Source organism: Pinus tabuliformis, chromosome 1_1 (assembly GCF_031772625.1).
Source record: "Pinus tabuliformis cultivar Carrire ecotype Pingquan chromosome 1_1, CPIR1, whole genome shotgun sequence".
Lineage (NCBI taxonomy): Eukaryota > Viridiplantae > Streptophyta > Pinopsida > Pinales > Pinaceae > Pinus > Pinus tabuliformis.
Genome location: NC_142297.1, coordinates 135,077,558 through 135,221,736, shown reverse-complemented (window position 1 = coordinate 135,221,736; position 144,179 = coordinate 135,077,558).

Sequence of the window (144,179 nt, the reverse complement as noted above, 5' to 3'; positions counted from 1 at the left end):
TTTTTCTAATTATTAACTACTTCTTCTTCTATAGATCTTTCCACTTCAAGTGGTCCCAAACATTAATTTATTTGCATAACCTGCTTTTCACACAACAACATCTTAATCCAAGTGTTCAAAGATTTAATATACTTACCTCACGTCCCTTCAGAAAACATCGCTCTGCCTCGCTGTAGCTGATGGTCGTGTCTACCGCGAACTTAGTCATAAATCCACCTATTATTCGGTCGAGCCAGTGGTCCATAGCTCACGCTATCTTATCTTCTGAGGCTTCTAATCTGCGCATTAGTTCCAGAGTCCACATTATTGGTTTGTAGAGCCTACACCTTCCCTGGCTGTTTGCTAACTTTGTGATCCACTCATATAGCTTAGATGGAAAATATGCAAAGAAAATTTCATGGATTTCAGTGTATAAGTAGCGATCCAACCACTTCTCCTTAGATACTCATGGATTTCTATTTTCTTGCACTGTGAACTCGTGAATCTTGTTGTCTAACCACTCTTCAATTTCTTTCTTTGTAGGGTTTAAGTGGCATGACATCAAACATCCTTTATGCAGATCCTGGTCCCGGAAACAAAACCATTTGTTGGCTTAATGGGGCTTGACCCAGGTTCAGAGGTGATTTAGCCAAGAAAATCCCAGTATTATTGGCCCTTTCGACAACAATTCGTGGAGCGCGGACTGAGGTCTCACCTAAAGCAGTATGGCAGGGTGCTAGAGCTAGGTTTCCGCACCCTAGGGATGTCTGATGGGCTTCTGGAGGTCCTCGATCTGACCTATCACTACATGCACTTATGATCCCTTCAAAACCTACAGTGCGGCTTCCACGCAGTCCTACTCAGGGCGCGACCTGTATAATCACCATGATCCTTGCTAATTAACCGATTACTTAACTTGTGTGCATAAGATTTATGGTTATTATTTTTGGGTTGTGTTATATTCTTTCCACGTAGTTAATAGTTCGTTTGAGGGGCACCCGTAACCCCACTTTATGGGGTCCGGGGCAGCGCCCCAAATTTTTTGGTTTTGGACCCTATGTTAGGTTGGGCAGACCCACCTATGGTTTTGTGCATGATTTTTGCACATGTTTTTTGGACACGATGGTTTTCGGTCCATGGTATTGGATGTAATGGTTTTTGGTCCATGGTATTGGATGCTTTGGCATGTATAAATATGTATTATAACATTGAAAGGAACATAATGAAAAATCAAGTTGGTAGTCCTGATTTTGGGATCCAGTGGGAAAATCTCTGTGTATATGTGTTTTATGTGTTATGCTCTCCCATTGTTTACTTTTCAGTGTTTTAGAATTCGTATGTAGGTAATTTCTATACGGGGTTAAAACCTACATTTGGTATCAGAGTTGTTTTTGGTTTCAAGGGGATGCCTTTGTTGCTGAGGGGTTTCGCTCAGGCCTGTGGTAGACCATGTTCAGTGGGAGATCTGCAAGATCGATTCTGGTGGTGAAAGAAGATGGTGAGCAGTGGAAAGATAGAGATAGAGAAATTTAATGGTCAGAGTTTTGAGTTGTGGAAACTCAAAATGAGGGATCTATTGGTGGATAAAGATCAGTGGATCGAGGTAGATCTAAGTACTAAACCAACGGGAGTGTCCGATGAAGAATGGAAGAAGTTGGATCTAAAGGCAAAGAGCACAATACAATTGTATGTCTCAGATTCAGTATTGTTGAATGTATCAGGGGAAGCTAAAACAAAGGCTTTGTGGGACGAGTTAGGGACTTTGTACCAATCTAAGTCTCTGGTGAATAAACTGTTCCTGCAGAAAAAGCTGTATAACCTGAGGATGAAAGATGGAGACTCAGTGATAGAGCATCTGAACACATTTAATACTGTGGTAAGTTATTTAGAATTTGTTGATATTAAAATTTAATATGAAGATAAGTGCATCAGTTTGTTGTGTTCTCTATCAGATTCGTGGGATAGTCTAGTTATTGCAATAGGTAGCAATGCAACTGCCTTGCAGTTTGATGAAATAGTCTCAGCCTTGTTGACAAAGGAGATGAAATGGAAAAAAATGGAGAGCCAAAAAGGTGATGCCTTGTTTGTACGAGGGCAAACCCAGAACAAAAACAAAAATAAGTCATCAAGTGGGAGATCTAAATCTAGAGGGAGATCTAAATCTCTAGGAAAACCTGTAAAGGTGGTGTGCTGGAAATGTGGAAAGGAAGGCCACTTCAAACAGGACTATAAATCTAAAGCTCTTGACAATGGAAAGGGATCTGATGAGGCTCCTTCTGCAGAGGCAAAAACCACCTCAGATGAAGGTGGGGATGTGTACTTGGCTTCTTCAAGTACACATGTAGATCATGAGGCATGGTTGATTGACTTAGGTGCATCCTTTCACTTCACTCCCCATAGAGAGTGGTTCTGTGAGTATGAGAAATATGATGGTGGTGATGTCGTCTTGGGGGATGACAAAAACGCTAGAATCATTGGTCGTGAAAAAGTAAAGTTGAAGCTACAAGGTGGAAGGGTTAGAACACTTCTGGGTGTTCTGCATATTCCTACATTAGCTGGAAATCTAATTTCTATTAGCAAGCTGGATGATGCAGGTGTAAAAACAGTGTCCGAGAAGGATAGTTGCAAGATGGTTCGGGGAGCACTGGTATTGATGTGGGGAGTTTGGATTGGAAATATGTACAAGCTGCAATGTAGCACAATTGTTGATGGGTGCAACAGTTCTGTGGTTCCTGAAAGTGGAGCAGAAAATCTAGTGGTCTCTGGAGAAAAGAACATGTTGTGGCATCAAAGGCTTGGACATTTTGGAGAGAAGGGCCTTCGAATACTTCATGGTAAATGTATGGTAGAAGGTATGAGTAATAGCTCTCTAGATTTTGATTTCTATGAAAATTGTGTATATGGGATGCATAATCGGGTGAGTTTCCCCTCTGGTAGTAAGAGGGTGAAACAGATATTAGAACTTGTGCACAGTGATGTGTTTGGACCTGTGAAGGTTCCATCATTGGGTAAGTTTGTGTACTATGTATCGTTTATAGATGACTACTCAAGGAATACATGGATATATTTTCTTAAGAAGAAATCTGAAGCCTTTGATAGGTTTAAAGAATTTAAGGCTCTCATGGAAAATCAGACAGAGAAGAAGATAAAGGTGCTGAGGACAAATAATGGTGGAGAGTTTTGCAGCAAGGAATTTGAAGAATTCTGTAAGAAGTGTGGTATAGCATGATAGAAGACTACTCCATATACACCTCAGAAAAATGGAGTTGTAGAAAGAATGAATAAGACGTTGATGGAAAGGGCAAGAAGCATGCTCATTTGTGTTGGGTTAGGATAGGAATTCTAGGTAGAAGCAGTGGATATTGCATGTTACCTAGTCAATAGGTCACCTTCATCAGCATTGGAGGATAAGACTCCATAAGAGGTATGGACTAGTAAGAAACCTTCTCTTTCACATCTAAGGGTATTTGGATTTGATGCATATGTACATGTTCTAAAGGAGAAATGAACCAAGTTGGATAGTAAATCTGAAAAGTGCATCTTTATTGGGTATAAGGATGGTTTAAAGGGTTATAAGCTTTGGAACCCAGTAAAAATAAGGTTGTGTACAGCCGAGATTTGGTGTTCAGAGAGGTGAAAGATGTTTTTAAACATGAAGTCCAACCAAAGGAACCTAAGAAGATAGAGTTTGAGTTAAAGGAGGAAGAATTATACTCTACAGCAGAGGAGGAATTAGAAGATGAAGAGCCACAAACTTCTGCTGTCAGAAAGATCAGTTCAAGAAAGAAGGCAGCCAGAGAGGTATAGTCCATCTACTTTCTGTTCAAATTTTTCTTTGTCTATTACTGATGATGATCCCAGAACTATGAAGGAAGCAGTGGATTCAAAGGATGGAAGACTCTGGAAAGAGGCCATGGTTGATGAAATGGCATCTTTGCACAAAAATGAGGTTTGGGATCTGGTGGAGTTGCTGGCTGGAAGGAAACCCATTGGCAGCAAATGGGTTTTCAAAAAGAAGACAAATGTAGAAAGAAAAGTGGAGAAATACAAAGCTCGGTTGGTAGCAAAAGGTTATTCCCAGGTGCCGAGAATTGATTTTGGTGATATTTTTTCTCCTGTTGCCAAGCTAACTTCTATTAGATTACTTTTATCTATTGCCGCTAGTTTTGATTTTGAGGTAGAACAGATGGATGTGAAGACAACATTTCTTCATGGGGATCTAGAAGAGGATATCTACATGAAACAACCTGAAGGCTTTGCGGTGAATGGTAAGAACGAACTGGTATGCAAGTTAAAGAAGTCTCTATATGGGTTAAAGCAATCACCAAGGATGTGGTATCAGAAATTTGATACATTTATATGGGGACTTGGCTTCGCCAAAAGCAAAGCAGATCACTGTGTGTATTTTAAATTAATTGGTGACCGTGTTATTTATCTGGTCCTGTATGTGGATGATATGTTTCTGGTTGGAAATGAAAAAGAAGCTATCTAGGATTTGAAGACCAAATTGTCCTCCAAATTCAACATGAAAGATCTTGGTGCTGCAAACTATATTTTGGGCATGGAAATTAAAAGAGATCGGGCAAAGAGGAAGCTCTGGTTAAACTAGAGGAAGTATGTCGAGACAATATTGCAAAGGTTTAATATGCAGGATAGTAAACCAGTGAAGGTTCCTATTCCTATGGGTGTGAGGTTATCTGCTGAATAGTGTCCCAAGACACAAGAACAGGAAGAGGACATGTCCCGTGTTCCATATGCAAGTGCAGTCGGTAGCCTGATGTATGCAATGGTCTGTACTAGACCAGACATTGCACATGCAGTGGGAGTATTGAGTAGGTTTATGTCAAAACTAGGGAAGGAGCACTGGACAATAGTGAAGCAGGTTTTTAGGTATTTGCATGGCACTAGTGATTATGGTTTGTGCTACCAAGGAAGACTAGGATTGGATAGAGTGTTGGATATTCACAGCTTCGTTGATGCAGACTGGGCTGGAGATCTGGATCAGATAAGATCTACAAGTGGGTATGTGTTTAACCTATTTGGAGGTGCAGTTAGTTGGATGAGTAAGAAACAATTTGTAGTGGCACTGTCAACTACAAAGGCAGAATACATGGCAGCTACTCATGCAAGTAAGGAAGCAGTTTGGTTGCAGAGATTGTGTTCAAGTATGGGGTTAGTATAGGAAGCTATAAGGATAGATTGTGACAGCCAAAGTGCAATTTTCATGGCAAAGAACCCCGCATATCATTCAAAGACAAAGCACATTGATGTTCCGTATCACTTTGTGAAGGATATGATAGAAGACAAAATGGTGTTACTGGTAAAGGTGGACACTTTGAAGAATAATACAGATGCATTAACAAAATCTGTGAGCTCTGAGAAGTTCTCTTGGTGTAGAGAGACAATGGGCATTTCAGGGCTGGAAAAATGACTAAGCTCTCTTGTGGCCCCTTGTGGAAAGAAAGCAACAAGTGGGAGAATGTTGGGTTGTGTTATATTCTTTCCACATAGTTAACAAGGGGTTTGAGGGGCTCCCGTAACCCCACTTTATGGGGTCCAGGGCAGCGCCCAGGAAAATTTTGGTTGTGGACCCTATGTTAGGTTGGGCAGACCCACCTATGGTTTTGTGCATGATTTTTGCACATGTTCCTTGGAAGCGATGGTTTTCGATCCATGGTATTGGATTGTTCGGCATGTATAAATATGCATTATAACATTGAAAGCAAAATAATGAAAAATCAATCTAGTAGTCCTGGTTTTGGGATCCAGTGGGAAAATATCTATGTATATGTGTTTTATGTGTTATGCTCTCACATTGTTTATTTTTTAGTGTTTTAGAATTCGTATGCAGGTAATTTCTGTACGGGGTTAAAACCTATAATTATAACATATATATCAATTATATCAGTGCGTGCAATATATAACCGAATACAAACATAAAGAAGATAATGCACAACAAATACATAGGAATAGAAATCATCTTCTCTTTTATTAATCTTCAATCTTGCTTACAAGCCCAACACCGGCCTGCGCACTCAGCTGCAGGGGTCCACGCACTTAGCTGCGGACTCTGCTAGGCCTTGTCACACTCAGCTGCAGAGCCTCTTCCTACTACTACAGCCCAAGACACTTATAATTCTACCCTAAGCTCGAACCATTCCTTTTCTCTTTTTTCTTAATCGCTATCTTTACAACTTAGAGCCTCACTCTATTTATACAATCCCATGGTCCACGGACCATGGGTAGGCTGACTTTATACTAATTTACAATACAATGTTTAGGGTGGACAACCCTATGACTCAATTGTACATTTCGTGCTCTGTGCTTGTAATTCGCAAAGCTTTACAACATCTTTAACCAAAACTTGGGCTTTGAGCCCCAAAACCTACTGTGGGGGGATTCCATGCCCAACAGAGAGCCTATCAACATCAAGGATTGGTTGTATGTTTCCCATTATTTTCTATTAATATACAACTATTGGTTCATTTTCCATTGATGTGTATGCTCATGTATCATCTATTTTAACATTCCTTGACTAGTTAAGTAGGTTTCCTTTGAATATGATGTTTGTATTTTCATGCCTTGTTGTGTCTTGATCTCTTTTGTAGGTGCATAAATGCTGAGAACAGTAGGAACGAACCTGCGATGCAAGTGATTTGAGATCTTCAATAAAGGATGACTTGATAGCATCAAAATGAGGTAGGCCATATTCTTCGTCTCTCTTTTCAATTGCGACTTAGCAAAGTGTCTGGTAGATTGTCACTTAGGTTTCTAGACCCACTCATTGGGCTAGAGGCATCATCTCTATTTGCAGATAATACTTACCTAGACAACGGTGATGCAACTTGTAGATAGATCCACAGTGGCACTTAAGTGAGTTGTTGAGGATGTAATGGTCTCCATTGACTCTTGGGAGTATCCTACTAACTTCTTGGTTCTCCATCCCCAAACCAAATTCAATGCTTATCCTCTCATCTTTGGAAGGCACGATTAGCCACCATTGATGCTTACATTAGTTGTAGGGTTGGGAACATGACCATTAAGAATGGGCATTTGTCCAAACAATTTGCATTGTACCCTCCTGCTTAGCCATCCATTTCGCATGACTTACCCCTATGGTTAAAAGAGGAGGAGGAAGATGAAGTGTATCATACACCATCCCATCCAATCTATACACTAGATGGTGTTATAGGATGGGGGAAACCTGATGAAGATGACCTCATTGACCAGATCCTCCAGAACCAACCCCCCAATTCCATGCCTCTTGATGAGCTTGTGAAAGAGTATGAGAGTAGTCCTTAGACTAAATTATGCTTAGTTTACCTAAGTCCTGCCCATGTCAAGGTTGTAGAATTTGGTCCATATAGAACCTTAAATATTAACCCCCCTCTCTCAGCCAACAAAGAAGAGAAGTTGTCAAAGATGTTGAGAGAACACTTAGATGATTTTTCTTGGAACTATAAAGAAATGAATGGGATGCATCCCTTGGTTTTTATTGATCACATCTACATCAAGGAGGGATGCAAAACTGTGCACAAACATCAAAGGAGAATGAACCCAACCCTCGAGGACATAGTAAAGGGATAATTGCAAAAGTTGTTGGATGCAGGGTTCATATACCCCATCTAAGAATGTGAGTGGGTGTCCCCTCTAGTTTCTATCCCAAAGAAGAATGGGAAGAGGAGGATCTATGTGGATTATAGAGAACTGAACAAAGACACCAAGAAAGACCATTTCCATTTTCCTTTCATTGATCAAGTTTTAGATGGTCTTGCAGGGAAGAACTTCTTCTCTTTCCTACATGGATTCACTTGTTATAATCAGATCTAGATCAGCCCTAAGGATCAAGACAAAAATACATTCACATATCCTTGGGGTACCTTTCCCTATAGGTTCCTACCTTTTGTTGGGTTGTGTTATATTCTTTCCACGTAGTTAATAGGGGGTTTGAAGGGCACCCATAACCCCACTTTATGGGGTCCGAGGCAGCGCCCCGGAAAATTTTGGTTTTGGACCATATGTTAGGTTGGGTGGGACCCACCTATGGTTTTTGTGCATGATTTTCGCACATGTTTTTTGGACGCGATGGTTTTCGGTCCATGGTATTCGATGCGATGGTTTTTGGTCCATGGTATTGGATGCTTCGGCATGTATAAATATGTATTGTAACATTGAAAGGAACATAATGAAAAATCAAGCTGGTAGTCCCGGTTTTGGGATCCAGGGAAAAATCTTTGTGCATATGTGTTTTATGGGTTATGCTCTCGTATTGTGTATTTTCTTTGTTTAAGAATTCGTATGCAGGTAATTTCTGTACAGGGTTAAAACCAACATTTGGTATCGGAGCTGTTTTGGCTTCAAGGGTTCGCCTTTGTTGCTGAGGGGTTTCGCTCGGGCCTGTGGTAGACCCTGTTCAGTGGGAGATCTGCGAGATCGATTCTGGTGGTGAAAGAAGATGGCGAGCAGTGGAAAGATAGAGATTGAGAAGTTCAATGGTCAGAATTTTGAGTTGTGGAAACTCAAGATGGAGGATCTGTTGGTGGATAAAGATCAGTGGATCGCGGTAGATCCAGGTACTAAACCATCGGGAGTAACCGATGAAGAATGGAAGAAGTTGGATCGGAAGGCAAAGAGCACAATACGATTGTGTGTCTCGGATTCAGTATTGTTGAATGTATCAGGGGAAACTACGGCAAAGGCTTAGTGGGTCAAGTTAGGGACTTTGTACCAATCTAAGTCTCTGGTGAATAAACTGTTCCTGCGGAAAAAGCTGTATAACCTGAGGATGAAAGATGGAGACTCGGTGACAGAGCATCTGAATGCGTTTAATACTTTGGTAAGTCAGTTATTATCTGTTGATATTAAAATTTCAGATGAAGATAAGTGCATCAGTCTGTTGTGTTCTCTACCAGATTCGTGGGATAGTCTGGTTATTGCAATAGGTAGCAATGCAACTGCTTTGCAGTTTGATGAAATAGTCTCAGCCTTGCTGATGGAGGAGATGAGACGGAAAAATATGGACAACTAGAATGGTGATGCCTTGTCTGTACGAGGACAGTCCCAGAACAGAAACAAAAATAAGTCATCGAGTGGGAGATCTAAATCTAGAGGGAGATCTAAATCTCCAGGAAAACCTACAAAGGTGGTGTGCTGGAAATGCGGAAAGGAAGGGCACTTCAGAAGGGATTGTAAATCTAAAGCTCCTGATAAAGGAAAGGGATCTGATGATGCTCCTTCTGTAGAGGCGAAAACCACGTCAGATGAAGGTGGGGATGTGTACTTGGCTTCTTTAAGTACACATGTAGATCATGAGGCATGGTTGATTGACTCAGGTGCATCCTTTCACTTCACTCCCCATAGAGAGTGGTTCTGCGAGTATGAGAAATACGATGGTGGTGATGTCTTCTTAGGAGATGATAGGAAGGCTAGAATCATTGGTCGGGAAAAACTAAAGTTGAAGTTGCAAGGTGGAAGGGTTAGAACACTTTCGGGTGTTCTACATATTCCTGCATTGGCCAAAAATCTTATTTCTGTAAGCAAGTTGGATGATGCAGGTGTAAAGACGGTGTTCGAGAAAGATACCTACAATATGGTTCGAGGAGCACTGATATTAATGCGGGGAGTTTGGATTGGAACTCTATACAAGCTGCAAGGTAGCACTGTTGTTGATGGGTGCAATAGTTCTATGGTTCCTGAAAATGGAGTAGAGAATCTAGTGGTCTCTGGAGAGAAGACCATGTTGTGGCATCAAAGGCTTGGACATATTGGAGAGAAGGGCCTTCGAATACTTCTTGGTAAAGGTATGGTAGAAGGTATGAATAATAGCTCTCTGGATTTTGATTTCTGTGAAAATTGTGTATATGGGAAGCAGAATCGGGTGAGTTTCCCCTCTGGTGTTAAGAGGACGAAATAGATATTAGAGCTTGTGCACAGTGATGTGTTTGGACCTGTGAAGGTTCCATCACTGGGTAAGTTTGTGTACTATGTATCATTCATAGATGACTTCTCAAGGAATACATGGATATATTTTCTTAAGAAGAAATCTGAAGTCTTTGACAGGTTTAAAGAATTTAAGGCTCTGGTGGAAAATCAGACAGAGAAGAAGATAAAGGTGCTGAGGACAGATAATGGTGGAGAATTTTGCAGCAAGGAATTTGAAGAATTTTGTAAGAAGTGTGGTATAGCACGGCAGAAGACTACTCCATATACACCTCAGCAAAATGGAGTCGCAGAAAGAATGAACAAGACGTTGATGGAAAGGGAAAGAAGCATGCTTAGTGGTGCTGGGTTAGGACAGGAATTCTGGGCAGAGGCAGTCGATACTGCATGTTACCTGATCAACAGATCACCTTCATCAGCGTTGGAGGATAAGACTCCACAAGAAGTATGGACTGGTAAGAAACCATCTCTTTCACATCTAAGGGTATTTGGATGTGATGCATATGTACATGTTCCAAAGGAGAAACGAACCAAGTTGGATAGTAAATCTGAAAAGTGCATCTTTATTGGGTATAAGGATGGTTTAAAGGGTTATAAGCTTTGGAACCCAGTCACACGGAAGCTTGTGTACAGCCGAGATGTGTTGTTTAGAGAGGTAAAAGATGTTATTCAACATGAAGTCCAACCAAAGGAACCTGAGAAGATAGAGTTTGAGCCAAAGGAGGAAGAATCAGACTCTGCAGCAAAGGAGGAATCAGAAGATGAAGAGCCACAAACTCCGACTGTGAGAAGATCAGTTCGAGAAAGAAGGCAGCCAGAAAGGTATAGTCCATCTGCTTTCAGTTCAAATTTTTCTTTGTCTGTTACTGATAATGATGCCAGAACTGTGAAGGAAGCAGTGGATTCAGAGGATGGAAAACTCTAGAAAGAGGCCATGGTCGATGAAATGGCATCTTTGCACAAAAATGAGGCTTGGGATCTGGTGGAGTTGCTGGCTGGAAGGAAACCCATTGGCAGCAAATGGGTGTTCAAGAAGAAGACAAATGCAGAAGGAAAGGTGGAGAAATACAAAGCTCGGTTGATAGCAAAAGGTTATTCCCAGGTGCCGGGAATTGATTTTGGTGATATCTTTTCTCCTGTTGCCAAGGTAACTTCTATTAGATTACTTTTATCTGTTGCTGCTGCTTTTGATTTTCAGGTAGAACAGATGGATGTGAAGACAACATTTCTTCACGGGAATTTGGAAGAGGAAATCTACATGAAGCAACCTGAAGGCTTTGCGGTGAAGGGTAAGAAAGAACTGGTATGCAAGTTAAAGAAGTCTCTGTATGGGTTAAAATAGTCACCAAGGATGTGGTATCAGAAATTTGATACATTTATATGGGGACTTGGCTTCACGAGAAGCAAAGCAGATCATTGTGTGTATTTTAAATTAATTGGTGACCGTATTATTTATCTGGTCTTGTATGTGGATGATATGTTGCTGGTTGGAAATGACAAAGAAATTATCCAGGATTTGAAGACCCAATTGTCCTCCAAATTCGACATGAAAGATCTTGGTGCTGCAAACTATATTTTGGGCATGGAAATTAAAAGAGATCGGTCAAAGAGGAAGCTCTGGTTAAACCAGAGGAAGTATGTCGAGACAATACTCCAGAGGTTTAATATGCAGGATAGTAAACCGGTGAAGGTTCCTATTCCTGTAGGTGTGAGGTTATCTGCTGAACAGTGTCCCAAGACACAAGAAGTGGAAGAGGACATGTCCCGTGTTCCATATGCAAGTGCAGTGGGTAGCCTGATGTATGCAATGGTCTGTACTAGACCAGACATTACACATGCAGTGGGAGTATTGAGCAGGTTTATGTCAAAACCTGGGAAGGAGCACTCGACAACAGTGAAGTGGGTTTTCAGGTATTTGCATGGCACTAGTGATTATGGTTTGTGCTACCAAGGAAGACCAGGATTGGACAGAGTGTTGGATATTCATGGCTTTGTTGATGCAGACTGCGCTGGAGATCTGGATCAGAGAAGATCTACAAGTGGGTATGTGTTTAACCTATTTGGAGGTGCAGTCAGTTGGATGAGTAAGAAACAATCTGTAGTGGCACTATCAAGTACAGAGGCAGAATAAATGGCAGCCACTCATGCAAGCAAGGAAGCAGTTTGGTTGCAGAGATTGTGTTCAAGTATGGGGTTAGTACAGGGAGCTATAAGAATAGACTGTGACAACGAAAGTGCAATTTTCTTGGCAAAGAACCCTGCTTATCATTCAAAGACAAAGCACATTGATGTTCAGTATCACTTTGTGAGGGATATGATAGAAGACAGAAAGGTGTTGCTGGTAAAGGTGGACACTTTGAAGAATACTGCAGATGCATTGACAAAATCTGTGAGCTCTGAGAAGTTCTCTTGGTGTAGAGAAGCAATGGGAATCTCAGGGCTGAAAAAATGACTAAGCTCTCCTGTGGCCCCCTGTGGAAAGAAAGCAACAAGTGGGAGATTGTTGGGTTGTGTTTTATTCTTTCCACGTAGTTAATAGGGGGTTTGAAGGGCACCCGTAACCTCACTTTATGGGGTCCGGGGCAGCACCCCGAAAAATTTTGGTTTTGGACTATATGTTAGGTTGGGCGGGACCCACCTATGGTTTTTGTGCATGATTTTCGCACATGTTTTTTGGACGCGATGGTTTTCGGTCCATGGTATTGGACGCGATGGTTTTTGGTCCATGGTATTGGATGCTTTGGCATGTATAAATATGTATTGTAACATTGAAAGGAACATAATGAAAAATCAAGCTGGTAGTCCCGGTTTTGGGATCCAGGGAAAAATCTCTGTGCATATGTGTTTTATGGGTTATGCTCTCGCAATGTTTATTTTCTTTGTTTAAGAATTCGTATGCAGGTAATTTTTGTACAGGGTTAAAACCAACACCTTTCAGTCTATACAATTCCCCTCCCAATTTTCAAAGGGAATTTCTAAGCATATTTGTTGAGCTTGTCCATGACTCTATAGAGATCTACATGGATGATTTCAAACCCTATGGGTGTGACTTCTTGGATTCTCTATCTACCCTGGGAAAATTCCTGAGGAAATTCATTGAAATGAACCTCTCGCTTACTCCTAAGAAATGTGAATTCCTAATTAATGCAGGGACATTCCTTGGCCACTCAATATCCTGGGAGGGAATACAAGTGCACCAAAAAAAGATTTCCATCATCAAAAGGGTTCCTACTCCTCCAAAGCAGAGGGATGTTAGAAGTTTCTTGGGCTTAGATGGGTATTAAATGAGGTTTATCAAGGACTTTAGTAAAGTATCTTCACCATTGTTTGGATTGTTGGCCAAGGACTCAAAATTGTGTTAGAGTAATAACTTCCAAGAGGCCATTGAGATTTTGAAAGAGAAATTAACCAATGCACCCATACTTAGGGGCCCAAATTGGGCTTTGCCTTTCCATATCCATGTTGATGCATCAAACAAAGATGTGGGGCAAGCCTTGGGACAAATATATGGTAAGTCACCTTATACCATCTACTTCATTAGTAAAAAGTTCTCTAAGGCTGAACTGAACTACACTGTAACTGAGAAAGAACTCTTAGCTATTGTACACTTCCTAAAAACATTTAGGCACTACATCACTCTATACCAAATTTTTTTGCATGCTGACCATGCAACGATTAAATATTTGATGAATAAGCCTAGTGTGAATGCCAGAATCATTATATGGTTGCTATTGTTACAACAATTTGATTTAACTATTGTTGACAAACCAAGAAAATAAAATGTAGTTGCAGATTTTTGGTCTAGACTTGCTTTTCCTACAGGTGATGAAGAGATGATCAATGATCAGCTTCTAAATGAGTACATATTTGGTATCTCACTATTGTCTCCATGGTTTTCTGACATAACCAACTATCTAGTTGCTACAAAATTCCCCCAAATCTGTCATCTAGGGAGAAGAGAAGAATTGTAAGGAAAAGATCCCCTTTCACTTGGATTGGGGAAAATATCATCAATTTGGGACCAAATCAGAACTTAAGGAGATGTCTCAAAGAAGAGGAAGTATTTGATGTCGTCTAGGCCTGTAATGATGGTCCCTAAGAGAACAACTTTCAAAGCTCTACAAGATGGACATTATTAGCCCACTCTCCACCAAGATGAAAGAAAGTATAACAGAAGATGTGATTAGTGCCAGAGGATGGGAAAATCCACACGCAAGGATGAAATGCCTCTAAAAACTCAGGTGGCCTTGGAGCCATTTGACAAGTGGGGCATGGATTTCATTCGGCCAATTGATCCACCATTAGGGCAAAAAAAGTACATCATTGTGTGCACTGATTACTTAACAAAGTGGGTTGAGACAAAGGATATCAAGGCAGAAATAAAGGATAAAGCGGCTAAGTTCCTAAGGGAAAATATCTTCTAGAAATTTTGGTACCCTAGGGAGATAGTCACTGATTAGGGAGCTCAATTCAAATCAAATTTGATTGAGAATATTCTAAGACAACATCAAATCAAACATAGAACATCTACTTCTTATCACCCTCACAAAAATGGGCACGTAGAGGTTACAAATGGGGCACTGGAGAGAATCCCCACCAAGGTTGTAAGCAGAAACAAGAGATATTGGGCATATAGATTAGTTGAGGCCACTTGGGCCTATAACACCACTTAGAAGAAAACTATTGGGTTCGCTCTATATGATCTGGTTTATGGAAAGAAAGATTTACTTTCTATTGATTTTGAGTATAATACTTTGTGAATGGTAGCCTGTGTTAGAAAATTATATATTACAGAGCAATGGAAAACATAGAATATTACATAAACATAAACATAGAAAATGCATAAAACCATAGAGACATAGATATACATGGTTCACCCAGTTTGGGCTACGTCCACCCCGAACAGCCAGTTCTTCCTTTCTATTATTAGCAAAACGAAGAGACACAACCTATAGTAGATCCGCTATAATATCCTTTGTTTTCTCTCACAGTCTCACCTCTCTATTTCTCACTCGGAGAATACACATCTATATCACAGCCTCAATACAATGCCCTCATACAAAGAGATGGGTTTCCTTCTAGGGCAAAAAACCCTAAACTAAACACAAGTTCTACCGTCAGATCATCCACCTAATGAACGACCCAGATTGACTAGAAATTACTATACTTTTACAAGGCAATATTACATCTATTTTTAGCTTCGGTGGTGCTGCCCCCGAAACCCCCACCAGGGAACTACTGGCCCCCGGAACCCCCAGTCGTGGGGGGATGGGACCCCCCGAAACCCTGCAGGGGGGACAAGTCCCCCCCACATCCCCCTGCATGGAGGGGTGTAAAAACTTCTTGGGGTATACATCCAACTGAAACAAAGACCTCTAAATAATCATGCTCCACACCCAACAACTTGATTGGACTTAGGTGTCACCAAATAACAAAAAGAGAGGCTATTCTAATTGTGGCTTGGATGAGTTCAGAATGCAAGCCCTCCTACACACTAAAGTTATACAGTTGCAAAGGAATATCTCGCATGATAGGCATATCAAGGATAAGGTTTTTGAATAATGGAATTGGGAATTATTATATGATTCTAGGTTTAAGGATTTGAAAGGAAAACTAATGACAATATGGTTAGGCATTTACATGATAGAGAGATGTCATGACAATGGATCTTTTCAAATCAGGACCATTGATGAGGAATGGATTCCCTTGCTTGTCAATGTCTACAAGTTGAAGGTATACATAAAACTTATGTCTAAGGAAGAATTCATCAGTACAATTAGCAGAGAAGTCAATGTGATTGGAAGTGTCATAGCTTCCATTCCACAACATTTATAGAATTTTTTTTTTGAAAAAAGGAAAAAACAAAATAAAGGGCATGGATGAAGACATATATGAGGAATTTGAGGCCAACTCTTGGGTTGATAACCTCTCTGAGGCAGTCGATGAGCAAAAAAAAGAGAGAAGAAAAATAATAAGGATCCCTCGGTGAAAAACTCTCTCGAGGCACCTAGGAAAATCATATATTTTGAAAGCCTCCTTTGAGGCAGCCTGTGTGTCTACCAAAAAAAAATAAGAAAAGAAAAAAAACACAAGAAATGGATCTACACCATGTCTGCTAATTCTTTTGTCATTTTGTAGGATTAAAGATAGTGGCCGATTCCATAGTTATAGGACCAAAATTCTCAATATACCTTCGCTCATCCATCCATACACTTCATATCCATCATCCAATCTCATGCGATCACCCCTCTCCACCATCCCATTAGCCCAAAATTCATGTTTCACCCCCTCTCTAGATTGCTATAGGAAGGACCTGTAATTGCTACAGGAAGGTCCTATAGTGTTACAGGAGGGAGATTCGAAGGAAAGGAAAACCTAGCATGACCTTGAAAAGGATGAATAAAGTTCCCCCACTATATTCCACCATCCATCCATCACTCATCCATCCCATTTCATAAAAAAAAAAAATCACTAAAATCCCTCCACTCTATGTTACCCCCATTAATTGTTTTTAGAGAAATGCATGACACACATCATCTTGATTTATAAAAATCTACATCACTCCCTCAAAGGCCTAGAGTTTTTGTCAAGACCTGTTACATCCTCTGTCATCACCCCCATGCATCTTGAAGACCCCATAAGAAGAGGAGATGACTACTATAGGAAGAGAACCTCCTCCTATAGCAGCGTGTTCGTGCATCACAGAAATCAATAATCATGTTTTTGTCATCAGTAGGGGGTTGATGAAAAATTATGAGGCCAATTTGTAGTAGTCATATCAATCCTAGTAGGACTATCCACCATCAGTAGCATCTTTGACATCAAATAGGTACCTAGACGCACAACAACCACAACATTGAAATATCAAGAGGAGAAATGAATAAATACATAAGAAAGAAACACAACAAGTCAACTCCCTTGATGAAAACAATGAGGTCCAGATCCAACATGAAAATCCCTGCATCAATTCAATCATGAGTTAGGTAGAGGTATGTCAAGCTCTCACGTCCTCCATATGTGTAAGTAATGAAAATGTGTAAATGTCAAGACAATATTTTTTAATAATTTGTAGGTGGCCAGTTAACAAGGCCACCCTCGGCTACTAAACTAAAGTGATGGTAATGATCACAAACAGTGGGTGGTTATGAAAATGAATGAGAGAATGATTACTTTGAGTGGGGAAAATGATCAAAAAGAGGAAACATCGTGTGATTGGAAGGTCACCATAGCGCTCCAAGCATGAGCCAAAAATGGCATATTATATACTGGGGCTCAAATTATTTTGCAAAAATTCTCATTTCAAAAATTGTTAAGGAGAGTATGAGCTTGGGGTGCCATCGAGGAGTTTCAAACCTTGTTCTATCATTGCTAATGGATGGAGCTACAAGCAATCTTGCAACTACTATAGGAAGGCCAAGAGACTACTACAGGAAGACTGAAAGGGTGAAGGAATTCTACAGAGGGTCAAATTGGTCTCCAAATTACTACCTTCATCCTAGGCCACTAAATAAAAAGTAAGTGTTGCCATCCCCTTCATCCATCAATAAATTGTATGCAAGGTGCACTTCAAATTCTATAGGTAGTAGTAGTCAAATTGTGAAATTGAAATATCTTTTAGGCTATAGAGTAGAAGGAATGTAGGAAATTATCATAAACAAGGAATTTCAACTCACTACTGCCACTGAATTATACACCAAAGCTATTAAAATAATTATCTCTCCTTCACTTAGCTAAAAACATAGAGAAGAGATGGGGTGAGAATTTAATAGAAGGGAGCCCTCAAATACCAAAAGAACCCATCTACACCCTCCCATGGTAGACATTTTTAGAAGACACCAGTGGTTAGGATTCTTCGATTTGTTGAAAGGATATGATGATGACATTTCCTTTGAATTTTCCATGGCCTTGAACTCACAAAAAAAAGACAGTTCCACCACTGTGGTGAGGGGACTATCTATCTCACTCAACCCTAAACTAATTAGTAGAGTGACAACCCTACCTCTAGGGATTGAATGGGGCAAACAAGACAAAACAACCAGTGGCACTACTAAATATAACTTCTTCACTGCTAATTAAAATCCTGTCGAGGACAAGAGTTGTTGGGAGTGGGATCCCCCCAAGGAAAGTTTTCAGTATTAAAGCCCAAGTTTTTACTAAGTCCATTATAAAGACTCCACGATTTGTGGGCGTGAAGTTGTAATAGAGTCATAGGGTTGTCTGCCCTCATATTTGTATTGCTATGTCAGTTTGAGAGATCTACCCATGGTCCATGGACCATGGGATTGTACAAATAGAGCGAGGCTCTAAGTGTAAAGAAATGGATCTAAGGAAAGAAGGATCGAAAGGAAATCAATCCATGAAGCATTGAGTTGAAGTGTAGAGTCATGTCTTGGGTCGTAGAGTAGGAGAAGGCTCTGCAGTTGAGTGCGTCGAGGCCTAGTAGTCTGCAGCTGAGTGTGCGGACCCCTGCAGCATAGTGCGTAGGGCAGGTTGAGTCTGTAACCATTGGAAGCATTAATAAAGAGAAGTGTTACCATACTTCTGTGTATCTTTTCATGCTTTATGTGTTGAAGTATTTTGGGTATGAATTGCAAGTTTATTATTTATATACTGTGCAAACTTATATGAACGTGCTAGATAAGTAAATCTAATAGAAGGTATCTGTTTACGCGAAGATAACTAATTGTTATAAGAAGATAAGTAAGATCGACAGTGTGAATTGGGGAAATAGTGTAGATCATTGCTCCAGCAGCGCAAAAGCCCCACAACCCCTGGTTAGGGCTTCGTGAAGGCCTTGTAGGCCAGTGTAGGGTGCGAAGTAAACTATGTGAAAGTATTTACAATTGGACTAAATCAACCCCTCATACATATGAAGGGTGTAGTAACCTGGTTCTAACATCCCCCCATACTACTTCAGGTGAGACCTCAGTCCGCGCTCCACAGATTGTTTCCGAAAGGGCCAGTAGTACAAGGATTTGTTTGGCTAATTAACTCTGAACCTAGGTCAGGCCACAACAAGCCAATAGATGGTTTCGTTGCCAGGACAGGAATCTACATAGAGATGTATGATGTTGTATCATTGGAATCCAACTAAGAAAGAAATTGAAGGTTGGTTGGACAGGAGAATACAAGATTTTGTGGTGCAGGAGAACATGAATACACGACTATCAAAAGAAGAGTGGTTAGACTACTACCTGTACATAGAGATCCATTAAATTTTCTTCGCATCTTTCCTTACTGAGCTGTATGAGTGGATTGCGAAGTTAGCAGATAGCCAAGGAAGGTGCAAGCTCGATAGTCCTGTTGTGTGGACCCCAGAGTTTGTGCGCAGATTGGAAGCAACGAGGATAAGATCACACGTGTTGTTGATCACTGACTCAATCAAATTATTGGAGGGTTCATTATTGAGTTCACAATAGATACCTCAGTAAGCTATAGCGAGGTGGAGTGACGCTTCCTGAAATGGCAGCGAGGTAAGTACGTTAAATATTTGAACACTTGGATGAGAATTCTACTATGTGAAAAGTGGATTATGCAAATACATTGATGTTCAGGGCTACACGAAGTGGGAGAATTTATAGAAACGAAGGTAGTGGAAAACTAGAAACTAGCCCCTTGATTTCACCTCCATGAGGGGAAAAGGAAGAGCTCATGAAGGTCTCACCAAGAAGTGTGATCAATTTTATAAGGCAGAGGATTTTGTGCATGCCACCCCCACCCACACCACCACCATTTTCACTGCCTTCACCCCCATCTTCACTTGTACCACCGAAAGCAATATGGCAAGCGCGATAAAGTTTCCAGTGTTCAAGGGAGTAGGAAACGAAGATCCGAACTAGTTTTGGTTCATGATAAAAGTTGTATGGGAAGCGCAAGGAGTTACAGATGAGAATATAAATAAAGTGACGCTGGTTAGCGCTCTGCAGGTTCACGAGCTCACATGGGATATTAAGCATTCTAATGACAATCTGAATGTGGGGATTGTGGATATCCAAATTGTGTTGAACAAAGAATTTAGTAGGTTGAAGTCAGACGTGCAGTCAATCATTTGATTCAAGGAGATCACGATGCTACCATGCGAGACCCCCAAGAATTAGATCAGAGACTGAAGTGCACAATTCGCGAAGCTAATATGACTTTGATGGATGGACAATACTGTGAATGGTTTGTAGCATCGCTAACACCGCATTTAAGGAACACGCTGTCACAACAAAGGTTAATGACTTAGGGAGAGGACTTGGAGACCGCAATGGGGCTGCACGAGACCTTGATATAGGATCCTAACCTAGGAGTTCAGTAGGTCCATGTGCAGTTGAAAAGCTAATGCGTTGAGATGCAGAGTGTGAAACAGGACAGCATAGCTCGCTCAGAAGTGTCCGAAGAGGTATGGTGTGTTAAATGTAATGGCCAAGGTCATGACAAGGACCACTACCCATTGTTTGTAAATTACCTTGTGGGAGGAGGACCGATGCCATTAAGACCAAAGGCACAAGCAGGACCTAGTGTGATGCTTGCTTTGTGGTGCACGATTTGTTAAATAAGAGGAAAGCATGCTATGGATAACTGCGATTTGTTGCAAAGGTACACAAAGAATTCGCAACAGTTGTTCTGTAACTTCTGTAGATCGTTTGGACACGATGAGCGCACTTGTAGAAGCTATGAGATGATGATGGATAAGACTCCCACCTACATAGTTTAGGCCAAAACACAGCTCCTTGACCAAAATGCAGGAGCGGTGCGAACCAGATTTCAGGGGTGTGGATGAGGCCGAGGTAGGGGAGGACATGGAAGAGGTCGCAGACAGTTGATATGTTACAATTGCGGGGGGGGCAAACATTATGCGCATGATTGTATGAATCCTATGTGTCCATCACGTCTATATTGTACCTTGTTTGATCATGAAATGGAGGATTGTCCCACACTGATAGCAAGGCTGCACGTTAAGGGAGCGCTCCAACCTCCCCTGACTTAGAACCTGCAAATAATGAGGTCTGAGCCGCACGAGGAAGACCCTAACGTGAGCATTATGCTCCAAAGTGGAATTACAACAGGGGATGATAAAGGCAAGTAGCTGAAAGATAGTACTTGGGTTCGAAAGGCTCCGACAAAAGAACCAGAGTTTGATTTGGAGCACATTAAGGAAACCTTCATGGAAGCTAGGAAGAGCTTTGTTGATGCCTCCTCTTCAGGAAGCAAAGATAGACTGGAGCCTGAAATGGACCCATCAATGCTCACAACGTTTCTAGAAACATGCATGAAGCTACTACGCAATAGCAAGGCTGTAAAGGGATTGCAGGAACTCATACATAGATGTGTTGCGATCATGTCAGGAGAACTGCACGTAGTCTGGAAGATTGGAAAGCATGCAATGTTGAGAGGAAGAGAAATGAGATTGACCGCACAGATTGGAGAATATGAGATGGACCAAGTGATTCTGGATTTAGGATCGGATGTGAACGTTCTGTCGAAGCAGACATGGGAGTGCATGGGAAGGCCTACGCTACAATGGTCTCCTATCCAGCTGCGAATGGTGAACCAACAAAAGATCATACCTATGGGGAGATTGCAGCGAATCACCATGGTTATTGAAGGAGAAAGTGCAGTAGCAGATTTTGAAGTGATAGAGATTGTCGATGACAACAATCCCTACCCCACACTATTAGTAATAGATTGGGCCACTGACATGAATGGGGTGATAAATCTAAAGGAGCTAAAGATGATGTTTGAGAAAAATTCTTTGCGCATAATCGTACCTTTGGACCCTACAGAAGGATCATGCTACACGAAGCCAATGTGCGACTATGAAAGTGATGACGACGTAGATTGGATCTACAAGATAACTACACGAGAGCAAGACTGGGTAAATCCCACCACAGATGGACAAATCTCATGGGAGCATGAAAGCTCCTGTACATCAAATTCTAATGAGGAAATACAGCGATGGTAGAACCGGTTGCACGAGGTAACCATGTTGAATTGTAATATGATGACAAGATCATTGCACTGTGTATCAACAAAAGTGAGGGATCTACCTACATATGATGGGTTAAGTGAGGTAGATGCTTTCTTGAATAGATTTGAAGGAGAGGTGTTAGAACAACAATGTTTCGAGGCTTTGAAATGCGTACTACATGCTACGCCTGTGAGGTGGTGGGGTATGCACCAAGGAAGCTTTGAGGATTAGCGCAAATGTAGGCGAATGATGTGCATGCATTTTGGGAAACGTCAAATGTGACTAACATAAAAGAATGATGGATGGGATGATCCGCATACGCATCTATCCAGGTGGGTATAGACATATGGTAAACAACCTACACGAATGCACATTGACTTTACGTTCAGGAAAACAGTCAATAAGCAAGTGTTGGCAAGGAAATTGCACGAATGGTCCCTCCAGTTGGGATGATGAACTATGGAAAGAACAAGTGTGCAGAAGGTTACCCATGCAGAAGCCTTTAACGAAGTGTGTGAAGCACTAAACATGGTATATAATGTGCAACAGAGTGATTGGGACCTACGCGTACCAACAGATCTATGGGCCGATAGGACAATGTGCAAGAAACTAACGGGGCAGACACCTTCTAGGGTGGCCTATGGAGCAACCACTGTAGTCCCAATAGAGTATAGTATGAATAATCCATGCATAGTAGTGCCGGTAGATATGATGGTTCGGGGAGCCTTGGAAGAAGGAATAGCACAGATGAATGAAGAAGAACGCTTGGGACCTAAGGAAGAAATCCGACAGGGTGATCCTAGGCTCCAAGAACTCATGAAAGAAGGGGTGCGATTAAGGGAGAAAAGTGATCTGGTGGAAGCGGAAGTCAAGAAGCTTAAGGAAGAAATAAATAAGGATTTTCTCGATAAGAAAATCAAGGTGATAAAACAGGGTGCATACAACTACGGTGATGAATTTGGGGACTACCGCCAAGAGATGGTCAGCTTGATGCCTTGGATTGGACCATATATTACCAAAAGGATCACCCAGGGTGGCATGATGCAGATGGTAAAGGGCCTGACGTCGATACTAAAAATAAAAGGTAGATTTTTTCCAGGAAAAGTGATGGATGACCAATTGAAACCCTATACAGGTGGCGAGGTCACCTCACTAGCCATGGGAAGTATAGTCTTAGCACTCCAGGTAGTTGAAAGGAGGTGTGGGACTATAAACTACTCTCCCCGAGAGTTGCGCGATGTTAGGGTTGCACGTAAGAGCAAAGTGTTACAAGGTCCATGATCGTGCAAGGGGGTTGCGCTGCCATGTGGGCTAGTTGGAAAGTGACCATTGTTGTCACTATTCACGATGTGATGCTTGACTTGAGACCAAATGGAGCAGGCAACAGGCATTTAAGACAAGCTTTATGGGCAATATTTGGGAAAATATGCTGCCAAAGGAGCATTAATGGACCATATTTGGGGGGAACGGTCGAATTCAAATTCAAAAGGTGTTGTAAATTACAAAGGGTTTCCCAGTAAACAACACTTGGTCATTTTTTAATTGAGCTGTCATGGGCCCAAGTATTTCGAAACGAGACATGTTTGTCTTGTGGGGAGTGTTGGTTGAGACCCTAATTGAGCAGTTGAGAGATTTTTGGACGAACAAGATGGCAGTGTCTAAAGAAGCCAGAGAAATCGCAGAGATGACCACTGAAGAAGTCGTGCAGGCCATGACCATAGAAGATGCCCCTGAGAGCATCAAGATTGTTGCAGAAATCCCTAAATCACCATGCACATCAAGACTGAAGAAAGACAAACAACCAATGATTCTGGTGCGTGTGTCCCCTCGAAACCTGTTGCAAACTAGATTAACAATGGATGAAAAAGGGAAAGTAGTTAACGTGGAAACCGATGAGGAGGAAGAAGACTTGGAGGATATCATAATTGAAGAGCATGAGGACAAGGGCATGGAGGAAGAAACTGAGGGCGCGATCCCTCTAGCTAAGCTGCCTGAGTATGTCCCTCCATGGAAGGGGAAGGTGAAGGTGCCCAAGGACCTCATTGAGAGAAAGATCTCTTTGCAGACTTCTCTCCTCTCGGATGATATCATCTTTGAAGGAACTCACTTGGGAAGGTTGCTGAGCTTAAAATTCGAAGACTAGGATTTCACTGACCATGCATAATTCCCTCACTTAGAGACCATGCACCTCATGAAGCCAAAGAAACAAAACGCGACGGCTGTTATAGAATTGGAGCCATGCAAGTGGTTACACAGAGTCAAAAAGGTAGGGTTGTTGAACCTACTCTATGTGTCGCATTACCATTGCACCCCAATGACTATATTCGTCATCAGGTAGCTGATCTGCCTAGTGGATGGAGATTTCTTGTGGTTGGAGGAACCCATCCCCATCACAGACCACCTAATACATCGAATTATCTAACTCCTGTGTAAAGGAGAAGACCCAACAGACATTCCAGAGGGGAAGAGCAGTGATTTGGCCATCGCGGAGGCCATGAAAAGGAATTACAAGCTAGAGAAGAAAAAGAGGGGCTACATGATCTCTAGTATCAACAACAAATCCATCAGAGTGGTGACTTAGATACTGGCAGGTGAGGTCATGCGGAAGTGTCGTGTGGATGAGGTGCCCGTGCCAGTGATGGCACTTGCTGAATAGTGCACAAAGGGGGTCTACTTTAACTGGTCCAAATTCTTGTGCAAGGAGTTCCTAGAGAATTGCTGCGAGGCACAGGAACAAGGAAAAACTTTCCACTATGCATGGCTTCTACTGTTCATAGTGTTGGTGGCTGGGGAATTGCCTAAGAACAGCCAATTCATCATAATTGCAAGGGATCTCCTGGAGGCTGTTAATTATGCTTCGTTCTGGGCCACTAAAGACGTGAACCGGATCCATGACAGTAAAATATTCTAGGTGTTCATGGAGATGAACATTAGAATGGGGATAAACCACACGCTACGATTATCACCCACTCTCTACAACAACCTACACAATTTCACAGAGTTTAAAGAATACTTTCATCAAATCAAACTCAGGGTGTGCAAGGACCCTCCAAAGAAGTGGAATGAGCTACCATATATGGCCATGGATGATGTGATCTTTGACATACTGGAGACATGGTTGTCAAAATGGCGCACCCCAGACATCTCCGCACTAGAAAAATCTGTTGCGTAGAAAAAGAAAGAGGAGGCAAAACTGCACATGACGCAATTAGTGGAAAAGAGAAGGAAAAGAGCCACAATAGCAAAGGCACAGGAGGTGTGGGATGCTGCATAGACATCAGCAAAATAACAAAAAGTTGTAGCAACAACACAGAAGGCAACAGAGAAGGCACACGAGGGCCATAAGTTGCCTTCACCTGAGTAGGAGAAAGAGCTGGAAACAGAGGTAGAGGAGGGTGGCACAGACCCACAAACAACGTCAACACAATCAAAGTGCCAGTGCCCAAGCCAGCAAATGGAGTTGTGCAAGAAGGTAAAAGCGTTTAAGATATCTATCGACCTGATCACCCTTACTGAAGGGGATCTGCACGATATAGGAGAGACAGTGCGCGACGTCACCATAGAGGCCCTCCAAAAATTTGTGGAGGAGAATCAGATTGTGTTGGGGGCCCTTCGAGCACAGATTCAAGAGTTGTAGGTATGCACTCGTCACACTGGTACTCTCTCGACCAGCCTTGCTGTAGGAACAACACAGTCCAGGAAATGTTGGGTGCTCGTACAACTAACACAATAGTGCTACCAGAAGGGGCATTGGTTACAACAAATGAGGCCGACAAGCCTATGGTTAGTATAATGAAAGGCATAGGGATCAACATGTTTGCGCTCCCTTGGGAGGCACTCTATGTTTTGAAGGATGGGATTACTGCAAAACTACGGGCTAGGGAGAGACACGCTCTATAGGTATTAAGTGAACAGAGGATCAACATGGAGTAGTTGAGCTTGCAACGCAATGAGGTCATGCCTTAGAATAGGCAGATGGTGCAGGTAATTGAAGAAGCATGCCGGATGGTCCCTAAGCTAGCCATCTGAGCAGAAGTGCCAGTAGAGGCACACATCCAGAGATTAGCAGTGGGGGTGTGTGAGGCATGAGAAAAAATGGCCAAGGTTCAGCTAGAGTTGAACCTTCAAATATCAAAGCTGTGGTTGAAGGCGCAACCTTGAACTCCTCCAGAAGTAAGGGAACAGTGTGTCAACACCATTACTTCGGGGATCGAGGAGATCAACAGTGCATTAAGGGACTGCACCAGAATGTTAGAAGAATTGTTCAAGGTCCTCACCAATCTACAGGAGGACCTGAACATACATCGCTTAGAAACAGAGGCATGTTAGCTACAGCAATAGTATGACAATGTCAAAGGGACCGCATAGATGGTGGCCCTTACTCAGAGGCTTGCATGAATGAAAAAGGCCAAAGCGCTTAAAGAGAAAGTAGATGCAGTGTGACACAAAGAAGTAGTTTTAAAGGCACGTGTTCAGCCTTGGATCGATGAGGCCTTCGTAATCACAGCAACAATTGAAGGCAAGCTCGTACAACTACAGGAACAGATATAGGGGAGCAGTTCCAACACCGTGGTGTCGGAACAACACGTACAGGAGATACAGAAGGCAACCACTCAGTGCACTACTAACCTTCCAGTCGTCCAGGCAGAGTTGGTAGGTCTCCGCATGAAGATCTCTGCACCGATAGAGTGACTCAAGGGCGAGTCATGATGTTTGTGTTGGGGGCCTGTTGAGCATGGGATCCCCCCAAGGCAAGTTTTGGGGCTTAAAGCCCAAGTTTTGACTAAGTCCATTATAAAGACTCTGCGATTTGTGGACACGGAGCGCGAAGTTGTAATAGAGTCATACGGTTGTCTGCCCTCATATTTGTAATGTAATGTTGGTTTGAGAGATCTACCCATGGTTCGCAGACCATGGGATTGTATAAATAGAGCAACGATCTAAGTGTAAAGAAATGGATCTAAGGAAATAAGGATCAAAAGGAAATCAATCCATGAAGCATTGACTCGAAGTGTAGAGGCGTGTCTTGGGTCGTAGAGTAGGAGAAGGCTCTACGACTGAGTGCGCAGAGGCCTAGTAGTCCGCAGTTGAGTGCACAGACCCTTGCAGCTGAGTGCGCAAGGCAGGTTGAGTCTGTAACCATTGGAAGCATTAATAAAGAGAAGTGTTACCATATTTTTGTGTATCTTTTTTTATTTTATGCATTGAAGTATATTGGGTATGAGTTGCAAGTTTACTGTTTATTTACTACGCGAATTTATGTGAGTGTGCTAGATAAGTAAATCTAATAGAAGGTATATGTTTACACGAAGATAGCTAATTTTTATAAGAATATAAGTAAGATCCATGGTGTGACTTAGGGAAAGAGTGAAAATCGCTGCTCTAGTAGCGAAAGCCCCACAGCCCCTGTTTAGAGCTGCACGAAGGCCTCGAAGGCTAGCAAAGGACGCGAAGTAATTTGCATGAAAGTATTCACAGTTGGACTAAATCAACCCCTCAGACATCTCAAGGGTGCGAAAACCTGGTTCCATCATCGCCCCATACTACTTCGAGTGAGACCTCAGTCCATGCTCCGTAGACTGTTGTCGAAAGGGCCAGTAGTATAGGGATTTGTTTGTCTAATTAAATCCGAACTTGGTTCAAGCCCCAAAAAGCCAACAAGAGTAGATTTAGGAGGGAAATCATACCTTATCCTTGGGATGAGATGGCCTACCATATCTTGAAATACATCTCCTGTGAGGGAAGGCTGATTGTGTTTTATGTCTACCACTTCAGGTTACTTCATGAATTAATATTTCAAGAAGAATTCCCTCTGGCTGAAAGACATAGTGCGCCATACTTCCTCCTACATTCCATTAGGGATATGAGTCAAAAAGTGAGAGAGGGAAAACACCAACACCTAGGCCACCATGGCCTCATTAAATTGATAGTGGTTGATGCCTTGAATAAATTAAGAATCCTTGTCCTTTGGTCCAAATTTATAGAGATGGATAGAGAGGCCTTCATTGACAAACATACCCTCACACCAGGTGAGACCCTAGCCTCTAGTGTTGGAGGAAGAGAGGGGAAAGCATAGGAAGAAGAGGAAGGGGCAAAGACATGAGAGGAAGAAGTAATAGGATCAAAATAATAGGAAAGAGAAAACGATATAAAGAGGACAGAGGAAGAACTAGAGGCAGAGGTAGGAAAAGAAAAATATGGAGAGGAAGAGGGGGAGAAATGGGAAAAATAAAGTCCTGAGAAAACTACTAAGCCTAGAGAAACAAAGATATCCCCATAGCAAGAATTTTTTCTCTAAGACCCACTAAAAAAGGGGTAGATGCAACTTTAGCTACCTTGAGTACCCCACTCAAACCTAAAAAGAAGAGACAAAGGCAAGCCCCCTTGTACTTTAAGACCATGAAAAGCACCAAGATAAAGCAAGGGAGGCGAAAAACTTCCACAAATTCCCCTATCACAATTGAAGAGTCCCCAAGTAAGGAAGAGGATGTGGGGCCCACTGAAAGACAAATCAAAGAAGTCACCTCTCCAAAGTCCATAACAAAGACTCCTATAACATATGTAAGGAGGCCCACCACTAGATCAACCTCGTTCAAACAACCCAAGACACCTACCACCTTCCAACAAGAAGAAAAGGGGAAGCTACAGGAGGGGAAGAGTATGATACAAGAAAAACAAAGTGTGCTATAGGAGCAAAGGATGCTACAAGAGGGGAAAAATGAGCAACAGGAGGGAAAAATGTGAAACAAAAGCTACAGGAGGTATAAGATTCCCAAAAAAAAAATTGAGAGGGACTTCCCAGAGCTCCAAGAGCCTAGTCTACAACCTAGCCTAAGCTCCTATTATAAATTCACTAAAGGAGGGAGGATTATTCATCAAAAAATTTGCAATCCCACTTTTCTTTGAGCTAGAAGTAGAAAGAGGAAGAACCCACATATGGATGAAAATTTCTAAGTCTAAGAAAGTGGAATATGCATGCCTCATGGAAGAAAAGGTCCTTAGAATGGGAAAATAATTAAGTGAGCTAAGAGAGAGGGAGTCCACAATGAGGGAGAAACTAGAAGCAAAAAATAGGTGGTTGAGGGAGAGGCTGCAGGAGAAGGAGACCCTCTCCATGGATGCATTACAGTGAAGAAAACCATCCAAGTCTTATGCCCTCTTTCTCAAATAGCAGTGGCTGCAATTCCAAGTCAATACTTTAGCACAAAATGGGTCTATGCCATTTTAAGATTACAAACAATTCATTGAATTTTGCAACCATGCTAGCATAGAAGAAAGAGCGAAATTGGTTGAGTTCTACATTCATAACCTCAACTTGACTAATATGAATATTTGGGATCCTAATGCAAAATTGGGGGATACACGACTGATGGCCCTAACATCCTAGATGAACCATGAGGAGGAAAGATATGAGAAAGTAAGCAGAGTCATGGAAAAGCAAGAAACAGAACCACTATATATCAAGAAATAGATAATAAGACCAATGGTTGTCATTAGGAATCATAGCATCATCTCCAATGATGCTGACCTAACACCTAAATATCTTGCCACCCAAGAACAAGACATCTCACATTTTGAAGACACACTTAGGTTTTTAGGGAGAGAAAGCTAGCAAGCCTTCTAGAAGATATGGAATGCCTTACCCCACAGTCCCCAAATTAGGGAATATCACTCTACTTAAAAGCTGAGGAATGCATTAGAGAGGACACCCCTATACAAAAGAATCATGCAAAAGTTAAAAGTCAATTTGATTGGAATCAATCTCATTCCACCCTTGTTGCTAGGCCTATATGAAGGGAGAAATCAAGAAGGGGTGAAGAATGAGTGGAAAGAGATAGAAAATAATTCATGCTACTATCCCCAAGAAGGCTCACCATCTAAGGAGTGTTGGGATGTTAGGGAGGCCACCAGGCCCATGAAGGACATGGACATAGATGAATAAGTTGCTCAGAGGATGAGAAACAATTTCAGTAGGGGGGTCATGATGAGGCTCATCAATAGGTACATCATAAGGGACATAATTCCATCCTCCATCTTTATAACTATCTCTTTCTCACATTTATTTACAATTTTTGTTATATTGTGCTTAGTGAGAGGAGTCAAAGATGTTTTTCTATGTCATGTGGCCTAATATGGTTTAAATTTAGGAAATGGAGCATTTTTTAGATGATTTCAATGTAGGAGCTTGGAGTAGACAACAAGTGGAGATTCTAGGAGGTTGTCTTACTCCTTAACTCCCTCAATCAACAAAAATCACCACACACTCTCTCATTAGCTCGAGGTCATTGGTAGCCAAGCAAGACAAGGTCATTAGCAGCTATGAAAGTGCAGTTAAAGAAGATCAAGATCAACCGTTCTTGAGTTACCCTCTTGTATAAACAAACATGCCAAAGAGTTCATTAGGATTTGAACTTTGTTTTCAGATAGGAAGCTATAGATCTTAAGCACTTCATAATGTTATTTTTTATTTGTTATGTGATGTATTTGACATTGATGCAATGATAATGAGAAGTTTCTTATTGATGAATCACTGAGTTAATTCCAGAGGGTTGAGGCTCTTGGGTTTGGGCCCAACCCTAGTGGCTTAGGTCCCTCTTATGTATTGATATTTATTCTTACTGGAGAATTCTTACTAGTTTTTTGCATTTCATTAGAACATAACCCCTCAAAAATATTGTGATCTCAACCTCTATCTCATCTCTCTCATGGGAGCATGAATGGAAGAATCTACAATCACAACCCAAAAATGCTATCTTTATGATTTCTTGGAAGAAGGTATATATTAGTCATCTTGGTTTGCATGTGTTTACTCGAGCTTAGTAGTTGATTTATTGACTAGATTAGATTTTATAGCTTATATTAGATGGTATTTAAATTCAACTCATCTTTTCCACTATTAGTTATTTTACTTTGTCATTGATAAACAATTATGTGCATGTGATGTTGCAGGGTTTCCTGGATCTGCAATAAAGGGGCCTTTCACCATCTCCATCTTGGACTTCTTCACCCTCCTTGATGAATCCCAAAATTATGTTCTTGAACTCATTCACTTAGGTCACTGTGACCAACTCTCCTAGTTCAAAATAGGCCTTCCTGGGGTGTTGAGCTTGGATAGGGATGTTGGCCACCTTTCATCCATATGCCAAAACCTCCATCCACCTAACCATCCCTTGAACTCATAATTCCTACCTCCTAAACCCTCTTGGTAGCCTTCCTGTAGCAATACATGGCACATATAGCAGCCTCCTATAGCATGCCTATAGCAACTTGTTTCACCATTTGTTTTGACATGTGATGCAAGTTTGACTTAGTTTAGAAGGAGGTTCATCCCGATATATGACTCCATGATCAAGGGAAATACCTAGGCCATTCCAACCATCCTTTCACTTCACTGAAAAGTAGAATAGTATTAGTTTCTTTATCATAGATTTAGCACAAATATAATATTGATTTATATGCAAGTGTGAGCTGGATAAATGATGCATGAAATATGGAGTTATGATTTGGTAGGTTAGTTTCATGTTTGCAAGTTGATTTGGTAGCTACATGATTGATTTCAAGATAGTGTAGTTTCCTTTTTGCAAGTAGTGTAGCTCTTGTATTTTCATGAATTGATCCAATAGAATGTACAAGTTAATAGCATCTACAAGTTGAGGTTTAAAAATCATTTTTCTTTTTGTCATTAGAGCTAGCTTCTGAATTGCACCTTCATTAGTTAGTTTCCTTCTAATTCAGTATAAGTAATAGTCTTGGAGCACTATTGTTCAAATGTCCTAGTTGAGGGTGGCATTAGTAGAATCTTATCTACTGTGTATATAGCACTATCACCTCAAATCTTGTATGAAGCCCGGGTTGATAAATAGAGTTGAGGAGCCCTTAAGAGTTGCATCACTCTTGGTGCAATACTAGGGCCCAACACCCATATCATTGGAGGAAGCCATAAGGAAGCTAAAGCATTATTATGAACAATCAAAGTGCATATCTAAATATAAGGACGATTGGAAAGGTAATGAGAAGAACAAAGGAAAATGGGATAAGAAGAAAATAAGGCCTTAGGGCATAGGTAACAAAGAGAATGCATCACTACCTAAGAAGTTCAAAGAATTTGATAGAGGGTAGGGATTTCAGTTTGAGGAAAAGAACAAGGGTGATGGAGAGAAGCGTTTATAGTGTTGGACTTATGAAAAATATCATCACAAGATAGATTGTCCACAACATTAGAGTGGTAGGCTACATATTTGTAGTGCTCAGGAGGCACAAATAGTGGGAGATGCTGGACAGAGTATTCCACACATATATCTAGTATTAGATAATAGGCAGGAAGATCACTAGGAATCTGTTATTGAGATGGATGCTAAGTTTTGTGATTAAGTTGTTTGTATTTTTATTGACCTTGGATATAAAAATAGTTATGTTAATCCTAACCTGGTGGATAAGTGTGGTTTGAAGAAACAAGTGCATGAAGAGTCTTGGTTAGTGCAGTTGGCTACATTTACTAAAAAGAGAGTTCATCATTGGGTAAGAGCTTGTGCATTTGAGCTGAACGGTATGCCTACATCAGAGCACTTGAATGTGATTCCATTGGGATCATATAGTATGTTGTTGGGTATGGACTAGTTGTATCTTCATAGTACAACAAGACTATTGAGTTTTTGGATGACAATGGAAAACAAAGGATCTTGCATCACTCTTGGTGCAATACTAGGGCCCAACACCCATATCATTGGAGGAAGCCATAAGGAAGTTAAAGCATTATTATGAACAATCAAAGTGCATATCTAAATATAAGAACGATTGGAAAGTTAATGAGAAGAACAAAGGAAAATGGGATAAGAAGAAAATAAGGCCTTAGGGCATAGGTAACAAAGAGAATGCATCACTACCTAAGAAGTTCAAAGAATTTGATAGAGGGTAGGGATTTCAGTTTGAGGAAAAGAACAAGGGTGATGGAGAGAAGCGTTTATAGTGTTGGACTTATGAAAAATATCATCACAAGATAGATTGTCCACAACATTAGAGTGGTAGGCTACATATTTGTAGTGCTCAGGAGGCACAAATAGTGGGAGATGCTGGACAGAGTATTCCACACATATATCTAGTATTAGATAATAGGCAGGAAGATCACTAGGAATCTGTTATTGAGATGGATGCTAAGTTTTGTGATTAAGTTGTTTGTATTTTTATTGACCTTGGATATAAAAATAGTTATGTTAATCCTAACCTGGTGGATAAGTGTGGTTTGAAGAAACAAGTGCATGAAGAGTCTTGGTTAGTGCAGTTGGCTACATTTACTAAAAAGAGAGTTCATCATTGGGTAAGAGCTTGTGCATTTGAGCTGAACGGTATGCCTACATCAGAGCACTTGAATGTGATTCCATTGGGATCATATAGTATGTTGTTGGGTATGGACTAGTTGTATCTTCATAGTACAACAAGACTATTGAGTTTTTGGATGACAATGGAAAACAAAGGATCTTGCAAGGTAAGAAGAAGGTAACATCAGTTAGAATGGTGACAACTATGTGGGAAAAGCACCGATGCAGGAAAGGGTGTGTGTTATTTGTAGTACATATTTCCAGTGATAAAGGTAGGGATGTTGAGGATGTAGAAGTTTTGAAGAGGTATATAACCCTACAACAATTTCATGACGTATTTCCCAAAGATATCAGAATTGCTACATTACAGAGAAGTGGATGTTTCTATTGCATTTGTACCAAGGGAAACAATAGCATCAAAGGCACCTTATAGGATGAGCACACTAGAGTTAGTGGAATTGAAGTTGTAGTTGAAGGAAATGCTTGACAAGGGATACATCAGGCTAAGTGTATCACCTTGGGGTGCGCCAGTGTTGTATGTGAAGAAGAAGGATGGTACTCTCAGGTTATGCATTAATTACAGGTAGTTGAGCAAGGTGCTAATCAAGAACAAGTATACATTGTCGAGGATTAATGTTGTGGGGAAAAGTATCCGACTCGGAATGACCCTATCCCGACTCTAAGGGTGATAGTTCCTTAGCAACAACTGAAATTAAAGCTTTGATAGTTTTCCTTTATGAAAGTACAGAGAAGGAAGAAAAGAATGACCAACCGATGTCTTTCGCTTTTGTCGATCCTGTCTTCTCTCTTTGCCTCTTGTTCCCAGCTCTTTGCTCCCTTTGCCGGCCCAACTACACAAAGATCCTGCAAAAACAAGAGAGGGAAACTACAAGAGACATGTACTCATAACTGATGCATGGATTAGGATGAATCAAATATACAGATAAAAACAATACATCATTGCAATACAAGTATATAGGAGAACATCAAAAGCTTTATTGATAGAAGAAAAAGGTTCTGAGAAGGTTACAACCATAAATGGCTCCAATCCAGCAGCACCTCCCCAGCAGCAAGAAATCTCCTCTTCTCCTCTATAAAAGCAATCACCCAATAGCTCTAACTGTAAACCAACAGCACTTCCTTGCTTTGCACAAAATTCCAGCCTCCTTAGACCTCATAGAAGAGCTCTATATATAGGATAGAAGAAGAAAGGATGAGTCAGCTTGAGACTGACATAAAGCTGCCTTGTGTCCTTTCCCTCTTCAGTTAATCTTCAGTTCTTAAGTCCACTTGGATATCCTTGCTTACACATGGAGATCAAGTACCTCTTACTCATCACAGGGCGAATTCTTTGAACCAAGTGTCAGTTTGGAAGCTTCCTGGGCAGTTGACACCTTGCAGAATGACTGTGCCACTTGGCCAATCTCACCCAGCGCAGGTAGCCTTCATTGGTTTTGACTTTCAGCGCAGGTACAAGGAGGAGCAGTTGACATTCAGCGCAGTTGCTCAGTGGAGCAGCTGACATGATCCAAAAATAGCCTGTTTTGAGTGTTTTTTCAGGTGGAGAACTGATGGGAAGTGCTGTGGTTTGCTGACCTTGTTCTTCTAGGGGTAAGAACAACATGTTTAGGGACTGAGGATCCCTGTAATTATTGACATTTCATGCTCCATGCTGCGAGGCACAAAAATGTCTATAACAGTTTCCCCCTAAAGTATGAGGCCGTTTATCGGGTGAAATGCTTTATCTAGAGGGTCCGAAGTTCATTCCAGTGCTGAGGAGGCGCCCTGTAATACAATACAATACAATACATTATTTTTCATTTTGTTTTCATGATCTAGCTGAGGCGGGCATTCCCATGCTCAGCTTTATAAATACATTTTGGTACATAAAACAGACGATCGTCTGATGGTAGACTGATAATTCTCTGCTGAAATTATCATCCTTTGAGTAGGATGATCATCTGCTGCAATGATGTACATGACAAATGCTTTTATATTTCCTGAATATGTATCGCAGCCCGGATGGATGAAACTAGATCCGGGGTCTTCAAACTTGTTCGATCTTCACTCTAAGTACAAGTCGATCCATGTGAGAATTTCGCTGAAGTCGAACATGGAAAGACATCGCTTGATTACCGGTCAATGATGAAAACCGTTAACAAGCGCGAGAGGAATCACCGATAATGATAATGACCCTCAAGGTACTGCAGTACAATGCACGTGGCGTGAATAAAGGACTTGGCGTCGAACGCCACGCAAAATCTTCTGGTCGAAGGTCATTGATGTATACCTGTCGCCGGAAGTGAGAAACTTGCCATTGAGGCATGCAAGCTTCAAAGTACTGATGGGGTTGTTCCTAGATCAACTTCTTGGATAATGAGCTGAAGTCGACAAGAAGCGATCCGTCAAAGGAGGGCCTTAATGAATCCCACATCAATGACACGGAACGGAGCTAATGATTTTAGTGGAGGTGAAAACAAACTGTGACATATGATTCAGGGTGGCGATCATGAATGGATGAAGGATAATGTATGGCAGTGGATGGGACACGGTTGACACTTTCAGAATGACCTCTCTTGAACATATAACGACACTGATGCAATGGATCGGTAGCATTACCCCAAAATGTGGATGGTTTGGCGAAGACCATGGTGATGAGACCGGTGAATGAAACAACCCAACCCGATGTGGTACGGAAGAAAAGTGTCATGTTCAAGAGCGACTTGCTACCATTAAGCTTTGATGTTCTCCCAATTTTTCCCCAGTCATTTCTGACCAGTACCTCTTTATTTTTGTCAAGCTTGAGGAGGATAACATATGCTTGTTCTATAACCTGCCCTTCGGGCAAGCCCATCGCTATGATTTAACGAGCTTAGCGATAGGGAAACTCGTTCTCGTCTAAAGACAAGTTTGTCGCTATTTAATCATTTTAACAAGTCTAACGACAAGGAAAACTCGGTCCTTTTCATTTTTAGAGAGTCTGAAAAGGTACAGAAAGTTAACTCCATAATTACTTTTTCGTCATCTAATCCCTTAAGTCCGAAAAAGTATAAAACAATACAGAAGGGATGGGTGTCCGGTACTTTTAACGAGCCGAACAAGACAAGCGCTCGATCTTTTTGTGCAATAATCCCTCAGGTCCAAAAAGATTAAAATTTAGAGGAGGGATAGCTCTTCCGGTCCCTTTAACGAGCTGGAAGGCCAGAACTCGGCAAACTTTTCATATTTTACGAGTCAGAAAAGAGCTCAAAGATGACTCGTCTTTTGAGGAACGAGTGATTAACAGGGCAGCAGTAGATTCCAGGTACAAGTTGGAATATTCCAATCACGGCAGTGTCACAAGCATGGCTAAGTGAAATCACTCTTCGCAGATGTTCCTCAAAATGGGTAAACACACAAATGGAAGTGAATGATCGGCCAAATGACGGTGGAGGTGACGGTGCACAAACACGACCAAGGCTTTTATGGCTGATGAATTTACGATCTCAGAAGGGTATTTACCGGTTCATTTTTTCTGAATGAGCTTGAACTCTAAAGGAAAGCCTGCTCATAAACTTATGTTTATTTTTTAACGAGCATGAACTATGCGCTAAAACTGCTCGGATCTTGCGTTTATTTTTTAACGAGCATGAACTATGTGCTAAAACTGCTCGATATACCAGTCATAGAATAAGAACGCCTCCTATGAGATAGCTATGTTTTAAGGAGCTTTATCTCACGAAGCTATGCTCCAATTTTGGCAAGTTTTTACCTTTGCCCCACAGGCTTTCTTCATGCAAGGTCGTAAACGGCTAATCCTACGAGTTTAAAGGGTTAGACCTACAGGTTTAAAGGGAGGACCTAAAAAATTAAAAAAATAAATAGTCGTCCCTTGCTTACATTCCAAAAGTTTGCATGCCCCCAGACATAGGATAGAATTTCGAGGCTGCCCCTCCTCTCCCCTACCTCTGCTTTTCTTTGGGTGTTCACAGCTACTTGTCATCTTGCCAGTCTAATGTTAACGATACTAGTCTTCTCGTTATTTTAAGGGGACTTATGCGGTACTCAGGCTTCCCGTCGGCCCAACTTTTAACGAACAACTATTTGTGACAAGAGAAGAACACTACTCAAAGACAAAACATTGGTATTATTGAGGGAGGCTTGCCTCTTTCTTATTATCCGAAGAGGGTTCTATTCGCTGCCGCAAATCAATCTCTTTCTTCGGCGATGTCTATCATCAGGTTACTAAAGATGGCGACCACCTGTTGCAGCAATAGAATCTCTTTCTTTGGAGGCTGCCCCTACTTATCCTTCAAAACATATGTTTTAATGGGTGAGGCTTGTCTCCAAAGATGGTTACTACTTGCTACCGCAAATGGTCCCCTTCCTCGGTATCCTGATTAACTAGACAAGGGGAGCAAGAAGCTGATTATCTCACTCGCATAACTTTGACACAAGAATATTATTCTAGAACAACCCCTCTTCCACCGCCGGACGGGGTATGGACTAGTCCATTCTTCTGCGGAAATTCTACCTTATACCCGGGGTTTCTTCTGCCCGAAGCAGACCAGGGTGCATGCCCCCTGGGTTCCAGTCTTTCTTTCTGAATCACTCGCACTCATCGGGAAGGAGGACTGGGGGTGGAGGCGAATCTTGAGTGAACAGACCATTTAGGATTGGTATTTGACTATTTGCGATGCGAGATCCCGGAAATGAAAGTTGGTCTACGAGCTTGACCATCCTTCCTTCGTGTGGAAAACACATTACTCTAAAGAGTGAGGAGACTATCGCTCCCATGCAATAAATATAGTCACGTCCAAGGAGTAGGTTATAATCCAAGGGTCCCTGGATGACCATCACGTTCAAATTGACGGTCTTCCCTTTCAATGTAACAGGCACATTGGGGAGGATTCCTAATGGTCGACTGGTTCCTTTATCAAAACCTGAGAGATTTCTTAACTCAGGTAAAAGCGTCGGGGAACCCAGTGCTTTCCAAGCAACAGAGGAAAGGATACTCACAGACGCCCCTTCATCAATGATAGTACCAGCCATAATCATTCTATAGATCTGGACAATGATTCTGAATGGTATACTGGTTGGTAACCGGGGTCTGCCTAGTTGATTCCAATCAAAGGATACAACCAGGTTGCTTGGTGGTGGGACCGAATATACGGCCGGGTATGACCCTGATGATGTTCCTTCCTGCGATAAAGGAGTGGGCGCATTGCCCTGACGCTCATCAGAATCGGTGCTAATGAAAAGAACCTGGATGGTGTCATCCTTATTCTCTTCAGTGAGGGTGTCGCATGAAGATGACTCTTCGGCGACGGTGTCATTTGAAGATGGGTCTTCAATGACGGAGTCATTGGATGATGAAACCTCTGAAGGAAGAACCGGGTCAACTGCCGTTTCAACCTTTAGACTTTCGTCTGGTCTGGATTCAGTAGGTTCATTCTCAATGACCGACACTTCAGCGGACCACTTGGGCGGGTCAGCTGGATTTTCAACTATCAAGGGATTAGGCGCGAGTTTTTGGTATCCAGGAGGAAGTCGTAACGGTGAAACCGGACGATCTTCCAAAACTCTCTTTGCCTCATCTAAGAATGGACATTTGTGGATGGCATGCTTGCCTTCACACAATACACAGGGTGATCTTGGTCTCCCTCTTCGTCCTTCACTCTCGCTAGTTGACGGACTGCAATCAACATGACTATCAGAGGTTGATGCTACCGGATTGTGCAACCTTGGGGACCAATCCCTTAGTATCCGGGGAATACAAGGACAATCACGATGGAAATGGATCCCTTTGCAAATGACACATGGCGATTTAGGCCCGGTCGGTGCAGTGTGTGGGTTTTTGTCAGCTTTCTCCTGCTTGCCCCCAGTCGCCTTCGCCATAGGCTCCTTCTGCTTCTTTTCTTTCTTCTTCTTTTCCTTCTTCTCCTTGGGAGGCTGACTTTTGCCAGCTCTACCTCGCGAAGATGAAGGATCAGAGGAAGTGTCGTAAGAAGTGGAAGGCTGGTGGGTAGTTCTAGGTTGTTCTGACTGTTTATTCGACTGCTCAGGATTAGTGGCGATCTGGACTACATTGGTTGAAAAGAGCCATACAGGGAGGCCGATTGTCAATCCTGGAAGTGACAATGTTGCCATATGAGGCGCACCAACATCTCCCCAAGAAGAGAAGGGATTTGGACTTCCGCCAAGGTTACTTCCTTGGTTGGCGGGCTCCATACTTTTCAACTGAAAGATCAACGTGGGAATAACAGGTGATTATGTTCCGTTTAAAATAAATTTTATTGACGACGCTTTTAGACACAAACTTGCTTTTTCATGTTTTAAGAGTCGAGAAAAAGCTAAAGATGACTCTAGTCGCCTTCGATGTATTAACGAGCCCGAAGTGACAAATGCTCGGTTGGACTTTTTCAGTTATAGAGTTTGAAAAAGGCCAAAAGAAACTGCTCTGGAGATCTAGGCAGAGGGTGTGCCAAACCTTTCGCGAAACCACAGAATACGTTTTACGGTACGGGTGGTCGATCTTTGTGAATGCTGTGTTCACTGCATCGCGATCAGTAGGGCGGTCGACACGGCTTCCTAAGGATAAAGGATAAATGCCTATAGGGGTCTCCCAATATACGCGACGGTACGCGGGAGCACAAGTCCGTATTAGTGCTATCGTCCCTCAGGAGGAATCACCCACCTTCGTAGAGATCGACAGTCACTACGTTTAACGACGCCGGAACACGTCTCTACCTAGACCTCTATTGTGAGCGTTATGTTACAAAGCGTTTTTAGATTCATTCAATATATTTTAAGTTGATCTTGTTTAGCAGTTTGTCTTTCAGGATCACCACGAGATGTATTGGTACAAATTCCTAAATGCAGCTAAAATGATAAGCAAGCTTTACAATCTTTTTAGCTTTGAAAATCCTAACTACTGAGGGGAGAGAAAAACATTATCTTTCCACACAGAGCATAAAGCACAAACTAATGCACTTTCTCCTAGATCAATCACGCAAACTTATCAAAAATGCAAATGCAAGATGCATGTATTTCTTTTCTTTTCCCTTAATGTTGATGTAAGACAAAAAGGAAACTGTCGTATAATTTTCGAATTCAATTTGAAGCGTAAACAAACAAGTTTTGTCCAAAATCAAAAGACGCCTTACAGGTACTTGTTTCGACACTAAAAATGTATGAATTCAAACCATAAGATGAAAAACAAACAAACTCAAACAGCCATGAACAGTAATAAAACTAGCTCTTAAGATCACAAAGACACTTTTACAGTTCAGGATCTAAGAGGCCACAGCTATACTGGTTCGCTTTTCACAATGGGAAACTGTAATTGAAACAAGAAATACTGGAAGAACAATCACAGTTTCATCACACAACTGAGGCGGAATAATGTCAAGGAAAGTTGGTTTACAGCAAGTACAAATGACAAGCAATCAGTAGCAAAATAACAGTGAAAACAGGGCCAAGACTCAGTAGGAAACCTCAGGAAGACATAGCCTAACTGGTTCAGCGCAAGCTCTGGTCTGTCAAACTGACTCTCAGCGCAGTTCCCGAAGGGAGTACCTGCGCTGAAATGCAGACTGCCTTTGGACAGCCTGCACTGAGACACGAGAGTTGCGTTTACAAGGGTTTCCGGGTCATAAAAAGCTCAAAAATTCACTGTTTTTGCTGAAATAAAAAGCTATAGGTCAAGTACAAGCTAAGGGATGATCAAGAGGATGGAAAGCTATCACAAAGAGCACAAGAGTCTTTTGTAGATCAGCTCTTCAAATCATGAATCTGCTCAGAAAATGAGCAAGAGTAGCAGCCCCTCTACTTCGCTTTTGATATAGTCAAAAGCTTTTCGATTTGGTACTCTTTTCTTCAGGAAATGAATAGCAAAGATACTACAAACACCAACAAGATACTAGGCTCCCCAGCGGAGTCGCCATTTTGTTGTGGGGAAAAGTATCCGACTCGGAATGACCCTATCCCGACTCTAAGGGTGATAGTTCCTTAGCAACAACTGAAATTAAAGCTTTGATAGTTTTCCTTTATGAAAGTACAGAGAAGGAAGAAAAGAATGACCAACCGATGTCTTTCGCTTTTGTCGATCCTGTCTTCTCTCTTTGCCTCTTGTTCCCAGCTCTTTGCTCCCTTTGCCGGCCCAGCTACACAAAGATCCTGCAAAAACAAGAGAGGGAAACTACAAGAGACATGTACTCATAACTGATGCATGGATTAGGATGAATCAAATATACAGATAAAAACAATACATCATTGCAATACAAGTATATAGGAGAACATCAAAAGATTTATTGATAGAAGAAAAAGGTTCTGAGAAGGTTACAACCATAAATGGCTCCAATCCAGCAGCACCTCCCCAGCAGCAAGAAATCTCCTCTTCTCCTCTATAAAAGCAATCACCCAATAGCTCTAACTGTAAACCAACAGCACTTCCTTGCTTTGCACAAAATTCCAGCCTCCTTAGACCTCATAGAAGAGCTCTATATATAGGATAGAAGAAGAAAGGATGAGTCAGCTTGAGACTGACATAAAGCTGCCTTGTGTCCTTTCCCTCTTCAGTTAATCTTCAGTTCTTAAGTCCACTTGGAGATCCTTGCTTACACATGGAGATCAAGTACCTCTTACTCATCACAGGGCGAATTCCTTGAACCAAGTGTCAGTTTGGAAGCTTCCTGGGCAGTTGACACCTTGCAGAATGACTGTGCCACTTGGCCAATCTCGCCCAGCGCAGGTAGCCTTCATTGGTTTTGACTTTCAGCGCAGGTACAAGGAGGAGCAGTTGACATTCAGCGCAGTTGCTCAGTGGAGCAGCTGACATGATCCAAAAATAGCCTGTTTTGAGTGTTTTTTCAGGTGGAGAACTGATGGGAAGTGCTGTGGTTTGCTGACCTTGTTCTTCTAGGGGTAAGAACAACATGTTTAGGGACTGAGGATCCCTGTAATTATTGACATTTCATGCTCCATGCTGCGAGGCACAAAAATGTCTATAACAATTAATGACTTGTTCAACCAGTTTAAAGGAGCAACAATATTCTCAAAGATTGATATGAGATTAGGAAACCATAAAGTATGCATCAAGGAAGAGGATATTTATATGACTAATTATCTAACTAGGTATGGGCATTATGAGTTTGTTGTAGTTTCTTTTGGTCTAACTAATGATCCAACTAGTTTTATGTGCTTGATGAATGGTGTGTTACATCCTTATCTGGACAAGTTTGTTATTGTGTTCATTGATGATATGTTGATATATTATAACAATGAGGAAGATCATGTTGAACATTTAGAAATAGTGTTGATATTGCTAAGAGAGCATCACTTGTATTTCAAGCTTAGAAAATAAAATTAATTCTAGGCAGAGGTACATTACTTGGGGCATGTTATTTCCATGTAAGGCTTAGTAGTGGATCCGGAAAAGATAAAAGTTGACATGGAGTGGGCAATGACTAGAAATGTGGATGAGGTAAGGTCATTTATGGGGTTAGAATATTATTACAGGAGATTCATTGGGAACTTCTCACATATTTTGTATCCTATTACATCATTGCAAAGGAAAGGTAATAAATTTGAATGGATAGAAGAATGTGTAGCTTGTTTAGAGAAATTGAAGTAGCTGTTGACAAATGATCCAGTTCTAAAGATTGCAGATTCAGATAAAGATTTTGTGGTGTGTACATATGCCTACAAGAGAGGACATTGTGGATTATTGATGCAGGAGGGATAGGTGGTATGTAATGAATCAAGGAAACTGAATGAACATAAGCAAAATTATGTTACACATGATCTTGAGTTGCCAGAGATCATCCGTGCATTGAATATGTGGAGGCACACTCTTCTTAGAAGGAAGTTTGTATTGATTAGTGATCACAATGGATGTGGATACTTGTTTGACCAATTGAATCTGAATTCCAAGAAATCTAGATGGTTATGCATTATTAGTGAGTTTTACTTTGAGATCAGGTACATTAAAGGGAAAGAGAACAAGGTTGCAGATGCTCTTAGCAGAAGAGTACATGTAAATCACATTGCAACTATGAGTTTGTATAGGAAAGATCTACAAGATTGGATTTTTCAGGTAGGTTAGTAGGATGAAATGTTTAGGTAGCTTAGGCATAGGTTGCATCAAGATACAGATGATCAGGATGTGGACGATTGCCTCACAACTGATGGTTTGGTTATATTTAGGGACATGATTTATGTGCTGAAAAATAGTGAACTCAAGAAGCTTATCTTGATGGAATTTCATGATAAGTTGTATTTAGGTCACCCAGAATATCAGAAGACATTGAAAGCAATGAAGAAGTTCTATTAATGGCTGAATTTGAAGAAGGAAGTGGCAGAGTTTGTGGTTAGATGCTTACATTGTCATTAGGTAAAAGAAGAGTGTGAGCATCCAGGTGGTTTATTATAGCCAATTCTAATTCCAGAGTGGAAATCAGAGGTCATTTCCATGGATTTCATTATAGGTTTTGTTAGGATATCTAGACAACATGATTCTATTATGGTTGTGGTTGACAGGTTAACTAAGGGAGCGGACTTTGTTCAACTGAAGTCTACTTATTCAGCTAATGATGTAGCACAAGTCTTCATCATAGATGTAGTGAGGTTGCATGGTGTACCAAAGAAGATTGTGTCAAATAGGGATGCTACGTTCAATTCTACATTTTGGAAGGAATTATTTGCATGTTTGGCGATAGAGTTGTCCTTAAGCATAACTTATCATCTACAGAAAGATTGAAAGATAGAGAGGGTCAACAGGATTTTGGAGGATATCTTGAGAATGTATGTGATGCATCAACAACGAAAGTAGGAAGAGTATCTTCCATTAGCTGAGTTTGCATGCAATAATGGTTATTAGGAGTCACTAAGAATGAGTCTATTGGAGGCACTCTATGGCCGGAGTTGTAATACTCTTATTAGTTGGTGTGATCTAGTGAATAGGGTACTGATAAGACTAGACATATTCGAAGAGATGGAAAATGAAATGCAGGTAATCAAGAAGAATCTAAAGCGAGAATAGGATAGGAAAAAAATATATGCAGATTAGCACAGGGCATTCAAGGAGTTTCAGGTTGGGGAACATGTGTATTTGTGCATCAAGTCCAAGAAGATATCCTTGAGGATTGGGTAATGTGCAAAGTTGGCACCTCGGTATTGAGGGCCTTTCAAGATTCTTGAAAGGATTAGACCAGTGACCTATTAACTTGCACTGCCTTCACCAGTGAAGGTCCATGATGTTTTCCATGTTTCATTGCTTAAAAGATATGTGAAGTATATTGATTGTTATTGATTTGTTTTTATTACAGGTGGATCCAGAAGGAGAATTCCAGTTGGTACCTCAATGAATTTTGCAAAGAAGGACACTCATGGTTTAGAACAGAGTAATTGAGTAGGTTAAAGTGCAATGGAAGCACTTTGGTCCCGATGAAGCTACATGGGAGATGGATGACTAGATGTGGGCTATGTATCCTTCATTTTTTTCCATTTGAGGTGAAGTAGTTTTGGTATATGTATATATGTATACGGATGTAAATACTGCTACAAGCTATGTTATAAGGCTCCAATAAGAAGTATGGTTGTCATGTTGCTATGTTTCTCATGTTGCTTTTCTCTTTAGCAAGTTTCTCATTGTAAATACTACAATGAGCTAAGTTATAAAGCTCCATGGGCAATGTGTTTTTATTTTCAGTAGTCTTGCAGGTTGTAGGTGTCATTGAACACCAAGAATGGTGTTTCGCTAAGGTGGAGCGGTCTGTAAAAACACCAGGTTAGAAATCCATGTAATAAAGTTAATAAAGGAAAAATAAAAACCAAGGTCATGTGACATGTATTCCAAGATGAATGTTGGAAAAAAAACGTAGTAAGAGGTATCACTTGTGATTAATAAATGGCTATGGAAATTGACGAAGGATTTGAAAAGGCATGGGGAATTCATTGACATTTTATGTATGAAAATAATGGAAAATATAAGAAAGGAAGGTGAAAGGTCACATATTGCATGTGAGGAGGAAATTGAAGGAAAATAATGGAAAATTGAAGAAAACAGAGGCCTCATTGATAGAAAAGGCTTATGAGGATCATTTCACAACATTTTTTCAGTTTTAGCTTAAAGCTTTCTATTCTATTCTCTCTCCCATACTCCCTCACACTTAGAGTTTTATTAGAGCACTTTTGGAACATTGTGGCATACTTCGGATTTTGGAGCAAGAAAGCAAAGGAAAAGAAGGAAAGCATAAGAGGACAACAGTATCAATAGCTACAATGGGTTTTTCTTATAGGTAATGAGTTGCATGTATAATTTACTTACTAGTTTTGGCATGCATGGCACATGCATGTGGTTTATTGGTTATGATATGTCATTTGGATTAAGGATTGCTTGGATTAACAATGGTTTTTCCTATCCTTTCCATTTTCTAGATAGCCATGGTGTTGTGGGTTTTATCTTTTCTTTCTGGTTGGTACTCATGTTCCTTATTGTTGTGGGTTGAGTTATTAGTCCCTAGAGCCTTGGTTGGACAAACGCTCTAGAAGCCCTGTAACAGCTCAGGTTGAGTTAGTAGTCCTAGAAGCCTTGGTTGGACAAATGCTCTGGATCCCTTCGTGGATTGAGTTACTAGTTCTAGAAGCTTTGGTTGGAAAAATGCTCTAGAGCCCAATGACAATTGTGGGTTGAGTTACTAGTCGTGGAAGCCAGGTTGGAACAAACACATTGGAGTCATCAACAACTTGGGTAGAGATCAATCTGGTGATGTTTAGTGATGTCTGATCGTGAGGTGGAACCACTACTTGAGGGTTGAGGTGGTTCTTCCTCTGGAATCCCTAGTTTGGTTTTGGTTGGTTATTCCATGGGATCCCACATTCATGCTTAGAAATGGAATGGGGGTGATTGGATGAAAGAGAGATTTGGTTCAACCCAATCTATGGTCAGGTGGTAAGTGGAAGTCCCTCACTTGGTTGCATTTCCATATGTTAATTAAAGCTCTTTTCCTCTTATGTTCCATGTGTAAATGTACTTGTTATAGTGTGGTTGTGACTGTTGTTCTATTATTGTTATTTATCTGGTTATATGTTTGTTAGAAGTATGGTTTTACAATAGTCTTGAGTTATGTCTCTCATCATGTTTCCATTATTAGATGAAATGTTAATGAATGAATGACCTAATAGATGATAATGTAGCTAATTCGAGACGGAATCAGACCTTCTTCACAATTATCATATAAGTATCAGGTCCCTATGTTCAAATGTGTTTTTATGACCTGTACATTACATGTTCATGATATGTTTGATGAAATGCATGTCATGGTTAGGGTGAGTCAGGTAAGGTCCTTGTTCAATTTTTTGCATTAGAAGCATCGTCTTACCGTTATTTATCATTTTTTATAATTTCATCAAGTTCTAGGTAGAGGCCTGAGTCCTATCTGTGAAAAGGTGGCTAAGATTTTGGGGTCACCGATACAAAATGTCTAAAAAATACTGTAGTCACATGGAGACCTTACTATAGGAGTGACTAAAGGGATACAATCACTTAGAGGACTTGTCAGGGGAGGGAATAATGGTTAGTGTGGTATTGTTTTTGTGGCAGTGGTGTACCAAAATACACTTCCTTAACAATTGGTTGTTCCCTACAAATAATCACATGTCGAATTGGTGATGTTAGTGCATAGACTTAGATAAACAAAATATTGTAAATAATGGAAACAATTCATACATACACAAAGTGATGGAAGAAACTCCATTTATTGACTGCTAGTAGCAGATATTGAGTACAGTAGACGAATCTTAGACACTTAAAGAAATTTATTTGAGCTATGGTGCTAAAAAATCCTCAGCAAGGGGGTTTATTTTCCTCAATCTCTTTACAAGTTTCTCCTCTCTCTCAAAGAAGTATAAAGACTCTCCAATGTTGGATTCCTCTTCTCTCACTAAGATGATGGATTTCTTAGAAGAAATATGGCCAGCATGTTAGTGCTCTTACATTCTTTGGCTTCAACAATGGAATGGTGGTTTTCTCTGATCGCAATTTGGTGAGCACAACAATGTCTCATATGTTGGTTCTCTCATGGCATGTTTATATAGAACCTTTTGAATCCTTTTTCCCTCTCATAGTTCATGCATGAAAATGACACATGAGTAGGACAAGATGATTCCATTGAGGGCAACATATCTTCAGGGTGACTTGAATTCATTTATACCGGACTGAGTTCATGTCAAGGAATCAACTCCAAGTGTGTAGAGTGGTCTCAAATTGCTGAGTCATTTTTTTCTTTAATCGCAACAATTTTAAGTGATATTCCGTGCGCATGTGGCTATCAAAAAAATAGCTGCAAAATCCTTAATTTTTTATCCTTGTAATCTTTCGACCTTAGGAGAAATTATTATTTTTAAGCATCATGATGTATTCAGTTGGAAAATATTCACTTCTGCATTCTATTGGACATGTTTTAGCATCTTTTGGATTGTGCAAACATGTGTACGAGTTTGTGGTGTCAAGAGTTTCCCCCTGATGTATGACGCTGGCAGAAAACGTATAGATGAAATACATCACTTTTTTTATTCTTATAGAGAATTTGATCAACTTTTCGAGAGAGAGGATAACGTTTTATGGAGATGAGTAGAGAAACCCCTTGGCTGAGTATAAAGGATAACCATGCTTTGAAGAAAAACTAAAGAGTAAAAATTGTCTATACGAGGTGGGCATGTCCCATGCTCGGTATGATCACTAGTCTTGACTTATTACAATCTGGCAAGGATTGGTACTGTCTAGTCAATGTTATGGTGGTTGACGTGCTAATGGCTGATGATGATAACTGCTAACACCCTCAAGGGCGCTCCTTAGACGAATAAACTGAATTTGGTTCCCCCATGCATATCAAAGGTGAAGTACTCTCAATGAGGTCCAAAGGTATGCATAGGTTTTTGACTTTGGGTACCTCCCCCATATCTTGATGTGAGCATTGTTGAATGAGGTGCTCAGTGATGCAAGGGTCTTCGACTAAATGAAAGACTACAATGGTCATTAAGTACGGTACCACCTTGACATGAAAACTTGTATTAGTGTTGAATGTCAAGGGGACTGATAACATCAGTGAGCAGTAGTGATTCCCATTGTGTCACCCGAGAAAATCCCTTCAATGGGGGAGTACCCAAGGTACGACTTCCATCATGGAATATGAGTGTTGAAGTCGATAGGAAAGGATCGTCAACTATCCGACATGTTGTGTTTGGGAATCAATATAAGATGTAAACTAACCATAATAGTGTGGGTTAGATAAGCCATGATACCGAGAGCTAGTAATATGAGTGGCAATGGACAACTGCCCCGAGGTCATAGCTTTTGTGGAAATGGTGACAGTCAAAACATTTTCACTGATAGGGATGGTCGTGGAGTGGGTAGGATTTCCAAGGTGGGTGAGAGTATGTTCTGACTGACATGAAGATTGTAAATAACTCTAAGTGATGTGCGAGTTCCAACCAAGGGTGACTAGAAATTTCTTCGGGTAAAATAAATGAAAAATGTGGTGGGAGTCTTTTTCCTAAAAAGTATTTGTACACTTTCCAATAGAATATGAAATTGATTTGGATCTACATACACGAAGATGGATGCCTCATAATAATGGTTACCTACATGGAGGCATGGTGTTTTTGTTGAGGGCGAGATCCCATTGGTTGGTCTCCATGTTGGGTTGGTGAGGTGGATGAAGTGACACAAATGGGCTATGTAATATGGATGGATGGTTACTAGCCCAAATGTACGATGGGGTGGTGCATCTGTCTTGATCTGTAGTAAAGTACCAGGATGGCCTGGGAAATGGGGTGTATGGGTGATGAGTGTAGCAGAATGAGACTGATCTTCAAGGCATGTAAGTGGAGTGATTCTCGGACCTGAGTAGGTGGTCATGGCTCCTGATAGTGAATAGGGTTCTGCAAACATGAAGCAACCCATGAGTGGGAGGGCTCTATCAACCGATGTGGATTTTTATCATATGCGTGAGGTTGGGATAAAAATGGTTGAGATGATGGAACCTATGGTGAATTTCAAAGGAATTATGTTAGGATATTCAAAGCTTAAGATGAATCCTATCACTCTAAGTGGTAAATGATACCTGCTCTATTATTTTCCTATCAGGGTGTTGGTTGAAGCAGATTGTTTGTGATGTACCTACAATATACACAACCAATAACCAAAGTAAAACATATTTTTGAAATGTATACATAATATTTGATTTATTGAATGATATGAATTAAAGAATGAGAGAATGCATACTGAAATGAGTTTTTGAGCGTGTGGTGGGTCCAAATTATGAGTTTTGGCAATTATTGGAACAAAGAGTTCCATGATGGAGATAGTGTTGTACTTATCCTTATGTTGCTACTATTTTTTTCAATGAAGGTCCCAAGATTCTGTAATGGGCTCCAAAAAATAGTGAAGAGGGTGATAGATAGGGCTAAGGGGGGAAAATATCAGTTCATTTTCACTGTCGAGCTTCATAGGTCAGAAATAGCTTTGGGAGTATTTCTTGTCATTGTAGTTAGCTAGAATATCAGGGATGCACTTCGGCAGGGACAGGTGAGGGATTGTACCTTACCCTTATTGAAAATGATATTAACTCAGACAAATTACATAAAAACACATAAAAACCAGACAATTTATTGGCGGAAAAAGGCTGAAGCCTCATGCTTCTCTCTCACTTTCATACATTATTCATCAAAATAATTGAATATAGTGTTACAAATAAATAGATGAGAGATAGTGTTCTCAAGATAGTGTGTGCTATCTTAGACACTTTTGGTTGAGATAATTTCTCCTTTGGTTGAGATAATTTCTCACCAGACACACACCAATATAGGAGTTACCTAAACTAACTCCTATCTTAGAGGAACAACCCAAGAGTTAGGCACAAATTCCTAACTTGGAATATTTAATTAATTTATTTATTTTTGGATTTATTATTGTTTTATGAGAGAGGCTAACATTCCCCCCTTCAATGATAAATCCAAAATAAGAATGAGGAACCATCGTCCAAGTTCTCATGTTGATCCTCAAAAACATTTCCTGAAAAAACCGCCAAATTTGGATGCTGGAAAAAGTTAAATCTGAAGAGAACATGAATCAGCTGCATGCCTGATTCATCTCTGAATGTTCCTTGACAACTCCATCATGTGCCAAGACGCAAAAGGATCCAACTGTCCTTTGTTTGAAAACAGCATCCGGTGTCCACTGACACAATTTGATGAACGCCCACTGGCGTGTTTGCTGATGATGATTGCCCACTGGCTGAAGATGTCGAAAAACATCTCAATGTTGCTTTTGCTATGATGAAAGCTGCTCACTACTGCTTTGGCTATCGATCACCCACCGGCGAATTTGCTGATGCTCACTGCTGATGACAAATGCCCACTTGCTGATGAAGATGCCCACTGGCTGATGAAGATGCCCTCTGGCTGCTTCATTGATATTGTCGAGACTTTCAGTCTGACAACCACTTGTCAATTTCATTGACATTTTCCCCCCTTTGTTAGTTGAAAGGAGAGACAATCTTCTCCAAAATATATTTGAACTCCCCCCCTTCAGGTGTAGGAGAGTTTCACTGTTGTACTCCCTCATTCAACTGCATGAGAGTACCATCATCTGTTCACTGCTGGCTGCACTATGTATGATTGTAGTCGGTTGTAGAACTGAGACAATCTTTTGACTGTGGATGACCATTCCCAAGGATCAATCCATTCATAATGTATCTTCAATCTGGCTCATTTTTGTTGGTTGCAACATTTTTCTGAGGAATGATTGGGCTTGCCACAATGGCAACACGGATGGAGATCAAAACATTGATCTTCCATATGACCGGCTCTTTGACAATGAGAGCATTTCGGTTGGACATGAACTTCAGGTTGCATGCAATTCTGTTTGTCTGCAATTTTCTCAGAACCTTCTGAGATGAGTTGGTCAAGAAATCCTGCACTCACAAACTTAATTGGCTTGGAATAATCTGGGATATGTAACTTGGTGTCATCAGAGACATATCCTAAGCCTCGTCTATTCTTGTTATTTTGAATTTCTTCCCAGGGCTTGATGATGGGTTTGGAAGAAATTTGAATTTGATCATGAACAACTTCGACACTTGAAGTTGTTGGGATGAATGACTTATCATCTGGATGGTTCAAAGACTTGAAAGTATCACTCTTTTCTTGCAATTCATTCCTTTGAAGTTGGGACTCAAGTTTAAGAAACTCAATGGTTTCATGTGTTTGTTGTAGATGCCGTGAAATATCAGCAAGAGTTTCTTTGCTGATGTGCACCATGTCTTCATCACTGGAGATGATCAAACTGTGAAGAATGTTTAACAACTGAATATGTTGCGCCATCTGATCAGCTGGAGCTCTTGTCGTAGATGTCGTGCTTTGAACTCTTGCACTTGATTTTGTTACTTGGATGACAGGCTCGCTTTCTATGGGACTTGAATGGCACACTCGCTTGATTTGTTGCTTATTGTACTTGCTGAGAACACTTGCTAGAGTTGTAGAACTTTCTTGCTTAAACTCTGGAATTCACGCTCGCTTGATGACGATCGCATTTGTGTGAACGCTCACTTGCCTTACTTGATGACTTCACGCTCACTTGAATGAATAGCTACGCTCGCTTGATGTCGATCTCAACTTGCTTGATTTGGTGTTAGAGTTGAACTTGCTTGGTTGCTTTGATGGTTGTTTCAATGATCTTCACTCTGGCTCACTTGAAATTTTGAACTTTGTACTGTTTTGAGGAAAATTGCTTGAATAAATACTCACGCTCGCTTGCAGGAGATGTGAACTTGTTGTTTGTTCCATTTGGAGTTAAAACTCATGGACTCACTTGATTGTGCTTTAAAGGAAGGATGTCGAACACTGTCGAAAATGCACCCAAAAAAGCTTACAATGATTTCAATGATTCACTACAATGAATTCAATTTGACTCAATTGAAGACTTGGGTGTCGGTTTCAACCGAGAATGCACCCTTACAATTCAATGTGATTTGAGTTTGATTACAAGTTCAACAATGTTGATGTAGACTGTGCATTGAAACGTTGAAGTTTACAGATTCATTAACTTGAATGTAGTGATGTAGACTTTGCTTTGAAATGTTGGAGTCTGCAGATTCATGAACTTGATTGTATTGAGTGAATTTGTTTGTTGAGGTAGAATGCCGATGTTGAAAACTTTGATTATTTGTTGTAGTGATGCAAATGCATGTGTTGAGCTTAATTATCCTTCCTTGATGCTATTCTGTTACAGGTGTTGTGCTTGCTTGCATTGAACTTTATGTGTGTTAAATGAGATCATTTATGTGTCAAAACTAGACACAAATAAAAAAGCAACAACATGAAGCCATAAAACACATGTGCCATCAAATACACACAGTGTACCTTAGATCCCCTTATTCAATTTCAGGCGGATCTAGGACACAATCACCACAAATAATATGTCTTTATTGAGTATTGAGATCATCAACCTTTCATCTTTTACAACATTGCCATGAAAGCTTTCTCAAACAATGAGAATTTGACACTCACAAATTTGGAAGAAAATGCGTTCAAAAACCTGACTCAACCTCCTATATCAATTAGCTCTCCTTTGAAAAATCTATCACTTCAAAGATTAAAGCAGCCTTATGCAATAATCCTCTTTCCTATTCACTCCTTATATCTCCCAAAATTATCCACCACTTATCACTCCAAAAAGATTTTACAAATTTAAAGTCACACCTTATCACTCCATTACGAAAACATCCCTTAAAAGAATTTCATGAATTCCCTTTTAAAGAAGTGAATTAAAAAGTGAACGAATTTCATGAAGTTCCTTTTTGAATGAAGTGAATTAAAAAGTGAACTTTATGGATTCACTTTAAAAATGAAAGATCTCCTTTAACAAAGTCAAATCGCATTTTTAAAAAAAAAATTCATGTGGAGAAGTTATGTAGAACAACATAAAAAAAAATTCAACGCACTGAAAACCTCCGAGCTGGCTCAATGCACAAACAAACGCTTAGGATACTACAGTAGCCACACCAAGAGCAGAACTCGGCTTCATGATTTCACACCTTGGCTAGTCCTCATGTGATTCTCAGGTTGTATTACCAACTTCCACCTCTCGTCACACTGTATGGCAGCTAGCGCGCGCTCCTTTTAACCCACATCAATCTCATATTTTAGCAAATATCAGGGCCAATTCTTAGCCGCACTAGACATGGCCTTCGACTCATCAACAACTTCAACAAACAAGAAACGTAGGGCCAATCACTGTTGGCGCTTTACTCCAGCACATTGGTGACCCAGATCAGCGTGAGCAACTTTAATCCGGAAACAAGCATCTCTGATCTGGAAACAAACATCAGCACTGCTACTACCAAGACTCTTCAGCTTCGGCACCAAAGATCAACAACAAGATGGGTACTATCATTTGACTTGGTTTTGCTGCAGATGATGTGACTAATGTGCATGATTGGAGTTCCACCTTTTTGTGTGCACATGTGTGCTTGGGGTTCCAATGTTTAGAGTCTACTTAGCCTCTTCACGCCATCAAAAACCTCCACATAGGTCTGCACGATTAATGCCTTGGGGAATCCCTTACAATCAACAACTAGCAACACTGTAATAGATGTCAATTATTGGATGCAAACACATAAGAATTTATCATATTCTACACTCTGATATTTGAAAAATAAATACTCACACACATTATGTATCTATGTACGAAGAATAGAACATCAGATCTTTCTCATCTTTCTGGAAAGAAATGGTGAAGACTTGGCCCCAACCTTCATTTCTTTATTTACTGTCTATTTCACTTGCAAAAAGAATCTACTGCCAGAAATCCTTTGATCATTTTGCTTCGAATTGAATTGATACTCAGAACTTTGGTAATCTGGATCGGATTGGCAATTCAGGGGTTTTTAAGGGGTTTTGAGAGCTAAATTCAGAGGCAGTTTTACTAGTATTACACAAATACTTTAGCAAATCAAATTGGAAACCATGTCTGAGCTAGTCTACGGAAAGAAGTCACTTTTTGAAGATATGCATACTCTGCCACCCATCTCCAAGAGGCTTCACTGTTCGGCTAGTAATTCACCAATCTGATTCTCTTCCTATTCTCCCACAAGGAGCCCCACAACAATATATATTCATAACCAAAACCACTCTACCGATATTGGAATTCCAGTGGAAAAATGGGCTGCTAATGACCTTGCTCCTTGATCCAGTTCAAAGCAGCGATGGCTCCAACTCCATACAGTGATGTGAAGGAAAAATACTCTCATGTATGATTTTCCTGCGAAATTCAATTCTCAGTGGCTGCACAATTGCAGCAGTAAGTTAAGCTCCACCATGTTTAAAAGGGGTGCCTCTTCATCTTTATCAATAAGCAAATAGATTTATTTTTTTTCTCAGCAGGCTATTGCTCATATAGCAATTGAAGAAGCTCTGATACCACATATTGAAAAATGAAATTAACTCAGACAAATAGATAAAGCACACACATAAAACCCAGACACAAAATATGGGCGGAAAAAGGCTGAAGCCTCATGCTTCTCTCTCACTTTCATACATTATTCATCAAAATAATTGAATATAGTGTTACAAATAAATATATGAGAGATAGTTTTCTCAAGATAGTGCGTGCTATCTTAGACACTTTTGGTTGAGATAATTTCTCCTTTGGTTGAGATAATTTCTCACCAGACACACACCAATATAGGAGTTACCTAAACTAACTCCTATCTTAGAGGAACAACCCAAGAGTTAGGCACAAATTCCTAACTTGGAATATTTAATTAATTTATTTATTTTTGGATTTATTATTGTTTTATGAGAGAGGCTAACAACCCTTTGTAATTTTGGTAGCTTTAGGGTAGATAGGTTGTACAAGGGTCCCTTGTACGACCTTTTTAGGGTGATTTTTTAAGGCCGCATGGGCGACTCCTATGGAGTCACGTGGTTGCCATGTAAACCTCCAAGATTTGTGCAAAGACACCATGAAAACATGTCCCTTAGATGCACGGCCTATGCATTTGAGTTGGATCAAGGCATGGTAATACCCTTTGGGGGTCATCGTGGCTTGGTCGCTGGACCACACACATTCTACGCGTCTATGTCAAACACAAAAGTGTAGTCTTCAATGCCTTGCTTTCCGCAACCTATGGCTTGACAAACACGTGCATGCGAATCTATTCGAGAAACAGACACATGCTGTAGCATTTCCCATTGTAGATCAATAGATTATGCAATATACTAAAGAAAAATACAAGATCTACTTCTACAACAAACTTGCATAAGCTTAATCGATTTTGAGCAAGATCAAATAGAACACATATAACTAAGAATGAGAAAGAAATCACACATGAACACAGAAGAATACTCTAGGGAAAGCCTCAGCTAAAAACCTCGATCTCTGTAATGTCATACAAGTGGAAGTATGTCTGAATTACACAAAGTTTTATCTCACAAGCTATCCAGCTCTCAGTACAATCCCTCTGCTGCTTATAGATAGTCAAAGGCTTCTTAAAAACCTTCTTCTCTACCCTCCAAGCCTTGTATTTCCTTGCGCAATTTCTCCTCGGGTCCAATGCTACCACCCATGTGCATTGGCCTCATCACACACTCACCAAACTCAGAAGTAATTGCGCAATCCTGAAGGAGATAATTCTTTCTGCATGGATGAGTTTCCTATATAGGAAAATTCCTCCAACTGATAGTGCATTTCCCTTCCTCTGATCTTAATTGGGTCTCTGACTAAACTAACATGCATGAGTTATTTATGAGAGAATATCTAGTTATCTGAAGTGCAGTAGTTACATGCATGCATTCATTAACTAACTGAACTCACAATCAGTTCAACAAACTATTTGAACTAATCTAACTGGACTTAACTCAGTTAATTGAGCTAACTAATTACAACTCAAAGTACAACTCATCCAGATCACTTTAATTAAGGGATAACTTCCTCAATAAAAGGGAAAACTGTTGCATGTCTTCACATAGACTTCATGTTTGATTTTCTCCAACTAATTAACTCAAGATGAATTAATTAATTATTTTTCAAACAACTGCTAAGATCAAATTATATTTTTAGTTCTCAATTTTAGTTCAAGGACTAACTAAAATTGGAATCTATCCCAAAAAGCTATTTATAGCAACGCTATTTTTAGAATTTTTATTTTATCATTCCTTTTTTTTATATCCAACACTGGTACCTGAAATGCTATTTATAGCATTTCTTGTTGCTATTTTCAACACTCCCTCTCAACAAGAAAGTAATTCAACTTGAACCCGATCTTGAACCTTTGGAATGTTCTACATGCAACACTTCTCTCAAGTGTTGTTTCTCCAGCAACTCCAGAAACAAAAAATATTCAACCTGAATCAGTATGATGCATCTGTCATCAAAGTCTCTGACTGTTATTGCCTCTTTTGACTGAAAACTCTACACCTTTGTGCTCTTCAGTATCTAACTACTCTAGCCTCTGTCACTTTGATCTCTGACTGCATCAATCACACTAATTCTTGCGACTGCATCCATGTTGATGCTGGTCCTATCTACCGACATGCATCCACACTTCACCTCCTCTCATCATGTTGCATCGTGTTGCCCAATGCTACACTACAACTCAATTACTGAGAAGTAAGTAACTGATCTCCCAACTGACCTCCTTGTTCGGCTAGAAACACCCTCTGATGCTGAAGCTTCCTTTGTCACTCCATCCGCTTCTGTCTCTACCCACTAAGCCAGTCGTGCTACTCCTCGTTGGGGCTCCCGTAGCAAGGTCTAATCAAAGAGGTTGGGTACCTCAATGATCCTATCCCTATTCTAGCCTTCTTGGGACTGTCACTCCACATCACCCCACCTTCGACCTGGAGGTATGGATGCATGTGATCCCTCTTCCTAGTTGGCTCAAAATTTCCCCCTACTGGAGGTCTCTGCATGAATGGATGCAACCACTTGATCTCCTCTCGGCTTCTCTAGTTGTTGCTACTCCACAACCTCCTGAAGCTACTTCACCAATTGTGGCTCCTCCACAATTGTCTGAGACTTATTCTAGTGTTGCATGTTGAGAGGTAATGTACTCTCCCTCTCAACCACCAAGTCTCCAATAGCTGCCTTGCTCTTCAAGGCTTTCTATGCATCTTGAACCTCAAGAGCATACAGGTTCTTAACTCGTGAACTGATCTGCTTCACCTGTCTCATGGTGATGTGTATAAGGAAAACCTTTACCTTACTGAAGACTACACCATAGCCTTTGTCTTCCAGCATTGTGATTGATACCAAGTTTTTCCTTAGTCCTGGAACATACTTCACATCTATCAAGGTAATGTGAGCTCCGTGCTCCCTCTGAAAAACAACTGTGCCTACTCCTGAGACACTATACTTTTCATCATTACACATTTCTATGAGTATCTGGAGAACTTTCTCCACCAAGGTACTAAACAAATCTTATCACTGGTCATGTGGAATGAAGTTCCACTGTCAAGAAACCAATCACATCCCACCATGGATGGAACCATGCATTCGATGAGGGTGAAATCCAACTCGAACTGTGAGGCCAGTGCCTCACCTTCTGATCCTTCCTTGGATCCCTTCTTGGATTTATTCAGTGGACAATTTGTAGCAAAATGGCCCACCTCATGACAATGAAAGCATCACACTTTCAATTTGTCAAACTTCTTCCCACCACAGGAAGAACTCGATTTGGGATGAGAATCCTTCTCCTTCCCTTTCTTTTCCTTACTTGCTAAGGCAGAATTTTCTTCATCCTCCTTGGATGAAGAACCATCTCTAGTGCTTCTCCTTATCTCCTCCTGCATCAGATGTGACCAAAGTCGTTCCCAATCTGGTAGTTTCTCTCTTCCATTTACCAAGTCTTCGTAGCTATGCCAGCCCTTAGGAAGAATGAGGAGAGCAAGACTCACCATGTCATCATCGGCTATCATGATCCCTACACTTCCAAGCTCATCCCTACAGGTGGTGAGCTTGTTCAGATATGTAGAAATCGTGTCGCCCTTTTCACACTTGATTTTCTGAAGCTTTTCTTTCAACGCCAACTTCCTCTGATCGCTGTTGTTCTGATATAGAACTTTTAATGTTTTCCACATTGAAAATGGTGTCTCCTTCCCATGGAGGCTCGAGACAATGTGGTTCCAAACTCCCTCCACGAGGATTCTCTTCGCTGTAGCCACACATTTCTTCCATTCCACCAATTTTGTAGCATTAGCTATTGCTGGCTTAGGGACTTCTTGATCAATGAAGTCCTTCAAGCCGTTGTCCTCTAATACTACTTCCATGTGATCCTTCCAGGCTATAAAATTTGATTTGCCATCAAGGTTATACTCGAGTCTTAAACCGTTGAACGCCATTGGTGAAATTTGAGATGTGATAAGAATTTGAATTCTATAATCAGAACTTCAAACTTCAAACTTCTCCCTTCTTTGTATATTGTTCTTTGATTTGATCACCTTTGCTCTGATACCATGTAGAATTTCCCACTGTAGATCAACAAATTATACAATATACTAAAGCAAAATACAAGATATACTTCTACAACAAACTTGACGAAGCTTAATCAATTTTGAGCAAGATCAAATAGAACACATATAACTAAGAATGAGAAAGCAATCACACATGAACACAGAAGAATACTCTGGGGAAAGCTTAGCTAAAAACCCTGATCTCTATAATATCATACAAGTGGAAATTGTCTGGATTACACAAAGCTTTAGCTCACAAGCTATCCAGCTCTCATTACAATCCCTCTGCTACTCATAGACAGTCAAATGCTTCTCACAAGCCTTCTCCTTTGCCCTCCAAGCCTCCTATTTCCTTGCGCACTTTCTCCTGGGGCCCAATGCTGCCACCTATGGGAATTGGTCTCATCACACACTCACCAAACTCAAAAGTAACTCCACAATCCTGAAGGAGATAATTCCTTCTGCAAGGATGAGTTTCCTATATAGGAAAATTCCTCCAACTGATAGTACACTGTCCCCTCCTCTGATCTCAACTGGGTCTCTGACTGAACTGACATGCATGAGTTATTTATGAGAGAATTTTTAGTTATCTAAAGTGCAGCAGTTACATGCATTAACTAATTGAGCTCACAATTAGTTCAACAAACTGTTTGAACTAATCTAACTGGACTTAACTCAGTTAATTGAGCTAACTAATTACAAGTCAAAGTACAACTCATCCTGATCACTTTAACTAATGGATAACTTCCTCAATCAAAGGGAAAATTGTTGCATGTCTTCACATAGACTTCATGTTTGATTTTCTCCCAATTAACTCAAGATGAGTTAATTAATTATTTTTCAAATAGCTGCTACGATCAAATTCGAATTTTAATTCTCAATTTTACTTCAGGGACTAACTAAAATTGGAATCTATCCCAGAATGATATTTATAGCAATGCTTTTTTGAGCATTTCTATTTTATCATTCCTTGTTGCTATATCCAACGCTAGTACCTGAAATGCTATTTATAGCATTTCTTGTTGCTATTTTCAACACACATTACACATGGATGTAAGGCGCACAAATGGGTGACTGTCAGAAAAGTGGGTCTTTTCAATGTTTTTTTTTGTGGCTTAGGGAGCTAAATATTGATGTTTAATATCCTTGATGGAAAGATGATTTGGAGAGAGTGTGACTAGGTTAACCTATGCATGGAGGTTACGGGGGATCCAGTAGCTAGCCAGTTATTGGCTGAGTGGGGTTTACTTAAGTTTCTTTAGAACCTTATGCTGAGATCACAAAATAGGTTCCCGGGTTTTTTGATCCACTCCTTGGACATGGGCCAGTATGTCATAGTGATCCGCAGGACCAATTTTCCGATATCTATCCATACAAATGTTCACTTTGTGACTAGTTTTTGCATCGTGGGGAGGCTCTTCCATATCCACTACCATATCGACATGTGGATATCCATTGTTGGACGAAGGGTGAGGGTGAGGCTCACTACGGGCCTAACCCTTATAAGGAGGGTTGCATAAGGATTGTTGTCATTGTGGATCTTGATGAGCAGGCTTGCTCTGGAAATGATTTTCATATTGGCAGGGTCAACATCCCTTCACAGAGTATCGAAGTCGTACATAGCAGTTCTCCAGCAGTTGCAGGCAAGATACTTCTTTGATTTAGCTCAGTTTTTGTACAAGGGCATGATGTCCTAGTTGACACAGGTGCAACGTGGCACTCTTAAGAGATTTTTCTATGTGAGTGTCCTATGCAGCATCATGTACTTGAGGATTGTGACACTGCATCCTTTTCTAGAAGTTTCAGTGGGACTTGTCAAGGACCCTCATATGCAACAGTGGGCTTCAGGGTGTTATTGGAACTCTTTTGTGGAGGATTGGTTTTACTCCAACCCTCATTTTATTTTGGATTTCCCTTACCATGGCATGGAATTTTGAGGAGATCCATACATGGGGCTTCCTCCATGTGATGCCCGAGGACCAGAAGGCATGAGAGTTTGCTTTCATCTGAATTTGTATATATTTTTTACATGAGTAGGTATGGTTTTTATATATGATGATGTTGATACCATGTTTGTTTACATGCATATGTGGGTTCGCAAGGGCGACCACTGACCTACTTGGTAGGCCATGGTCTGAGACACATGGGTGTGGCAGGGATGAAACTCATGCCCTAAAGACCAAGGGACACAAGGCCACCTATTGGGCTTGAACGACTGGCTAAGCAACGTCGGTTAGAGATTGGTGGACCCTCTCATGAGCGTAGCAGTGCAACAATAGGTACAGACACAGAGCGGTGGAGTGAGCATGCTAAGCCTGCAGAGGCATGATTAGTAGTTATAGAGGCTAAGCTATAGAGTTACCAAGATACCTGGGGTAGATTTGAGGCCCTTACTAGAGGGTTTCCCATCGAGGGTTGGGAGGAGTTGGAGGAGGTCATCGTGGAGATGAAAATGTCACTTAAATGAGCAAATTGATCAATTTTGTGTTGTATGACTATGGTTGTGGCTACGACCGGTCCCATTTTGGCTCCTGGCGCGCAGATTGGTCCACGGGAGTGCTAGAGAGATCTATGGGTCTAGAATTTTTATGATACTATGAATGCACTAGGGCAAGCACCCATTATGAAGATGCTCCCCTATATTTTTTGAATTATTTATCCTAGTCAAGGGCCAATGGTTTATATGCCTATTTTTGTACTGATATATATTTTTTGACATGTATATATGAGATGATGTTTTGGCGGCTCTTATGATGTGTCATATATGTCTATACTTTTTGATGTATTTCTTCATTTGTTTGAGATGGATATTATTCTCATGGTTTATGTATCTTGATGGTAATATGTATGTCCATTCTAGGATTTTATTATCTATGAGATCAGTTGTATGATTTTGATCCCTTAGTATATGTGTAAATGTGATATGATCAAAATTTAGAGCTAACCTTTGTGCATGCAAATTATTATAAAAAGGGCGTGACTTACGAATCTGAAAAGTCTTGGTCAACTGTGATACAACTAGCTAGGAATCAATGAATAGATGTAGGTGACGAATACCTATGTGGTGGGCATCGGCAAAGAGACTGATGAAAATGTCATATTCTTTTTTATTGTTGTTGGATGACCTAATACAAAGTCTGTTAGAGAGATGAGAATTCCTATCAAGAGATTATATGGCCCAGGCTGCAGCAGCAAGGTTTTGCAACCATTGAGATGCGCCGTCAACAAATCTATGGTGATAGGTTGGCGGATGATCCATCTATGACACATGATGAGAGGGTGATGTTTAGATTGAATCCATGATGAGGTGATCCTCATCAAAAGTAACTCATGGTGCATATATGTACATTCTATCGTTTTATGGGTGAAGGTTTTTGAGGTAGAGACCATTGACGAGATTTTGTAGGCAAGTCCCATCAGGCTTTGACAAGATTTATGCCCCTTTGAGGAAGCAATGTTTGACGATGTATGGGACCTTCCACATGGTTTCAAACTTCCCAGGTTGTACTGTTTCATGGGAAACATTGTAGCGAAGGACTAACTCCCCCTCGGTAAATGTTCAAGGGGTGATGTTGCGATGAAATAAGGATTTGACCCTCTTATTGTATGATTCGCTATTTTGGAGAGATTCTCAGCGACTTTCATCGACAAGTTGTAGTTTTTCCAACCTTTGTTATAAAGGTTTGGTGTCAGTTAAAATATCAATGGCCGAGTGTAAGGTAGGGATCTCACACTCAATGGGAAGTATTGCTTCAACACCATATACTAGTTGGAAGGGTGTAAACAACCCTATAGATGACTTGAACAACTATACGGTATGACCATAGGGTTGAGAACACCATATGGTGCTAATTGGTTTTGTTAGTGTTCACCATGCACTATAACATGGTTTTGAGAACCACATTGACAACTTCTACCTTACTATTGGACTGTGGGTAGTTTGGTGAAGCAAACTCATGCGAGAAACCAAGGTGTTGGGATAGCTCTTGAAAGATTTCATTCTTGAAATGTTTACCATGATCTGACACTAACTCCTTGGGAACACTGAACCTTGTTATGACATGGTTAAAGAAAAATCGTGTTGCAGTTTCTACGGTGTTATTATATGTGGGCATTGCTTCTTCCCATTTGGTGAAATGGTCGACACCAACCACAATGTATTTATGGTTACCCAACAATGGGGGCTTATTGGTCATGAATTTGATGCCCCACTTGTAGAAGGGACCGTCCATGATGACTAGATGTAGGGGAGTGGGTGGTGTGTGTGCCTTATGAGCATATCATTGGCATCGCTCGCATCTTTTGACTACCTGTATGCAATTGTGGAAGACTATGGAACATAAATAACTGACTCGGAGGATTTTTTGGGCGGTGGCCATCTATGAGAGGTGGCTACCGCAAGCACCACTGTTGCAATCGTTTAAGGATTTCTCAACTATTTTGTCATTGAGGCTTCGACGTAAGATGGTGTCAATACCTCTTTGATAGAGGACATACCGCATAAGGAGGTAACGGGGGGCCTGGTGGTGTATGTGCCTTCGATTGTCATTGGTAAGCTAGGGTTTGAACTTTTGAGTTCCTAAAAAGAGGAGGATGTCTCCACACCAAGGGTCATCCATTGATACTAAAAATAGATGTTCATCAGGAAGAGCCTAGTTAACGGGAGAACCTTGGGTATTTTTTGGGAGATCTGTGATCAAATTCGTAAGGATGAGTGCCTTTTTTCTCTTAGGAGAATTTATCTATAGATCAAATTCTTGTAGAATAAAAATTCACCAAGCATACTTGTGGTTCATCATATGACGAGTGAGAAGATACCTCATGGGGTTAATGGCTGCTATTATGGTAGTGGTTCGAAGGATGATATAATGCCAAATATTTTGTACATAATGTATGAGGGCTAAGGCAATTATTTCTTTTGGCTCATACTTCAATGCTGGCCCAGATAAGTTCTTGCTAACATAATAAATTACATTCTCCTTGTTATCTAGTCCATATTGAACTAATACCCCTGTGATGGATACCTCTGATGCTGATAGGTATAGGGTATAGTCTTTGTTGTGGTTAGGTGGGATAATCAAAGGAGATTGAGACAATGCATCTTTTAATGCTTCAAATGATTTTTGAGCTTGATCATCCCAATGGAAGGGAATATCCTAACAAAGGAGGTGTAGGAAACCTTGTGCACAAATATCGTAATTGGGGACAAAGCATCGTAAGGAATTGGCCTTACCCTGCAAGATTTTTTATTTGTTTAATTTTTTTTGAGGTGGTACGTCCTTAATGGGTTGGACTTTGAGAGGGTCAACTCTGATACCTTGTTTGGAAACTATGAAACCCAATAGTCTTCTAGTGTTGACACAGAATACACACTTGAGAGGGTTCAAGTGTACGTTATATTATTGACATATTTGAAAGATGCGGCACACATCCTCCAAATGGTTAGCATGATTCTTGGAACATACCATAAGGTTATATAGATATGTGAGGATGAGATGACCTAGATTGTGGAAGATGTAGTTCATGACCCGTTGGAAGGTGGTGGAAACATTTTTAAGACTGAAAGGCATGACTTGGTATGTGAATTTACCCCAAGGGATTGTGAATGTTGTTTTGTACTGATCTGTATGGTGAATCTGGATTTGGTTGTACCTAGAGAACTTCTCCATGAAGGATATGGCCTTATGATTGGTAGAAGTGTCAATGAATTGGTTGATGAATGGCATCGGGTAATTTTCTTTGGGACAAGCTTTGTTCAGATCCCTAAAATAAGTATAAACGCAAATGATGCCCTATTTTTTGATGACAAATAAAGGGTTAGAAACCCAAGAAATTAAGCGATAGGATATATGATAGGATATATGAATCCATATTTGTCAATATGACATTCACAATGGTGGGACTGGTGCCTGGCATCCCAAAGTAATCCCATGCAAAAATATCCCTGTATTCTTGAAACAAGTATGTGTATGTAATTATTTTTTCTCGAGCGCATCCTACCCCCAGCGGGATCTCTTCAACTTTTCCAGGTTTGTTTCAAATATTCACCTTGATGGTAGGTGAAATATTGGACATGCTCCCTTCCTCAAATGCATTAGGTGTTGGGATAGGATTTTTGAACCAATCAACCTTTTCTGGGGGGAGGAAATATTTGAATTCAATGGCGTGGATATCATGGGTTCGTACGCCGATGGGAAAAAATGTTTTTTTTTTTTTTTTCCCCAGGTAGAAAAAATGAACGATGGTGCATAGCATCCCATGGATATTTGGGTTCTCTCATGGCTTCTAGAATATCTTCATCTTAGTGAAAAATATTATCTAGCGTTGACTTGGGTTGCACCAGGTCTTGAGGTTGGGATTCAAACCTGGTTGTGTTGGTTGATAATCAATCATATGATTCGTTGGTTGATAACGTAGAACCAAGTGAGGTTAACAAAGTCAAAATGGGATGGTTCTACACCATCAGTGGTGTTACCACTATTGAGGTGGATTTTGGGGTCTTGACACCAAAAAATGATGTGTAGACAACATGAATCATGGTTCTTATGGATGAGGAAATGAATCGTATATCATGTTGTGTGTCTTCATAATTGGGTGGTGGTAGAATTTTGGTTATTGTGGATTGATGCCATGTGGGAGGAAGTTCTTGCATTCTTGTAGGTGTAAAAGGGGAAAATGTAGCTTCCTCAATAGGAGTTTGATGTTAGATCCTAATTTTTCGAAATGTTTGTAACATAGGGAATGTCTCGGTGCTATGAGAGTGACAGATACAAATACTGGACATTAGACTAGAACTAATCGAATATATATTATGGGGGGTGGTGTTGCTCATAGTATGAGATGTTGATGCCTATTTGACGTCATGAGATGAAATATCCTGAGGTGGTATCCATATTTGGACCTTAGAATTGGCATGACGTGGATTCATGGTGTGGGTTGGCCTCAATGCTTCTCTCGCTGTGCCAAAACGTGGAAGGTAGTGACAATTCCTTGTATGATGAATTTGAGAGCAGATGTAACAGTAACATCATGTGATTTTCTCTTGATTGGAGAGATGTATGTGTGGAATTTGGACCACTAAGAAGAATATGTCATTGAACTTACTCAATTTGAGACATTAATTCACCAAATGGTTGGGTTTATCACATAGGGCACATGTGAGGGTGATTATTTTTTTGCAGATGGCCTTAGATCATTTTTCTCCTGATTTAAATTGATGATGGTGGGGGGAGATGAAATGATGGGGGCCTTGATGTATTTCTAGTGTTTGTTTCTCCTAAAACACACATAAGATGTTCAAGGGTTCATCTTCCCCAGGCGAGGGGATGGGTTCCATAGACTCAGTATCAGATTCTATTAAATAAGAGTTTTCGACCATGAATCGTCGTACGAAACTCAATGATTCACGGAACTTATGAAGGTGGAGACATATTTGTCTGTGATGGTTTCCTATACATATATTGCATGTATGGTGCCTCTGCCTAATTCTTCTTATCTAGTCAATCTAGGAGACTAGAGGATGATGGTTCAATTCTTGAAATTTGGGGCATTAGTTCACCAAATGGTTTGGGTCATCGCATAGAGCACATGGCCATGCACGAGAGGGTATTGGTTGTTCAGGCTTCCCCCATGAGCTATGGGAAGCTATTTAAGAGGGATTAGAGCATGAATTTAGTTCCTTTTGAATATAAAAGATGTTTTTGCATCCATTGTCAACTTGGGGTTTGGCCGGTGCTAATGGTTCATTAATACTAGCTTGAATGTGTGTGCTTAACATCTCTTTGTATCGAGGGATCTTATGGAAATGATGAGTGTAGTGCCCATATTTTAATCATATACCGCATGCGTAATTGGTAAGAAATTATTTATTAAACAATTACATATCCTTTGCTTCTTTTGGTGGAGTTGAGGTTACCGGTGTTTTTGAAGCATGAATAACAAATTTTAAGTCATCTAACTCACGACATATCTTAGTAGGGTGCCTAATTTCATCACATAACACACAAGGTTGTATAACCGTTGAGGAGTTTGAGGTCTTCCCTATTTTACCCTTTTTTGGTCTTCTTATTGGTCCCAACTAGTGTCGGTGCAAGAGATCTTTGAGTTGTGGTGGCTTCTTAAGTGGAGGTACAAGGAGAATACCTATCAGGGTATTTCCTAGATACGTTAACATGGTCATTGGGGCCAGATACCAGACCAGTATCATGAGAGCCATATTTGGAAATGTGAGTGTTGTCATGAATTGGTGTGAGACAAAGCCAGATGGAGGGTATAAAAATGGTGTCTGTGTGATAGTGTAAGGTAGGAACATGGAATAAACAGTTGCAGATTGCGTGGCGTCTAGAACTAGTTCTTACATTGGGGGGTTTTTGATAAACTCATCATGCACACTAGTGCTCCAGTGGTTTAGGAAATTTCCTCTATCCTCTATCACTAGAGGGTTTCCTCAAAATGTTTCTAGGAGTGTTTATGGCTTAAACTAGTGAGGGTTGAGCTCAGTGTAAGTAGTGATCAATTCATGAGAAGATGAGACTAAGGGTAACACACCATCAAGTATAGGTGATGTAGTATTTTCTTAATACATGAGTTGATCAATTGTAATGATATTTCCATCATGGGGGAACATCATTATCCTAAAAACTGATGAGGCAACTGCTAACATCTCGTACATGTAGCTTCGGCCCAACAAGATATTGTAATCCAACTAGGCGTCTAATACTTCGATATCTATTAGAATAGTTCTCCTAGCTAGCTTAATTGACACACTAGGTTACAGGCCAATGAGAGTAGAAGGCCACCAGTCGTATGCTCTAAATGTGATTTCAGAAGGCTTTAGTTCAGGGAATCCTAGATTTTTCCAAATGGATTTGGACATGATACATGTGGAGGCCCCTTCATTGACAATGCAATGAGGAATGTTAATGTTTTGGACTAAGACTAGAATTTGGAAAGAAACAACGGATGGTTGTCGTTGGGTAGCTTTATCCAAGTCGAAGACCATTAGGTGAGAATCGCCTTGGTCAATTGCACCTAGAGCAAAAATTAATGCTTTCCTTTGGGTTGGGCATGTTTGCAGGACCTCTAATGCTAACATAGCTAAAGGTGATTGTGCTAAGTCATCGACTATGCTATAGCTATGAGTAGCTTTTGAGTTATGTCCTGCATGTCATAAAGGTCCTTTGACCATTTTTGGCATAGGTTTTATAGAAGGTCGAGGAACGCTCAATGACCCTGTAGGTATTTTCGTGGTCGAGGTGGACGGGTTGGGCTCTGGGGGAGCTTCATAACTTCTATTTCACATTTCCAGGGGTATATATTCTCCTGCCATGAAAATCTCATGATTAGAATTGTTATGGGGGTTCCCTTCAGAAGGGTGAGAGTGGGATAATTGTTGTTAAGCGTTAAACACTCCGTGATGGGGAAAGGCTCTTGCATTACTATCATTTGTTGAATTCATCACCCCCCTATTCTCTTGTATCCTTTTTAAATTAGGGAGTTGAGGATAATTATGGGTATAATGACTGTATTCCTTACAGATATCACATGAATGATTAGTACATATACTTTTGTTATTTATTTGTTTTTGTGGGTTATTGGTGGTCGATCCTTAGTTTTGATTTTGGTTAGGGTTACCCCTTCTCGGTGCATGTTGGGGTTGATAGTGGTTGCTTCCCCATATTTAGTTTCTCCCTTTGGTTTTCTTTTAGGTTTTTTATTAGCAACATTAGGCATGTTAGCTGGATTCAACTACTCTTCTGATTGTTATTATGAAGCGAGAGAAGGTTGCACTAGATTAACCCTTGTGTTATTTTGCAATGGTGAGCTATTTTATTATTGTGCAGGGAAAGGAGAATACTCATTTCCTTGTCCTTGATTGGTATATGGATGCTAGGAATAGGTCATTATGTTGGTATACCTAGAGGAGTATTGGTTTCCCTATGGGGGAATATATGAGCCTCCATGAGGGGGCTGATATTGTTAACCCTAATGACTGTATTCGACATCAGTGTAGGTTTACCGGGGTAGTATCCTGTATGTTGCAATGGCGGTGCATTTTGAATAGTGTAAAATTCTTGGCCATTGAACGAGTATCAAGGGTACTCATAGTTATTGCTGAGTTGGTTTTGGGTTATGGACTCAATCAATCCATCAACGACATTGGATGTGCCTTATGTCTCTTTATAGGTTTGTAGGTGCAGGGAGTCCAGAAGAACATGATAGATGTATCCAGACTTGTTTTAGATAAGCTCTAAATTTTGATATTTACTAATGGCTTCTTTCTCATTATGCGGGGAAGGATTTTCCACATCTTTAGAGATTTCTGATGTGAGTGATCTCAAAAAAATTCAGGGGGACTTTATCTTCAAAATAAGATTTAATCAAGCTATGATGTTTCTTACATTCATGTATATGATCTGATATGTTGGTAGAAGATGTTTGTTTGAAGTGGGTGAGGATTTCCAGGTCTAAAAAATGATGGACTAGGAGCTAGAAAAACGTGAGGAAACCTGTAGCTAGTGAGTTAAAGTTTCCATGTTAGGCAAAAGGCTGGTCAATGTACCATTTCACTGTAGGCCGAGTAAGGGTGCATTGAAATAGTCGTGATCTAATAGTATCGTCGGTGATACTATTAGACGAACACCACTGGTGAAAAGTCATAACATGGTTTCCTCGGTCTTCACCTATTTTCCTTCAAACTTTGGAATGTCCGAAGGGAGTTTGGTGGGCATAGGTGGCCAATTATGGCCATGGGCGATCGAGTCATTGCTTAGCTTACTTAAATTCGGTAGGATTAAAGAAGCTAAGAATAGGATCTGCGAGTTATCTTCCATAATGGAATGGTTTTGGATATTTATATGCAAAGGGGTCCTCTATGGGGATGTTTCAGGAGAACTACCTCGATGGGTGTCTCACAGACTATTTGAAAGGGTGGTGTGTGGCTCCCTAAAGAGGTAGCACGTGGGGAACCTTTTCAAGTGGTGAAGGGTGTAGTTTGATAGGGAGGTGTCCCAAGCAAAGTTTCACAAATAAAGGAAGATCCAATAATGGTGGCTACATGATGTTCTCTATGCCTAAATGGTGGGAATCCTAACACACCTCCTGGTAATGGGGGGAGGTTTAAAAACGTCAAAATCGATTGGGGCGGGGGGGCATGGGGTCGCATATGGTGTACATTTAAGAGTGTGTTAATTTGTGTATGGTGAGGTAAGGGGATAAATATCAATGGAATAAAATCACATACATAAAACAGAAGTGAAAATAAAAATGGTTACTTTTGTTTTACAATTATACTATGTGATCAACCAAACAAAAAATGGTTTCGTTTGTTGTGTATGATGAAAATTATTATGAAGACCTAATCATCCTTACCACTCTCAAAATAACTGGGCCTTACAAATATATCTCCTGCTGGGTTTTGGGGCAATGTCCTGAACGAACTAGCGAAGCCTTCCAAGAGCCAAAGAATCAACCAAGGTAATGGAAATGAGTCTCAAGTGTTTCCCACACCATCTCCTATAGGGAAAGGATATCGTATATTTTGGCCACTAAAGTACCTTTGTCCCACGTGAGTATTCAAGTATTTATTTGTTGGTAGTCGGCTATCAGTACTGAGCACTAGATGGGTCAGGTAGCCCCAAAGAGTACCACACACACTGGACCTAAGCCGAACCCCCTTTGAATTAGGTCCTTTCCATGCCCAGGTATTGTTTTTTGTGGGATGATCGAAGGATTTTAATCTCACTAGAAAGTCAAAAAAAATGTTTCAAATGTGTAACATGACCATGGTGGCTTATGGGATGCCTACCCCTAATGGTCCTAGCCTGAACTATATTTTTTTTGGTGGCCCCTGTGGGGAAACTTAGTTGGTTCAAGTTATGGTTGTTTTTAAGAAGTCTTAATTCACTTATGGAGTGATTTTGTAAGAAAACATAAACTAAGTACACAAAGCTCCGGAAACTGGATGCCTTCTAGAACAAAGCTTATGGAAGCTTAGTGTGTGATGCAAGTGAACATACAAAGTGTGGTAAGATATGGATATGGTCCTTTACAATATCCTTCTAATTACACTAAGTGTTGATTGTTCCTAGTATTGAAAAAGAAATATGTTATGGATCACGGGCCACTTACTCTTTTCTTATTAAACTATGTGCATTTCACCAAGGGAGTTGGAAATTCAAATGCTTTAATAGGGTGTTCATGTGCAAGCCCAGGTTCTTCTAAGAGATGCAAGGGAAGTAGAGATTACTTACTTTCTATAATAACACTTCCTCCTAGTCCCATAAAATGAAAAAAATGATTCCTTTGGTTAGTAGTAAGATTTTTGGATGATGGGTCACTTATTGCTTTACTAGTTAAGCTATGTGATTTGCAGAAAACATTAGAAAAATAGTTTGAAAAACATATATAGAATTTGGCCACTTAATTTATCCCTAATTAAGCTATGTGTGTATTGAAAATACAAATTAAAAAATTTTCTAATTTATCCAGTAATTGAGGTTATTAAAGCAACTATTCATAATAAACAGAAAATACTAAATGAAAAGGTGAAGGAAATTCACTAAAGACTACGAATCACCTGAGAAAAAAGAAAATACAAGGCTCTTTTTGGCTTTCTAGTGACCACGTAGGTTTAGCCACATAGACTTGGGTGTGCATCTTTCAAAGAAAAATGCGCGTGGGTGAGCAAAGAAAAATAAAATTCAATTTTGTGGGCTTAGAAAAGCTCCCTAAGGTCCTATAAAAATTCCAGAGAGGTGTTGAGTGCCTTGTAGAGTGGTTATGTAGAGTGAAGGTCCTACAAACGCAACCTTCATATTAAAGAGAAGACAATAATATGCTCATTGTTATCACCAAGAAATTGATCATCTAGCCTAGTTTACTAGACGGATCGAAGTACACCATGTAAAGCCAATTTTACCATAGTAAAATTGCTTTCACTGTGAGAAATTACTTAATAAACCACCCTTGTTAAGTAATTTATAGTTAAACCCATGAAGAATAATTAAATAAATCACTATTTCTTTGATTTTATTCTAGGAATAATTAATTAAACAATTGTTCAATTACTATTCCTTGTCATACTCGACCCAATCATGAAAAATAAATAGATAAATCATTAATTATCTTGTTTTTCTCTAAGAATAATTAATTATTATTCTTTGTTAAATTTGGCTAAATCCCTTAGGAATAGTTAAATAAATCCTTATTTATTTATTATTTCTTAGCTAATTCATTGAGATGATAAATAAATCATTTATTTATTTATTATTTCTAAATAAAATTTTAAATGTGTTTTCCCTCCAAAACAAATATAATAAAATATTCCAAGTCGTTATTCCAATAATGGGATCAATAATATTTTATTATTGCTCATTATTCCAGGGTAACTCAATATTTTGTTATAAATAGAAGGGTTTTCCATTTTCTGATTATTTTCATTGTTGCACTCACTGTTGTAACTCTGATTATTTTCATTGATGCATACCATATTTTTGTTGGCTTTATACATTATAGAGGAGAGAGAGACTCTACACAAGCTGAACGCATTTGAGGATAACCAAGAACCCATCCCATAGAGGGGGACTGGTAACATTTATTTGTTTCCTTCACATGTGTTATAATAAAATTATTCTTTGTATATCTAGTTTCCATTGGATGATTCGAGTTATTACTCTTTCATTTTGTTGTTTAGCTATAATTGTGGCATAGATCTGAACTTTGGAAGGTTTTATTTTTATTAGTTGCTATAGATCTACAATGTTTAGCAGCCATTTATATTGTTGAGATTGTTTGTCAGCCACAATCTTAGGTGGGTTATTTTCGTACATCTTTCAGAATAAAACACTACAACAAAATTGGCAAATCCACTGGGGATTTTCAGATTATTGCCAACAAGAAAATTGGCGACTCCACTGGGGACTTTTTTATTGTTTCCAATCGCGAAATTGGTGACTCTGTTGGGTTTATACTTCAGATCTAGAAACCCGGGTGACCTTCAGTTTTCAGCTTACGGTTTCTTCTTTTTTCAATTCTCTTAATTTTTCCTAGTTTTTTAACCTGATATATGTTAAATTTCTAACTTCCACAAGCTTTCTGGACGTTTCGGCAGGTCACAGAAACTAGCCGCAACAAAGGCGACATTTTTTTTGAGATTTTCCGACCGAGATCCATGGAGAAAAAATCACACTTTTTGGCCCAAAATGTGCGTTCCCTACTGGAAAACAAGTCAGTACCTGTGATTTTTGGGTTTTAGGGTTTTTCTCAGATCTGTTTCTGGGTTTTGTAGAGAGCTATCTGCTGGGTTGTATGACCTCCGTCTCATCCCACTTAGGCCTTGATACAGTCTAATTTACTCATCAAAGTCAAATTTAGTCTCCCATAGGGTTTCTTTTATGCTTCTAACTTTCTAGGAGGACTTTAGCTGAGTGAGTAGTTTGAGTTTCTACAACACTTTCAGCCACATTTTCCAAATCTATCCCCTTCTGTTTCAGATTTGTCAAGATAAGTTGTTACCATCCATATTTTTTTGTTTAAACTTGTTTGGTTATTTTCCTTAGGGTCCCATCGATTGCCCTAGGTGTTTTACCCATATCCCTATCTTTTTGCAACGATCTTCCTCTCTGGCTTTTTGCTATTGTTGCACCACTTTCAAGTAGCTTAGTGTCACTTGATCCAAGTCAGACCAAAATTTACATCTCTTGACCATTTTACAGTATTTTCCATCGATTTAGCCACCAACCAGTGCAGTGTTTGCAAACCCAATTTGGGTGGGTTTTAGTTAATTGTTTTGCTGTTCATTTTCTGTTATTAATTTCAGTTTATTTTCAACAAGTTTTCTTCTTTTTTACAAACATGATTTGGGCCTAATCATTAATACACTTTCACACTCAAGCACACCTTAAGTGAAGGGCACCTAGTTTATACTGCCAAACCACGACTTAACATAATAAATTTATCTCTCCTCATTGAGACAAAGGCATATTGTTGATCTCCCTTGACTATTTTTGTGTCACGTATGTCCTACCACCATTGTGAAACCAAGGTATTTGTCGTGGAAACTATCACGCCTTCACCCCCAGTTTCTGCTTGGGCATATTACCTCTCCCCATCGGGTTCGTGTTCATAGCCCTCCAATTCCCCACACCGACTCTTCTCTCGGTTCATCTGATTCCTCATTTGATTTCGAGTCTCCTTCATCGCATATCATCATCATGTCTAGACCCACAGCTAGTGTAGGAACCCAACCTGGTGTTGTCTCCAGTTATATACCGGTGGTCACATCAAGTGGAATCATCTGAAGAACTGTTCCAGCATCCCCCATGCTCCCCTTTATGGCTAGGTTAAGTCTACTGAATTTTAACTAGTTGATAAATGACCCCATACACCATGATTCTGGTTGGCCTTCTATGTTGTCTAAGCTTCCCCCAGACATCCCAAATTTTGAGGGTAATGCTGGAGAAGATCCTATCAACCATGTTCAATCCATCCAGATGCAGTGTTCGTAAAACTCCATTACCATTGAGTCCATTCATCTTTGACTATTCTAATGCGCACTTACTGGAGACACTGCAAAATGGTATGTAGGCCAACCCTCTGCATCTCATTTCACTTTCGTGACACTTGATAAAGCATTCATTTCATATTACCAGTTACCTCTCCGGTACGACACTCATATGGAGCTATTGACCTCATTCCGTCAGTCCTCTGCCACTCGCCTTTTCAATCATGTTCAAGAGTGGCATCGAAGGAGGAGCACATTTTGTGCCCCGCCTTTTGAAGACCGTGTCTATCTAGATTTGTTTCTTAGGAACCTTCTAGCTCCCATTGGAAAAGATGTCGTGTCCCGTTTTCCTTAGCCCGAGGAAGAAGCTCTCCAATCTGCTCTGAGATACGATCTGATTTATGTGCAATTAGGTTGTGTCTATACTATCATTCCAAACCTCTCTCATCTTGGAAGTGCCAATGCACCAGGGTCATCTCACACTACCAACGGTATCCTTGGAACCCTTGGACACCCTTCACCATATCTTAGCAAAGTTATGGGTATCTCCGGGGGGGCACCAGTTCCTCTAACACTCATGTTGCTCCTGCTACCAAGATGTTTCTAGGGCCTCAACCGTCTACCAAAATGTTACTCCTCCTTATGCACAACCTAGTGTTTTTCCCCTCAAGATTTAGCATCACAGAGTCCCATGCATCCTCATCCCCAACAACCATGCCCCCCTTAGGGTCAAGTGTTTTCACAATAGAGTGCGAGCAATCCCCAAGATTCGAAGAAAAAGAATAAGGGAAAATGTAACAAGGGTAACCACGGTAATCAAGGTAATCAACGTAATGAATCCTAGGGGAAACAGCCTAACATCAACAACCAGCAATAGGGTAGCCAGCCCAAGCAGAAAAAGACTAGTCATATGAACAAGCCTTGTGCGTGTTGTGGTGTACATGGACATTATACACATGAGTGTCCTGTCTTACCCCATATGCATCAAATGTGGCAAGCTCAAGGAGCTTCTAGAGGTCAACAATCACCTCAGAATCCTACGCCATCTCAATCGACAATGCTTACAAATCCTTTCCCTTAGCAAGGATTTCTTGTTTCTTAGCCTCAGCTAGGTGAAGCATTTCATCCCCCCCAACCTCTGGCCCTAGTGACTACTAGATCCTCATGATGGCTTGTGACGTGGTCAATACCTTTGATCAACAACCAGCTCCTCAACACCCTGTTGTTACCATCTCAGTTGAGCCATCTGGATCCACCCACCCAAGTCCTCCTCCATTAGTGGGTGCCTCTTCTATGTTTCCAACAGGAATCGTTCCTCTAGGTCTCAACTATCTAGGACCTACTCCGTATGGACATTACCCTGTAGGCTAGATACCTTTCTTATTTCTCCCTTCGGGAGTATTTTCTGACCCTGTCATGGCTTTGCTGGTACTCCATAATATGCCTTTGGGGATCCCAGTTTGGTACATTAATCCCTTAGTGAACACTCTACCTAGTTAGCTCATACCATATCATACTTTGACCCCGGTTCAATCGGTCCCTACGACCCCTGCCGCTACTCTAATTCCATCACAAGCTCAACAAGAACCCACTCCCATTGCAAAAGCATATGGACAAGGGGGAAAAGCCAAGAGGAAAGAATCAAAGGACAAGGATCCCCAAACTCCTCTATCCCCCAAGTCCCAAAATCCATCACCTCCGTGCACTTTGTGTAAGGTAGTTAGGCATGCCACCAATAATTGTCTTGAGGTTCCTCGTCTCAAACCTTTGGTTCATGAAGAGGTCCCTGAGTCAAATATCCTTTAGGTCCAAATTTCCTTATCGGGACCAACCATGAAACTCAAAATGCTACGTGCAATTCACCCTTGTGCTTTTTGTGATCATCATGGTCACTATTCCCATGGTTTCCCTCATCTCGATGAATTTCATGATTTCCTTGAGGCACTTACCGAATACAAGACCACTCGTAGTGGATCACCTACTCCTCCACCCATGGATTCTAGTACAACTAAACCAGAATAGGGGAATCTAGTCCCACCATCGTGATCCCTCCCCCCGATGTCAAGATGTTAGATAGCACATGCCATATCCTTTACTTGTGGTCATCCTTGAGTTCCTTGCAAGAAAACATTTATAAGTTTTTTGTGCATGCGTCTATTGAATCTCCTTCAACGGAATCCTAGGTCTCAATATCTGTAGATCCTTCATCTACTAGCTTATCATATATTGACCTTATTTCCTAGGTTGATGGACCAGGTGACACCGCCATATCATGTAGTCAGTCTTCCTCCTGTCCGCCCATCTCCCAGCCTGATGAGGACAACATGGAAGTTATTTATACCCTTTATTACCCTTGTACTTAGTCAAGGGGGCATTTCTTCCGACGATTTTGAAGGCTATTTCCTTCCTAATCTTCCCAATGTTCTCTACCTCAAGAAATTTCACTCATAGCACATACCTTTGATTTTCATTTCTTTATTTCTTCCATGAAGTTAGGTAGATTGCATCATCTCATTCGTTGTCTTTTTCACATTTCAGATGGATCCATAATCCACACCGTATATCAGTCATGCCTATGGTTTAAGTTGCTTTTCTTAGAATCTAGCCTGGGCCATTTTTACCCCCTTGCATACGTTAGTCCTTTCAAATTGAGTGTGCATTGGATATGCCACCAATAATCAGGCCAAATATGATGTAGTGATAGGTTTGTTAGTCGATGCCCTCGCTCATGGCATCCTTCATCTTCATGTTCATTTAGATTCCTTGCTACTTGTCATGCAATTGAATGGTGTGTATCATGTGCATAACCAAGTCCTATTTAGAAAATATCTACGAGTTAAGCTGTTAGTACGTGAATTTGAAACCATTGTGTTCAGTCATGTTCCTAAAGCCCAAGATAACTATGTAGATACCATTGCAAATAACATTAGAGATTGGAATTTATCACATGTATACCATAGAAGAAAACCATAAACACAGCACATGGTGAACCATCATCATCATATAACAATCCATAATCATATAATGTATCATATTAGTGTTTGGAGCCCATAGCTCTAAATATATCTAGTATGCCCATAACATACTCGGGGGCACATAGGCCCCTACACCACCTTTGGAGGATCTCATTCCAAGTTGGGATGAGATGCTTGGATCCATTTTTTGAGCACTCAAAACATAATGGCACTCCACAAAATCCTCCTACAAGGGGGCATCATTCCTACCTTTGCATACCAAATCAATCCCCTCCATCACATATGTTTGTGGGTAGTATCCCATGCTTAGGGGCATAATGGTTTTCCCCTGGCCATCTTCTCAATTAAGTCTCAGCCTTGATCCGACTAGATCTAGGTATGGTTGATTATCCTCCCATTCCTTGGATAGTTTGTACTACCGACCTCTCCAGTGAGCCATATCCACATCACATATCGTACACATTTGATACCATATCTTCAAATATTCTACTCTATGTCCACATAGTCCGCATGTTTGACTTAGTGGGTGAGAATGATTCTATACCTCCTCTAATAGTTCATTCCCATTTTCTTCTTCCCTTAATTTTTCAGCAGGAACCATTATTCCAAGAAGCATTAAGTCTGTCTTTAGACAAGTAAGGCCACTTGCCTAAAAGTTGCAGATCCTGATTCTGATTCCGATGGTCAGTTTGTTTGCTATGATATCCACAAGATTTAGGTCCTTCTCCTCCTCTCAAATTGGAGGGAAAGATTCATAGGAAAAACCACATTTTTCTTGTTGAACATTGCGACCAAACCATAGCTCAATTTGATGAACTGTCAAAACCGTTGAATGCTCTCACCGACCTCTATAATGCATCTTCCTCAGTTTTTGATGACTTGACACTTCACCAGGAAGCCTTTTTCCAAGAGGGGTCACTTCGTCGCCTCTCAAAATCGAATTCCATCATAAAGCGATACTTGTACTATGAGGACCACCTCATATTAATACTTTTCATAACATATGTCGATTTTCTTCATGAGTAGCCATCATTTACTCATGTTTTGATGGTCCCCACTGGGCCTAGTCTATGTAGTAGTGTCATCAATTCATCATTGTTCAGAGCATCCGTGATGAGTCATCCTTGAATTCTTGGAGTCTATTTCATGTCCCATTATATCATGTCACCATATATCATCCATAGTTTCATATTGTTCATCTTATGTTTCCCATTTTAGCCTCCAGTCATACTGTCCCCATCCCCTCCAGAGTTGAGTCAGCTGCTAACAGGTCAACCATGCACTTTATGCTATGATAGGGGAAGTCGTATGTGTGTTCCTCAGCCCCACGTTTCCGCATTATCCCTAGTGTTAGTCCATGAGTCACATTACTATTTTCCCTTCTGCTTTAGTTTAGGATCCTCATTGCCTCAACTATTGCGGGCCTTATTCTAGCAACATCAGCTCATTTATTCTAGAAGAACAACCTACAGGGCAGTGTATCTTGGTTCCAGCTTCTATTTTTTTTCAACACCTCGGATCGAGCAGAGGCTCTCACTATTTCCCTTTGACTTGGTCATTTCCTATTCATTATTCATACACTTGATGGTCTAGTGATGCAGTAGAATGTACGAGTGATTCCCGAGTGTGTGTGAGATGTTTCAGACCTCATAAAGGTGTGGCCCTTAAAGTATCCCCCCACATGCCTGGATGCATACCTACTATGCTCCAACCTTAGATGCAGTTCGACACAGTTGATGGGTTCAGTTCCTACCGATCGTAGTGTCCCTAGCATGCACATCTCCTCCAGATGATCCATTCAGTTTTGCAGAGTTGTTCCTTGTTCAACAGGGCTTCTTTGGTTGTTCTACCCTCCCACACATCCATTTTTTGAGGGAAGGGGCTTTGTATCTCATGTACTCAATTATTATTGTATTCAAACTTGGCTCATATTTTTTCTAGGTGCATTGTGTATATGGGACACATTGTATTATTTTCTAGCACTGTTATGTTAGCATGTCATGTACCATTCAACATGTACTACATTGCTAAATTTTATATTTCTGGGCGAACCATTATTTTTGTATTAAGTTATCTCGGTGGGTATGGGTATGCGTCCCCTACCTGATTGAGGTCCGATACCACAACATAAAAGGAGGCTTGCATTAGTCTTGCCCCCTATGTCCCTATCCTCTTTCAATTAAGCTTCATTGGTCTCTCTCTCTCTCTCTCTTTGACTCCCCTGTGTTGCCTAGTGATTGTGCCTTTTTTTTTTGCTAAGTATGATTAATCTATTATTTACAAAAAAGAGTATTGTTACATCAATTGAGCAAAGAAAGCCATCATGCATGAGAGATAGGCCGTTTGAGCATGACTAAGTCAAAAACTGGGAGTTTAGACGAGATATCCCGCGCAGGGGAATCAGAGAGATACAAACAACTAGTGAACACAACAGAAACTAGACAATAGACCCAACACAAGAACATAGAGAGAATTTGACAAACAGAGCCAAAAAGAACCTTTTCCTCCTTTCAACTGGGCCTCAAAAACTGATGGACAGCTGAAACACAAGTTTACTCGTCGGGTGGCTCCTCCACAATCCTGCACCATCCCTCTTCCTGTTCCTGCTTGTCCAGCTGAGCATGAGCAACTGGCACTATATTGACGACGCTGGCTGGCTGAGATGTCCCGTGTTGCATATCAGTAGAAGGCCTCGGAGAGTTGGGATTTTGATCTTCCTCAGTGTGAGGCAAAGGGGCACTGGGCTCGCCCTCTTCTTGGGCTTCTTCTAAGAAGAGAACAGAGACATGAGCCGTAATCCGAGGGCGATTGAGAGAACAATTGAACGAGAATATAGCTGAGCCAAAGGATGGCGAATTGGAGGAGTCTGGAGAGTTTGGGTCCAGGTATTGACTTGGTCTCAGAATGCTCTTTGTTCCCAGAGGAGGAGGCCATGGAGCCAGACCCAGCAGAAGGGCGCGAAGGGTTGCCCCGGCAGGAGCCTCTGCGGCTGAGCATGCGCTGGTGGGGTCTCGGCATAGCGGACAGAAAAGCACGAACAACAAAGTTGAAATCTCCTTCAGTGGAAATTCCACGACCAGCAATGAGAATTCCACGAACACCACAGGGGATGCCGCCAACAGCTGAGGGGAAATTACGCACCGTGAGCCCTATGGAGAGTGGTTGTGCTTCCACTGCCTCAGGCGCAATCCGAAGACAGCAACCAGAGCATGACCCCCCCCAAGCCCAATCTGTATCAGAACTCTGAATCGTCCCAAGCAGAATGAAACACAGTAGCATGTTGCTGAAGCTGAAGCTATTAAATACGCGAGTGCCACCCCCTCGGTCCTCACCCGCCATTACTATGGCAATCAAGATCGTTGCAGGCAGAGATCCTCCAGTGCAGGCGAAACTGGACAGCGATTTAATGCCGAGACCAAACAAAATGGCTACCATAATGTTAACCACCTGCGGGTTCATAACCTCCCACATGATATTCTGTCCGGAGAGCATGCTGGACAGGTGCCTTCCATGCTGCGACCTCCTCCGTCCCATCACCGTTAATGCATTACAGATCACCCGCATCTGGGGGTGTAGCTTCTTCTTGAACCAGCTGATTGCATTCCTGTATTTTATCATTGTTCGGAATTATGTTTATTGGTCCTGTGAGTAAGGCGAGATTGCTTTCTACCCCCACATTGGCTAGGATGTCGGCGACTTTGTTGCCATCCCTCTTAACGTGACTGAAGATTATTGCTCTGTTGTTAAGAAGCTCGAGTTCTATTGCTTCTAATCTGGCCTCCAATCTCCAACTCGTAGCAATCTTGCTAGCATGAGAACCATCGAGGAGTTGTTTGACCATATTGACAAGGAGAAGAGAGTCTCCCTCTACCTCCAGAGGATGGTAATTATGTGTTCTTGCTAAGAGGAGACCTTGCCATAAGCCTTCCATTTCCACCGAGTTGTTGGTGTCCAAACCAATATTTCCAAAGTAAATCAGTTGAGGCTTTCCCACATGATTCCTGAATATTCCACCATAGCCTGATTTTCCAGGGTTTCCCTTTGAGGCTCCATCAAAATTGAGCTTAAAAGTGTGCTCTGGAGGAGCTGTCCATGAATCTCTGTGTGGATTGATGGTTCTTGGGGCATTGTTGAGAGTTACATTAGGGAGTTGTATATTCCAGTTTTCCCAAATGGCTCTCTCACTGTCGATTGAGGGAAGGTCCTCCTTAGTCCAGGTATGTATCAATAGAGTTTCTTTGAGGTTTGTGCAGAATCTGCTCCATATGTTTTCTAAAGGAGAACTTTGATCTTTGAATATACGTTTGTTCCTTTCTTTCAAAATTCCCCAAACTAGCAGGCCTGGAATTATTTTCCATAGATGGTTAAGAATTCCACTCTTGAATGGTTTATTTTGCCATTGACACTGAGTATTTATGATGTCCTCTACCACTCTACATCTTCTCTGACATCTGAAGCTTACCTTCTCCCATAACTAATTGGCCATAGCGCAGGAGTCAAACAAGTGCTAAAGGGTTTCCTTCTGGGATTTGCAGTTGACACACATTGAGGGACCATGGTAATTTCTTCTCCTTAGCCTATCCCATGTTAGAATTTTTTGATGTCCAACCAGCCAAAGAAAGAGAGATACTTTAGGCCAGATACCTGAATCCCAAATTTTTCCCCAGAGGAGATCGAGGGGAGACGGGTTGGAGTTGATTAATTTGTAAGCTTCGGAAGTTGTAAAGGTTCCTTTTGGCCTATATCCCCATCTTAGTATGTCTTTGCCTTCTAAATGTCATATGCATCGATTTTGGAGCTCCCGTTCCAGACTCTCCCTGAAAGGGCGATCCGCATTCCTTATTAACCTATCACTTTGAATCCATTTCCTGTATCCTTGCACATTCTCCTGGGTCCAGTGTTGGCTAATTGTTTGCTGCTGTTGCTCCTCCCCAATGTATGATGGAAGAGGGTGGAGAGTGCTACTGAGCTTTGGCATTTGTTTCCAGGCGTCAGTCCAAAATCGTGCTGTTTCACCATTTCTTACTTCCCAAAAGCTGTGGTGTTCTATCAACCTGTAATGTTGCTTGGCCGCATTCCATATGAGGGAGCCTTTTGCATTGGGAATAAGTATTATAAGCTCCTTTTGTGGTCTATGATTTGCATATTTGGCTATCCAGATTGTGGCCCAATGTTTGTCAGTGTTGGAGAGCCACTGCCACCAGAGTTTGGCACACATTATCACATTGCTTTGATTGGGATCTCACAATCCAATGCCTCCCTTTTCTTTAGGCATACATACAGTTGTCCAATTTACCAGGGCCCGTTTGCGATTGGTAGTTGTGCTCCCCCATAGGAAGTTGTGTTGAAGATCCTTTATTCTTTTTATAACCCATTTGGGTGCTGCAAGAATTTAAAACAGGTAGAGTGGCATAGCCTGAAGCACAGCCTTTATGAGCACCACCCGGCTAGCAATGTTAAGAGTTCGATGCATCCAAAGATTGAGACAAGAATCCAACTTCTCAATTAAGGTGCGCCAGGTGGAATTCTTGATGGCTGAGTCAATGAGAGGGGCTCTAAGATATTTATAAGGGAGAGAATCAATGGAGAAACCCAAAATGTAGGCTATTGCACGCTACTCCACAGGGGCTGTATGAAAGAAAAAGATTTGAGATTTGGCATTGTTAAAGTTGGTGCCCGAGGCTTCAGAGAAGTTGTTGAGAAGAGATTTGAAGAGGGAGGCTTCCTGAACCGAAGGGTATCCAAACAACATATTATCATCAACAAACTGCTGATGGGTTATGGCTGGGGTACCATGGATGGAGAGCCCTTTGAGCTGATGGGAGGCGAGAGCAGATTTCATATGCCGTCCTAATCCTTCGGCCATTAAAACAAAAAGGAAGGGGGAAAGAGGATCGCCCTGCCATATTCCTCTGGAAGGACTGAAAGGTTTAGAGGGAATTCCATTCACAAGTATGGAGAAGAAGGAGGAGGATATAAGACTCATAATCCACTGCACCCACATGGGTGAGAATCCATAAGCATTTAACATTTTTTTCATATAAGTCCAACTTAGTTTATCAAATGCTTTTGAGAGATCAAGCTTCAGTATCATACCTGCCTGTTTGTGATGCTTGAGGGAGTGAATAACTTCATGCGTGAGGATGATTCCATCGAGGATCTGCCACCCTTCTACATAGCCAGATTGTTCCGGTGATATTAGCAAAGGCAGAAGAGGCTTTAGCCTGTTTGCTACTACTTTAGAGATAACTTTGTAGATGACGTTGCATAGTGCTATAGGGCGAAATTTATTCGGTGTGTTAGAAATCTCTTCCTTTGGGATGAGTGCAATGAAGGTTGCGTTGAGGGTAGGTAAGAGCCAGTGCAGAGCTCTGGATTCCTCCACAACTTGCCAAACCTCGTCTTTTATCATCTCCCAGAACTTGTGATAGAAGGTGGTCGAGAAACCATCTGGTCCCGGGGCTTTGCCCTCTTTGAGCTGGTGCATGGCTATATCCACTTCCTGAGGGAGAATAGGGTGTAGGAGGAGCTCATTATGTTCTTCAGTGATAATTTTTGGAATCTTTTGGATGATTTTTTCGATGGCTGGATTTCTGTTTGCCTTAGGCTCGCTGTGCACCTGTTTGAAATGTTGAAGAAATTCCTCCTCAATTTCTTCATGCTTTTCCACTCTTGTCCCTTCCTGATTCTGAATGAAGGATATGTTATTGTGCATGCGTCTTTGGATAGTAGTTCTATGGAAGAATTTAGTGTTCCTTTCCTCCTCTTTTAACCATCTTATCCTGGACTTTTGCCTCCATAGGATTTCCTCTTGCTTTCTCCTCTCCTCCAATTGAGTATTTATGCGTTGCTCCTGTTCTAAGGTCCAATTGGTGTGTCCCTTGGTGATGATTTGCTGCTGAAGATCTGCCATTTCCTTATTTAGAGTTTGTTGCCCCTTGAAGATATTTCCAAATGTCTCTTGATTCCATTTCTTAATTTGGGTTTTTAGATATTTGAGTTTCTGTTGAAACTAAAACATTTTAGATCCTTCCGGTGGGCAGAAGGTACTCCACACTGTTTTGATGAAGTCCTTGAAAGCAAGATGTGTAATCCAACACTCTTCAAAGCGAAAGGGTCGCTTGATTGTGTTGTCGGGCCTTTGCCATTGGAGAGATATGGGCCAATGATCAGATCCTGAGTAAGGGAGAATGGCGGTTGCTATATCCCCTCCTAGATGTACCGAATTATCTGTGATGAGGAATCTGTCTAACTTTGAGGCGATTTGATACTTCCCGGCTCTGCGGTTGCTCCAAGTATGTATGTCGTTGCAGAATTGCAAGTCGATGAGAGAGTTGTTTTGTATGAAGTCTTTGAAGTGGACATTTTCCTGATCCAGCCTGATTCGCCCACCTTGTTTTTCCTCCAGCTTGGTGATCATATTGAAATCCCCTCCAATGATCCATAGAGGATGCATTCTGCTTAAGCTTAGAGCTTCTATTGTATTGAGTAAGGCTATTTTGTTTCTAGCTTCCTGAGGGAAGTAGACATTAGTAAGGTTGCCATGAATATTAGTACCTATGATGTGGAAGGTAGCTTGTATGATATTGTGGGAGGCATGAAAATCATGGAGAAAGATCATTTGCGGGTTCCACACTATAGCTAGTCCCCCTGATGCTCCTTCTGCATCCACTGCTACTGATTGGCATCCTGGCCATGCTCTGGAGAGGATGCATCCTAGCGTACTGCTGTTGCATTTAGTTTCTTGAAGAAAACACATTTGCGGTTTCTCCAACTTTATCATGTTTTTTAGAGTTCGAAGTTTCCCTGGGCTGTTGAGCCCCCTTAAATTCCATGAGGTGAGCTTCATGATTCACTATTGATGAAGAGTTTGTAGTACTTCGTCAATTTTGCATACCTGCCTGAGTCCACCAGGATTTTTCCTACTTCAATTGTTCGTTGGAGCTCCGTTCTTCTCCCTCTCTTTTTGAAGTCTCTTGGGGGGAGGCTACCATCCCATGAACTGCTTGGTTGGATGCCTAGTTGCTTCTGCTGATATACCTTCCAGAGAACTATTTCCAGCTTATTGAGTTGCATCTCTGGGATTTGATCGTAGTTTTTCTTTTTGCATGCTTGCTCGAGCTCAAGTAAGTTCAGTCCTTCCATGTCGAAATTTTCAGGATCTTCATCCATAATCTGCGGTTGACTTCTTTCACCAGTGATTTCTTCGAGGGAGATGAGATGGTTCAAAGATCCATCTACTTCCATTTCATTCAATTTTCCTGTACTATCATTTTGATTATCCATGGGGGAAGCCTTTTTGTCCTTTGAGTTGATAGAAACAGGGGTGGAGCTGGAAGGATTGTTAATGTCGAGTGTGGATAGTGGTAACGCACTTGGATTTGAGCTTAAGGGTTGATCTTCTGAGGTTTGAGCCAGAATCTGAAAACTGTTACTCGTGGAAGGAAGAGATGCAGAGTCTTGATGGGGTTTCCTCCCAGGAGCAGGTTTTTTGTGAGCTCGTTTTCGGTTATGAACTTTGGTAAAGCCTTCTTGGGCTGACATATCAGAGGGGTCAGAGGGGTTAGAAACAGGGGCTTTGATATTTAGCGGGCAATCCCTAAAGAGATGCCCATGAGCATGACACTTGCGACATCGAAACGGAACATGTTCATAGTCCAGAGGTTGGATCCATTCATAGTCGTCATGAGATAGACTTACCGAATCAGGTAGCGCTTTGTCTAGTCGCATGAAGACACAGATGCGGGCGTATGAAGTGTATCTTCGTAGCTTTGTTTCTTCCACCGCTTTTATGTATTCCCCCAGTCCGTTTCCAATATTCTTGAGTATTCCTTCATCCCAATATCCCTCTGGAAGAGAGTACATTCTGATCCAAACAGGGGCCCATGTGAGGGCTTCCTTGTCCAGGTTGAATCTTGCTATCCATTCTCTCAAGTACAAGCCTACTGAGTTAAAGAAGTATGGGCCTTGAGTTAAGATTCTGAACTTGTCTTCTAAGCAAAAAAAGATAACAGTAAAAAAACCCTTCGGTCCTAGCTGCAGAGTGATGTCGCCCTTGGGTTTCCACTTTGCCGAGATCCAGCCATGCAACGCTTTTTCTGTTGGCCACATTCCTATGAACTTTCCTATGAGTGCATGGTCTGTCATGTACTGTATTCTCTCATTGATCTTCTGACTGGGCAGTTCTATCTTAGGTCTTTCCTCTGCTATTGGCTTGTAGGTTTTTGAAGTGACCTTGGTCTGTTCCTCTGGCTTGTCTTTCCCTTCTGGGACTGCATCGTTCTTGTCAGTCGGTATTGCTGTATCTTTCAACTTGTTCTGCTGCGGTGACGTCTTGGTGTTCTTGTCTGTCTGGATAGACCCAAAGATTAGGGATCCCGTGTGCTCTGGCGGCGCTGTATTTGACAGAGGGGAGGGCTTTGAGGCCCCCCCCTGGAGAGGGTCCATGTGCGTCGAATGAATTCCTGAGGCTCTTTGTCAGGCGCTGGAGGTCAAACCATCGCAGGCTGCAGAGCCATTCCTGAATGCTATGGTGTAAGATTACTGTCGGAACCCTAGTTGCATAGCCTGACTTTTAAGTATCCTCTGCTTCTGTTCTAGTGATTGTGTCTTTACAACATACTTCGGTCATACATTTTTCTCCTAACACTGATCCATTGTGGGGCAATTTGTTATCCCCAAAAAATTGATTATCTAGCCTAATTTACTAGATGGATCGAAGTACACCATATAAAGCCAATTTTACCATAATAAATTGCTTTCACTGTGAGAAATTACTTAATAAACCACCCTTGTAAAGTAATTTATAGTTAAACCCATGAAGAATAATTAAATAAATCACTATTTATTTGATTTTATTCTAGGAGTAATTAATTAAACCATTGTTCAATTATTAATCCTTGTCATATTTGACCCAATCATGAAAAATAAATAGATAAATCATTAATTATCTTATTTTTCTCTAAGAATAATTAATCAATCACTAATTAATTATTATTCTTTGTTAAATTTGACATAATCCCTTAGAAATAGTTAAATAAATCCTTATTTATTTATTATTCCTTAACTAATTCCTTGAGATGATAAATAAATAATTTCTTTATTTATTATTTCTAAATAAAAGTTTAAATACTTTTTCCCTCCTAAACAATTATAATAAAATATTCCAGGTGCTTGTTCCAAGAATGGGATCAACAATATTTTATTATTTCTCATTATTCAAGGATAACGCAATATTTTGTTATAAATAGAAGAGTTTTCCATTTTCTGATTATTTTCATTGTTGCGCTTACTGTTGTAACTCTAATTATTTTCATTGTCGCACACCATATTTTTGTTGGATTTATACATTATAGAGGAGAGAGAGACTCTACACAAGCTGAAAATGTTTGAGGATAGCCAATAACCCATCCCATAGATGGGGACTGGTAACATTTATTTGTTCCCTTCACAAGTGTTATAATAAAATTATTCTTTGTATATCTAGTTTCCATTGGATGATTCAAGTTATTACTCTTTCTTTTTGTTGTTTAACTATGGTTGTGAAATAGATCCAGACTTTGGCGGATTTTATTTCTATCAGTTGTTGTAGATCTACAATGTTTAGCAACCATTTATATTGTTGAGATTGTTTGTCATCCACAATCTTAAGTGGGTTAGTTTCATACATCTTCGAGAAGAAAACAATACAACATTCATCATTCCTGTGGTAGTGTTTTTATGGAAATGGTGTACCAAAGGACACCTCCTTAACAGTTGGTTGTTCCCTACAAAGGATCACAGTTAGAATTTGTGTTGTTAGTGGATAGAGTTAGATAAACAAAACATTGTAAATAGTGGAAATAATGCATACATAAACATAAACTAAAACAAAGAGGTAAATACACAAACAATGCTTAATGGAGCATACAAGTCAACAAAGTAATGGAAAAGCATCCCTTTATTGACTGTTGGTAGTAGAGGTTGCCAATACAATACATGAATCTTAGACACTTGAAGAGAATTCTTTGAGCTATGATGCTAAAAAGTACTCAACAAGGGGGGCTATTTTCCTCAATCTCTTTGCATGTTTCTCCTCTCTCTCAAAGAAGTATAAAGACTCTCCAATGGTGGATTCCTCTTCTCTCACTAAGATGATGGATTGCTTAGAATAAATATGGCCAACATGTTAGTGCTCTTAATTTCTTTGGATTCAATAATGGAATGGTGGTTTGCTATGATAGCAATTTAGTCAGCATAACAATGTCTCATATTTTGGTTCTCCCATGGCCTGTTCATATAGAATTTTTTGAATCCTTCTTCCCTCTCTTGGTTCAAGCATGGAAATGACACATGAGTAGGTGGATATGATTCCAATGAGGGTTGCATATCTTCACGATGACTCAAATTTGAATGTCTTGGACTGAGATCATGTCAAATAATCAGTTCCAAGTGTGTGGAGCATGGGGCCTTCACTAGAGGAGCAATACCATACCAGGTGCATTCATATTGGGGGATATATGTTGAGGGAGAAATGACATAATATATTGAGCATATAATAGGGGGTAAAGGGTTTTTATATTGGCAGGTATAAGAAATTGAGCACAAAGTTAATGAAAATATATAAAGGGGTATAAAAAATGTCAATGAAAAAATGGATACCTACAATATATAGTGAAAGTAGGGGTTTTTTAAATTGGGAAGGTGTATTTGGTTCATATTGGTACGGGGTTAAATAATGTTATTTTTAGAGGTATTTTCCAATATTTAGTCAAATTAAGGGTATTTTTTAGTATGTCATGAACACACATGCTATGTCTAAGGTTAATTGAGTGAAGCCCCTGTGGTGTAGAGTGGTCCCAAATATATGAGTCATTTGTTTCTTCGACCGTGCGACTTTTAAGGGATATTTTTTGTGCATGTGGCCATTGAAAAAATAATTGTGGTGTCCTCAATCTTTTATCCTCACAAACTTTGGACCTCAGGAGAAATTAAATTTTGTAAACTTCATGATCTATTCAACTAGAAAATCTCCACTTGTCCATTTTTCTAGACATTTTTTTGCGTCTTATACATTATGCAAACATGTGTATGATTTTGTGGTGTTAACAGTTAGTTCAGTTAAAAAGAAAGTTAACTAAGGTGTTGTTTTAAGGGGGCTAGACCCAGGTTCGGAGGGGCACAACAACAAAATGCTCAACCACTAGCCCTTTCGGTAAATGACCTACAAGCATATCACAGTCTCACCTGAGGTAGTTATGGGAGGTTGCAGATCTAGGTTTCCGCAGCTGAAGGGATATGTGCACTGTGGCGTCTGTGTGTTCACTTATGTCTTATATCTACCTACAACTTCACGTATATGAATAACTTTGATATGATGATTGACTATACATATTGGTACTTAATGCATATACATAACATAAAACATTATAACATGTATTCTTTCACATAATTCAGTAAAAATCATGTGTAATGATACCAATAACAAAAGAGAATGAAAACAAAAAGATACACAATAATTCGCCAAAAATTCCTATTTATTAATAAGGATCTTCAATACATGCTCTTCCCTGCCCTTTGCACCCGCTGTAGGTGGTTTGTGTACTCAACTACAGACTCTTCAAGGCCTCTTCGGACTCAGTTGCAGAGCCTTAAAAAAAAAACAGAGTCAAGACAGAGAGTAAGAATAATATATGCTTAGTTAGTTCTATTATTGTATTCGACAAAGTATTACATATTCTTTATATATACTTTCTTACTACAAGACCATGGTCCATAAACCATGGATCCAACAAAACAATGGCCTAATGGCCAAAACCCGTTACAAAATAAGGGAATTTTGACCTACCCCAAAGCCACTAAACACTATGTGATGAATTAAATTTTCCAGCCTCATGCTCTCTACTCCTCAAAATGCAGATTCTTTGATCCAAAAGCTAGACCAAGTTGGGTTGCGCCCAACAAGCCCCTGACACACACCCGTGACTTGTCGTGAGTCACTCAGTTGCAGTTCCCTTGATTTTTGCTGGAATTCCATTGTAGACTGCATTATACTGTTAGTTTTTCTCTACCATTTATTTCTTCTATTTGTGCACCTCCTCCAACAATGCCTCTCTGGTTGGGCCAATGACCTTTTGTAGTATTTCTGCCTCCCTTTTTTCCAATTCTTTGAGCCTTTCATACACTGCCTGAGATAGTTTGAGAGTGTTATCCTGATCCAAGTGGATATTGGTGGCCACCCAATATTTCCACTTGGACCCCCACCATTATTTCTTTCAGCTTTTCAATTTTCTTAATTGTAGCACAATTTACTATTTTTAGCAGTTTTTCAAGTCTTGAATTTCCGGAGGCATTTTGAGGCCCTAAATGATGATTTTTGGTAAAAATGGGAGCAACATGGGTCTGTGGATCAATGTTTCTCTTCCCAAAGTTGTAGTTCTCAGAGAGATCTTTCTAACAAGATATTGTTTGTGTCAAATGGAGATCGAATGCCAAAGTTACGACGCTAGGAAGTTGATGTACCAATTTAGCCAAACGGGGCCAACAGTTTGGCGTTTCATCTTATAAGGTTAGGTTTTTGGATGTTTAGGGTTTTCCATTGTTTCTCAACAATAAAAAGGCCTTCGAGCATCATTGTAACATAGTTCAGAGGCATGTAGCCGCCACATCTCTTCTCAGAGATAAGCTACCATCGCCCTAGCTAGTTTATTTCCATTTCTATTTGTAAGAATATTTCAGTATTTCAAATTAATGAAATGAAGTATTATTTCTACTGCATCTCTGTGTTTCTGGTTATCTCTGTAATTTGTTGCATTCCTATTAAAATCTGGATCAGTGGTATCAGAGCGGTATGTTTTTTTCTATGTTTTTCTTTGCATGTCCCCAACGAGGTCGGGATATAAGGAGTTAGGACTTGAACTGATCGAACCTTTGCAAGACCAGCCTCGCAAATCCTGATGGCCTCCCATGGTGGATGAAAAGAAAGATGAGGGCGCAAGAGATCCTATGAAAATCTTGCTCGAAGAAGCCCTCAAGCGACAAAGGACACGATGATGGGCAACTTTGCCTAGATCCATCAACGGCTACCCAGGGCGACACATCGGCTTCCAACAACTACTATGGAAATGCCACACTATTTAAGGTACAAGTTAATTTTGAAATCCCCATATTCAAGGGTCAGATAGACACAGATGTCGTCGATAAATGGTTAAATCTACTAGAGGGTTATTTTTCTGTTCAAGATTTTTCCAGTCGGGAAAACATTATTTTCGCTCTTCTCAAAGTAGCCCCCCATGTCAAGGACTAGTGGGAAACCTACTGTGAGCAGAAGGATGAAAGTACAAGCTCACTATTTTTAGCCACACGCACTTTGAATTCATTTTGGGATGCCATCAAGGAGCAGTACTACCCTGTCTGAAGCTATGAGGATCGATACATAAAGTGGACCACGCTACAGCAGGGAAGGGGCCAAGACGTGACAGAGTTTACAAATATTTTCCATACCCTTCACACAAAGTTGGGTATCAAGGATTCATAGCAGCATTTGGTACTCAAATACCATGGCTGCCTGAACAAGTACATCTAGGAAGAAATAGAATTCCTGAACATCTCCTCGCTCGTCACGGCATACCAATATGCCGTCAAGGTTGAGAAAAAGTTTAAACAGAAGAAGTGATACTTTTTATCTACGAATCTAAAGCAAGGGAAAGGTGCACCCAAACTGCAGAAAAAAGGACAAAGCCAAGGCGAGGCAGCCCAAGATAACCCACCAAAGCTGCAAGCAAAGAACAACACTGTGAAGTCGAAAAAGGACACGGGAAAGTGGTGTGAGTTCCATAAGAGCTCCACCCACAACATGAGTGTTGGGCCACGCAGTGACTAGTGGATGAGCTAAAGGTTTCAGAATCAGATGCATGTTATGACTTTGAGTTAGATCTCGACAAGGGTAATGACAAACGGAAGCAGATTATCGATGCAGAGCCCAACACCACCGTTGCCACCACGAAGATTTAGAAGGAGGAACCCGAAGATCCAGAGGAGGAGGAGTGTCTCTTCCACTCCTAGATGTGGGTAAAGGTAGCGGGAGCCAAAATAACCTCATTTCAGCAGAGGTCATGAAGCGGCTGGGCTTACCAACCACATCACATCCACAACCATATACCATCGGGTGGCTTCACCAAGGATGGGATCTTCACATGGGCCAGCTGTGTCGCCTTCCATACAACATCAAGCCCTTCATGGATGCGGTATTGTGTGACATTTCTCCCCATGAAGTTTTTGATGTATCATTAGGACAACCATACTTGTAGAAGTGACATTCTGTGTATGAATCAGGGCCCCATGTTGTTATTGTTACTTTGGGAAATAAGTTGTACAAGATACTAGAGGTAGCACCGCCTACCACCATCTCTTTGGTTACTGCAAAACAATGCAGTAAGCTCATTTCCAAAACTGGGAAATTTGTTTTCCTGATAATACGCCCTCAACGAAAGAAGAAGACGGTGGCCATGACCTCTAGACAGGGCCCCTCTGCATGACAACTACAGATGGACAAGGTCATGGCAGAGTACGAGGACATTTTCACCTCCCTTGCAGGGGTTCCTCTGCACTATCTGGTCAAGCACTCCATCGATCTAACCCCAGGTGCACCGCTACCCAATGGACCAATCTATCGATGCTCTGTTTTGGAGAACAATGAAATCAAGAGGCAAATTCAGGAGCTGCTATAGAAAGGTCACATCCATCCAAGTTCATCACCCTATGGGAACCCAATCATAATGGTAGAGAAGAAGGATGGGACTTGGAGACTCTATATTGGCTATCGAGTGGTGAACAAGATCATTGTCCATAATAAGTACCAGATCCCACGGATTGATGAGATCCTGGACCAACTGAAGGGGGAAAATATTTCAACATGATCGATTTAAAGTCAAGATATCACCAAGTACCAATCGAACCCTCCGATGTGTTGAAGGCTTCCTTCAAATCCAAGAAGGGCCTTTTCAAATGGTTGGTTATGCCTTTTGGATTGACGAATGCTCATGCAACCTTCATGAGGCTAATGGATGAAATATTGCAGCCATTCACCAACTCATTTGTAGTGGTATACTTGGATGACATTTTGATCTTTAGCTAGAGTTGGGAAGAGCACCTCCACCACATTCGACAGGTTCTCCAAACACTGCGGCAACACAAGTTATGTGCCAATTTGGAGAAATGCACTTTTTACATGACCCAAGTTCAGTATTTGGGGTACATTATTGATGAACAGGGGGTGCATGTGGATCCAGCCAAGATCCAAGTCATTCGGGATTGGCCATCTCCAACCACTCTGACAGAGCTCCTAAGCTTTCTAGGTCTTGCCAACTTCTACTGCAGGTTCATGTTGGGATTTTCTCATATCACTTGGCCCTTGATTTAAGTCACCAAGGGAGGAGCGAAAGCAAAATTCTTTTGGTCTAAATCTCAATAGAAGGCATTCATAGAGTTGAAAGATTGCCTCTGGTTGCCACCAGTGCTTGCATTACCAGACTTGCAACAACCATCTGAGGTCGAGTCAGATGCCTCTGACTATGCTATTGGGGCTGTCCTTATCAACACAGGCATCCAGTGGCATATCACAGTGAGACACTTTCAGACACAGTCTAGAAATATCCCACTTATGACAAAGAGATGTATTCCATTGTGCAAACCTTCTGATAATGGAAACATTACATTTTGAGGAAGGAAACGATCATCCACACAGACCACCGACCCCTATAGTTCATACAGACCCAAGGGAAATTGCAAAATGATTGCCATTAGAAGTGGTCCACATGCTTGCAATAGTTCCATTTGAATATCAATTATAAGAAGGGCAGCACCAATAATGTTGCATATTGCCTTAGTCGACCACCGATCATGGCGTTAACCACCGTGCTCAACTCTTGTGGGCACGAGACTTCTGATTGGCCACTTCTCCACAAAAGTGACCTAGAATTCAACCACACATACCAAACACTCTTGGAGGGTCAGCATGTTCTAGATTTTTACCTCTAGGGTGCCATGTTATGCCACCTGGATCACCTTTTTGTTCCTTCAAGTAAGCGTTTCCAAGATGATTTGGGAAGCACATTACAGTCGAGCTACTGGGCATTTCGGGGTCGATAAAATGGCGACAGTACTGCAGAAGTATTTCTATTGGCCGAATCTTCGATAGGATGTCGGGAAGTACATCAGATCATGCACTAGCTACACCATTGCCAAACCGATCATCAAGAAGCAAGGCCTCTATACCCCGCTGCCTACCCCTAGTCGACCTTGGGAATCCATCTCCATGGATTATATGTCAGGCCTTCCTTCCACTAAGCATGGAAATGACTGTGTTTTTGTTGTGGTCGACAAGTTCTCGAAGATGCCCATTATGGTGGCCTGCAAGAAGAATATCACAGCAGAAGCCACTGCCAAACTCTTCTTTGAATGAGTGTGGGTACACTTTGGAATCCCACAATCTATCATCTCAGATCAAGACAACAGGTTGCTTAGTACATTTTGGTCCAATCTCTGGTCAATGCTAGACACCAAACTCACTAAGTCCACAACCTTCCATCCTCAAACAGATGGCCATACAGAGGTTGTCAATAGGATGATCGTACACATTCTGCACATGTACAACTCAAAGCATCCACGCACATGGGACGAGAGCCTCCCCTATGTTTAGCACAGCTACAACCAAGCTCTCCGCAGCTCAACTGGCCACAACCCTTTTCAAGTGGGCATGGGATTCTAGCCACTATGTCCCATTGATGTGGCCATGCCATTTGTAGCTACTCACGCAGATTTGGCTCATGTGCAGTCTGAAACAGATAAGGCAAACACCTTCATTGAGTACATCCAACATATTCGCTAGCAGGTCCATGACATTTTGGAGAAATCAAATGCCAAGTACTTGCAATGACATGATCGACATCGAGTGCCACCCAAGTTTCAAGTGAGTGACAAAGTCTTGTTGCATTTGAAAAAGGAACGCCTTATCGGAGCCTATCGAAAACTTAGACCACTCCGATATGGTCCTTACACCATTACCAAGGCAGTGTGAGATAGTTCATTTGAGCTTAGCATTCCCCCATTCGTTGGCCTGCACCCAGTGTTCAATGTTGACCACCTTTGTCCATACTTTCCACCATTACTAGACACATCTAACATTGCAGAACAACTCACACCCATAGAGTTAAATCCAGAATGCATGGAACAAGCTGCAACTAATTATATCATGGAAACACAAATCATGCACACTCACTAGTAGAATATCCCACTATATCGAGTTGTCAAAGTAGGCCAACTCCTTCAATAGGGCAAGTGGCTCACCAGGGACCAAGTTCAATAGAAGTTTCCTCATCTCATGAAGGAACTAAATGCAATGGGGACCATCGCTTCCTAAGGGGGGAGGAATGATCCATGTGGATATTGGTGGCCACCCACCAAGTCCACTTGGACACCCACCATTGTTTCTTTCAGCTTTTTATTTTCCTTAATTGTAGCACAATTTACTATTTTTAGCAGCTTTTTGGGTCCTGAACTTCCAGAGCTGTTTTGAGGCCCTAAAAAACATTTTTTGGGAAAACTAGGAGCAACATGGGACCGTGGACTGATGTTTCTCTTCCAAAAGTTGTAGTTGTCAGATCGATCTTTCTAACAAGATATTGTTGTTAGGATATTCCGACACATAGGAAATAGTTAAGTACCACTTGGTCTAGTATAGAGTTAGGTATAGAGTTAGGTAAAGAGTGTTTCTTTACCATTGTACATTTTGTAACTTACAATCCGACGGTCACGGTATGTAGTGATTCGACGGTTCATTCTCTCCTCGGTATTACCGACACTTGATCCGTGGCTTGACACCCGATTGGTCCATGAATTCTATTTAAAGCGCATGGAGGGTCATTTGTAGGCTAATCCGTGCATGAGAGAAGCTTATGTAAATTTTCATTCTTTGATTAATAAATTGCCTGAAGTGGCCGCGTTGGCTCAGGCCGTGGACTGTTTCCCTCTTTGAGGGTTTTAACCACGTCAAAAATACTGGTGTATTGATCTGTGATCTGGTTGTGAGCGGTGTCCTTTTGGTGTTCTTTCTGAGGAACTTACCCTGTAAATTCCTACATGGTATCAGAGCTATTTGAGGACCGCGTCCGTTGGTGATCCAAATCTGAAGCCGGTAGAACTGCATCCGACTGCCGTTTCCTAGATCTGCTGTTTCTGACTGCTTTCGGGCCGAGAGGACTGCTCTGTTGTGTTCGGAGCATCTGTTCCAGTGAGGAACCCCTTTAATTTCACGCGAAAAGGTTTCCGGTAGCCCTAGCTGCGTCATTTTTAAGATCTGGAGGTATACAATCTTTATTTGCAGTTTACTGTTATTTTCTCTCTGCTTATTTCAGTTTCGGTTTATTTAGCTTTTTTTTACCGGATCTATACCTTTCATTTCTGCGTATGCTCTTTGCCCTGCGACTCTGTGCGATCTGGGCAAATCAGAAACAGAAAGGAAGGATTTTTCTCATGCGTATGCTCTTTTCCCTGCACCTTAGTGTGATCTCGGAAAATCAGAGACATTGAGAAAAATATTTAGTTTTTCGGCTAAAAGCTAACTTTGAGCCGCAAGGTTCAATTTTTGAAAATATTTAGTTTTTTGGGTAAAGCTAACTTCGAGCCATAAGGTTCGTTTTCTTTGCATGTCCGTGTTGGGTTTTGTGTTTTTTGTTTTGTAGGGAAAAAGAGTTTTCTCAAAGCAAGCACGCAACCCAAGCCCCCCCCCCCCCCCTCTCTCTCTCTCTCTCTCTCTCTCAAATTTTTTGTATAGATCAATTGGTTCAAAGCTATTTTAAGAGAGTAGAGGTCTTGGGTTCAAGTCTCCATTTTGTGGGGGTGGACTTTTTCATTTCCGCACATTCCCGCACTTCGTCGGCAACTTCAACAACTTTTTTTCAAAAAGCCATAACTTCTTCATCCGGAAGCCTTTTTCAGAGCCGTTTTTTTTAAACCAGCCTAATTTTTCGAGATCTATCCATTGGAACACTTACTTTCAGCATCTTCAGCTTCAGTTTCTATTGAAATGGAAAGTCAATACCAAGTTACCCTTGACAGCACCAACTACTTCCAATGGTTGTCCTACATGGAGGATTTACTTAGAAGTAAAGGTCTCTACCGAATAGCCACAGGCCAAGAAAAGAAACCGAAAGATGAAGACAAGGCTGCTAAATGGGAAAATAGACAAGATCAAGCACGTGGTTTGATAGGGATGTCTATTTCTCCAGATCTTAGATTCCATATTGCAGAACTTGAAACTCCTCATGAAGCAATGGAACAAATCAATAAAGTTTTTGGGATTAAAAATGAAATTAGAGCCCATCAACTTGAAAATGAGTTGCTTACATTGGACCCTAATAATTTTTCTTGCATTGAAGATTTCTTGTCTAAGTTCAAGACCCTTAGATATCTTTTGGAAGGTGTTAAGGTTAAGAAAGAAGATAGTAACCTTATTTATTCCATCCTTACTAAGTTGGGACCAGCCTACTCTGTATTTGTTTCCACCTTCCATTCTACAAGGGAAGCCTTCATTTCTCAAGGAAAAGACTATAAGCCTCCTTCCTTTGACTCTTTTTGTGATTCTTTAATAAGAGAACAAGAAAAACTCTTACACCTTGGTCTCCTTAATCTTGGAAACTCTTCCAAGAAAGCGTTAGCCGCCCAGCAGCAACCAAATTCAAAGAATCCTAAAAAGTCATATCCTAAAAAGAATGGTCCTAAACCAAACAAGGGTCCTAAGCAATTTCAGCCCCAAAATGAAAGATCATTTCAGCAAAATGAGACCAATAAAAACAAATGGAAGAAGACTGATCGACATTGCAATTTTTGTAATCGAGATGGCCAGTTAGAATCAAAATGCTTTAAAAAGATGGAAGCCTTGGAAGCAGCAATGAAGAAACATAACATCCATTTGGGGCAATCTTCAACTTCAACTTCATCTTCAGGAATGGCACTTTCTGCATGTGGTTGTCAAGCATCTCGGTCTGGTTATGCATTAAATGTATCTTCTTCTTCTCATTCTCATGAGTGGCTCATTGATTCTGGAGCTTCTTATCACATGGCCAAAAACAAAGCCATGTTTTCTTCTTTAAATGATTGTAACACCAAAAATATATATGTTGGTGATGATAGATCTCTTAATGTTGTAGGGACTGGAACTGTTCATCTAGACAATGGTCAGTTTAATGATGTATTATGTGTTCCAACCTTATCCTGCAACCTTCTATCTGTATATCAGATAACTCATTCAGGTGAAGGTAAAATTGTTGAATTTTCACCTCATGATGTTGTAATCAAGGACTTAAAAGATCTTAAACAGATTTTGGCTACTGGCATTGCTGATGATTCTACAAGGTTGTATAAGTTTCACAACTTTGGGTCATCAAATCTTCCCTCAGTATTTGTTGCTCATAACGATGAAGTGAGCAAACTTTGGCATGAGCGATTTGGTCACTTAAACTATCGCTCCCTTCAGCATCTATGTAAAGAAAATATGGTGACAGGTCTTCCTATGGTATCTTGCAGAGATGGTGTTTGTTTCGGATGTGTACTCGGAAAACATCATCGGGACAGTTTTGAAAAACGTGCCTCTTGGCACGCCTCAGCCCCTTTACAGCTTGTGCATAGTGATTTATGTGGTCCACTTCCTGTTGCTTCATTCTCTGGCTGCAAGTATTTCTTAACTTTCATTGATGATTTCTCCAGACGCACTTGGGTATACTTCTTAAAACTCAAGAGTGAAGTATTTAACACATTTTTGGTCTTCAAGGCCTTTGTTGAAAAACAATCTGGACATCAAATTCTTAAGTTAAGATCTGATAATGGCGGAGAATATGTTAAAAACACATTCATCAACTATTGCACTGAGAATGGAATTCAAATGCAACATACTGTTCCATATACTCCACAACAAAATGGTGTAGCTGAAAGGAAGAATCGCACCTTAAAGGAAATGGCTAATTGTATGCTACAATCTAAAGGACTTGGTCTTAGTTTTTGGGCAGAAGCAATTAACTGTGCAAATTACATAATAAATCGCACTCCTACTAAGGTTCTAAAGAATATCACTCCAGAAGAAGCATGGAGTTCAATTAAACCAGATGTAAGTCACTTTCGTGTTTTTGGAAGTGAAGCATGGGCCCATATTCCAGATGAAAAGCATAAAGCTTTAGAACCTAAGAGTGAAAAATGTACTTTTGTTGGATATTCTGAAGATGTAAAAGGCTATAGACTTATTCCATTTAAGTCCAAAAATGTTATCATTAGAAGAGATGTAAAATTTGATGAAAATATATCGGCCTGCGAGCCTAGTCCGGCGGATGTGCCACCTCTCTCTATCTCTTCTACTTTTGAAAACATTTCTTCTTCAGATGATGAAAGTGAGGATGACAATCCTCCCCCACCATCTCAGGATCCTCCTTCAGCTCCTGAGCTTCCAAAATGGGTTCGTGCTACTCGAGATGCAGCAGGTGATCTTGCTGGTGATCCTACAGATCAGCGACGCACATGTTCTCAGTTCGAGAGAGCCTCTTCTTTACTGGCTCAAGCTCTAGTAAATTATGATCCTGACACCTTTGCAGAAGCTTCAGGCCATCCAGATTGGGAAGTAGCTATGAATGAAGAATATCATTCATTATTGGCAAATGATACATGGGATCTTGTTCCTTTACCAAAGGGACGAAAACTTGTTAGATGCAAATGGGTTTACAGAACCAAGTATGGACCAGATGGGAAAGTTGATAAACAGAAAGCTCGTCTTGTTGCTAAGGGCTTTTCACAGGTTGAAGGCATTGACTACACTGAAACCTTCTCCCCTGTTGCCAAAATGAACTCTATCCGCCTTGTTCTTTCCCTTGATGCCTCTTTCAAATGGGAAGTCCATCAGATGGATGTTAAATCTGCCTTCTTGCATGGGGACTTGCATGAAGAAATCTATATGGAACAACCCATTGGCTTCATACAAACAGACTCCAGCCTTGTTTGTCGACTTAAGAAATCCCTTTATGGTCTCAAGCAAGCTCCTCGGGCTTGGTATGCCAAAATGGATAGCTTTCTTTTAGAATCTGGCTTTTCTAGGTGTCATTCTGACAATACTGTCTACACCAAGAAAGTGGGCAACTCTCTTATCATCCTTGTTCTTTATGTTGATGATCTTATCCTTACTGGTAGTGATCCCAACCTTATAAACCATGTGAAGTCTAGCCTCAAAAGGAAATTTGAAATGACAGACTTAGGACACTTACACTATTTTCTCAGTCTTCAAGTCTTGCAATCCAAGGAGGGTATTTCCCTTTCCCAGTCCAAGTATGCTTGTGATATTCTACGTCATTTTCACATGGAAGACTGTAAGCCAGCCCCTTCTCCCTTTCAGTCTGGAGTCAAACTCTCAGTCACTTGTACCTCTCCTGAAGTTGATGCTACCTTATACCGTCAACTTGTAGGAAAACTTTTGTATCTAACCCATACTCGTCCTGACCTTTCCTTTGCTGTTGGCCTTGTTGCTCGGTTCATGCAAAACCCCCGTGAAAGTCATTGGAAAGCAGCTAAAAGAATACTTCGTTATGTTCGAGGTACAGTTCAGTTTGGGATTCATTACAGTGCCAAAGCATCCCCTCTATTGGTTGGTTTCACTGATTCCGATTGGGCTGGTGACCCTGATGATCGGAAGTCTACTGCCGGTTATGTGTTCACTCTTGGTTCAGGACCTATTACATGGGCTTGTAAGAAACAAGCTGCCATTTCTCTTTCATCAGCAGAAGCAGAGTATCGTGGTGCCGTAGAAGCTAGTAAGGAAGCCTTGTGGCTTCGTCAGATCCTGTCAGAATTTGGCTTTCAGTAGCAGCATCCGACTACACTTTGGTGTGATAATCAAAGTGCCATTCAGCTATGCAAAGATCCAGTTCAACATCAGTGCAGCAAACACATTGAACTGCACATGCACTTCATCAGAAAGCTCATTCATGACCATGTTCTTGAAGTGCAATATTGTTCAACAGATGATCAAGTTGCAGACATCTTCACAAAGGCTCTCACAGAGGCGAAGTTCACTAAACTTCGATTTATGGTTGGAGTTCAGGAAGTTGTCACTAAGGGGGGATAGGCTCTAGTGCCTCCTTCCTTCTCCTATTGTGTCATATTTGTAAATCCTTCAATCCTATCCCAAGTTGTTCTTAAGGGGGGATGTTAGGATATTCCGAGACATAGGAAATAGTTAAGTACAACTTGGTCTAGTATAGAGTTAGGTATAGAGTTAGGTAAAGAGTGTTTCTTTACCGTTGTACATTTTGTAACTTACAATCCGACGGTCACGATATGTAGTGATCCGACGGTTCATTCTCTCCTCGGTATTACCGACACTTGATCCGTGGCTTGACACCCGATTGGTCCATGAATTCTATTTAAAGCGCATGGAGGGTCATTTGTAGGGTAATTCGTGCATGAGAGAAGCTTATGTAAATTTTCATTCTTTGATTAATAAATTGCCTGAAGTGGCCGCGTTGGCTCAGGCCGTGGACTGTTTCCCTCTTTGAGGGTTTTAACCACGTCAAAAATACTGGTGTATTGATCTGTGATCTGGTTGTGAACGGTGTCCTTTTGGTGTTCTTTCTGAGGAACTTACCCTGTAAATTCCTACAATTGTGTGCGTCAAAAGGAGATCGAATGTCAATGTTACAACCCCGGGAAGTTGATGTACCAATTTACCCAAACGGGGCCCATAGTTTGGTGTTTCGTCTTCTAGGGTTAGGTTTTGGGTGTTTAGGGTTTTCCATTGTTTCTCAATAATAAATAGGCCTTCAAGCCTCATTGTAACATAGTTCAAAGGCATGTAGCCACCACATCTCTTCTCAGAGATAAGCTACCATTGCCCTAATTGGTTTATTTCCATTTTTGTCTGTAAGCATATTTCAGTATTTCAAATTAATGAAATGAAGTGTTATTTCTATTGCATCTCTGTGTTTCTGGTTATCTTTGCAATTTGTTGCGTTCCTGTTTAACTCTGGATCATATCCTACCACGACTGAGTCCTCGCTTGCAAAATTTTCTCCTTCCTCCGAAGATCATCTATCTTCTTTTGGAGGATCTTCCCTTCAATAATGCTAGAATATTTCTATAAGATTGATAGGGTCTTTACAACTACCAAGAGTTCATCGTGCTACTTCTACTTCACTAGTAATTCCTCCTTGATATTTTGGATGTTTGGATCCTGCTACAGTGAGGTCCAAATGTGCATCATGTCATCCAATAGTTTCCTCTAGTCTGCCACTGTGTCTTAGATGCCTTTCAATGATGCCTTTCAGTCTTTCTACCTCTTCTCTCACACTTCTAGTGGCATGGCTAGCTGTAGCCTTATTTACAACTGTGATATCTAGACTTCATCCTTGAATTTTATCTTTGCTAGTGTCTCCTTTGATTCCTTGATCGTGAGGGTGAGGTTCGTGACCTTCTCAGCTAGTGGTTCTTCCTCATCGACATTCACATCTAGGATTGTGCTGCAACTATATTCGATGTATTTTTTGAACTACTTTTGTTACTGAAATTCTTCATCCCTTTCCTTATCCACCTTCTCCAGCTCCTTCTTCAACACAACTTTCTCATTTTCCACCTGCATCAACAATGTCGAGGTTCCTTGTTACTGCTCCTGCAGTTCAGCTGTTAAACCTTAATAGAATTTATGCATCACCTGAATGGGAAGTGTCGCAATATTTATGCTCATAGTATTCCATGCTTTGTCATGTTCTTTGTCCTCCAGTGAGTACCGTTGAAGGTCCTCAGCTAGCACCTGCAAAATTCTAACATCAAATTTCATTTCTTTTCTTTTCTCTACCTGTAGTGGCCCAGTTATTTTTTCTAGTTGTTTTTTCACTTGTGGCAACGTCTTCAGCTCTGCAAAGACTTGTTGTACCTCAGACAAGACCTTTCTATATCAATCATCAAAATTTTCCTAGGTTTCCATAGTGATCCCCTGGACCTTCTCTCAGATCTCGTTGATGTCCCCATCAATGAGGAAAAGTGCTTTTGTGCCCTTGGACTTATCTACTTTCTTATCTTTCCTCTTACTTTCTGCTATTGTTGTGTCTCTCCTTTTGACAATAAAATGTGGCTCCTCTAATACTCCTACATCGTTGAGGGGTTCCTCATGCGCCTTCTCCATTTCCTTTGTTTCTACCTTTGCATCCTTTCGACTTGTACCTACATCCTGCGGGGTACCCTTCTCTATTCCAACTACTCCACTGGGTGGAGTCATGCATTCTTCTGGCCATTGTTGTACTATGACGAGAAAATGATGTTCAATTACTAAGGATGTGAGTGGATACCATGTCCTATTTGGGTCCTTCATTGCCTTGACATAGGCTCTCTGGAAGTATGCTTTGAAGTCTACAATGTGACAATACTACTTATATAAACTAGGTGACAACCTTGGATGCTCATTCACCACCATGTGTAGATCCAGTGCCATCACCATGAAGAAAATCCTATTTTTTGTTGCGTGCGTTGGCCTCTCAGTAAACTAGAGGAAAACATACATCATTTCTTCACAAACATCCATCTCGACATATGGAAATTGTGAGTCTTCTAGTTCTTTCAAATCAATTAGCACGATAAGGATTATTAGCCAAGTGTAGTGGAATGTATTTCCATCTTCCTATGCTTCCCTGCAATCTGTAAAAAATTCCTTCCATAGATAGGTAGGCTAGTTAAACTAGACCCCCATGCTGCATTGTGCAACCAACGATACTACAACTACAGGCATCACATTGGCCATGAACTTCCTCATTATATTTCCTACCAAGATGTGCGCGAAGAAAAGCACTCCTTGGTCATCGATGGAATTAATGTCATATCCCTGTGACTTCTTCACTAGCCCAAATTTTTCCCTCATCATTTGTGCCATCTCCTTGTCTTTATTCTTTCCCAAAAATTCTTCTGTGGGGTCTTTTCCTTGATGCGGCACTGTGATTTTTTTGATTAACATCTCATCCATTGAGATCCTTGTCCATAGCCAAATGCACCCATTAGGTACTAGTGCAAAGATATGTCGTACACAGATGGTAATGGATGTGCTTCAACCAAAGTGTGGCACATTCAATATATTCAAGAGGTCCTCTCTCTGCAATCCTGCAACCCAATGGAATGAATCTAGCCTTGTGACTCCACTTTCTAGATACCGAACCTGGTTCAAATATCTACTTGGTTCAAATTGAGGGATTTTGCTCTGATCATTAAAGTCCCAATCTTCGATCTTTTGCTAGGGGATCTTCCTCAATGCTTCGCCATCAAACGGTACTTCTTCTAGTAGTAATGGAATGTATGTGGTAGTATTAACCTCCTTTGGTTCCTTAACTTGATTGGCGTTTTGTTTTATTGGTGGCAGGTAAGGTGGGAGAACAATAGGAATCTCTTTGTCCTTTGTCTCCATGTGTTGAAATTCGACCTTCTCTTCATTATCATTGATCTACCTAGGTACCTTCTAGTGCATCAACTTCTTTCCTTTTTGTATCATCTTCTTCCCCTTATCTTATTTGTTCCTTGTGTGGACTTCCTTATGTGTTTTCATCCTTGGGGATTTTTTGATTTCTGCCCAGAGACCTCAGTTGGTCTCTTCTCCTTCTTCTTCTGTGGTTGTGCTTCTGTACGTACCTTCTTTCTCAGTGACCTCTAGTGTCTTGAGGACATAGCTAACTTCACTCCTTGTGCATCCATAATACCCGCTAATCATTTCTATCCAAATATTACAACAACTTCCTCAAAAATCCTCTCAAACATATAGTAGCTCTCTTCTTTTCACTCTTAAATGTGATTTCTCAACTTATCTAGACAAAAAAGTGTCAAACGTGGCACGAGATACAGTTTTATAGCAAATTTGAATTCCATCCTCATGATTTATTCAATATTTTCCCACTTAATGCAGGTATGGGGCTAGATAGAAATAGTGGTGCTTTGTAAATGCTCTTCTCCCATGCCCCTTGACGATAATTTTCTTTTAACGGTAGTTTTTTCCTTCCAACGGTTATATTTACGAACAACTTCGATGAACCTTTCCTTGTGGCATAGGCACCTTCTATTTTTCGTAGTTCCTTCAGATTTCATCATACTCCTGAGTATCACATAGTAATCTTTCTTCGCGAAGTCCCTTTTTCTAGAGTAGTTTATAGTCCTGCTTCCACTTTCAATTGCAGGTGGAAGTAAGACTTCCTTCCCTTCATTTTTCAATATGAAGCTCCAGGGATAGATTCATCTGTGTATATCTTCAGCCTGCTACCATTTAATCATCCCAGAATCAGCTATCCATTCAACTTAGCGAGATGAAATGCACCACCATCAGAGATATGCTTGATGATATGTGGTCCTAACCAACGTGTTTTAAATTTTCCTGGGAACTTCACGAATTTGTTTTCATATAATTATATAAGATCTCCTTTCTAGAATGTCTTCTTCTTGATATGCTTGTCATGCTAGGCTTTCTCCCTTGCTTTCTACACTTCCTGATGGAACCCTATTACGAACATGTCTTCCTCTAGAGCTAGTATAGCTGCAATTCTCAGACTTGGCACGATGTATTCCATAAGAATCACTTCCTCTTATTAATATACCAACCTAAACAACATCTACTCTATAAATTTCTTGCATGTTTCTTTATATTCCCACAACACCACTAGAATTCTCAAATCCCAGTCATCTCTTTTCATATTGTATACCTTGGTCAATGCATTCTTCAAAAATCTTATTGAAAGCTTCAAGTGTTCCATTTTCCCAAAGATGATAAGGGGTGCTCTTCTGGTGGTAAACAAGAAATTCCTCAATTAGTGCTTCAATAGTCTTTTTCAAGAAATGTTTGCCTTAATCACTCATCAAGATCTTCAGACAACCAAACCTGCATAATATATATTCAAAGGTGAACTTCATAGCAGTTTTTACACTGCAGTCCTTCACTAGTTATGCCTCAGCCCATATTGTCAAATAATCAATGAATGGTGTAGGGAAGGGGTCATGTAGACCTGCATCGTTCAATATCCTTAAGTCAACACAAATTTTGGTTTCCCCTTTTTCCTTATTTTCCTGAACCACCATGGGACTTACCCATTCAGACTCTTCGACAAGTTAAATTATCCCAACTGTTAACATCTTGTCTAATTCTTCTTTCAACTTCTCCTTGTATTTTGGATTTAGTCTATAAGGTCTCTGCTTGACACGATTCACATCAGGCTTCAAAAGAATCATCATAACTCCCAAATCTCCTAATATTCCCTTCATATCTAAAAACTTAGTAGGGAAACGATCCTGATATTCATGCAAGATATATCTTATCTTGCTGACTGTGTCTTCATCTGAGTAATCTCCTATGGTCACATACTTCATCTCAACCTGTGACCCTATATTCACCTTCTTCGTCTTCAATGGCTTGGTTATATCAGGCATCTCTATCTCATGTCCATTTACTTTATGATGACCTTCTAATTCTTTGATGTCAATGTTGCAATGATCTTCATCCTCTTATGAAATGAGATTATATAATTCCATTACATTGTGTATCTGCACAACCCAATCAAGTTTCCAAATAAATGGAACTTCGTTCTAAATAATCTTCTTCTTAATTATATTCAGAGCTACATATATATGCGGGTAGTCATCTTCAAATTTGAATCTCATTATAAATCCATCAACCATTTCTTCCAAGTTATCAGTACCATGTCGAAGCTCAGTTTCCAAATACCAATTTTGAGGAATTGTCTTTAGGGTGTGGATGAATCCGTGCACACATTCTTCTCGTACAATTTCTGCCCATGCTACCATACAGAGTTGTATGTTGTCTCTAGGATCATTCTAGCCATTGTACTTGTCTGTGAGCTCTGTTTCTACTTGACCAAACCTTACCCACATCAACCTTCTACACTTTTTCCAATCTCCTATATTCTTCTTATGAGGACCCCACCATCTAGCAGGAGTATCCATTAGTTCTTGATCCAGAGCTAAAAATATCTAACATTCAGGCAACCATCTTCCATAATCTCTAAAGAAATTATTTACATCACCCAAACCACTGTACAAAGGTAAATCACATACCTCAACTCTCATCTAATGCACTGCTTTAGTGGTCCTTACACATCACCTTGTAGACACTTCATGCAACCTGTTCTTCTAGTTTTCCAATTCCTCTTCTAAATCTGCAGTACAGGAACTATCTTGCTCCCAAGTAAGTTTTGCATATGCAGTAGGGTTAATCCATTCCTATTCTTTTGTTCTTATTTGATAAATTTTGTCTATGTCATCTATGTTGTACTCTTCTTTGACAGGTTCAATATGTCTCGCTCCCTTTGATGGATATAATTGCAGAATAACTCTCATATTATTTCTTTCAAATATCATTTTCCTTTTCTTCAAGTTAATTATGGCCATGTTATTAAATTCCCAATCCAATCCAAGAAAGATGGGGTAGGGATTACTTTCATCCACAATCTCAATCACTCCAAAGTTAGTGGTAGTGGGCACTCCATGAATGTCTACTTTGATACCTGATAATATACCTAGAGGGACAATCTTTTGTTGATTCACCATCTTCAGCTGGATAGTTGACCATCACAGATTCGGCTTACCCACCAATTACCAAGTTTGCTTCGGCAAGACATTGGAATTAGATACTAGATCCAAGATAACCTGATCCATGTTGTATTCCCCAATCTATGATGTAAGCCTCATTTCCTTCCGAGTCCACTTCTTGTGTCTATACATATTATTCACTGTGCACATCTCACTCTGCAGTACCTCTTTAGGAGCACAATATTTTATCATCTCTTGCAATTCCTCTATGGCCTTCTGATTTCTCAACAACTTCATTCAAGTTTGTGGAAAAGAATTCAAAATATTCGGATCCACATCTTGTGTCCCAAACGGTAATATCTCGCAATTATCCTTCTAATTCAGATGTATGGTAGAGGCCGAGGCCCCATCATCCATAAAGCTTTGCCTCACCTCCTTCAATACCTTCTTTTCCTTCATGATTTCAAAATCAGAAGCTTTTTTCAGTAGTTTTTCTTACCCATGTAGCTTCAACTTCCTTTTTCCAAATAGATTTATCATTTCTAGTTGAATCTCTATTTCTTGTTACAATATCGATGCGTGGTTAATCCTCCCTTGGCTCAACGATCATCATTTGGATATTTGTTGCAGGCTACTAGTTTTTTCTATTGCATCTTCGCAATAAGGATGGGGCATTCTTCTATTGCATGATTAAAAGATTTACAATAACTGTTATGAAACCATCTCAAGAAAAGATAGAAAAGATAGATCAACGCCTTAGAATTCAGCCTCTTCGAGGGGGCAACGTCCTTTACATTACATAAATGAACAATTCTTGGATGATACAAATGATAGAACCTCCTTTCTATATATAGGAGTGTAAGGGGTCACAATATAACCCAGCCGACCTAACAATAATAATATAAAGCCACAAAAATAATAATAGAGGGATTCTATGGGGCACAGTAATAACAAAATGGGGATAACAGGGGCACACAATATTAATAAGGGATGCAACTATAATATTAATGGGGTAATCACTAGTATTATAGGGACCCAACATGCCCCTCTCCTTTAAAAAAGTGTTGTCCTCAACGCTTGAGTAGTTCTGGATGCTTCTGTATAAAATTTTCATCCTCCCATGTGGAATCTTTAGTGGATAAGTTCTTCCACTTGATAAGATATTTTGAAATTGATCGATTTCGTAGTTGTTGGGTTCTTGTTTCTGTGACTGCTTCCGGTTCCAATATAATTTTTCCTTCCTCGTCAAGTTCTGGCAATATTGTTTGAACTGGGAGCTTGTCGCCTATAACCTTCTTTAAACATGAAACATGGAAAACTGGGTGCAATTGAGAAGCTGCAGGAAGCTCCAATTTGTATGCCATAGTACCAATCTTTTGCAACACCTTGTACAGACCATAATACTTTGGTGATAATTTATTATCCTTCTTAGCTTGCTTGAGGGACATTTGCTTATATGGTTGTATCCGTAGGAATACCCAATCACCTACATCAAAACTTCTTTCGCTGCGATGTTGATCTGCCTGTTGTTTCATTCTATTCTGTGCCAACACGAGGCTATCCTTTAAGAGTTGGAGGACTTGTTGTTGATGTTCGATGTGATGTTCCACTACTTGAACCTTAGAATTTTCTCTTAAATATGATGTGATGGATGGTGGCTGATATCCATAAAGTGCCATAAATGGGGTCATTTTTGTTGCTGTATGGAAGGAAGTGTTATACCACCATTCAGCTAGAGGCAACCATTTGACCTATTGTGTCTGTTTATCAGATACAAAGCAACAAAGGTATCCTTCCAAACATTTGTTTACTATCTCAGTTTTCCCATCAGATTGAGGATGATAAGATGAGCTATGAGCTAACTGAGTACCAAGACAGGAAAATAATTCTGTCCAAAAATTTCCAGTGAAAATGGGATCTCTATCACTTACAATAATCTTTGGGTTTCCATGTAGCTTTTGAATTGTTTCCATAAATGTAGTAGATACTATACTGGATTTAAATGGATGTGATAATGCACAAAAATGTGCATACTTGGTAAGTCTGTCAACTACCACCATGATGACACTCTTTCCCTCGGACTTGGGTAAACCTGTAATAAAATCCATTGAAACTTCCTCCCAACGTTGGCTTGGAATGGATAAAGGTTGTAATAGACTCGGGGTCTTAATTGTTTCAACATTATTTTGTTGGCAAACCAAACATTCCGCCACAAAATTTTGAATATCTGATTTAAGGCCATCCCAAAAAAATTCCTTCTTAACCCTGTGGTAAGTTTTTAAAAATCCTAAGTGCCTTCCTAAGGGAGAAGTGTGCAATTCCATAAGAATCTTTTGTTTTAGTTGGGAATTCTTATAGAGGTATAAGCGATCTTTGTACCATAAAGAATCATTTTGCCAGCTAAATGTATCAGACGTACTGGAATCTTGTTGTAACTTTCAAATAAGTGCCCACACTTCTTCGTCATTCTTCCATTCCTCCCTTGCTTCGTTTATCCAATCTGGTTGGATAACAGAAATGGCGCACAACAATGCTTCCATGTCCTCATCCTTTCTTGAGAGTGCATCTGCCACCACATTTTGCTTCCCTTTTTTGTAGATGATTTCAAAGTCATAACCCAACATCTTTGTGACCCACTTTTGTTGCTCTTCAGAGGATAATCTTTGTTCTAAAAAGTATTTAAGGCTATCATGATCTTCTTTTACCTTGAAGTGGCTTCCCATTAGATAGGGTCACCATTTCTTAAGTGCATGGAGTATTTAGAGAGAGATTTTTCGGCGAAAATCACATGGAAAATCATTTTTCGACGCGTTTCGAACCAACAAGTGTGGTTCATCGTCAGGACAAGTTGAAGAAACAGATCCAGCTAAGCAAGATAAATAGGCAGAACGGAGCCTCCTGACCCAACGGCTAGTTTGACTCAAGGACCAGGGTCAAAAATATTCTTACTAACTAGGCTAATAAAATATTTTTGACCCTGGTCCTTGAGTCAAACTAGCCGTTGGGTCAGCAGGCTCCATTCTGCCTATTTATCTTGCTTAGCTGGATCTGTTTCTTCAACTTGTCCTGACGATGAACCACACTTGTTGGTTCGAAACGCGTCGACAAATGATTTTCCATGTGATTTTCGCCGAGAAATCTCTCTCTAAATTGATATGGATCACAGAAGCCTGAACTCTATTGCATGGAGTATTGCCAACATTTCCTTCTCATAAATAGCTTTGTGTAAAAACTTTCCCTTGATTGGATGACTTTCAAAAGCAATGGATCTTTCATCTTGCATTAAAAAACCGCCAATTCCATCTCCTGAAGCATCACATTCCACAATAAAGGTTTTTGTGAAGTCTAGTGTAGCTAAGACTGGAGCTTGGCACATTGCCTCTTTAAGATGTTCGAAGGCCTTTGTTGCTTCTGGAGTCCATGAAAATGCATCTTTCTTCAATAATGTTATTAGAGGTGCTGCGATTCTCCCATAATTCTTAACAAACTTGCGATAATACCCTGTCAACCCAAGAAATCCTCACAGATGCTTTATGGATGTGGGGATTTTCCATTCCTTAATGGATTTAATTTTGCTAGGGTCTACCTTAACTCCTTCATGAGATACAATATGACCCAGATATTCCACCTCTTGTACTCCAAAGAAACATTTGGATCTTTTTGCATATAATTGTTTCTCCTCCAATAGTTGTAGCACCCTATCAACATGTTCAACATGATCCTTCCAAGACTTGTTGTAGATTAGTATATCATCAAAAAATACTAACACAAATTTTCTAAGGAATGGTTTGAAAATGGAATTCATCAAACCTTGAAATGTTGAAGGTGCATTGGTAAGGCCAAAAGGCATGACCAAAAATTCATAATGACCCTCATGAGTTCTAAATGTTGTTTTTGGAATGTCTTCCGTCTGCATTCTAATTTGATGATATCCTGAACAAAGATCCAACTTGATGAAGTAAATTGATCCATGTAATTCATCCAGTAATTCATCAATGACAGGAATGGGAAACTTATCTTTAATAGTGAGCTTGTTGAGCTCCCTATAATCCAGACACATGTGCCATGATCCATCCTTCTTGTGCCCTAATACTACTGTAGCAGAGAAAGAACTTTGACTTGGTTGAATTATACTAGCCTCTAGCATTTCTGCAACCATACGTTCAATTTCACTCTTTTGGGCATAGGGATATCTGTATGGCCTGATGTTTGAAGGAACACTTCCTGGGATTAGATGAATAGCATGCTCATGATCACGAATAGGTGGGAGACCTTTGGGAGTCTCAAATACCTTGGAATGATTGTTCAGGACTTTTTGGAGATTTGGAGAAATAGATGATTCCAATGTGGAAACATCTAGCGAACATAATTGTGCAATTACACCCATTTGTTCCTTTTTTAGAAGCTTTGTCATACCGTTAGAGCTGATTATCTTTCCTGGTTTCTCTGCAATACCCCTTAATTCAACTTCCTTTCCTTCCACAGAAAATTTCATGAAAAGTTCTTGAAAATTAAAAGCTATTGTACCCAAGGATTGTAGCCATTAGACTCCTAGTACAACATCAACACCTCCCATTGGAATAGAAAGCATTGGGCTAGTCAATACATATTCTCCCATCAATAGCTTGATATTATGGCACTTTCCAGATCAATTTATTGTTCCTCCATTTGCAACCATCACTTGACAATCTGGTGCTAGATATAAGAAGCAATTCAATTCTTTTACTACCTTACAAACAATAAAATTGTGGGTACTTCCTGAATCAATCAACACTATTACCTTTTTCTTCTTGATTTGTCCTTCTATCTTGATGGTTTGAGGAGTGGTAATTCCAGCCAATGCATTACAAGATATGGTCAGATTCATTTCTTCTTTATCTAGGCTTTGTTCCTGGAGTATATCCTCTTCTTTTGACCTTTCTTGCTCCTTTCCTTCTTCCTCTTCGCAATCTATGTAGAATAATTTCTTCTTAGCACACTTATGACCTTTAGTGTATTTGGTATCACAACTGTAACATAGTCCTTTTACTCTTTTTTCTTCCAATTGTTGTGGTGTCAACCTTATAGGTTGTGGAAGACTAGGGGCAACAGCACTTCCATCTTTATAGTTGTGAGTGGTATGCTTCCTGGTTGCCATAATTTTTCTTTACATTTTTCTTGCTAACCTGAATGCCTTTTCTAATGAATTAGGTTCCCAAAGGCAAACATCATGTTGGATATTATCCTATAAAGACCCTATGAACACATCAATCCTATGCTCCTCTGGAATATTTTTTACCCTTATGTTCAATTTTTGGAACTCCCCAATGTGCTCAATTATTGAACCCTTTTGTTTGAGACTTATCAATTGGCTAAAAAAAGTGTTGCTTTTTGTATCCTCATAATGTGCTGTCAATTCTTCTGTAAAAATTGCCCAAGTGATAATTTGTTTACGAGAGAAAAGCCATTGATACCACACAAACTAATTTGGTTCCAAATATAAAGTTGCAATACATACCTTTTGTGTGTTTTGCACATTATTGAGATCGAAAAATTGCTCCATCTGTAATATCCATGTTGCAGGATCCTTGCCATAAAACTTCCTCATATCGATTTTTGGAATATGGTGGATCTTCGATCCCACATTAGAGTCTATGAAATCATGATTAACATTTTTTTTGTTCGCATCATGAGTTTCCTTTACAACCTTTTCACCATTAGTAAGTATTTCTTGTAGAAAATTTGTCAAATCTGTCTTCAAATCTGCCATGTCTGTCTTCAAATATGTCTTCAAATCTATCTTCAAATCATCCATCTTAGCTTCCATGCCCTTTATCTTAGATTCCACTCCATTTATATTAGCTTTTGTTAGCTTTTGTGAGCGTGACATTTGTTGCACTTGTTCTTGTAATTTTGATATATCATGTAGCATTTCTTCCTCTTCTACATGAGTCATGCTAGGGATTTCAGGTTGCTTACTAGGTGTTTGCATTTTCTTTCCTCGAGGCATCCGTTACTGATAATAATTCTCTACTATGCCCTTTGAATTCCTTCAAAATAAATTTTCAAACCAATCTTAAGCAAAAATTTAAAAGAATCTACACACCTTTTTTCACTTTGTAGGAGCTCGATATTGCCTCTGATGTATCTCTGTAATTTTGGATCATCCAATTCTGAAATTTTGATCTGTAGTAGCCCTCTGTGTCCTCTTTCCAATTCCACCAGTTTGATCCCAATTGGATTCTCCAAGGAAGAGTTATGTCAAATATCCCACAGTGACCTGATTATAGACCAGTTCAATAGAGCGAACTTGTACGACATGCCACGTGTCCCTGTTTCAACCTTTGCCTCTGAAAAATATATACAAGAAACTACAATCCGTCCTCTTTCTGTATCTTCTTACAAAATTTCAATCCGATGCTCAGAGAAAGTTATGACGATTTTCCTCAGGTCACCTTTTTGGAATGTAATTCAGGAGTCTATAAAAAGACCAACTTCCTCAGATCATATCTCCGCAAATATAGCGCGAAAAGATCTGAAATTCGGACCCAAGATTTAGTGTGATTTTTTCTCAAATGGGTTTTTTTTAGCTTTTGACATGTCGCAGAAAAAAAGTTATAGCAAAAATGCCACGATGACCTGCTTGGAGTAGCGAAACCCTAGAATCTAAAGCTCTGATACCAAATGTTTTGAAACCAGCTCAAGAAAAGATAGAAAAGATAGATCAACGCCTTAGAATTTGGCCTCTTTGAGGGGGCAACCTCCTTTACATTACATAAACGAACAATTCTTGGATGATACAAATGACAAAACCTCCTTTCTATATATAGGAGTGTAAGGAGTCACAATATAACCCAAGCGACCTAACAATAATAATATAAAGCCACAAAAATAACAATAGAGGGATTCTATGGGGCATAGTAATAATAAAATGGGGGTAACAGGGGCACACAATATTAATAAGGGATGCAACTAAAATATTAATGGGGTAATCACTAGTATTATAGGGACCCAACAATAACTATAGGTAGTCATAGGGTTCTGATAGTATCTTGTGAAGTGTCCTGCCTATCCATAATTATAACTGATAATCTGGCCATGTCCTCGACTAGATCCTCCTTCTTGTCCTCATACTCGTCCTTGAAATCCTCCTTGACCATCACGCTGGCATGTATCCTCATGCTTATGTCCTTCAACTTGCAGTCTATAATTATCAGCAGTGCACTCCATCATCAAGTCATAACTTCAACAATTTTTCTCATCATGGCCTATTAATCTACAAAAGTTACAAAACAACTACTTCGGGGTCTGCACATATTTCTATAATAGGTAGAAATATTCAGACCGATGTTGGCCTCTTGTTCTACAAATATCACACCACAGACCTAGGTTTATTATATTCGGAGCTCCACTTTCCAAATAATCTCTTAACACAGAGCATTGATCCTTATAATGACCCTCTACTTTGCATTTTGTACACTATACTTCTGATCTAGTCTCTTTACCGTTCTTGAGATCCTGCAATTCCAAGGTCACATTGGCTAGCTGGATTTGTATCTATTGTACTCTTGCATGAGTATCTCCAATCGGTCAAGCTTCCATCTTCATCGCAATCTCCAATGCTCTCGCTTGAATCACGATATTCTGTTGCGTGAGTATTAAAGATTACTTGACCCATCAACACCTTGAATCACTGATCTAACTCCCACATAGATTCAGTCACTGTCTATTTGATTTCTTTTAGTTTTGTGATGTACTATTATTCTGATTTTGACTTCTTGAATTCGGATACCAATGCTTTTGTTAATTTCATCCAACGAAGAAATTGGGTTAGTAATAGAGTATTTCATATACCAGGTTAGTGCTCCTTCTCGCAACGACGTGACAAGTTGCACCTTCTTTACATAAACACTAGTGATATGTCTTGTTGTCCATAATGCATTAGCTACAAAATAGAACTGACCAGGATACTCTAATCCCAGTCCTTTAAAAATAGGAAGCTTAATGTCATCTCCAATTTTCCTTCTCATGGGGCTAGGTGGATGGGGAGGGGGTGGAGGTGTAGGGGAATTATAGGGAGGGAGATGGGGTGTAAGAGGGGTGGATGGATGGGGAATCCCAAAGATGCTATGATTCTTCTCAACTCCTAACCTTGACGTGCCTTCAAGATGAGTGGGGTAATGTCATAGGGTTGTAGGGTTACTTATTTCTTCTTCACTCTCAAATCCTCCTAACAAGGGGCTATAACTAGTTTCAATAAAATCCTTCAGATATGTTCTATTTCATTTTCCACTTCGCGTAGACCTTGCCTTAGGCTTATTTCCTCTTCGTCCAAAAATTAATTTGATTGCATTCAAAGAATCCCCTTTTCACACAATAACATCTTAATCCAAAAATTAAAAGATATTAAGAACATACATTGTCGTCCTTTAACAAATCTTCATTCAAATTCACTATAGGATATGATTGCATCTATCGTGAACTCAATGATAAATCCTCCCAAAATGATATCTATCGAGAAATGAACAACCCTTGAGATATTGTTATTGATGTTCTTGAGTCACTATATATATTCAGGATTTCACTCCTTAGGTTCGTCATTCTTGAAACAAGTCTTATGCTCAGTCAACTTAGATACCCACTCATACAATTTAATGTGGAAAAAGCCAAATAATATTTCATATTTCTCTTAATAGATATACTTCTGAGACCAGTCTTCAGCTAATAATCAAGGCTTTTTGTTTTCTTTTTCCGCAAATTCTCTTTCTTTTTGTTTAACCCACTCCTAGATTTATTTCTTTGATGGATGCCAAAACATATCCCTTCAGTAGATCCTGGTCCTGACAATGAAATTTTTTGTTGGTTTAAGGGAGCTTGACCCAGGTTTTAGAGTGTAATGTGCACCAAAAAAAACCTCAACCACTAGCCCTTTCGACAATGACATATAAGAAGATCACAGTCTCACCTAAAGTAGTTATGGGAGGTTACAGAACCATGTTTCTATATCTAGAGGAATATGTGCATTGTGGCGTCCATGTGTTCACTTATGAATTATATCTACCTACAACTTCACATACATGAATAACTTCACACTGATGATTAACTATATAGATTGGTACTTAACGCAGAGACATAACAGAAAACCATATAACATGTATTCTTTCAAATAATTTAGTAAAAATCATGTGTAATGATATCAATAACAACAGAGAATGAACAAAGAAAGATACACAATACTTTTCCAATACTTCCTATTTATTAATAAGGATCTTCAATACATGCTCTTCCATGACCTGCATACCCAACTGGAAGTGGTCTGTGCACTTAGTTGTAGAACCCTCAAGGCCTTTACACACTCAGCTACGGAGCCTTCCTAAAAAATACAGACTCAAGACACAGAATATGAACAATCTATGCTTCATTAATTTTATTCTTGTATTCAACAAAGTATTACATCTTATTTATATAGACTTTCTTACTACAAGACCACGGTCCATAAACCATGGATCAGATAAAACAATGGACTAATACCCAAAACCTGTTACAAAATAAGGGGTCTTTGACCCACCCCAAAGCCCTAACACAATGAATAAAATTTTGCCAGCTCTGCTCCTCAAAATGTAGAGCTTTTGACCCAAACCTTGGACTAAGTTTGGCTGTGCCCAACATCAAGTGTTGGGTGCCTGGAGTTGTTGGTTAGCCCCTAGGGTTCCTGTAGCTCCTAAGGAAGTCTATTTTGCTCTTGGTTTTTTTGATTCCATTTCCTTAATTGTACTTGGGGAGTTGAATCATATCATAGTAACCCTTTGTCACATATTTACCTCGATGGATCGATAATCTTGGGTTAGTGTGGGAGGAGGGTATTACAAAGTTGCTAGCTATGTTTGATCAAAATACATTCAAATGTATCCAAGAGGTTTGTAATAAAGTATTCTTACATACCTATGGAAGCAAGCACTGAGTGCACTCATTATGGGAATTGTAAGAGTCCTATATTCTTGTAGTTAAATATAATTTGAGTTACTTAACTACAATTCTCTCATTCCCATTGGATCTCACATTCATTCTAATACTGTCATGTTCATGTCTTAGGTTTCTCATGATATGTTCTCTATATCTATCCATGAGAAAATCTAGAGATTGAATGAAATCAACATTATTATAGGAAAATTGTAGACATTTTCTAAAAGGGTGAGAGTTACTTCTAAGCATAAAAGATGGAAAATATAGGAAATATTCACCTACTATGAATTTTCCTCTCTTTGGATGGTTGAGAGGAAAGTATGATCTCATAGGAAATTCTCAAAATGTATAAAAACAATCTCCCTTTTTTCTCCTACACAAAACAACATTGGAGGGGAGAATATGCCTGAGGAAGGGAAAGATCTCCCTTGTTTCGTTTGGGGCAATGGAAGAGAGGCCCTTAATTTTTCATGCCTACATGATTTTTGTAGTGAGTAAATCGATTGAGCATGAGAGAAAATTGGTTACATAGAGATAAATAGAAGCATGCGACATTTTTTATTTTCCTTGATGGCCTTAGCCTAGCTTAGGGGTGGTGTTTATTATAGATACCTATGGTTGGGTGGAAAATCATTATTTCTTAGTTAGTTTGCTCGACCTTGTTAGTGAAAATATACATACCTTATTGTTGATTAGTGAAAATGAAAAATTTGTATATATTTTATCAAAATGGAAACCAATGTATCTTGCATGTTGTGTGATTAAGCTTTCTATTGTCCATTGCATTTAGATATTCCTATTTCACACTTGCACATGCAATGCATTATGATTTTTACGTCGATAGGAACCTCTCCTTGAAATTGGTCAGGCCAAGCATTCATCTGGATTTTTTCCATGCTCTGTTGGATGTTGACATAATTTTAGTCATTGACTTGAAATGAATTTTGGTTGGTAATTAGATTGTGTGACATATTCTTTCAGTTATGGGCAAGATGTGGGTGGTAATGGCCGCCATTTCTTCCAAGCTCCAACAGAAGACCCGACCCACCATTGTGGCACTACATATGTCATTCTATCTTCCGTGGTTGGTTTAGAAGTGTGACGACGTTGTGAGCACTCCCTTGAGCGACATTAGCTAGGTCAACAGCTGGCTGGAGCTCACTAGGAGCTTTGGTGATGAGCCCCTCAAGAAGAATGTGATTGCAAAGCCCAATATTTCCTCCACGACCATGAATTCTATGTGTGATTTGGTGGTCATGGTGAGCAACGACCTCGGGGCCATGGTATGCAATGATAAATGCATGGATTTAGCGAGTAAAACGCTAAGTTCAGCATCTTCAGAGTTGGCCACCACTCATCTCGCAGTGCTTTTCCAGGTCCAAGGAAGAAACGATGACATCTCGTGCCTTGTCATCACATTTCAAGAGCTTTGATTCAATAATTCCAATAAGTGTGGATTTGATGTTCAATTGTAATCATGTTTGTTTGATTAATATGTGTGCTCTTCCATTTTAATGTAACTTCTTGTAAATGAAACAAAGGAGAATTTTCTGAACATTGTAAATGAAATCTTTGTTGCCAATATGTTGGAAGGTAATATTTAGACTTTATGGAAAAAGATGAATGAGTATCCAAGTCGGGTAGAGATTAAAATTTTAAATTTTTCGTAGATTAAATTTAGATTTGGAGTTTAGAATCTCGAGGAAAACCCATTTTTTAAATGTATAATTATTTAGTTTTTTAATTCTCTATTAGTTTGGTGGGCGAAATGTGATCCTTCACGTTGATTTGCCCAAATATATATATATATATATATATATATATATATATATATGTACATATATATATATATATATGTACATATATATGTACATATATATATATATATATATATATATATATATATATATATATATATATATAGATATATATATATATATATAGTACATATATATATATATATCTATATATATATATATAGTGATGTATTTGTGTGTGTGTGTGTGTGTGAGAGAGAGAGAGAGAGAGAGAGAGAGAGAGATAATCAATACCAATATAGAATTAAGTATTTATTTAAAGGTTAACATCTCAATGAGGTGATAGTATGTTTTTGAAAATTACTAACCTTATAATTACTTAGAAAAAGGTTAACATGTGTATTCAATAATTAACAGTTTTTTAATCAAACTCCAAGCCAAATCCTTTCAATAATTAATGCTTTTTTAACAAAACCAAAGCCATGCTATTTTGGATAATAAATTGTGTATAATCTTGAAAATTATTTATTTATTTAGTTCAACAGTGGGAAAATCTACCATAACTCATGGGGACAATGATCACTTGTTATTTGTGTATGCAGGCAGACTCATCATTGTTATTTAATGAAAACCATGTCACTTGGAATTGCCGGTTGGTGGTCTGTAAGGGAAAAGGATTTCACTCCTGCCAGGTGCCTTTGGGTTTTGGGTCATTAACATGCTTCCTCAGTCTGAGGAAGACATTGATCCAGGTTTCTTCAACTACTGAAATTATCCAAGATCTTTTAATTTTATGATGTTGTTATAATTGCATGTAAAGGATCATAAAATAACACATATGCGTGCTTAAGCAAGAGGAAACATGACAATGATCAACAAGTCAAAAAATGAGACCTTTGAAAACGAAGTTCATCCAATATGGATCACATCTCTAGGCCTGGTGTCAAGATGGTGGAGACTTCTTCATATGTTGTTGGAAATGATGAAGATTTACATGGAAGACTCTTTGTCATAGCAAATACATACACCTCAAACAAGAGTCACTTGTCTCTCCAAGATACATTTCACTTACAAGAATTCTCACTCAAGAAGGCTTCCTCTAAGCATGAAAACTTAACATGATCTCACACAATGTTGAAATGAATATCCCTTCAACATAGTTACACAGGGATCTCAACAACAATAAATAGCAATAGAAGCTAAATAAATCTAACATAAGGTGGAAATAATGATCTCACAACATAATATCAAATAGGGATCTAAAACATGATACATCATCTTAGTAATTATGAAGGAAAACATGACATGACTAATTCATGTACCTTCACATCCGAAGTTGGATGAAAAATGGAAGTCTTAGCTGCAAAACTAACTGTACCACTCAATTTATGTCATCGATAGGTGTAAAATCGACTATCCATTTGTGGAATTCCGACACAGTCAAAATTTGGGCATTTGGGAATCTTTTATATTCTTGTGATTCTCCAAAGATTCTATTCTTTGAGCCGATTGGAGATCTACAACTTAGATCACAAATTTGATCTTTCCATCATGATCCTTGCAAGATTCTAAGTCTTCTGAGTGTAAACTCGGTTGCATTCTGACTCTATCGATTTTCTGCCTCTAATGAATCTGGAAGATTCCCTCAAGATTATTTAAATATTCTTCTCTAATGAAAATCTACAAATCTTCTACTCAGATGGAGAATTTGATTTCACTATCACGTTCCCTGCAAATTCTAGTTAAAATGATTGTAAACTTCATATCATTGTGATGAAATAAACATTTACCTCCTCAGGGAATCTCCAAGATTCCTTAAAGAAGCTCCATGAAAATATTGCTAAGAATATTCTTGGAACCCACCTTGTTTTGTGCTTAGGATGGGCCCCTGTACACCACCACACATTTCTTGCATGCCTATAGTCCATCGGTTCTTTCCCCCCCATCGAATGAGAAAAACATAATTTATATTGTTGAAGGGTGGCGAAATTTTCAAGTAGTTAGCCATAGGCCAAGTGGTAGGTATGGAGGTTGGTTACCTAGGGGTCGGGAGATCAAATCCTGCCCCTTCCAAACTTAGTGTACATATATTTTTTGGTATGTTTGATGGTTGGTGCATTTAATTAAATGTAAAATGGTTTGTATTGTTTGCATGTTTTGTGGGGCTGCTCGTTGGGGGTTGGCCCACATGGGTCAGACGGGTTCAACCCCCGTCAACTCCATCAATGTTTTTCTTTAATGTTACATATATATCATATGGCCGTTGTGGGGGTGGTGGGGTTGGTGGCCCACCACCCTATAAATTTATTTATTTTTTGTTTTTCTTAATACTTTAATGGTCATTTTCAGTTTTAAGGAAAATAAGACAAATTGGACAAATTAAGTAGGCCACAGTTTCACCCACTCAGTGGAAGGATTTTGTGCACCGAATCTGGGCCAATTTGTAGGATCATTAAGCCTGCCACTTGGCCAAGTTTAACCAAAAATTTGACCAACTCTAGCTTTTTCATACGAGCTTGGTTTTGAGTGTCATTCACATTGTTGAAATCAGGGATACAAGCACTTCGATCTAATTCTGGTTTGAGAGCAATATGACCACTTTTATTTTTGAGCTATTATGAGTCCTCTTAGACTTTTGAGGGTTTCTGGAGCCACCTAGACCATTCCTCGCCACTGAAGAGCTTTTGGTCCTCCAAAAGCATGAAAAATAGTCTACAATTTCTTGGTACACTGTCTGCACCAAAAGTGTCCTAACAGGTCACCCTTCCTTCTCCTTCACCTTTGTTCTTTGGAACCATAATAAATGAGCCAACAACAACATCCTCTGCAAACCTTTAGTAGAATATTTTGCAAATTGCATGCTTAATTAGATGACTAATTAATGACCCAAGCATCTCATACTTTCCATGAGTTTATAACACATACTTTGTGGTCAAGTTTACATCAAAATGGAAATGATAACCCAAATACCAATATAAGGCCAAAACATCATTGTTGCTTCAACAAGTGACGTAAAACACATCATCATGTTTACATTTTAAATTGCAACACATAATTTACAAAGATAAGGCCATGACAAGCTAACACATCTAGAAAAACCATCTCTCACTATCAAAGTGAATGGGTCATCTCCCTATCGTTGCTTCACTTGTCGATCAACTTTTTTCAACTGGTTTCTTCATGGGTGTTTTGTCTTTAAGGCACTGCTCTGGATGGAGTCTCCAACATGTGGCACTTTGATGATCACATCTATTGCAATGACTATAATAAGTCTTCCTCCTCTAGACCTGCTTAACATGCTTATTTCCTTGCCATGGAGAAGGCCTTTCATACGTCATCCTCTTTCATTCTTCCATTCTCTTCAAGCACTTAGCAATCACATGGTTATGTAAACCACAAAAACTACATGTTTTTTGATGCCATAATTTATGTTAATCATTAACAACATGATTGTAATCAAAATGAAAACTAGAATACTGAGACTTGTTATAGCTTTCCTCGTTGTCTCTGGTTCCATTATGGCGATGAGATCTTGCCTCAACTCTTTCTATGTAATGTGCACTGCCATGGGATGATGGTGATGTGTTCGCATCATCCTCTTTCCTCAACGGTTCCAACAATTTCTCAGAAGCTTTTGACACATTTAAGCATTCTCCTCCGGTGTATCCCAAACCTACGAATTGAGGTCTCTTCACAACCTCCAATGGCTAAGTCATGCCTTGGTCATTAACACCAAGTCCTCCTCCTTTGTACCCCATATTGGTAATGAGTCTCATGCTAGTTCCTATAATCGGTACCTCCACATTTCCAATAGAAATAACCTCATGTGAAGGTGAAATTGAAGAGAAATCAACATTGTTTACCTCAATTGTTGATTCAGAAACATGTGATGAGGGTTTCTCTAAGCCTTTGTTGTTCTTCAATGCCTCCAAGGCCTCTTCTGTGGCTCTTAGTTGAAGCTGTTGTCTCTTCTTTTCCTCTTTCCCTTCTCGTAGAAGCCTCCTTAATATAGCATGCTCTGCTTGAAGACTCTCGTCATCGTGCTTCAATTCTTCTAGGGTCTCTCCCATGGCTCTCAACTGAAGCTGGAATCATTACTTCTCTTATTTCTCTTCTCATAGAAGAATCTTAAATTCAACATTATCTACTTGAAGGTTCTAGTTCATCTCCTCATTCGAATGATGAGAAGATGATGAAGACGATGAATGTACACTGAAGGTGTGCACGGAGCATCATTCTCTGCTCTTTCTTTCTCCAGTTCCTCATAATCTTCATACATTATGTCCACCATTTTCAACATCCTTAGGAATAATTCATACATTTATTTGTCATCCTCCATTGTTTCACATTCAATTGTTCACACTCACAATTGACATCAACGAGAAGACGCTCCAATACCAAACTTGATTTGGGTTTCTTCAGCTACCAGAATTATCCAAGATCTTTTACTTCTGTGATGTTGTTATAATTGCATTCAAAAGAGAATAAAAGAACACATATGCATGCTTATGTAAGAGCAAACATTACAACGGTCAACAAGTCAAAACACGAGACATTTGATAACGAAGTTCATCTAGTGTGGACTATGTCTCCGAGCCCAGTTCAAGATGGTGGAAGCCGCTTCATATACTACTGGAAATGATGATGATGTACATGGGAGACTCTTTGTCATAGAAAATACATACACCCTCAAAAAATAGTGTCTTGTCTCTCCATGAGACGTTCCACTTACAAGAATTTTCACTCAAGAAGGTTTCCTCTCAGCATGGCAACTTAACATGATCTCACACAATGTGGCAATGAGTATCCCTTCAAACATAGTTACGCATGGATCTCAACAACAATACATAGCAATACAAGCTAAATACATCTCACTTAAGGTGGAAATAATGATCCTGCAACATAACATCAAACAGGGATCTCAAACATGATACATCATCTCAGCAATTATGAAGGAAAACATGACATCGCTGATTCATGTACCTTCATCTTTGAAGTTGGCCAAAAAATTGAAGGCTCAACTGAAAAAAATAGCTACACCACTAAATTTATATCACTGAGAGGTGTAAAATCGACTATCCATTTGTTGAATTCTGACACCATCAAAATCTGGGCATTTAGGAATCTTTTAGATTCCCCGAGATTCTCCAAATATTATGTTCTTTGGGCTGATTGGAGATATGAAATTTAGATTAAAAATCTGATCTTGCCATCATGATCCTTGTGAGATTTTTAGGCTTTTGAGTGTAAACTCGGTTGCATTCTGACTCTGTTGATTTTCAGCCTCCAATGAATCTAGAAGATTCCCTTAAGATTCTTCTTCGCGGGGAATCTGCAAATCTTCTACTCGAATGATGATTTTGATTTCACCATCATGTTCCCTGCAAAATTCTAGTTAAAATGATTGTAAACTTCATATCATTCTGACAAAATAAAAATTTACCTCCTTAGAGAATCTCCAAGATTCCTTAAAGAATCTGCATGAAAATATTCCCAAGAATATTCTTGGGACCCGCCCCAATTTTTGTGCTCAGGGCGGGCCTCTCTACGCTACGACACGTTTCTCGCATGCCTCTGGTCCGTCGCTTCTCTCTCTCCCATTCGAATGAGAAAAAAGAAGATAGTTTATATTGTTGAAGGGTGGTTGAGTTTTCAAGGAGTTGATCGTTGGCCAAGTGGTAAGTATGGAGGTTGGTTACCTAGGGGCTGGGAGATCAAATCTCGCCCCTTCCAAACTCAGTGTGCATATAATTGTTGGTAGGTTTGATGGTTGGTGCATTTAATTAAATGGAAAATAGTTTGTATTGTTTGCACATTTTGTGGGGCCCCCCACTAGCTCCATCAATGTTTTTCTTTAATTTTACATAAATATCATATGGCCTCTTTCATGGTTGGTTCATTTAATTAAATGACAAATGGTTTGTATTGTTTGCATGTTTTGCGGGGCTGCTTGTTGGGGGCCAGCCCACATGGGTCGAGCGTGTTCAACCCCCGTCGGCTCCATCAATGTTTTTCTTTAATGTTACATATATATCATATGGTCATTGTGTGGGTGGCGAGGTTTATGGTCCACCACCCCATAATATTTTTTTTTTATACTTTAACAATCATTTTCAGTTTTAACGAAAATAATGGAAATTGGGCAAATTAAGTAGGCCACAATTTCGCCTGCTAATTGCCCGAATTCCATGCACCAGATCTAGGCCAATTTGTAGGATCATTAAGCCTTCCATTTTGCCAAGTTTGACCAAAACTTTGACCAACTCTAACTTCTTCATACAAGCTCGGATTTGAGTGTCAGTCACACTGTTGGAATCAAGGAGAGGAGCACTTCGATCTATTTCTAGTTTGAGGGAAATATGAACACTTTGATTTTTGAGCTATTCTGAGTCCCCTTGGACTTCTACGTGTGTCTGGAGCTACCTAGATCAATTTCTTAGCCAAGAAAATCGGTTCTAGGGCATACTCCAGGGCTAGAAAATTACTTATTGTTATCTTAACTAGATTGTGTTTATATTTAACTTTTAATTGAAAAAGAAATTTTCACCCATTTATGATAAAGATAAAATATGTAGACAGCATAAGGGAGCTAGGGTTCTACAGTTTTGTTGGGTTCCAAGTCACACATTGCAATCAAACATGTTTTTTTTCTTCCATGGTGAGTATTGTGTGAGAGGTGTAATCCCCTCCTATAAAAAACATTGCATCTAGAGATCAAAGTTTAGTAGCCAAAGCAATTTAGAATGTATTTTATTGATTGGTACTAAAGTACAACATATTAGTGGGGTTGATTAATAAGGTGAAAAATTGTCTTTGGGAGTATTTTTGGCATAGTTGCGATGAAGGGAGGGGTTTGCAAAAGTTTGTTTAGAATCCAAAATGTGACTTAAGATACTCTAAGATTAAAAACTATATATATCATATGAAAGATCATACTTTGGTCTGCAAGTTTATATATCATATGGAAGATCATACATTAGTCTGCAAGGTTATTAGAATTTGGTTGTTAGTAAGGCACTAGTATGGTGGATCAAACATAAATGGTAGTCCAAAAGTCATATAAATTTGAAATTAGGCTATGATGATATCCCGAACATTTGATATTGCCCACAAAGGTTCTCCTAAATTAGCATGATAAACCTGACACAATTTTTTCACTTTTTCTTTTGATTAATGGTACTAGGGCCCTCATTGAACAACAAGGTCATTCCCCTCTTTAGCACACTAATGTCATTCCCTGTGCTGGTTTGAATTCCACCTATATAAAATTAAACCATGTTTTGATTTTTGGAAAGAAGCCAAAGAAAGAATTTGAAATTTTCCATTACAAATGATTGAATGGGCTAGTATTATATGTCTCCATTATATATATATTCTATTATTCACATCAAAAAATATAACCTATGAAATAAATACCCTATTATTTTAAGTCATTTGCAATAGAGAATTTATTTCATAGTGAACCTCCTCAGCCATGGGAATTATGAAGATGTCTAATAATCCTTGTTTAACAACTTACCTAGCTCCACCCCAACCAGGCCAAGAAAGATAAATTAAAAATAATGAATGATTCATCTTCTTAGCCACTCACTAAGATCACGTTCGTTTCCAATCAATTCCCGAGGCAACCCTAAACCAGTTTGACTCTTGTCTCTTGTCTCTAGTTAGAATAATGGAAACTTATTGAGGGATATCAACTTTATATAAGTGTCCTTATTTTCTCTATTTTCACAATTTTTTAGTGATTTGGATTTTATTGTTGGGTAACGATTCCCCAATATCAGATTGTCCATAGGTGAGCCTCCAAACTTGAGTTAAAATTCAAATCTGTAAAATTTTGCAAATTTTGTTTTGCAACTTGTGATTCCAATAAATCTTTACTTAAATTCTCTATATTTTTTTTGTATATCAAACTTTATCCTTTTCTTGAAAGGCAATGATCTTTGGAAGATTTCCTTATGTTGTATATATTTCAGTAAATACAAAAAAACCACTCCATATATATATATGAAAATAACACATTTACATGATCTTTGCATTCCTCAACATTTTAATTAATGACGAGAGAATTATCTAGAATACCATTGGATCTTGCAAGTTTCTGCCACATTTTAAAGATAGAGATCCAAATGGAAGGTTTGTTTAATAGGTTGGATAAAATTGCGATCAATGATACTTAAAGATTGCATAGTTTTATGAATATATCATTTAGTTTTTCTCAAGTTCTATTTAACATACCAAATGATTGCAAATACTTATTAAAACTAAACACGTTCATAAGATTTTGAGATATGACAATTATGTCTCACTATATTTGACAGGACAATTTTTTTTTGAAGTTACTCTGTTTAGAAATTTATGGAATTGAATATCCCAACTTTAACCTAATTTATAAGTTTTAAAAATTTATACATAATTGTGAATAAAAATTAACTAGGAAAAAAAAACTATTTTCATCGATTAATTAAATTACCTTTAAAATATCCTAATTAATTTAGGATAGTTCCTTCCATACATATTTAGTATAAAGTATTTTATTCTAAATGTGTTTCAGCATGCAATGGGACTGAACATCTCGCTACACTTACTGTAACACTGAGGCGCGTCAATATCTACTATGGAATCATTAACGGACTGTCGGTAGGCATTTCAAATTCAATTCGCGCTGAATTTGACTGTTGTAATCCGATCCAAAACGTCAAAATCAATTCTGTTTTTTTGTTATTTTTGTCCACAGGAGAAATCAAATTTTCCATTATATTCAACCATGGAATGGTGTCCCTCCCATAATTTAAGTGCTTGCCGATGAGAAATTTTGATGTGATGTGTTTACAGTCGAGTTATAAATAAATATTAAGTATCTCTTCGCGTGATTGGGCAGTGGTAGTGAACGCAAATAAAATTACTGCAAATCGATTCCAAACAGTAAAGTTAGTGAACACGAATAAAATTATTACAAATTGATTCCAAACATTAAAGTTATAGAAACCGGAGCTTTCATAATAATATTTTAGTGTACTGGATGCTGATAGAAGCATTTTGCAGTCAAGACATAGAAACCGGAGCTTTCATAATAATATTTTAGTGTACTGGATGCTGACAGAAGCATTTTGCAGTCAAGACATCATAATATTTTGGTGGACCGGATGTTGATAGAAGCATTCTGCACCGAAGAGCTTGAAATTTTGACGTGATATGCTTACATTGAACTTATACCTGACCAGTGAGCTTTTATGATAATTTAGTGGACAGGGCGGTGATGGAATAACTTGCACCGTAGAACTTGGTTCATATTAAGCTATCATTACGTGCATAATATTTAACTATTGGCATACTTTTCAAGTGGCAAAGGAAACTTGCAGTTGAATCAACGAGGTATATCATTCAAGGCCAGGAAAGTATTTTTTTAAGATTTTTAATAGGTCTATAGTGAAAGAATGTGGTAGAATGTCTTTATTTATTAATAATTAAATAGCATGTGGTCCCTACCTTAATGTATTAAATGCTCTTCCTCAACAGTTCATTTGGGTATTTTTTTTTATGTACTTTAAATTTTTTGACTGATGAATGCATATTTGCTCCTCTGTCAAACCACGTAGGAAGGTAGTCTTAACATCCCTTTAATACAGGGATATAGTTAAACGAATAATAATGCTAAATTAACGATAATTAATTTTTTTATATTATTTTAATGATAAGTTTAAATTGAAATATTGTGAACACAATGGAATAATGATATATAAAGATTTTTTAAAAAATGATTTCTGAAAAAGGATTGGAGAGTAATTATTATATTAAGATAAGGTTTATGATACATTGTCATTGATTTATGTGTTATTTCTGGAAGTTATATATGTTGTATAACTTAGATATGAAACATGTTCCAACCCATTGTTATTCTCTATATAAAAATATAATAATGAAAATTGTTTATAAAAAATATTTGAGACATTACAATTTTTGTATTATCATACATCCAATTCTCTTTTTATTTCCTAATATATCAATAAAGTGGGTGTTGGCGAATTCCTTGCTAAAAGGATTTCTTTGATTGCATATTTTAATAAATTTCCCTTTTTCACATTATGATAAAAGACATTAATTTTAAAATAATAAAATAGAAAGATTTCTTTGATGGCATATTTTAATAAAGTGCTCTTTGTCACACTATTTAAAAAAAAGTGGTTAGCTTTAAAATAATAAAATAGAATAAAGGCATTTATATTTTTTATTTTATCTTTTTAAATAACATGATTTCTGTTTCAACTTCATATTTTGATTTACATCATATAATTTGGTCCATTTGTAAAGAAAACAGTAAAATAGTATTTTTTATATTTTGTTGTTAAGTTTGTGACATTGATTAAATTGGCATTCTCCCCCATTGACCTTTCATAATTGCAAATTTGAACATTAAAGACATCTCTAAAGAAAACAATTTAATCAAAAGAAAGAACTTTTGAATTGTGAACCTCTATTTTACCTATTCTTTTGTGAATCCTTTTTGTTTCAAAATTACAGGCAATTTCAAACAGTAATACATATTCATTTATCACATTTGAAATTTGAGAATGAAACCTTGTGGATAAAGATACTAATTCTTCCATTCAATTCATAAATAGATAAATAGATATAGAAGTTAGGTAGTTTGACTAACTCAGCATACGAGTGATATGCTAATTCTCCAATGTTATGGTTTATCATTATTTGAAGAAACGTGATATTTTTAAATTAGTAAACATTAACAAACTTTAAAATCTTTTACGGCGAGCATTTAAGTAAAATAACATTTTAAAAAAAAACCTAACATCTCATGTATAATTTAAATAAAATCTTATAATATACTACTATAACATTATGTATTATGCATAATTGAATAAATCTAATATTCAAACTTATTTATATTATTAAGATAAATTAAAAAGTCTTAATTCACAGTTCCATAGAGTTTTTATTATGGAAAAAATTAATTTTAAGGTAAAGTTATATTTTCTTAACAGTAAAAAAAAACTATCATAACTTTGTTGTCAAACTAGCAGTGAGGACAGTTATTTCTGGCTGTTATCAGTGAATCCACGCTGATTCATCACCATTATTCAAGAAAAACAAAACTATTAATCTATTGGTCCTAAAAGTGGTAAGCTTTATCTCATACTAAACACCTATAAGTCTTGGGCCCTTATCCTCTTTTCTGATATTTTAAGAAAATAAACTCTTAACCAAAATGAAGTTGTATCTTTGAGTCATGATAATAAAGGCAAAGCCCGGCAATCCCACCGTCCATGCGATACTGAAAGCAAGGCACTCCCGCCGTCATGATAATAAAAGCAAAGCACTCGTACCGTCCATGTCATAATGAAAGCAAGGCACTCCCACCGTCCACGTGAGTGGCAAAGTTAGACACGATTTTCATTGGGACTGTCAATCTTGGGTTCTTCTTGTTGACAGAACCCAACAAAAACAAGAATGCGAATAGGACTGGGGATCTGACTACATGGACGCCTACTGTAACACTGAGGCGCGTAAATATCTATGAAAGCATCATTGACGGACGGTGGGCAGGGATGGGTGGAATGTTTCAATTGGATCTGCGGACGTAACAAATAAATATGCTATTGTTATTTTTGTTGACCGGCGAATTAATTTTTTTTTTATTATATCGACCATCAAATGGTTTCCGATTTGATTATTGAGATCCATCTCTATCTAGAAGCGTCATGAAATTTCAGAATTTCGGTGCAACGATTATCTTATATTTCGAGATATTTGTTTTTTACATGGATGGAGAGGTGTCCCCAGCTAATTTAAGTGTTTTCCGGTGTGTGGGAAATTTGATGTGATACGTTTACACTAGAGTTATATTACAGTTTAGGAATAGCTTCGCTGTCGACTGGCCTGTGACCTTTCATAATAATATTTTTGTGACTCTGGTAGAAGCATTTTGGACTGGAGTGATGTGATATGATTTGTCTAACTAAACTTCTACTTGGCCGGTGAGCTTTTATAATAGTATATTGTACATGATAAGTAAATTTTTAGTGTTATCTGTTAGAATATTTTTTATTATTAATATTTTATATTAAAAATTAAATAATTGTTTTTATTATATATATATATATTTTAATGTTCATCATGTTCAAATATAGTAGTGGTTAAAATATTTATAAGAAATATATTAATTGTTGAAATATTTATAAGAGAAATACAAGTTTTTTTTTTAATTCTTAGTTATTTTATTTATGCCAAGTTTATATAAAATTATATTATTTAATATAGTAATTCAAATATATTATTTATAATTCTAAGAATGAAAGTACAATATTTTTAGTGTATCTTTTTTATATTGGACTGTAATATTGTCAGCTAATCAAGTATTGATGTTTTATAATTATTTTAATTAAAACTAATTAAATATGTATAAATATTTTCTTTTTTATTATAGTCGATATTTCTTTATTTAAAGGTATTTTTTAGAGACACGTGTCAACTCCACCTTAAGCATAGGCATAATCACACATCACAATCATATTAGACTATAAGGTGCTTTTCTAAACACACATTTTTTTGGCAAAGAAACTTCTAATTGAATCAATAAAATATACCCACGAAAGTAATTTCTTTAAAATGGTTAATAGGTGTATAATGAAATGATATGGTGGAACATGAAATCATTTATTAAGAATTAATTGTGAATAGCATGTAGTAGTTGCTTTAAAGGGTCCTCTTCAATGTAAATGGTTAATAGGCTTATAATGAAATGATATGGTGGAATATGAAATCATTTATTAAGAATTAATTGTGAATAGCATGTAGTAGTTGCTTTAAAGGGTCCTCTTCAATGTAAATATGGGTTATTTTTTATGCATCTCAAATATTTTTGGCTAATTAATGTATAATTTTTTTTTAATCTAATTATTTATAAAAATAATTTTAACATCCATATAAAGATTAAACTAAATTAATAATAATCATAGTTTTTAATTAAGATATTATATTGTTTCAATGAAAAGTGTCATGGATAATTTTAAGAAAACATGTGACAACCATAGGGTGAGAGATATAAAAAGAATCACTGAAGGGAAATTTAAGTAATATGAAGTAGAGGGGAATTGTTATATTTGAAAGATTTTTATAGTATTGTTGTTAATTTGTTGTTATTTTCTCTTAGTTATATATATTTGAATGCATTGATTTGGTTTAGTTCTTTCAATTTCTACACAACACATTATGCAAAGGCTTCTCAGTGACTTGTGATTGGTCCATGATGAATCAACGGGTTAGTAATAATACCCAATGAACATGCCAAGCCAACTATGATTCCTAGACTTGGTGGACTAAGCTAACTACGATGCCTAGTCTTGGTGTACTAAGCCAACTACAATGCCTAGTCTTTGTGGACTAAACCCAACTATTCATGGGTCGGTTCACCTCCTATTATGCATGTGACCAATCCTTAATCCACAGCTTGGCTTCCGTTATTTAATGAACTTATGCACAACCCTTCATTTGGTCTTCGTGAATTGATGGACTTCCACGATAAGCAATGAACATTAGAATCAATGCACCTTTGTATGCTACTCTTTCTTCGTGGGGTTATGTGGATGATTCTCTCTAGGAGTCTATAAGTAGATGCATATTACGGTGTCATATGGACTCTCTCTTTTCCATAGTCAATGCTTCATTCAAAAATATTTTTGAAGGCTTCACCTACTCGATTAAATAATGAGTATATACCTAATTAAATAGAGAGTATAATTGAGGATTTACAAAAATCCCTACTAGATTTTATCAAAATCTTGCCGGAATTTCCATGATTTTCATGGAAAATTTGTAGCCTTGTTAGTCTACGGCTAAGTAGAGATTCAATGAGGGCATATAAACACACAACTCGTTATTCTAGTTTAAACAATATAGAGTGTCAGGATAATTTCAAGCTCTTAAGTTAAGCTATAAATCAAGAGAATTTACTCGGAAGACTCATACACATATTTAGAGACATTACACAACCTACTAACATTTCATTACTCACAAAATTATGTACACAGAAGTTAAGTACCTCCTTTCTAAATTCTTTCCCTCAAGGATGCTCTAGGGAGTTGTTCTCTTTACCAACATATTAGAATATATACACTAACAATGCTAAGAAAATATCTTCACGGACTGAGGGGAATTTGGACATCTGTCTAGTACTGTATAACTACCTAACAATTCACTTAACATTTTTTAGTTTTACATAAGCCCACCTCGGAAAAATATGCTAACAACTAAATGTTCTGGAACTAAGATACTTAGCCTTGCAACAAATTCTCCTAATTCTAGTTTAAGCAGATAAAAATGAGGGAAAATAAGTTCCCATTCAAGATTACATGACCCCTAGGGTGATGCTCCTGGATCAAACGCCCCATATTTGACCTCTTGGTCATATGCAAAATCCTCCATGGTCCCAATCAAAGTGTTTTTGTTTCTTGCACATCTCATCATACTACTACTCCAGCCTTGACTTAAGGCTTCCAGCATCCCATAGTTGATTCTGCAATGCACCACTTGCTTTTTTGAGGAAATATTGTGTAGTCAACATGTTGTTGGCTATCCTCTTTCTTCTTCAATCCCAAATCCTACTTTGCAACCTTTTCATCTCTATCATGTTGATGTGATTTACCATTGAGCCAAGTGTTTAAGCTAATCATTATTTCCTTGCATTGTACCATGCCTTAGGTAATTCTTTGACCAATGTCATTAACGTCTCAAACTCAATGTCTAGTCTACGTTCATGCTGGTACTTGTTTCTTTTCTTGTTGGTTTAAATTATCGCTACTAATCATCATCCTGATGAACATTTCCCAGAGTTGTAGGAGTTAATTCTCCATATCATTAGATTCTTCACCATAGAATAGACCTCTATACTAGAAAAATTCCTCCTCAGTGTTTCGTTCAACAAAATACACTATGGAAAAATGTTGGCCTCCTTAAGAAATAAAAAATTTCCCCATATTTCTTATTTGCAAATGAAATAAATTTTCATGAGAAGGACATGTCTCATTCTCTCGCTTGCTTTCTTCTCGTGACAACATTTGTTATCCTACCTTTGCATCTTCAATCATGCTTTGAACAACTTTCTCCTTTCTTTTCCAAATTGTCTGCTCATTTTTTACACTTAGTGACAAAATAGGCTTGCATACTACCACTTCACATTTTTTGCAATCCTTCATAATGTTTTCCAGAGGAATTGCAAGAGTCTCTTCCCAATTTCCTTCATTCATCTCTATAGTACATACTTGTCATGTCAAATTTTGTGTTAGCCTTATGAAAGGTTGCCTGTTATTTCCAGAATTCTGAATTCTGCTCACACTTGCACATACAACATACACATTATGGAAAACATTTTATATCTCTTAAGCCTTTGCTGCAAATGCCTATGTCATTTTCTCACTAGGCGAATAAATTTCTTCTTGAATTCTTTCACTATATCATGTGACTTCCTGGATCACATTCCTGTTGTGATTCCATAGAACGATGGCTTTCTCTGCATAAGTCTTCTCATCCATGTTTGGGCATGCTTCTCCTCATGGCATTCTTATGTAACCTACTTCATATTTGTCTTCACAATCCAACCCTTTTCTCTCCTTACATGAGATAGTGGTGTCTCCTTTTTGTTCACAACAATATCTTGATTGTCTTCTTGTTCTTGGGCTCTCTTGGCTTTACTTCGATCAACCAAAACGCATTGTGATGAGTGCTTCTCACCAACTCTTCCCCCATAATCTTCATACTGAATCAATCCAAAATCCTGCAAAACACATAGTTTCTTCTCCTTTACCAACTACCCTTTGTCTTCAACCCATGTTAAATATTTTTCAAAAATGAGCCAATAAATGCACAATAAAAAAAGACATACCCAATTACGTATAACTTTGAGGGTACTCTTCCTCTCACTAATTTGGAGAGTGTTGGTCTGAGCTTCTACATGGTCTTCATCAACATAATCTTCATGATATAACACTGTATCTCCTTCCTCTGTGACACTTCCTTGAGGCTATCAATATTCTGAATTAGCTTCGTCTTGTTGTTCTCTATTAGCATAACTAAACTCTTCTAGAGATTCAAATTCTTCCATAATATCAAACACCTATCCAGCTTCATGGTGCTATGTACTTGCAATTTTAAACTCACTCAAACAATTAGATAAAAACACATTAATTTCTTCCTCCTCATATGATGTTTTCACATTCCTTCCTTCTGTTGAATGAAGCACATCATCATTTCTTCATTTGCATTATCCTCTCTTAGGATTTATACTTGTTCTAGTTCATGTAAGGGAACTTCTACTCCCCTATACTTAGAAAGTCCAATTTCTTCTTCCACTAATGAAGCATTCATGTTTTTATTGATCCCTATATGCAATAGAGGCCACTTCATCTTATTCTTCCCTTTCAATATCCAACAACTTATTTTCTTACTCTCCCCTTGGATTATTTATCGATGCATTCAATCTGCATTTAATGGTTGCACATCTTCCTTGCTTGTAAAACCTTCATACACACATATTTTTTTAGTTTAAAAAACACAAGTCTCTCCGGCCTTCTCTTCGGTTAACAACACCTCCTAATGTTTTGGAATCTTTCCATAGCCTATGAGACTTTCCAACAATCTCTTTTCCTTGTTTCCAAGAAGTGGTTTGCAAGAACGAATCGTTTCTTCCACAGGCTTAGATTCCTTGAGCTTTTCTTCTTCCATCCATACTTTTATTAATTTCTTCATTCCCTGCTTAATTATCTCTCTATATTTCTAGGATTTCCTCTTAATAATCTTATTTATAACACATAATTTGAACCTCCTCATCATATTTCATCTCTGCCTTTCATCCCTAGCTTGTAGGTGTTGCATCTGTGCATCAATGTGTGCTTTCAACTCAAGCATATTCCTTTCAAATTCTTCGTAGTTATGTTTTCCTATGCCATTTTTATTAGCCCTCTTCTCCACTATGTTGTGGATTTTACTTGAACCTTTGTCATGGCCAATAATGTTAAACACCTTATTCTTCTTTCTCTTCATATGCTCCTCCATGTTCACTGTGAGCTGCAACCTGACGTTGTAGCAAGAATCACCTCACTTGTTACCTTCACATCTCACCTCCTCTTGGCTATTGGTGTCCCTCTTTATTCCCTACTCTAGAACCTCTTAAGCACTCACTACTTTCTAACTGTTGATCCCCTTCTCACATTCTAAGAACTTTTCTTGTTCTCTTTTCCTTAAGGACTTCCTCTCTCCCCTTGTTCCTTCTAACCTCAGCTGGAATGTTTCTCTATATGTGTAGCTTCTCTATTGCAAGGGTTTTTTCCACCACAATAGTTTAAGAACATGACTATTTCCCTCCTTAATCTATATAAACTTCTTCTTATCAGAAATTTTCTGAGGCTTACAACATTCTGCATGTAATTGCTGCTACCTACACTGAAAAATTCCTTAGCCAAACATAAGATGTAAAACCAGTTGTACCTGCCTGGTTCTTCTCCTCTCATTTCTCCTAGTTCTTCCTGTAGATGGTATTCTTCTATCTATTTCCAACTCTACAATTGGCTTGAATTCTCCCTAGAGCAATCATCTTTCAGAGTTTCTCTTACCTATGATATCTCTTTCCTCCAAAATGCCTTCTGCTTTGGTATCCTCTGTCTCCACCTTTGTGCCTTGCTTCCTCAACCTTGTTTCTTACAAATGAAAAAATTGTCAGTTATCATTTAAATAAAGAGAGAAATTATTACCTCCTAATTCCAGTGTCTTCTCCTCTTCATTGGCTATAAGATCCACTCGCTCATTCTTCTACCCATAAAACCTTCACTGGAATCACCCTCTTGCTCGAATATTCCCTAATTTGCACCTCTTATATGTCTTGTATCTCTAGTTTGTAGAGCTCTAATACCACAATTATAGAAGGCCCTTCATTGACATACTCTTCTTTTACCCTAGATTCTTTCTACTGTACCAATGGCCTTTTCTTTCTCAAAGCGACTTGCTATGTGAAACCACAATTTGAACACATTTTAAAACCTAGTCAAAGGCTCCTCCATAATTTTCAAGCCTCTGCACTATTTCTTTTGTTTAGTGGTGTGATGTACCACATGAGATGAGATCCTTTTCTTTATACCCAAAACAATATTGGAAATCCTACTTTTCACATACCTAGGAAATATGGGTGCATCGCTCTATTTTCTTTCACTTAATAAAGTCTCAAGCCATTTTACACTCCACCCCTCATATTTTAAATTCCTTTAAATTTATTGACAAAAAAAAAACCTAACCTAACATTATATAACCATAAAAAATTTAAAATAAGACCACGTGGGATATTACTCTAATAAAAGCTCGTAAGGACTTGGACTCTAGGGAGGTCGAGTCTCAAACTTGCTCTTGGTATCTCGCCACCCAACTATGCCACGCTCAGTGTGATTCGGGTCGGACATGACTTGAGTCGAATTTGGTATCCCTATTCACAAAACCCTTAAGCTAACAAACTCCAAATTTCGACTATCGATGGACCCACACTACTTGTTTGGGTTCAAGACAGTGCTATCAGCTTGTGGGATGAAGGTATTTAGCATCCGTATAGGAATTCCCCCACAAACTATTTGAATGCATATATTTGGTTCATTTATTTGAATTTCTACCTAATGGGTTTCGAAAAGGCTTCCTAATGATTTGTGATTGGTCCATGATGAATCAATATGTTATTAATCATACCCAACGAATACGCCAAGCTAACTACTATGGCTAGTCTTGGCGGACTAAACCCAACTATTCCATGGTCGGGTTACCTCCTATTATGCATGCACCCAATCCTTAATCGACAACTTGATTTCCATTCTTTAATGAACTTATGCACAATCCTTCATTTGGTCTTCGTGAATTGATGGACTTCAATGATAAATGATGATCATCAAAATCTATGAGCCTATATACACTACTCTTTCCTCCTAGGGTTATATGGATGCTTCTCTCTAGTAGTATATAGGTGGATGCACATTATGGTGTGATATGGGCTCTCATTTCCATAGATTCAATGCTTGACTCACAAATACTTTTGAAGGCTTTACCTATTGAAAATTGCAAAGTGACAGCTATTATATCTTATTTTCCTTAACATTGATATTTTTTGTGAATATTATTTATGTTCTTTATGTTCTTTAGTTAATCTTCTCGTCAAACAATATCAAGAACAATAATAGCAACAATAAAGAACAAATATATTAGGCTCTCAGCCAGGGAAAAACCCCTCCAAGGGGAAATCCCAAAAACTCTTATCTTTTTAGAATTTGCTTCAAATGAGATACAAAGACCCAAACCCTAGACCAAGTCCTTCTCCTAGTACCAAGTCAACCCTTCCTTGAGTCTTTCCTTGATTTTGTACCAAATCAGCTTCAAGACTGCAACTTTGACCTACCAACTTTAATATTGCAACTCGTCTTGCAACTTCGACTTGCTAAATTCAATATTGAAACTCATCCTACAACTTCAACCCTGCAATTTCAGCCTTGCAGCTTTCTCATTAAGCCTAATCCAACCTCCTCGTAAGACCTTCCTAGAGCAATACATATCTGTCAACGTTAATGAGTTCTAGATAGAGTATTCTCTCTTCCAACTACAAGTTACTACACTTTGTCCTCTTTCAACTCAAAGTTGCAGCCTTGGCCTCTTCATGCAGCCCAAAAACCCTAGAATTTTGCATGTGTGAGAGAGATAGATCCCAAAAATAAGATATTTTTGTCCTTCTTCTTCACTTGGACCTTTGCTCTCTTTCTTCCAACTTCCAAGCTACACATCGAACTCTTTCTTGATAGATTGAACTTGTGAGTGAGGGTGTGTGCCAAATGAGGTCGAATTGCTTCTTTATATAGCCTTCTCAAGGGGTTGAATTCCCTCGTTTAGGCCGACTAGTAATAGCTAGGACCAACTTTTACTTCTAGAGTTTCCCACACTTTCTAGACTCAAAATAATTGTTTTTACAATTAATTTTTGCTGGAAGGGTCTTATAAACTTGATGTTTATTCCTTTGACTCATGGCAATAAATCCTAAGATGTAACAAACCTTAGAAGTATGAATAACATGCTTTTACCTACAAGACCAACAATAATGAACATGAAACTCATGCTTTAATAATTATAACTTTTTTCTTCTTCTTTTGTTTGTTACATAGCATACATATTGAAATGAGTACAACAATTATGAATACTAAAACTAGTTACATTTTCAACATTGCCTACTTGATTAAATAGCGAGTATAAGGAGAGATTCAATGGGGGCATGCAAACACACAAATCCTTGTCTACATTCAACAATACATAGCACTCATATAATTTCATGCTCTCACGTTAAGATATAAATCAATAGAATTTAGACCGTGAATGTCAAACAAGTTGTAATTTTAATTCTTTCCACCAAAGAAAGAATTATTTATAGCACTGCCACTTTTGATTCAGAGGATGATTTTAATGGTTTGATAAACAACATTACAATGTTGTTAAGGTCCTTGTACAAAGTTGTAATTTTAACATGAGAAGAAAAATTATTGTATTTGAAGCATCACTTTTTTATTCATGAGTTGATTTTCGTATCTTAACACCAATATATGGGGTTTTAGTGCTAAAGTTTTTATTTATAGGTCACACTACTTTTTAAGCTGATAATTATGTTTGATGATTGATGAAAATTCAATTAATGAATGCATATAAGAGGTTTGTAACAAAGTATTCTTACATACTTATGAAGCATTTCGTGAGTATAATCGTTATAGGAATTCAAAGAGTCCTATGTTTTTGAAGTTAAATATAATGTTAGCTATCATAGCCACCAATTCTCTCATCCCCATTGGCTCTAACATTCATTCTAATACTCTCATGTTCATCTCTTAGGTTTCTCATGTTGTGTTCTCTATCGTTGTCCAAGAGAAAATATGGAGATTAATTGAAATCAACATTATTAAGGGAAAGTTGTAGACATTTGTTGAAAGGTTGATGGTTACATCTCACCATAGAGGTTGGATAAGTTAGTTAACCTTCACCTACTTTGCATTTTCCTCTCTTCGGATGATTGAGAGGAAAGTATTAATATTTTAGGATACTCTCAAAAAGGATACAAAAAGTTGAGATTTTTTTAGCCCACACTAAAGGGAGAATATCCCAAGGCACTATGAAACATAGAAGGGAAAAAATCTTAATTGTTTTCAGTGAGGTGGTGGAAGAGAGGTTTTTAGTTATTGATGGCTACATGAAATGTCTTTAATGTTATGTAATGAATAAATAGATTGAGCATGAAAATAAATTGTTTCCATAAAAAAATAGAGAAGCATGCAACAGTTTTCTTTGCCTTGATGGGCTCAACCAAACTTAGGTATAGTGTATACACTATATACCTAAATATATAGTGTATAGTGTATACACTATACACTATATACCTAAATATATAGTGTATAGTGTATACACTATACACTATATACCTAGGTATATAGTGTATACACTATATACCTAAGTGGAAAATCATGTTTTCTTATTTAGTTTCATGGACCCTCTTAGTCAAAAGATAAATGCCTTATTGTTGATTAGTGAATATGCAAAATTTACGTGTATTTTCTTTTAGGAAAATCAATGTAGTATTTTGCATGTATGATTATGATTATTATTTTCTTTCACACTTGCACAAGAAATGGGTTGTGACGAAGGATAAAACCACTTTTACTTGACTAAGATTGATTCTGAGAGACGGGAGCGGCATGGCTAGGGTTTGCCCGAACAGTGTTATGGTTGCCGTCATATCGATCCCTAAGGCCGCCTCCAGGGCCGAAGGTGATCCAGTTTATGGGAGAACGGAGAACGCTGCGGGTTGGCTGCCTCTAACGCGTTCGCCTACAGTGAAATGCACTGTCTACCGCAGTCAAAAACCGCAGAACTATTCAGATTTGCACGGCTATGTATCGGTGGGGGTTGCAGGAAAGGCATTAGAATGGTTCGGCCCTCTCCAAATCTCTGAAGCAGCCTGGATCATGAGCGTATGTACCTGGAAATTGCCGGAAGCTGTGGGTACAACAGCAAACCAACATCTGCATGCTGGGACAATGGAAATTAGGGCCGTCCCGAAGGAGAGAGCTGCAAACACGCCCGAGACCAGTGATATTCAGGTTACCTTCGATTTGGGGCTCGGATCTCTTTTTGGGGGCGGAGATCTGGTTGAAATTGTTTCGATAAACACAGGATCTGTCAGCCTAGGGTCGATTTGGCTCACCCCTCCACGGCCTTTTCATGCAAGGAAAGACAAAGGGCTGCATGGGGCAGATCCGCCCATGTACTCTCATACATGGCCCAAAATCTATAGTTCCAGGCCGGATCTCTCGAATCTGAAGAGGCAGAACGAAGACATCAACCCTAGATCGGGCAGAGTTGATGCAGACCTAGTCACCAGGCAGCAGCTCGAAGGCTTCAATCATAGATCGGGTCGAACTCCTGCAGATCTTGTCATGCAAAAGGAAAAACGAGCAAAATCAGGACCAGATCTGGAAGTTTGCCTACAACCAGAGCAGGTAAAAACTTTTTGTTTTCAGATTCTGATTAAACCCCCACAGGGGAAAACTCGTTTAGTATGGGTCCATGCAGGAAGCACTTCTCTGCAGTTGAAACAACAAATTTGGGCAAAAATGGGATACCCCGTGCAGATCCAACACCTGGTCAGTAGTAGGCGGTCACTCCAGGACTGTAGATCGATGGAAAGCTATGAGATTGGGCCAGGCTCCATTATTACTCTAAACTTTAGATTGAGAGGAGGGGCTCCACCTCAAGGACAACAAAACGGAGACAAGGGGAAAAAAACTGCATCCTACAAAAACATTCTTCAGGGTAGCAGAGACGCAGGGCCATCTTCAGATCCAAGCAGAAACGTACCCAGGCCATACATTGTAGATCAGGCAGAACAAACCCCAGCCTTAAATCTAGATTCTACAGGGCTTGACGATTTCGTCAAATCCTATGAAACACAAGCTCTAATCTGCCGATTTAATAGCTATTGGCCCAAACCCTTGGATCTATTCCATTGGATTTTTACCAGATGGACCATGGAATATGAGATTCACCTATGTTCTAAGGGGTTTTTTATCGTAAAATTTACATCCCAGGAAGTCAGAGATATAGTCATCAGTACAGGGCCATGGTTCTGGGGAACTTCGGGGCTGTTTTTGACCCCATGGTTCCCGGATTTTGATCCAAACAAAATAACTGTAACCAAAATGCCAGTCTGGGTCAGACTATACAATCTTCCTTTGCACTTCTGGAACGATCGAGTCTTGGAAGGCATTGGAAACAGTATAGGGAAATACATTAAAACAGATCTGGAAAGGATTGATGACAGGATCTATACTTTCGCACGTATTTGTGTGGAAGTAGATTTAAGTAAAGGGTTGTCGGACAGTATAAGGCTGATCTACAAACAACAAAACTGGCAGCAAGTACTAGATTATGAAAACACGGCCTTCAGATGCAGGCTATGTAGGCAGACAGGACATCTACAAAGCACATGCCCAGAAGCAAAGAAAACCAACAAGAAGCAGAAAGGGAAGCAGAAGAAAGGATGGCAATTCTCACCTCCAGATTCTGAGGAAGAAGAGTCAGAAGCAGAGGAGGAAGTGACCCCTGCAGAGAAGACTGAGATATCACAAGAAATGGAGAATCAGAAGGGAACCAGTCCGCATGACAAGACAGAGATGACAAGGGTGGATCCAAGCATGGGAGGCATCAAACATCATCACCAATCTGATACATCAGACTCAGACAAAGAAACCATCCCACAGAATGCAAAAACACAGATGGTCATAGCTTCGATCAAACCCTCTCAAGGAGAGTGGCGTAAGGTCGAAAAGAAAAAGGGGAGAAAAACTTGAAGCACGAATCTCATTTGCAGCTGGAATTTATGTTCTGTTTCTTTTTTCTCTCTCTTTCCTCTCTTCTCATTTTCTCTTTTTTCTTTTGCACGTTAGCCTCCTAACGTTGCGGGGGGTGCGAAAGCACTCGAGCCTTAGTGGCAAATGCTAGTGTAACTTTCATTATTTTTTTAATAAAAGTTACTGCTTTTTCCTTTGGAAAAGAAATGGGTTGTGATTTTTTATTTAATTAATGAGAAAGAATGCTAGCGATAGAAGGAAAAACAAAACAACTACCGTCATCGTCTTCAACATATGAGTATCAGTTTTGTGGATTGAAGCGTTTGGCGGAAAGCTGAGCATATAATACCGAGTGTTCTTCAATGACAGTGATGATAATGAGGGCAAGGCACCTCCACCATCCACGTGAGTCGCAAATTTCGACACGACTATGTCATTGTTATGGAATCCCTTCGGAATAGATATCGACTTACACTGCATTTTGGACGCTTGTAAAGGTGCCTGTCATTCTTGGCCTTCTATTATTGATAGATACCACAAAAAAAAGGATCCAAATGCGACTGAACATCTCACTACATGCCGACACCTACTGTAACACTTAGGTGCGTCAATATCTTGATCATTATTGGACTGTCGGGAGGCATGGTGTAATGCCTCGCAGGTTCGTGCGAAGGCGCGCGCCACTCCTGCTTCAAAATCGACTAAGTGTTGATGTGCGAGCACTCCAAACAATGAAGGCACAAGCTATATGTGCGCGTGGATATGAGAGGGCGCTCGCCTATTTATAAGGCGGATAGGCAGCTCGCCTTATGAACAAGCCGACAAAGGTATGCACGAA